The sequence below is a fragment of the Oryctolagus cuniculus genome, chromosome 11 (assembly GCF_964237555.1).
Source record: "Oryctolagus cuniculus chromosome 11, mOryCun1.1, whole genome shotgun sequence".
Lineage (NCBI taxonomy): Eukaryota > Metazoa > Chordata > Mammalia > Lagomorpha > Leporidae > Oryctolagus > Oryctolagus cuniculus.
Genome location: NC_091442.1, coordinates 59,688,399 through 59,824,389, shown reverse-complemented (window position 1 = coordinate 59,824,389; position 135,991 = coordinate 59,688,399). Strand labels below are relative to the sequence as shown.

Genomic DNA, 135,991 nt, shown 5'->3' with positions numbered 1-135,991 from the left:
GCAGGAGGCGGTGAGGCCCGCGGAGCCCCAAGGCCGTCATCTGTGCGTGGCCTGCCCTCCCCGCGGCGGGCCCTCACCCATGATGGCCAGGGCGGTGGCCTTGCCCAGCTGGCTGCGCATGGCGTCTATGACCTCCAGGCCGCTGCCGTCCAGGTTGCAGCGGTTGATGGTGTGGTTCCCGGAGCTGATCCAGTAGAGCTTACTCTCAGGGAAGTCGATGGCCAGGCCTGAACCAGGAGGGCGGGGGGCAGGGGTGAGAGTTCGTGGAAGGGGCATCTGGACAGTCACCGAGGTTGGGACGGTGCAAGGGCCCCGCGAGCGTCTCACGCTCGGGGACTTGGGGGAGGGCTACAGGCACAGGCAGGGCAGGCTCCTACCCACAGGGCCCTTCTGGGCGCTGAAGAGCAGGGTGCGGTTGCTGCCGTCCATGTTGGCCATGCTGATGTTGTCACCGTCCGTCCAGTAGAGTTTCCTGCAGGTGGGGCCGACAGTGGCAGCGTCAGGGTCTCCCGCTGCCCACCTGCCCAGCCTCTCCCCCCGAGCCCCCCAGCCCCAGGCGTCGGACCCACCCCCGCAGTGGGTGGACCACCAGGCCGTGAGGCTGCTCCAGGCCCTGCACCACCGCGTTCTTGAAGGAGCCGTCCAGCCGGGCCACGTTGATCTGCTTCTTGTTGGTGTCGTAGCTCGTCCAGAACAGGTTCCGGGAGACCCAGTCCACAGCTAGCCCGTGGGCATTGGGCAAATCTAGGGGCACAAGTGGAGAGCCCATGGTTGGGCGCTCGCAGGGCCCGGGCTGGGAGGAGGGCAGGTATGGAGCACTGGACCGGGGAGGGCCCAGGGGCCGGGCGGGGGGCCGGCACCTGCAGAAACGACTGTCTCCACGCCTGTGCCGTTGATGAAGGCTCGCTTGATGGCCTGGGTGCGCACGTCCGACCAGTACACGCGCTGCTCCCGGGCGTCATAGTCCAGCACCGTGACGTTGTCGATGTCGGGCACCGTGAAGGAGATGATGTAGTTGTAGTAGGGGGCGTCCAGGTCCACGCCCCGGATCTCCATCTGACGCGCGTACAGCAGGAACTTCTTAAACTCTGCGGGGCACAGGGCCGGTCGCTGGGGGCAGTCCCTGCCTCCCTGCTTCCCAGCCAACCACCACCCCCAACGCCGGAGGTCCCTTCCACTTGCTGCTGGCCCTGGGCTCTGGGGAAACGCCCCACTGGGTGCAGCCACCCCTCAAGCTCCAGCCTCGGCTCCCCGCACTGGTGCCTGGGTCCTTACTTAAAGGACAGGGATCCTGGGGGCCAGAGAGCCCTCCCTCAGCCGCCTGGCCTCAATGGAGGAGGGGTGGGCCTACCATAGCAGGTGGTGTTGTCCTGGTGCAGCTTCATGAGGTGGGGGCAGGCGCAGGAGACCGTCCGGTTGTAGTTGATGAGACACAGGTGGGAGCAAGGCCCACGGCCCCCGTTGGCCTCACACGGATTGGGAGCTGGGAGCAGGGGCGGAAAGAGGAACAAGAGGCTCCTGGGACTGCCGGTCAGGCCTGGCCTTTCTCACCTCGGCTTGCATGCCCCTGCTCCTGCTCTGTTCCCGCCCCTGCCTGCCCAGCACAGACCCCAGCCCGTCTCTCCAGTGCCTTCGAGGCCCCTGGCCCTTACCCATGGGCTGCCGGGATGGGTGGTAGACCTGAAGGTCGAAGGGCTGGGTGTTGGTTCTCTGGACAACGGTGACGTTGTGGCCGGTCCATTTGTTGGCCTTGGCCAGTGTGTTTGTACGCCAGTCGGTCCAGTACACCTCCCCCCCATACAGCGTCACTGCAAACGGGTGCGACAGGAACTCGTGTCCCCGAAGCACCTCCATGTGGCCGGAGCCGTCGTAGCGGGCTGAGTAGATGGCGTCTGACCTGAGAGCGGGGTGGCGGCAGAGTGAGGATGCGGGCGGGGAGCTCAGCCCTTAGCACCCCGCGTGGGGTGTCCACTACCCTGCCCTGGCCCACAGCCCGGCCTGCTGAGCACGCAGCCAGCACCCCTTCCTCCCGGCCTGGCTGGTCAGAGCGAGCACAAGGGAGAAGGGAGGCCGGAGGCCGGAGGCCGGAGCCGGGCGGTGCTGGGCTCCAGCTGCTGGGCCCCTGTTCCCGAACCCCCCAGGGGAGTGCGCTGGCTCACTTCTTCCCAGGCTGCAGGCGGCACTCAGGGCGCGGGAGAGAGTTAGGGAAAGACACCCTCTCTGGACAGACAGATTAGAACACTGTCCCTTCCTCATGTGCCCCCCCCCCCCCCCGTGGAGGCCACGGCCTGGGGCTCACAGAGAGCCCAGCTGGGGTCACCGCAGGCAACAGCCTGGCTTCTGCCCTCTTCTCTCTCACCCACTGCCCCTGGCCCCAGCCTCTGCCCTCGTCCCACTGTGCCTGGCCCTTGACCATCCTCTTCCTGCTTCCCCCGCTCCTGCCCCCTGGGCCCCGCGGGGTGTGGTGCAGGCACAGACCTGGCGTCGATCCACAAGATGCGCTTCTCCAGGTAGTCCACGGTGAGCCCGTTGGGCCAGCCCCCGGAGCCTGTCTCCCTGTGGACGGTGCGGCGCCCGGCCCCACTCATGGAAGCGGCCTCGATACGAGGCAGGCTGGCGTCCCAGTCTGTCCAGAACAGGATCCTGGGGGGGTGGGGAGAGAGGGTCAGGAGGGCAGGGGTGGAGGGGAGGAGCAGAGGTAAAGGGTAATGGGGCAGCCAGCACTGCGGTGTCCCCAGCAGGTGCAGTGGGGCCTTCCAAAGACAGCGGGGCAGGGCCTCACCCATCCCGGGGATCCAGGGCAATTGCCCTTGGGTGCTCAATGTCCCCGGCCAGCAGGGTGGTGCGTAGGGTCCCGTCCAGCTTGGCCACTTCGATCTGGTCCAGGTTACTCTCCACCCAGTAGATGTTGCCCGCAATCCAGTCGACAGCCAGGCCCTCGGGAGTGGCCAGGCCGTACTGGATCACCACCTCGAAACTGGTCAGGGCTGGAGGATGAGAGCCGGTTGGGGTGTTAGCATCTCCTGGGTGGGGTGAAGAATCCCAGGAGTCCTTGCTGACTGTCCCCTGCCCCAAATCCTGGCACTGGCGCCAGCAGCTCCAATGTGCCCAGACTCAGTGGGGGGTCCCCAGCACCCCCACTCTCCTCACCCAGGCTCCTGCCCTATCATGAGATCAAGCAAGAGAGAGGACTAGAGCAGCGGGGGGAGGCTCTGGGGAACAAATGTGCACTCAGTATGAGGACAGAACTTTCTAGAAGTCACCCCATCAAACGTTCTGATGGTTTCTCACGCCAGCACGAGCACGTGTGCCTTGGGTTTGGGAGCCGTCGCCTCGTGTGGCTGTCACCCTTACTCAGCCATCCTCTTGTGGACAGACATTTGAGATGGCTTTGCGTTTTCTGTACTAACAAACAACACACACTGCTCCAGTACGCTGTGCCCTTCAAAGTCTTTGCTCAGATGTCGCCTTCTCAGGGGACTGTCTGAGACCAGGCGATTTTAAACAGCCATCTTGGCCCTGTAGAACCCCCGGGCCCCAGGGGCATAGCAGGTGTGTGGCTGAAGGAGGAGGCCTGCAACAAGCCAGGCGGCTTTGGGCTGGGACAGTAGCAGAGAGGGCCCGGGGGTGGGGGGCAGATGCTCCACTCCCAGCGGCTTTTTCCTCTCAAGCCTGCAATTCTAGGAGCTGGGGAGCCGAGCTCCAGGCTGTCCCAAAGGAAAGGACGATCATTTTCTTAATTATCAGGCTGGGAGCTCTGTGGAGGATAATTATGGGGCGTCAGGCACTGAGACCCACAGCAAAATATAACCCAATTAACAGCACTGAGGGGGGATGGGAGAACCAAGGCCTCCCCCGGGGGCCACCAGGACCTGGGCCTCTGGCCCCGGGTGCCCAAAGCCCCGTGAGCCTGTGCGGACCCTGCCCCGACCGCACCTCCGTTGTCCAGCAGCTTCCCTCGGTAGATCTTGTCCTCCACCACGTCTGTCCAGTAGAGGGCGCTCTGGCTGAGGTGGAAGTCCAGGGCGATGGTGTTGCGCAGGCCAGGCACCAGGACGCTGTAGTCCCCTTTGTGAAGGTCAATGCGTCGGATCTCATGACGGTTGGAGAAGATGATGAATGGCTTGAAGGGGTCTGGGGTGGAAGGGACGTGATGGGGTCAGGGGCTTGCCTCCCGTGCCCCCTGTCCGGGGGGCAGGCAGGGTTTCTGTCGGCTATGGTACTGGGGAGCCAAATGGAAAATGGAGCCTGGCATCTGGCTGTCCAAGCCTATCGGCAGCTCAGGGGTCTCCCCCGGCCTGCCTGGGCCCACCTTCCCCACCCCGCGCCCCTGTGTCGCACCCAGGCTGCGGCAGCTCTCGCCGTCGGGCTCCAGGACCCAGCCCTCGTAGCAGGAGCACTTCACGCTGAACTTGTTCTGGTCGCATTTCTGGCTGCACTTGAGGTGCTTGGCACAGTAGCTCTGGATCTGACAGGTGTGGTTGTCGGGCCCCAGCTCCATGCCCAGAGGGCAGGAGCACACGATGCCTTCGCCAGGTGCCACAGAGCAGTTGTGGCTGCAGCCGCCGTTGTTCAGAGAGCACTGGTCTGCAGGTGGGGGGCCGGGGGACAGGTCTGGGGTCAGCATCTGGACCTCAGCCTGCTGGGCCCCAAGTCCTGGCTCCGTGCCCGAGGCCCCCCTCTCCTCTCTCCATTCCTGCCAGTGTTTCCCAGGCTCCCTCAGGCCGGGGGTGAGACCCTGGAGCCGACAGCACCCCCATCTCTCTCTCTGGTTCTTAGCTGCCTGCCCCTTCGTGGGCTATGGCTGGCACCCCTGCCCTTGGCCCTAGCCCTGGGCAGCTGCTTTCCCCACCTCTCCTGAGCCTGGTGGGCTGCGAGGGGGGACGTGGCAGGGAATGTGCTGGCCAGGATCTGCAGCCTGCCCGCGACCTGTCAGCAGTTCTGCGGGCCTTATCTCCTGGGGCTCCCCTTCCAAGGAACCGGCTGCTCCAAGGCCCGGCCGAGCACAGATAAGGCGGCTCTGCTGCTCGTCCGGGAGCCATACCATTTGGCTCTCCTGACCCCCGCCTCCCCCAGCCTCGTTCCTTTAGATCTAGAATATGCACCCCCTCCCCCACCTTTGCACTCACTCTACAAGTTCTGCTTGTCCTTGGGAACCCACTTAAAGGCCCACTGCCTCCGGGAAGCCTACCCGGCCATCAGCACTCAGGCCTGGTGCCTGCACCTCCTGCCCCAGGGCGTTGCGGGAAGCGTGGGCGAGGGGGACCGTACCTGCAGGAACTGTGTGACCTGGACCTGCCTAACTAGCCCCTCTATGGCTCAGTCTTCTCGTCAGCAAGACAGTGACGGTGCCAGTCTATGCAGCACAAGGGGCTGAGCAGGCTGCCCCTCCACCGTGCTCCCGGGGCATCCCTCACCGTGCTCCGGGGTGTCCCCCACCCCCAGCCCTGTGCGAGCCCGGCCCGGCTGCCCTGGCCGCTCCTCACCGCAGAGCTCGCCCTCGTCCGAGCCGTCCCCGCAGTCGTCATGGCCGTCGCACAGCTTGTCGGGGGGCAGGCAGACGGAGGTGTTGTTGGCGCAGGGGTGTGAGGGCGGCCTGCAGGCCAGGGACTCACAGTTCTCCTCGTCCGAGTTATCTTCGCAGTCGCTGTCGCCATCGCACACCCACGCTTTGCTGATGCAGCGAGCTGAGGGAGGGGACAGGGTTCCCAGACCCCGTGGGATCAGGACTGTCATGCCTGAGCTGCCACTAGGATCCTCTAGGCCCTTTCAACCCAACCCACACGGGCCACGGAGGAGGCCTCTGCCGCGGGTGCCGACGCCCCGCTCCGGCTGTGGTTCCCAGGCCCTTCCCGCAGGCCCCGGCCACCCTGTGCCTTGGCCTGTATGTGTGGCATAGGCTTCCTCTGGGCTGCCTTTGGTCTCGCAGGGCCCTCACCCCACCATGCAGAGCGGGGTGTCTCCCTGGCCACCACTCGGCCCTCAGCATGGCCTCCCTGTCCCAGGCTCCCCCCAGCCCTCCTTTTTACCCGAGTCCTTGCAGCCAAACTTGACGTTGGGGTCACAGACATGGGTCACTCCCTCGCAGCTCTTCTCATCGCTCGAGTCCATGCAGTCAGTGTCCCCGTCGCAGCGCCACCGGAGGGGGATGCACAGTCCGTCCAGCCGGCACTGGAACTCGTCCGTGTGGCAACCACCGGGAGGTCTTGTGGCTGCAGGGGGACGCAGCGGGGGGCATCAGGAGGGACGGCTGCTCCTGGTCAGCCACCCTCAGTGCTGCCTCCCCACCCCACCACGCCCAGCTCGGGGGGCCGAGCCCTGCCGTCTCCCAGCGGGAGCTTAGGGGACACTGTGATCCCTCCCTCATCTGACCCCCACCCCGCCACTTTTAACACACAAGATTTCTTCTAGATCGGCCATTTGCTAGGCCAGAGCTCATGCGAGCAGAGGCCTGGAGAAGTCACAGCGAGCCTCAAGGACATCTGCAGGCTCCTTCCCTGTAAAGGGCACAGCCAGTGCAAGTCTCAGAGACAGGGCCATGCCGGGCAGCAGTGCAGGGCAGACATGGGGGAGGGGCCCGCAGGCCGCGGGGAAGGGCTTGGCAATGACTGCAAGCCTGCAGGGAGCCAGTGCAGCCTGGAGGGCAGGCTGGGGCATGGCCTGACGCATGCTCCATCAGGATCACACTGGCCCTGCGTGGGGAGCTGACTCAGGAGGCAGTGAGCCGGGCAGGGGCAGCACGGGGTCACGGCCTCAATGGCTGAGTTTCACACTCGCAGGGCTGCCAGGCCCAGGCCTCTGCCCTCCCTGCTGTGAACGCAGATGACACCCGCGCCCAGACCTCCAGCAGCTTCCCCAGAGCCCCTGAATCTCCTCCCAGTCAGATCCCCTGCAGCGTTGTCTTCCTGAAGCACCCGACACAGTGCACCTGCTGGCTTCGACATCCTTCCAGGACGCCTTCGCCTCCCAAGGCAAGCCAGGGCCCAACTTTCCCCTGCGGCCATGATCTGCTCCCTTGGGGGTGGCTGCGTTTCCCACTGACCCTACACGAGGCTCGCTTTGGCCCAGCCTGGCACCCCTACCACCCTACTGAAGTGCTCAGCCTCACTCTCTAAGCCTCCACAACAGGGCGCCCCGTGCCATCCCTCTGCCTCTGAAGAGCCTCCCCCTTGCCCACCTACTGGCAGTCTAACCCCTCTACAGGACCTGGTTCAAACCCCATCGGCTCCTGCACGGCCTCAGCCTGGTCAACGAGCGCTCCCCGGCTGCCCTCTCGTCCTGCTTCGCGGAGAAGGAAGCCTGCTCACAGAAGCCGTGACCGGGCCCAGCCTACCCCGCTCACCGGCAAGCCCAGGGAGCCCCACTATACCGCACGGCCTCCAGGGCCTCCTTCCCAGCACCCCACGGGGCTGTCTCCTGTCCCCCTCACTCAGCCTTTCTCAGAGATGACCTTGGAGACTCAGGCACTGTTTCCCGAGCCTCCTGTCACCTCCTTGTCCTCCCTCTCGGGCTGAGCTCTGCAAGGTGGGGCCAGTGAGCTGGTGGGCGGGGGGCCAGTGAGCCTGTAGAAACTTGGCCTGTGGTATCTTAAAAGCTTTGACAACCAGTTGCCAGTTGAATTGAGGTCCCTAAAATGATACGGAAGCCCTCCCCTATGACACCTGGGATTGGGCCCCAACTCAGAAGCCCGATCTTTGCAGCTGGTCGGCCTGAGGTGAGGTTATTAGGACGGCTCCAGCCGATCCGGACTGGGTTCCGTATTTAAAGGGGAAATTTGGACCCAGAGAGACACCTGTATGTGGGGAAGACACCATGTGATGATGAGGACAGAGACGGGGACACAGCAGCCAAGACCCTCGATTGCCAGCAAGCCCGCAGCTGCGGGGGCAGAGGCCTGGGACAGCTCTGTGGCACCTCGGAAGGGCCCAGCCCTGCCAACAGTTTGGTCTGAGACTTTCAGCCCCCAGAAGTGGGGGACAATGTATTCATGCTTTTTAGGCCACTGTCTCTGCAGCGCCACTATGGGGCCCCAGGAAGCGAGTGTGTCACCGTGAAGAACTTGGTGGCTTTCACATACCAATCTGCATTTCTGACTTCTCTTGAAGCCAAGGCGACCTCGGGTGTGCACCAACCCCAACCGCCGTAACAGCAGTCAACATCGCAGGGCGGGGGGCAGGCAGTGCCCTCCAGAAGAGGCCGCTCCCACGGTCCCCAGGCACAGCCAAGCCCTGTGTGCCCCGTTTTCTCCTGCTCACTTAGCACCCTTCACTGGAGCTACTATTTACCAAATGCAGGCCCTGTGCTGAGCGCTTCTTCCGCATCTCTTCTCGTTAAATCCCTGCCTGGACACTGTGATGCCAGGGCTGTCATTACCCCACTCTGCAGACGCAACTCACAGCAGAGATTAAGCAACTCACCCAAGGCCGCTCAGATAATACGTTGCAGAGCTGGAGCTCAAGTCCAAGGCCACCCAACTGCCAGGCCCTCGGAGAGCTCAAGAGCGCGCGGCCAATCGTCAGCTGGCACGCTCCCCCCTCCCCTGGGATAGGAACCTCCCCGCTCAGCTAGCAGCCGAGGCGGCGGGCACGGCGCTGGTGCCCACCCTGGTTGGTGCAGTTGGCGTGTGTCTCGTCGCTATAGTCCCCGCAGTCGTTGTCCCCGTCGCAGGTCCAGTGCTCGGGGATGCAGCGCCCACTGTTGCACTTGAACTGGGTGCTGGAGCAGGAGTGGCTGCAGCCGGCCTCGTCGCTGTTGTCCCCACAGTCATTGTCTGGGGGCAAGGGAGGGGGGCAGAGGCGAGGGGGGCAGTCAGCAGGGCAGCTTTCTCTGTGACCCCCAGCTCAGCCCCCGCCTCCTCCTCCTCCTCATGCCCACCTGCTGCCCCCCCCTCCCCCGCCGCTGAGAAAACAACAAACAGAAAAGACACAGAAACTGCATAGACTGCAGCATGCACCATGGCCCGGGGCGGGCGGGACCCAGGAGGGCCCTCCCTGAGTCGGAGAGGCTGTGCCGGGGGCAGGAAGTGTCCCCTCTTTCGGCAGGGTGTGGGAACGGGGGTCTGCTGCTTTTACAGGAGAGACAGGAGAGGCAGAGATTTCTCTAGATTTGGAGGGTGAGAGGAGGGGGAGTGTGTGGGGGCTCTGCTGGGCTGGGAGGGGCTTTATTGTTCCTGCACCTAAGCTTTCTGGGCAACCTGCTCTGGACGCCTGTGGCTGAGGGGGCGGGGCCTCTGTGGGTAGAGGCGTCTGAGACAACACTTGAGTCCCAAGGCGAATAAACGCCCTCTTCTAGCCGCGGGGGGGGGGGGGGGGGGGGGCAGCGGCTGGACTCGCCCATGTCCACGGGACCTGTGCTAAGACCCAGGTGCTCTGCCCATCTTGGGGCATTGCTGCCTGCCTCTCTCCCAGGGCACGGGCTGCCCTGACGCTCTCCTGCCCTGCCTCGCCGCCAGCTCTCCGTCATCCCTCCTGTTTCCTTCCCACCCCCTGCCTCCTCTCCTTCCTGCGGCTTGGGGGCGGGAAGCCTGCGGGCCCTGGGGGTGGCCGAGGCGGCTGGGGCTCTGGGTGATGGTGCATGTGCTTCTATGCACTGACCGGCAGGCTCAGGACAGGTCTTTTCGTCAGAGCCGTCCCCACAATCCTTCTCTGAAACACAGAAACCGCCAGGGCAGCCATTGGCACACGAGACACAGCAGGGATGAGGGTCGACGTGGCGCTGACCAGCCCACGCTCACACACAACAGGCAGGCTGCAGCGCTGGGCAGCGCATTACAACACAATGCCAGACGAGACAGAGCCTGACACGGCCACACACACACAAACACACACATGCACGCGCAGTCGCTTGTTGGCGTCACCTGGTCCGTGGCTCACCACCAGGTGGGCTCGAGCCTGGAGCCCGGAGCCTGGGGGCTATACCAAGGACTACAGGAGATGGGGGTTTGCAGGAAGAGGGGGAGTGAGGTGATCCCAGGCTTTCCCCTGCTCTTGCCCCTCTCGCTCATCATTCTCGGGCACCTGAGCCCTGGCACAAGGCAGGCAGCTCCGGCCCTGCCCACGGGAGGAATGGTGCCGACTGGCAATGGTAGGGTCTCCCGTCGGTCCATCTTGGCTCCCCAAAGCCCTTCCAGCTCCTCCTGTCTTCTCCCAGACAACCCAGCTGGGCTTCAGGGTACCGGAGGCCCTGGCCTGATTCTCAAGGCCCCTTCCCTTCCCATCTGCGGCCTGGCTACAGTTTCCGGCTTTCCTAGGACATCAGGGCAGGTGATGGGGGTGAAACTCTTACCATTGTCACACCTCCAGTTGATGTTGATACATCTGCCGTTGTTGCAGGTAAACTGAGTCAAGGGGAAGCAGGTGGGGTAGGCTGTCGGGGAGAGAGAGCAGCTGAGCAGGGGCGCCCGGGGAGGACACAGCATCACTGCTCACGTATCCCCAGTCGGTCACCAGACCCAGGCCCTGTGCCAAGTGCTCTCTGGGTGGGAGCTTGCTGCGCCCGGCAGTGCTGGCATGTTGGTGTTATTAGCGTTCCTGTTTTGCAGACAAAACTTGCTGAGGCCACCCAGGTACTAAGCTGCAGTGGCTCTGCACATCCTCACCTGAGGCATGTGCTCATGGGCTTCCCCTCCCTGGGCCCGGTCCGGGCTTACTGCCACCCCTCTTACCACAGGAGGCTGACTCATCGGAGCGGTCCCCGCAGTCATCATCCAGGTCGCACGTCCAGGAGATGGGGATGCAGCGGCCACTGGCACAGGAGAACTGGTTGGGGGGGCAGGTGCGAGCTGGGGACAGGGATGGGCATGAGTGGCATCGTCCTGACCCTCTCGAGACCTGCTCTGCTTCCCTGCCGTCCCCCCGCCCCATGAGACCCTTACCGGAGAAGTTTAAGACCATCCACGTGGTCTCAGGCTGGATGCTCTACGCACCTCTCAAGGGGTCTCTGGTACCCCCCCCAGGGGAAGGGCCACCTGCCTTGCTCCCGTCTGCACTCTGGAGCTGTGCCATGTCCTGCGAGCTTGGCCCTCCCAGCCTAGGAGCAGACAGCCCTCCCCCACCCCCAGCTTTGCCCTGGAGGCCTGAGCTCTGTTTCTCCCCGAGGCCCCGCCGCAAGCCTGGCTCCCCCATCCACCCTGCCTCCTTGACAGAGGGGTGCGCAGTTGGGGCCCCCAAGTCCACACCTGAACAAGTGGCATTGGACTCGTCCTCGCTGTTCCCACAGTCGTTGTCCCCGTCACACAGCCAGCGGTTGGGGATGCAGCGGTTGTTCTCACACTTGAATCGGTCGGAGGGGCAGGTGTGCTGATCTGGGGGTGTGGATGTGACAGGCCAGGGTGAGCAGGCAGGGCGGGCGCTGCCAGCGCCCAGCTGCCCCGGCGGCCGGCAGAGAGAGCAGGCACTCACGGCAGAGGGCCGGCGCCTCATCGCTGTTGTCCAGACAGTCATTGTCCCCGTCGCACTTCCAGCGCTCCTGGACGCAGCGGCTGTTGGCGCAGGCAAACTCCCCCGGCTGGCACTGGGGTGGGGGCACGTAGGATGGATTCGCTGTGGGCACCACAGGAGAGTGAGCAGGAGAGTGAGACCCAGGTCCTGTGACAAGCACTAGGCTGTCATGCACATGTTCTGTTTGTTTTAACACAGAGAGTAGCTTTTCCCAGAACAAAACACTTCAGGAACGGAGCAGGGAGCCTGCGGTTCTGTCTCCAGTCTACTTCATCATTTCCACACCCCACTGTGGCCTGGGGAGAAAGCAGCTTCCAAGAGAGTCTCAGGCCCCCAGCCCCTTCTGACGACTCAGCTCGTCTTTCCTCACCCCTTCCTTGCCACCTCCACGACTGTCCCTTAGAAGTCATCTCTGGGACCCTCAGGGCCCTGCCCTGGTCCCTGGACTTCTTCTTTCACAGATGTGTCAACTCCACCAGTGGGAGTGGAGAGAGGCCCGGAACCCTGCAGCTCCACAGCTCCACCTCATCATCACCGTGACCCTAGCAGGAAAACCAGTGTGTCCTGGTCATCACACTGGTGACCTCAAGAAGTCCAGGACTGGGGCCGGCGCTGTGGCATGGCGGGTAAAGCCACCGCTTGCAGGGCCAGCATCCCATATGGGTGCTGGTTTGAGTCCCGGCTGCTCCACTTTTGATCCAGCTCTCTGCTATGGCCTGGGAAAGCAGTAGAAGATGGCCCAAGTCCTTGGACCCCTGTATCTGCATGGGAGACCTGGAAGAAGCTCCTGGCTCCTGGCTTTGGATCAGCTCAGTTCTGGCCGTTGCGGCCATCTGGGGAGTAAACCAGCAAATGGAAAACCTCTCTCTCTCTCTCTCTGCAACTCTGCCTTTCAAATAAATAAATCTTAAAAAAAAAAAAAAAAAAGCAGCAGCCCAGGACTCCTGTGCCCCAGAAGCACCTCCCACCCCCCATCTCTGAGGCTCCGCACAGGCCCCCTGCAGGGCTGTTTCCCCTGCTGTACCCATGGGCCGCTGGGCCCGGAGGGTGACACATGTCCTCCTCACTCCACACCATCACTTGCGATCATGCTTCCCTTCTCCTGCCTCTCAACTCAGTGCAGGGGTGGGCGTTTGGCGTAGTGGCTAAGATGCAGCCCAGACACCTACATGCCAGGCACCTACATTTTGTAGTGCCTCGGTGTGGTCCTGGTTCTGGTTTCTAATTCCAGCATCCTGCTAAGGCAGACCCTGGGAGGCAGTGGGTTATGGCTCAAATGGTTTTGTCTCTGACACCCATATGGGAGACCCAGCTTGAATTCCGGGTTTGTGGCTTCAGCCTGGCTCAGCACTGGCTGTTGCAGGCATTTGGGGAGAGAGCCAAATATGGAGATTTCTGCCTGTCTTTCTCCAGGTCCCTCTGTCTTTCAATTTAAGAAAAAATCAGTGCTGAGGGCCAGTGTTGTGGCATAGCACCGGCATCCCATATGGACATTGGTTTGTGTCCTGGCTGCTCTATTTCCAATCCAGCTCCCTGCTAGTGCACCTGGGAAAGCAGCAGGAGATGGCCTAAATGCTTGGGCCCCTGTACCCACGTGGGAGACCCAGCGGAAGCTCCTGGCTCCAGACTGGCCCAGCCCTGGCCATTGCAGCCACTTAGGGAGCGAAGCAGCGCTTTGGAAGACCTCTCACTCTCTCTCTTTCTCTCTCTCTCCATAACTCTGCCTTTCAAAACAAAAAAGAAATATTTTTAATAAAGAAAGAGTCCTATTTAAAAAAATCAGTGCGGACTTTTAGATTATTAAACCACAGCAACTTCTACTTGTAAGGGACTCTCGGGCTACTTCCCAACGACCTTAGGAGGCACTGGGTCCGGGCTCAGTGCCCCTTTCTCCAGAGCCACTCCTACTTCAAGCCTTGATGACGTCAGCTTCCGCGTACATGATCCTTCCCTTACCCGAGCCCTTCAATTCCTCGACCTCCCTCTGCCAGGTAACCTCGCCAGCCGTTCACTACGGCCCCGCTGACCCACTGCCATTTCTGGGATTCTGTTCTAAGGAAACCACGTGGCATTGCGGAATACGGGGAGGCATGGAGACGTGAAAAACAGCAGAGGAGGTGACGAAGAACCCGACTCCGTCAGGCCTCCTGGATTTGAACCCCTGCTTTAACTTTGGGCCTCAATTCTCCATCTGTAAAATGGGGGTAAGAGAAATGCCTTCCCTGTGGCGATGTTCTAAAGAGTAAGTAGTTACTGGGTGGGAAATTCTTCCACCAGGGCCTGGCGCACAGTCCACGCTCAGTGCACACCAGCTGTGACTGTAATGAGAAACTGGAAACGACGGACATATCCACAGCCAGACCATGGCTGAGGCCACCTCGGGACATTTTCTAAATAATATCTGTTCTACCCTTTAGAAATGCTGCATGCACACTCATGACCTATGGCCCAGCCTGTGCTGGTCCTGTCCATGTGACTGCACAGAGAAACCAGAGTGGCAGCGACAGTGACCCTGGGAGTGGAACTGGGTGATTCCTCCTTTCACTGTTGTATGTTATGATACCACATATGTATGTATTTTTACAGTGAGCACCAACCCACTTTTATTAAAAGCCAGATTGTTTAAAATAATGCAATAGTAGGGGCTGGCGCTGTGGCAAAGTAGGTTAATCTTTCACCTGCAGTGCTGGCATCCCATATAGGCGCCAGTTCAAGTCCCAGCTGCTCCACTTCCAATCCAGCTCTCTGCTATGTCCTGGGAAAGCACTAGAAGATGGCCCAAGGCCCTGTACCCACATAGGAGACCTGGAAGAAGCTCCTGACTCCTGGCTTCAGATCGGCTCAGCTCCGGCCTTTGCAGAAATTTGGAGAGTGAACCAGCGGATGGAAGACCTTTCTCTCTGTCTCCTTCTCACTATCTGTAACTCTACCTCTCAAATAAATAAATAAAAAAAACTTTAAAAATAAAATAAAATAATGCAACAGCAATGCAGAAAACGCTGTCACATCTACGAGCGGAAAAGGACAGAGACAATTACATCCAGCATGGCCCCAGCTGGGTCAGAATCAAGGCTGCGGCCAGCAAGGGAGCAGGACCGGGCAGCATTAGGGCTAAGGAGGCACTGGGCTCTGTCTCTCCTCTGGAACTGCCAAGGCTTTGAACTACTCTGACTTTGTTTCAATAATGGGAAAAGGAAAATAAAAGGCGGTCAGCTCCGTTCCTCCGCCCCTAGCTGTCCCCTTCCTCAGTGTCCACCAATCACGCCCCCTCCAGGTCCCTACGGCCTTCTCTTACCCCGCCCCTTGCTTCCTACTAGCCCCCAGAGCCCCTCTTTGCTTCTTGCTTCTCAGATCGGGCTCCTGGAGCTCCCTGGGCCCTGCCTGTAGCCTCCTGTCGGGGGTCTGCTCCCTGCCGCAGCCCCCCCCCCACGCCTACCCAAGCACGTGACGCCGTCCGTGTCCAACACCTGGTCCTCCGCGCAGGCGCACTGGCGGCTCCCGGGGGTAGCCAGGCACAGGCTGCTGCAGCCACCATTGTTCACCCGGCACTTGTTGGTGCCCACTGCGGGGATGGACGCGAGAGGGATGGAAGCAGGGTTGGAGGCAGAGAGGGGAGAGGAGGGGCCGGGAAGGAGAGAGCACGTTGGAGAGGGCCCGGGACTGGGCTGGAGATGGCTGTTCAAATGAGCCCCCTTCCACCCGGGGAGCATGTTCACCCCCAGAGGAGGCTCAAGTCCCAGGCTGGACCCCACCCCCATCCAGGCTCTGTTTCTCCGCCCCCCAGCCCCGCCCCGAGGGTACCTTGCTGCTGCTGGGCGTCATACATGCGGATCTCAAAGATGGGGGGCCGCTCGCTGCGCAGGAGCGTCACGGTGGGGGGCGCGCCTCCCACACCCCTCTCCAAGCGGTAGACGCTGCCACTGCGGTACTCGGTCCAGAAGAGGTAGTTGCCATGGTGACACAGGCCAAAGGCGTGGTTCAGCTCAGGGCCCTCGTACACAATCTAGGAACCAGAGATGTTACTAAGGATCTGGGAGACAAACAGGGGCTCCTGAGGGAGGCCAGAGACCACTGCTATGTCCCTGCATCTGTCTATGTCCTGGGCACAGGCCTTGTTTCTCCCATTAGCCTGGGAGCCCCTGGGAAGGTTGACAGACCTTGAAGCCAGCAGGTGACCCAAGCAGACCAGGCTGTCCATGTGGTCCTCTCTTGGGCTCATTCACATTCATTCCTATTGCCCGCAACACAAACACACACACAGCAGACAGAATTCATCCACTCACTTCACACAATATCTGTTATGGGCCCAGCTGTGGCAGGCACTGAAAGAGGAGAAAGTCATGTTCTCTGCCCTCAAGCCACACCCGGGCAATCCAGTGTGGAAGAGGGGTGGCCTGGAGGAGCTGGGGTGGACTTTCCAGGCAGGAATTACTACGTGAGCAATGGCAGAGGGCAGGTACACAAGCAGGCATGCTAGGAGTTTCAAGCTGTCTGTGTCGCTTGTTTAGTGTTGGGATGTGGGGAGCAGGGAGAAATGAGACCACAGAAGCTGTATCACAAAGGGCCTAATACTCAAGCAAGAGTTTGGTCCGCACACCTAGACATGAACATGACCCACACAGCATGTAATTCCCCAAGCATAGGCTTCTCACACTTGGACAGGGAGCAAGCACCCACCAAAGTATACCATGCATGCATGTGCGATCATGTGCATACATGCACATGTCCACACACCACACGGACAGATATGCACCCGGAGAGGCAACGCTCAAATGATACAATGTATGAGATCCCCAAGCACACAGATGCACACACATGAAACACACAGACTCCCACCAACGCACACAGGGCCTCATGCAGTCTGGCAATGCACACAGGAATGCCTGCTCACCTTCCGGTCTGTGCCATTGAGCAGTATGGTCTCAATGCGGTCATAGAAGGCATCGACCCAGTAGAGGCGCCCAGCTGGGATGTCCAGGCTCAGCCCATTGGGCCAAAGCACCGTCTTGGAGGTGACAAATATGTCTCGGTGTGATCCATCCATCCAGGCCCTCTCCAGCCGTCCACGCCGACTGTCCTTGGGGTCCTCCTCCCAGTCTGTCCAGTACATCCACCTGTGGACAGCAACTGGTCAGTACCCCATGGGCCACCTGTGCCATCAACAGCCTCTCCTGCGATCCCACTCCACAGGTGCTGTCCAGGGCCCCTCCCAGGGGTCCTCCTGCCCTGTCTACTGCTGGGCCACCATTTCATTCATTCTTCCCTCCAGTCCACCGATTTTTGTTGAGTGCCTATTGTCTTCTGGGCACAGTTCTGGCATTCAGGGACTCAGAGGAGACCAAGTTAGCCAAGGTCCTTGCTGTCATACGGCTTATAACCTAAGAAGCCAGCCAGTCAAGGTCTTGCTTGGGAGTGACAAAAGGCAGGAAGTGAAACAGTGAGGGTTGCATAGCGGCCGCGAGGCAGGTGGGGGCCTCTTTGAGGATCTGCTTGGTGCTGAGAAGGAGGCAGACCTGCAGGTGTCAGGCAGTGCCAGCACAGGAAGTCTGAGGGCAAAAGCCTCAAGGCAGAGGGAACTGGGGCATTTGTGTGAGGAGCAGAACCTCTGAGTGCGGGGAGCAAGGTGCAGACGAGGTCAGATAAGCACCAGGCAGGGGTGTGCAGGCCTGGCAAAGAAGGTGTGTCCCATGCTAAGGGTCTGGGGGAGGGCCAGGCAGGGGGGCGGGCTCTGGTCTGGGATCGACAGGCTCAGATTTCTGTTTCTGTGTTTAAGGCATCACTCCCATTGCCCCGAAGTCAGGGCCGCCTTCTTAAGTGCCCGGCCACAGCAGCCCTGCTCCGATTCCCTCTGTCCCATCCCCCAGGCCTCTGAAGTGTACACACTGGCGACTCCTCCCACCCCGCAGCCCTGGGAGGACTCACCCATTGAGCGGATCCACTACAATGGCCCTGGGGTGAGTCATTTTGCCTTCGATTAAGGTCTTGCGGGTCTGAGCAGCTTTCTCCAGCCTGGCTACGCTGATGGTCTTCTTGGGTCCATCGTCCGTCCAGTAGAGATTGTCCCCCATCCAGTCCACAGCCACGCCCTCCACATTGTGGATGCCTGGGAGGGGCGCAGTGGGGACGGGGAGGGAGAGCCTCAAAGGAAGCTCAAAACTGCCTGCCTCCAACCCCCCAGGATACATGGACCTTTGAGCGAGGGTGCAGGGGTACAGGACACCTCCGGTGCTCTGGACAAGTGGGGGTTGGGACAGGAGGCTGGGGGACGGGATGAGGAAGATCACCTGTGTGGCTATGCCTGTGTTGAGGCACCGTTTCCTGAACGGTACATGGGAGGCAGGGGGTGCTTGGCCTGTTGATTAAGCTCCCATTGTAGTGCCTGGGTTTGATTCCTAGCCCCGGATCCTAATTCCAGCTCCCCGCTAATGCAGAGCTGGGAGGCAGCAGGTGATGGCTCCGGTGTTGGGTCCCTGCCACCCACCTGGGAGACCTGCATTGAGTCTCTGGCTCCTGACTTTGGCCGAGCCTCAGCTGTTGCAGGCATTTGAGGAATAAACCAGCATCCGGAAGCTCTCTCTCTGTCTGTCTCTGTCTCTCTGCATCTCAGATAAGTAATATTTTCACAAACATAAAACTGTATACATGGCAGCCAGTGAACCACACGGCTGTGCGGGCCCTGGTGTGAGTCACACGTGAATGAACATGAAGCAATGGGTGCGAGGAGCCGGGCGCAAGTGTGACGCCACGTCCTCAGCCTCAAAGTCCTGAGCTAACAGAATGAATAAATTAGGAAGTGATTTTTCACTTAGCCTGAGGCTTCATCTCCAGGGTCCTTTAAATAGCAGTTCCCCTGGTACAGGGAACCCCGATCTTTTCCTGATGAGGACTTACTTTTGATTTCCCCCAAGTCTTATGATTGCTGACTGCTAAGGTTCTCTGAGCCGTGGGAAGTGGGGGAGGTGGGGAGCAGGGCAGAGGGCAGCACTGCATCCGCCCGCTGGGCTGGTGAGGGAGCCCAGTGCTGGGGGCTCGGGCGCGGATTTGGGACAGGACTCACACGGCTCAGGAGCCCCCGGGCCAGGAGACATGCAGACGACAAGGCCCTGCAGACTGGCCCAAGCAGCTCAGAGTGGAAAGCCCGCTTCAACCGGCAAAACGCAACTTCCTTGAGACCCGGAAGCATGCGTTTGGGGCGACTGCGAGGCCTTGCTGTGTGTGCACACACGCGTGGGTGCGCCCTGCTCTGCTCTGGCAGGCCCTGCTCTGATTGCAGGCCTGGGGCCTCTCCCGCCTGTGTGCTGCGTGCAGCTCCAGGGCTCCGAGCCAATGGCAGAGAGACCCTGCATTTTCCCAAGGGCTGGCAAGGACGGCCCACACGGCCTAACCCATCCATCCTCCTGCCTCTTTTCGGCTCAGCCAAGAAGGGGGTCACCCAGGGGTCAATCTGTCTATCCCCTCATCTCCATGCCAACCGGCCCAGCCAGCCAGTCAGCACGGGACTCTCCAAGCCGAGAGGGCACCGAGAAAGCTGCCGAGGCCTCCTGCTGCCTTCCTGACCGGGGTGGCCCACGTCCCTGCGGAGCACTGCTGGCGCGCTGGCCGCCCTGGGCTCGTACCGTCTTTCAGGATGGTCTCCCGCTCGGTGCCGTCGATCTTCTGGCGGCCAATGAGATAGCTGGTGGTGTCGGCAAAGTAGATGAAGCCTGTCTCGGCGTGGAAGTCCAGGGCCCGGGGGTTCATGAGGTTCTCAATGGGGATCATGTGCTCGTCGGGGACCTTGGCCCCCATATCCATGCCCCGGATGATGCCTGGCCGGCCCTTGCCGTACACAAGGAACAGCTCATGCTCTGGCTCTAGGGCGGGCACAAGCAGAGAGGGGTGGAGTCAGACGACACCCATGACCAGCACCCTCTGCTGCAGAGCCAGAGCCCCAGCCCGGGCTGTGCTGGGGTCAGGAGCCGCAGGGATGCAGGCTGAGGGTGGGCAGGTGGACCACACACACCCTGACACTGAGGGCTCTGGGTCTGGGCCACAGTGTTCCGGGGCTTTGCCCCATGCACTGGGCAGTGGACAGAGGGGGAAGGAGAGCGTGTTTGCAGAAAACTGCCCGCTGCCCAGTGGTGACATTAGTGGTGGCAAAGCAGTGCCTTCAAAATGTGTCGGAATCAGATCCCATCTCACCACTTCCTGTGCTAGCACCCCAGCCGAAACCACATCACTTCTGGCCCACACCACTGAAATAGCCTCCCGGCTACTCCCCTACTGCCCATCCTCGCCCGCAGGGCTATGATTTTTATACACATGTGAACCCGATCACATCACTTTTCTTGAAAGTTGCAAGCTGAGAGCTTTGGATCTCGGCGAGGGCTCGGCCTGTGCCCGCTGGTCCCCTTGCTCACAATGCTTGGCCCTGCTGGCCTCTGTGCCGTTCCTCGGGCACACCAGCCTCACGCTGGCCTCCGGCCCTTTGCAATGAGTCCCTCTGCCCGAAACGCCCTTCCCTCAGCAGGCACACGTCAGAGAGCTTTGCCCAGGTGCCACATCCTTGGAGAAGCCCTGGCTTTATTTCCTTCCAAGCACCCACGGACACTAGCATTATATTCACTAACTCCCCTGCCACTAGGCTGTAAGCTCCCTGAGCCAGGAATGACATCTGTCCGGTTCACTGCTGGATCCTCGCGGCCAGAACAGGGCCGAACACACGCTGAGTGCTCACTAGATATTGCTGCATGCACGAATGAGCCGATTTACAGCCCTCTTCCCAGATGTGGGAAGCCACAAGCATCCCAGCAGTGGTATCAGGGGTTGAGTTCCTCCATCTCTAAGAGGCGGCAGAGCTGTGGGGGCAACCTGAGGACACCCCCCCCCCCCGCCCCAGCAGGCGAGCACGCCCCGCCCTGTCACTCACTCTTGCACGATTTCCCGTCACTGCCCAGGCTGAAGCCGGAGCGGCAGCGGCAGGTCCGCGCCTTGTGGCTGTTGGCCAGCAAGCAGATGTCAGAGCAGCCGCCTGGCTTCCCGTACTGGTCATTCTCACAGGCGTGGCTCCGCACTGCGGGAGGGTGGAGAGCTGTCAGGATCCCAAGAAGACTTCCCGAGCTCTGCCCATATGCCCTGCCGGGGCGGTCCTTGGGCCTGTCCTCCCATTCAGGATCCGGAAGCTGCAGGGCCAGGACTCCTCTGCCTGCCCCCACAACCTCACCCCTGGATGCACTTGGTGGAGTCGTCTGTGGCCGGGGTAGAGTCCCAGGGCTCCGGGAGCCAGGTCTTCTACTCCCACAAGCAACTGGGAGGGGCGGGAGGGGGTGGGGCCTGGGGGCTGAGAGGCTAGCAAGGGGCTGGCAGGAAAGTGGAGGGGCCAGGTGTGTGGCCTCAGTTGGACAGCACGGACAAGTGGTCAGGAGGTGGCAGAATCAGGGGTCCCCACAAGAGGGCTGTGGAGGGGCTGTGGTCCCTGAGCGCAGAGCCCTGTCAGGGTGAAGCTAGCTATGGGGGAACCGCGGAGGCAGCTCACCTCGGGGCTGACGGCGCTGGTGGTAGATGTGCAGGGCGCCGCCCTTGTCCACGCGGGTCACAACCTGGTACTCAGTGCTGTTGAAGCGATTCACTCGGATCACGCTGGTCTTCTGCTGGGCGTTGGCGTTGTCTGAGTTGGTGGCGTAGAGGTAATTCTCGAACACGGTCAGGCCATACAGATGCTCGATCTGAGACGCAGGGAGTAGGCGCCGCAGGGTGAGAAGGGGCCTCCCTCTGTCCCCGGGAAGCCCGCTCCCAAATCCACGCTACAGGGCTGAACTCTATATGCTGCAGCTTGTGTGTTCCGACTGGACAGTCCTGTTCTTGAGATTTCTCATTGATTTCACACACCCTTCACAATACGACTCTTTAGAGAGCTTCTGGAATATTCCAAGATGGCCTCTCCTACACTCTCTCCTGTGGCCCTGGTACCCACGGTGTGGGGTGGTGCTTTGTGGGCTGGTCCCATGCACCCTACTGAAGCCCCTTGAGGACACAAGCCACGCCCCTCACAGTGGACGCTTTCAGGAGTGGGGCGCCGGGCTCCTTCCCAGAGAGTCCTCACAGCCCGACTCCAGCACGTGGCTTTGCGAGCAAGCCTGGTGACGGCCCCCACGTTCTCACAGCTTGCCAACGGTGCCCATCTGACCAACACTATGGGGCTCGTTGGTTCACAGGACTTTCAGGGCTAAAACCGAGACAACCTCAGGCAAAGTGGGACAAGCGGTCATCCTAACTAACCCAGAACGGCGGTGCCAGCTCTGAGTTCCGGAATTTGCCTGGTTGCATGACCTCAGACAAATCACTTCACCTCTCAAAACCAAAGACACCAAACCACCCGCCTGCTTGTCTCCTAGGCACTACAGTGAGGATCGAATGAGGACAAGGAAGTGAAAGAGACCTCCTCTGCCGTGACTGCTCCCATCAGACGGGAAGCCGTGTCCTGTGCCTTTTCTGCAGGGCTCACGCCCACCCCACTGCACCAGAGGGCTCAGGGCAGCCACGCTCCCCTTGTCCTCCCCCTCACCAGGGGGCCCTAGACAATGGTTCCCCCCACCCCCCACCCAGTTCGCCCAGCCAGCAGCTCCCTCACCAGAATGCCCTGGATGATGGTCTGCCGGCCCTTGCCCTCGTAGTCCACCACTTCAATGTAGTCCAGGTAGGCATCCGCCCAGTACACCAGGCGGCTGACCAGGTCCAGCGTGATGCCGTGCGGAAACACGATCTTGCTGTCCACCAGCTTGGTGCGGTTCTGCCCGTCCATGTCACAGCGTTCCACCTTCGGGATCTGCCCGTAGTCGGTGAAAAACACCTTCCTGCAGGCAGACCCAAGTTAACTGGCGTCTGGATGGACGCCCCGCCCCGCTGGCCTCCTCCCTTCCGGAACCGCTCTCACCCCATGGCAGGGTCCAGCGCAATGCCCTTGGGGTTGTAGAGCTCCAGGTCTAGCAAGGTGACACACGTGTCCCCGTTGTGGTTACAGACAAAGATCCTATCGTCGATGTCATCCACAAAGTAGAAGTTGCCCGTCAGCCAGTCGATGGCCATCTGCTCCACGTCTGGAGAGTGTGAATGAAAGAGCTGTGGGGAGCAGGTCCTCCCACAGACACACCCACCGGGGGCCACAACCCCCGCCTGGGACCCCACCTTCTCGGGTGGAGGGGCCAGGTGGAGGGGCATGCTGCACACAACCCCCGCCTGGGACCCCACCTTCTCGGGTCGCCCTCCTCCGCCAGCCAGCTGAGCTGCCTCCCTGCCCTGAGCGCCCGGGAGAGCTGTGGGCAGCTTCACACTGCACCTGGTGGTCTTCGCCATCTTTGCAGGTGTCTCCGCTCTCCCAAAATAAGCCAGAATGTATCCACCCAGCCCCCACCCCCAACCCCATCCCCCAGGCCCATGCCCCAGGCCGTGCTCCAGAATGTCAGGGCTGGGTAAACATCAGCTGACAGATTGACTGACAGGCTTCCCCAACTCTGACCTTGAACAGGGAGCATCTTCTCAGAGTTGCAAAAGCAGAGGGGGGCAGCCCACCATCTCACTGCTGGGTTTCTTTTTCTCTTAATCTAGTTTTGCTTATAATAAGATTGTTCAGGCCAACTAAAACACCACGTATCTTTGCTTTTGGCTAGACTTTTAGCAGCTTTATATGGTAAGGTTAGTTATCGCATGTTAACCAGAAGCACCCAGTGGAAGCTGTAGGTGTTGCATAAATTTTGAAATGGAAAAGCAAGGTACATGGCAATAAACCCAGGTTGAGAGAAATAGATTTTTAAGTATGGGCAAGAGCTCGAGATGGGAAGGCCCACGGTGCAAAAGGTTGGCAAACAGTAACTCCCTGGCCAAGCTCCTCCACCTGCCCCACTCCCTGTTTCCCAGGTTCCTACACTCCCTCATGTCCCACGGAGGGGCAGAAGACGGGGGAATAGGATCTAGGGGTAGGGAGATGGAGGCCAAGAGCGGCGTTGTGAAAGGACCATAAGGTAACCCGAGGGATGGCTCAGAAGGAGGTCGGGCGTTTGAGCCAGAGGTTAAGACCACGTTCAGATGCCTGGGTTAGATTCCCATCTCCAGCTCCTGACCCCAGCTTCCTACCAGTGCAGACCCGGGGAAGGCCGTGCTGCTAAGCAGCTGGGTGCCTGCCACTCAAGTGGGAGACCTCAATTGAGTTCCAAGATCCTGGCTTTGGCTCTGACCTACTCCCCGCAGTAGTGGCCTTTTGGGGAATTAATCAGTAGATGGGAGCTTTGTCTTTCTCTGTATTTCTCCTTCTGCTTCTCAAAAAAATACATAGAAAGGAACATAGGAAGGGAGGGAGGAGAGAGAGAGAGAGAGCACTCCAGGAGGATGGAGTGGGGGAAGATGCAGAGCAGGTGCCCATGCAGCCTAAGCCATGATTCTGGAGGAGTCCGAGGCGGGGGCAGGGGCAGCGGTGGGAGGTCTAGGAGGCAGGAAGTCTGGGGACAGAGGTGCCCACTGGCCTCCTTTGGGCCCCGCTCCCTCCCCTGGGCCCTGGCCCCTCCAACCACCACCATCAGAGATGAAGCCTCTTGCAGACTGGGAAATCCCAAGGCTATGATTTTCTGAACTCCACCTTCACCCATTTCCTCAACAGGTGGAGAGGTTTCAGACTCCAGGCTTCTGGCGGGAACTTAGCACTCCACTGCCCAGACATGACCCTCTCCCACACCCCCCACCTCCACCCAGCGACAGAGACCACGACAACTTGGAGTCTGATTAACTTATCCCCCCCCCCCCCCCACACACACACCAGAATCAGGGGCTGTTTCCTAACAGTTGGCGGTGGGGGCAAAGGAAACAGGAACGTGGCTCCTAGGGAACTTGGCTGGGCCTGACACTGACTCACGGTCACAGGACTGGGACTGAGCAGAGGAAGGGAAGGAGCCAGTTGGAGGCCTGATCAAACTAGTTTCCTCTTCAGGTCTGCTCTGTTAAACCCCAACCCGCAAGGACTCCGCAGAAAGGGGTCACAGGGATGAGCTATTACCCCCGTAAGTGCTGGTGCACCCCCAGACCCAGCCACCCTTTCCTCTGCGCCTCCTGATGAGGCCGGACCGAGGGGCAGGGCAGGCTGGGGAGAGCCAGGCCATGGAGGGAGAGGGCCCCATGCAAACTCCGTGCCCCACGCGCTGTTACCACAGAGAAGCCAGATTAAAATGCACACTGCTGGGCCGCCTCCAAAGGAAGCCGAGGTCCCCAGGCGGGGGAACCTGCCCGCGGCCCCAGGCCGCCAGCAGGGCGGCTGGAAGTCAAACAGGGCTGCGTGCCCTTTACTTGGTGGGCACGGCAGGGGTCTGGGGGCTGCTGGCATGGATTTGAACTTCATCAGTCAAAGCTGTTTTCCCAGCACCAGCTGGCGCGGCTATGTCCTCTCTCCAACTTCCTGAGGCTTCCCTGAGTCACTGCCCAGCCCTGGGGTTCGCAACACCCTGCCCGTGCCTCCCCCCATCCACCCTTCCCTTGGCAAGAGGGGAGGAGGAAGAAACCTGCCCAGATCTGGGGCCTTCGTCCCCGCTGCACTGCGTGGCCACCCCTGAGCCTCAGGATGGGGCCCCCCCAAAGCCCTGCTCCCGGCCCAGGCTCCCCCGGACGCCGGGGAGGCAGGCAGAGAGATGGTCCCTGCTCTCAGATATCTGCCCTTGGCTGGTCTCCGCTTCCACCTCCCCAAAGGCCAGGCAGGGCCCCACTCAGCAGGCCGGTGAGGAGTTGGCAAGAACCGGAGTCCCCGGCCCGCCTGGCCTCTCCTTTGGTATTTTTGCAGCTGGAGACTATTAGTTACAAGCAAAAACCCTTTGTTATCCAACCCCCGCCACCACATTATTTTCCTCTCTCCTAAAGTTCAGATTCCTCTGCCTGCCCTGCTACGCACACACGCACACACACACGCACACGCACACACTCACGTGTACACACACACACACACGCGAACATCTCCACTGCAAGGCCAGCATAGATAGGCTCAGACTGAGCCCTCTAAGGGCTCCCTTGCAGGCAGGGTCTGGGCCACTCCCCCCTGCCCCTTGCCTGGGGTTCGGGTAGGGTCCTGGCCCTGAGCACTCTGGCCCCACAAACCCAGAAGGCAGCTGTGCCCCTCAGGCCAGCCCTGCTCTAGTTCCAGGGCCCCAGACCCTCAGGACAGGAGAAGCTCAGGCAAATCCAGGGGCGGGATCCTGTGCGGTGGGAGGAGCTTGGGGGTGGTCTAGGGCTGTGGCTAGGACACTGGGAAGGGGACGGATGAGTCAGAGGAAGGCCGGTAACCCGGCAGCCATGGCACCCAGGACTTTCGGTTCCAGGACCCAGAATAGACTCAGGCCGTGCATCTGCTGAGTCCCTGCCACCCCACAGCTCCAGCCTTTCTCAACTTCTCCATCATCCACGTTGTTCCGCAGGCCGCTGCCTAAACAGTGGCCGCTTTCGCAAAATGCAGGCCCCACTCCCCATTCCCAAGGAGACCCTGGCTTCAGCTGCAGGATCCTGTTTCTCTAAAACAAAGAAACCCCTGGGAGGGGGCGGAAGGGGGGCCTTACACCCTGGGAAAACGTCCCCTAACCCAAACACACACCCAAAGGTGGCAGCAGCCAGCGCAAGGTCTCCCCTCAAGGAGAACCCCATTTGCACCTTGGTGACAGCCGTGGGGACACACTGCACACTCCCCCATCTTGCTTCCATTGCTCAGCCCTGCCCTGGGCCCGGCTGGGCTCTGCAGAGACACGTGCGAATGCTGGTTCTGTCACCTTCCAGCCGTGGGACTGCAGGCTAGTTACGCAATGTCTCTGGGTCCCAGCTTCCTCCTCTGTCACAGGGGGTGACGCATTAGCGTTCCCAGCCCAGACTCCCAGCGGAAGCACTCCTTGGTAGAAGCAGCTCCTGGGTCCATCTCTGCCACCGGTGCCGACGCACAGCTACGGATTCGCTTAGCCAATACTTGTGGAATAGATACTTGTGGAATACCCAGTCCTCACTCTAGTCCAGAGCTGGACTTCATCTTCCCTCTTCCCTTCTGCCCCCAGGACCCTCCCTGTCCAGGCTTGGGATGCCTCAGGACAGCCTGTCCGTGGAGCCTGCTCAGGGGCCGGCCCAGAGGGCTGGGAGCACCGAGCCAGCGGCTGCCGCTTCCAAGCTGGGGGAGGAGATCTTGCCGCAGGTCCAGCAGCTCTGCTGGGCCCAGACTGCGGCTCTTCCTCGTTCCACCAGCAAGTCCAGAGCTCAGCCACACTGTGTCACCTCCTTCCCCCATCCCTTCTGGCCCTGCTCCTGTTGCAGCCTGGGGTCTCTGCCCTGCTCCCTTCCCAGGCCTGGCTCAGGTCATCATGGACGCAGAGCTGGGTCGCCTGGTTGCGGCTCAGCCAGTCTTAGAGTCTCTGCAGGATGGAGAAATCCTTGCCGGACTCTCTCTTGCTTAAGTTACTTCCTTTGGCCTGAAAACAGCCGGAGTGGGGGTGGGGTAGAGGAGGGGTGCTGGGAGCCAGCTGGGTGGGGAGGCAACTTCCAGGAGACAATGGTGGAGGGAGGAGAGGCAGGGGCTGGCTCTCAGCTGGGAGACCCATGGCTGGCCCTAGCTAGGAGAGAGAAGGAGCAAGAAAGGGCTGTTAAACCAGGAGGAAATTCGGAAGGTGAATGGGGAAGCCAAAGTGCCAGGGTGCAGGAGGACAAGGCCGAGGAGGGGGACAGTGAGAGTCCCCCAAAATGTTCTGAACCCCGTGGGTCTGCAAGGCCGAGGGATGGTCTGGTGGATTTCCCAGGTAAGCCTGGGGCACCCTGGGCAGTGGGCATGCGGCCCCCTCCCAGTTATCACAGAGGGGTTGCTGTCTGCTCCCACTAGACAAATCACTACCCAATTTCCTGTTGTGATCTTAAACACGCACACACCCCCCACATGCAGAGGGAGGGAGAAGTGAAGTTGGCCAGCTGGACTTGGGGACCCATTTCGCAACCGAGCTGCCTGCAGCCTAGGGGGCCTTTGCTGCGCCGCCCCGCCTACCTCCTTCTTCCCCAAGCAGCACGGAGTGGGGGGGACAGGGAGGGAAACCCTAGGACCCCCCTGGAGGGCACCCGCCCCAGCCCAGCCAGTCCCATCATGTACACACAGAGGCAAAGTGACCTCAGCAAGCTTTCTTTCCCTCAAGGCCTCTATTTGCAAGCGCAGAATGCCCTCCATGCATGCATACACACACACACACACACACACACACCCCTCCCCAGGGCCTCACGCCTGCAGTGGGCCTCAGGCCTGCACTGTGGAAACCTCAAAGCTGATAGGCAGTCAGGTCACAGGGCTGGGGCAGGGTAGGTGAGGTCAGGAGACTCGGCCACCAGCCATGCCCAGGGGCAGCCCTGCAGGAGGCTGGACGGGCAGCCTCAGAGGTAGGCGTTAGAGTGGCAGGCCGAGTCCTGGCTCTGGTACTATCGGGCCTGTTGACCTCCTGTTTCTAGAACGTTAGTCTTTTGTGTCTCACTTTCCAAACACATGCCACACTTATGTGCAGCTTGTGCTATTATTTAGTTGTATTTTTTGAAATCAACTTATTTTTTCTGTTCTGCTGCCTGCTAAACCATTTATGAAATCAACAGGATCAATATGGGGCCGGTGCCAGCGCCGCGGCTCACTAGGCTAATCCTCCGCCTAGCGGCGCCGGCACACCGGGTTCTAGTCCCGGTCAGGGCGCCGGATTCTGTCCCGGTTGCCCTCTTCCAGGCCAGCTCTCTGCTGTGGCCAGGGAGTGCAGTGGAGGATGGCCCAAGTACTTGGGCCCTGCACCCCATGGGAGACCAGGATAAGTACCTGGCTCCTGCCATTGGATCAGTGTGGTGCGCCGGCCGCGGCAGCCACTGGAGGGTGAAGCAACGGCAAAGGAAGACCTTTCTCTCTGTCTCTCTCTCTCACTGTCCACTCTGCCTGTCAAAAAAAAAAAAAAAAAAAAAAAAAAAAAAAAAAATGGGGCCAGTGGCGTGGCACAGCGGAGGAAGCTGCCACCAACTTGGCCAATATACTCCATCAGAACGCTGGCTCAAGTCCTGGCTGCTCCACTTCTAATCCAGCTTCCTGCTAAATACACCTAGGAAACCAGGAGAAGACAGCCCAAATCCTAAGGCCACATGGGAGACCTGGCTGGAGTTCTAGGCTCCTGGTTTTGGCCTGGCCCAGCCCTGGCTGCTGCAGCCATTTAGGAAGTGAACCAGTGAATACATCTCTCTCTGTCTCTCCCTCTGTCCGTCAGTCTGCCTTTCAAATAAATAAATAAATAAGTCTTTAAAAAATATATTTTATAGGCTAGTTACAAGAGTTTCCTAATGAATATCAAATAAAAATGTAACCATAACCATGAAAAAAGTCTTGTCCATGCATCCCCTGAAGCCAAAACCCAGCCACTGGGAAAGGCAGCACTGAAGGCTGAGGAGCTGGCTTCCATGGCTACCAAGGGTCTTCCTTCTTTTCTGATCTTACCATGGACTCTCTCCTGCCATGGACTTGGAGCCTTGTGGACTGCCCGTCACCCCAGGGACAGTGGCAGAGGGGAAGAGACCCGGCCCCCATCCAGGACTGTGAAAGGCATGGGGGCTGGAGGAGGAGAGGTAAGCAGCACAGGCCTTGGCCAGCCCAGGAGAGAATGGGGTGGGGGTGGGGGTGCATCCCACAGGGTCTGGGGCTCCCAGCTCCCGGACTCTCTTGGGACGCAGGGCCGCTCCGGCTCACTTGCCCCAGGACCCACGTGAGGCAGGCTCACTTCCGGGCCTTCTTCCTTCTTCTATTTCTGCTTCCAGAGTTTTCTCTGGGGCAAGCTCCCCCGTCTCCCCACACCCACCTTCCTGGCTCCTCCGACACCTCTCACTTGTCTGGCTCCTCCCTCTGGGCCCACTGTCGCCTGTCAGGTGTGTGTAGGGGGGGCTCCAACAGAGGTCGCAGTCACAGCAAAGAATGGGATGATTACAGGGAGAGCAGCCCTGAGGGCAGAGAGAAAGCAGGAGAAAGCAGCAAGCAGCCACTCTTCCTCCTCCTCCTCCTCCTCAGGGAGCTAATTAAGGGCCAGCAGCCCACTGTGCAGGTGAGTGTGGGACCCCACACACCAGGGCAGGCCAGGCAGTCTCTCCTGGGGAGAGGGCTGCACGGAGGTGGGGAGGTGCCGGGGAGAGACACTTCCAACATCCTCAGTCCAGGGCCTGTAATTAGCTTGTGGGATGACAGCAAAACAGTCATCCTCTGAGTGACAGCAGACACGCTGGCGGCTGGGGGTGGGGAGGGGCCGGAGGAACCCATTCCTCTACCCCACAAGGGTTTCTCCCTAGAACCTTGGTCTTTTCCAGTCGCCTGGACTCTGCCCTGGAGGGGCCCAGGAGTCCCAAGGAGGCAAAACAAATGTGTTTGCCAAGGGAGGGGTGTTTGCCCCAGGTTATTTCCGGCTGCTCCGGGGAAGAAGTTAGGAGAGGGGACCAGGCCAGAGCAGAAGCTGAGATGGGCAGTCCACGGCCACTTACCCACCAGCCCAATTCTAGCCCGGAGGCTAGTCTTTCCCCTAGCCCATCTCCTGGCCCTGGGGTCCCTGGGGTTCTCCCATCCACCCACCTCTCAAGCCAGCCACACTCAGCCCAGCCCCCAGGAGCACACAGGTCTGACTGCGGGGCACCTTGGACCCAGCAGCCCAAGGACACCAGAGGATGCTCTGGAGAACCCAGGGCTGGGGTGTGGCCCACACGGGAAGTTCTTCCAAAAGGTCACGAAAATCATGAATGCTGAAAACAGCACGGATTTCAAAGATGGTTTGTGCCAAAGTAAACTTATCTTTTCATTCCATTTCCATGAACGTTTTGTGTGTTTGTTTTTAAGGATTATTCATTTATTTGAAAGGCAGAGTGACAGAGAGGAAAGAGAGAGAGGTCCTCCATCCACTGGTTCACTCCCCAAATGCCCACAACAGCTGGAGCTGGGCCAGGCCAGAGCCAGGAGCTCTCCGACACGGGTGGCAGGGACTCATCTGCTGCCTCCCAGGCGCATTAGCAGGGAGCAGAGTCAGAAGCGGAGCAGCTGGAACTCAAACCGGCACCGGATAAGGGAAACCAGCAGTGTTGCCAGCAGTGGCTTAAACCTGCAGCCACCATGAAGTTGGTGAAGAACCCCAGCGTGATGAGGCCTCTGCTATCCACGATCCAGGCAGGTCCCTGTCTCCTAGAAGGAAACCCTGGGAATTCCTGTGGGATCTTTGTTTTCTGCGGGGATTGTCCCAGGAACTGAATAAAGAACCTTGAAGGCCTCCCGGAGAGGCACAGAGTTCCCAATCTTAAGCTTCACCACGTGTGCCAGCCTGTGTTGGCCAGCGGCTTTCACTTCTTCTGATCTGGACTGCCCAGCTCAAAGCCATCGTGAAGATTAGGAAAGCAAAGTGGGGACAGGGAATTCTGGTTCACTTAAGGCTGAGATCAAGCTACCCTGTGGGTGGGTGGTTGGGTGGGGGTGGGGGGTCAGAATGTTCCCCTCAAGCCTGTCCACACTGTGATGACCCGGATGTTGCCTCTAAAGCCGCTGAGATGAGCAGGCTGTGGGTCCACCCCAGCCCCGCCTGCCCTGCCCCGTGACACGCCTCCCACCTCGGCTGCACTGAATGGGAACATCGGGAGATCCTACAGCGCGCCCACAGTCTCATCACCACCACATGTGGCCCCGGGATCTCCACAGCCTTGCTGCAGCGGGGAGTCCATTCTGGCTAAGCCCTGAGGGAGGCCACGGAGGTAGACACAGACCCAGCCAGGTCCTGGTTCCTCTGCACTTGGCCACAATGTAACAGGGCTGCCCCCAGCTCCAGCCCCTTCTTTAGCCAGCCGCGGCTCAGGCTGCATGGGAAAGTCCCTCTGAGGTTCACTCAAGACAACTGTCTTGGAGAAGGGACAGTCCCTGTTCTCTGGAGATGGGTCATGTACGGCCCTTCAACCTTTGCTTCCCTCTAAGGCCTTGCTCAGCCCTGTGCCAGAGAGGCGGAAGCTATCCATAGACTCAGCTCAGAGAGAAGGGAGGAAGCAGAGCGTGGCGCTTACCCTGCCCCAAACAGGCCCGATCGCGTCCAGCCCCCCTGCCTCGGCCTCAGTCAGGGACAGCTGGATGAACCGCAGACAAGCACTGTCCTGTCAACCCCTTGCCCCCGCCCCCAGCCCCTGCCCTCTCCTGCCCTCCAGGGAGGCAGCAGGTGACTCACGGTGCAGACTGAGGGAGATGTTGATGGTGTGCTCATCCACGAAACCCTTCAGGCCGGGCATTCGGGCGCACTTGAGCTGTGTTTGGGCAGCGCTGTCCCCGACGTGCACCCAACACACGGTCTCGTTGGCATAGCTGAAGTCCATGGCTGTGGTTTGCCGAGTGCTGGTGGGCGTGATGGTGGATACCTGGGCGCCACTCAGGTACGTGGCCAGGATGTTCTGGGAGTTGGCGATCAGTAGCACCGGAGGGCGGTCTACCGGCTCTGGGCATGGGACGGAGAAGGGCAGTGGGGACGGGTCCCTAGGACCCGTCAGGGACAGCACAGAGAGCATCCAGCACTGGCCACAGGCAAGCCCACTCACCATTCTTGGCTTTGCAGGAGCGGTTGTCTGGCTGCAGCAGGTACCCCTCGACGCAGCCGCACGTGAAGGAGCCGTCTGTGTTGGTGCAGAGCTGGCTGCAGGTGCCGTACACGGAGCACTCGTCAAAGTCTGCCAGGAAAGGGGCGAGGGCGTGGTCACTCCCAGGGTGAGGAGGGCAGGGAGAGGGTGCCCTCAGACGCCACCAGGCTGCCTGTCCTCGTAGCTACTTGCAAAGATAGTTTGGCAGGATGCACTACAGCAGGATGCATGTAACCTCATCACCGAGCAAACCCTCAAAGCCCAGCCTCGACCTCACAACTCCACTCTCAAGAAAAAGCTGCATGTGATTTCCAACAATAAATGAAATATAATAATAATAATGATAAATAAACAAAAAGGTAAAGGATATGTCGGAGGTGCTAGGGTGATGGAAAGAGACGGACACTATGGAAAAAATCTAGGTGGGGGTGGGGTGGGGACAGCAGAGTCGGGGGTGTGACTTTAAAGTGCTCAGGGGCAGCTTCGCCAAGAAGGGGGATTTATTCAAAGGCCTGAGCGAGGCGAATGTAAGACAGGAAAGTCTGCATTGTTTGTAGCGGAGAAAAGCTGGGAACATCTTACTCATCAATAGGGAGATGGCCAAGTAAACTGTGGCAACAGTCACACGTCAGGGCGGTTTTTAAAAGAATGAGGTAGAGCGCTGCATATCAGCCTGGAAACAGAGCCGGGGCGGGGGGGACAGCCTGAGGAACGCAAACTGCTGTAAGTGATAGGAACAGCAGGATGCCACTGGTGTCACAAGGAGCAGACGCACAGAATCACGCTGCCAAGCAGGTGTGCGTGAGTACATGCGTATCACCACGCGGAAAGGGGCCTGGAGAGACGGACAGCCAAGTCGCAGGATCTGTCAGAAAGGACTGTGGGATTGTTTTGTTTTGTTTTACAACCAGAAGATTCACAGATGCCTTGGAATATTAAGATGAGTTTCCAAAAGTCTGGTGGAAGCAAGGGGGTTGGGGTTGGGCAGTCCCGCCTCGTCCAGCCTGCACCTTCCCGCTCTCTCCTCCCACAGCCTGCACCGCACGCATACAGACACGGACACGTGCTGCCCTACCTTTGCAGGTCTTGCCGTCGGCCTGCAGCTGGAAGCTGCTGTTGCAGTAGCAGGTGGGTCCGCTGAGCGTGGGGACACAGTGGTGCTGGCAGCCCAGCCGGGAGCAGTTGCCCCGCAGCTCTGCGTGGGGCAGGAGAGACACAAACTCAGGCCTCCAGACCAGACAGCCACCCCCAGACCGCACTGTCCCCAGTGTCTTCAGAAATCGTTTCCAAGGGCTGAGGAGTGAGAGATGGGGGGGAGCCCGAGGAACCGACTCCTGAAGTTTGCAAGTGAGGGAACGGAAGCCCAGAGACAGGGTGCGAGAGAGGCCCAGGGTCTCTGCGCCCATCGAGGCTTAGCAGCCCTGTGTGCCGGCCCTGGATTCCCTCCGTCCCCGTGGAGAGGGGATCTGGAACTTTGCTGGGGCCAACAGGAAGAGGGGACAGTGGGTCTGATCCCGACCATATGCCTCTTGTCTACACTGCCAGGGGCTCAGCACGTTGGCTTCAGCAGAGGGTGAGAGGGGGATGGGATCCGGTCCGGCCCTGCAGGAGCCCAGCGCGGACCTGGCAGCAACCCTCTGACCTGTGCTTCGAGCACGAGGGGCCTCCTCCGAGGAGCCTCCGGGAGAAAGCCCAAGGTCAAGGTGGAAGATGGGGAGGAGGAGCAAAACTGCTTCCCTCGGGATCCTTTGCAGGTCTTTCTCCTGCCACTGACCCACTTCCACACGGGGGACAGAAGGGAACGGGACAGGAGGGGGAGAGGTAGGAGAGCAGTGCCCCTCCCAGACCAGTGACCCAATTAATGGCCTTGCGTGGGGCCAGGCGGCCTGGCCACAAAGACCCCTTTGTCCAGCGGCCTCACACCCCCACTGCCCCTGCCCCCACCTAGGAGGGAGCGTGGCTGTGAAGCTAAGACGTTGAAGGCGCTGAGCCTGCCAGAGGAGCGGAGGTGGGGGCCAGACCCCTGTTACCCACTTCCCCTCTCTGTTGTTGGCACAGCCCAACTGTGCCGGGAAACCCAGCAAGGAGGGTCCCCCGGGGATGGCACGGCAGGGTGGTGAGGAGGCCTTGCCTATGGAGCAGCAGAGAAGAAAGTTCAAGCCCTGGCTCTTCGAGGCTAACTAAGAAGCTACCCGAAAGGCAGCAAACTTGAACACGTGCCACCCGATAAGGAGGGGTGTGAGTGGGACCGAGCCGGCCCCAGGCCCACCTTCTGCCTCTCAGCCCGGGAGCCTGGGATAGAAACAAGCAGAACCAATCGAAGGAAGGGAGGGGAATCTTCCACAGCCTCTGCCCAAGTGAAAGGATCCAGATGTGCCTCCTCCCGCGGCAGCTGTTTTCTGATTCGCCTATGGCACAGGCCACGGTCCCCACCCTGTGACCCCCCCAGCAGGAGGCAGAAGTCACCACTCCCCAACACGTAGGCCTGAGGCTGCTCACGCAATGACCCAGACTCTCCATGGCCCCAGGGATGCTTCAGGGCCCGGTGACCCAAGCCAGGGCAAGGGGGACGTGGTCTGGCTTATGCCTCCTCACACACCCACCTCAGCCTCGCTGCCCTTCCCGTCAACCACTTCAGGAAGTGCAGACTGTCGGGAACAAGGGAGCGACGCCGCTTTCGGGCCCTCCTAGGGGGCTTCCTGGGCAAGCTCCCTACCCCAGCCTGGGTCCCAGCACCTCTCTACTCCTTCTGTGCCCTCACTCGGGTGACGGGTAGGAAGCCTTTTGAAGAAAGGACCCTACTATTTTTATACATATTCACATTTTTAAGCACAAAGATGATGATCTCTCATTGTGTGGAAAGAAGCAGTGACTTGCCCCAGCACACACGGCCAGGGGCAGGTGTACAGGCCAGGGTCTGATTGAGCATCACCAACGTCATCTGCTGTCTGTTGGCCATGTCTGGGCAGGGGAGCAGGACAAGGCATGACCCCTCTGAAGGAGTGAGGATGGTCCTCGGATGGCCCTCTGCTGGCACTAGGTGCCAGGCAGGGTGGGAGAGCAGGAACGAGTACTTACCTCGGCAGTGGGGCCCCTCGTCGGAGCCGTCCACGCAGTCCTGGACCCCGTTGCAGAGCCGGGACATGGGGACACACAGCTCGGTGCCCAGGCAGTTGTGCTCATTCGGCTGGCATCGCTGGGCTTTACTCTGTGGACCTGGGGGCGGACAGAAGGACTGACGTCACCACGCTGGCCAACGTGGCCAGCCGGAGGAGGGTGGGCACAAGAGACTGCAGTTCCAGACACCTGTGCTGGTAAGATCTCCAGCCGTGGATGCCTTCGCCAGGGCTCTGCTACACCATTCCCACCAGGAGCGCGAATGTGGGAGCAGCCAAGTGGAAGGGAGACTAGGCCTTTAGCAAAGTCCACCCCCCAGTGCCCAGTGTCCAGCACTCAGGAGAGATGCTGGGTCAGAGGTGAGAGGTCTCAAAGAGCAGAGTCCAGAGCAGGGAAGCTCAAAGCTAAAACCACCTCCGTCCCACGGCTTCCGGCACTCAGCCTGGGGCTGACAGTGCCACCAACCTTCTAGAACTGCATTGTCCAATATGTAGCATCAGCATTTTCAAGCCCTCTGGAGGAACTGAAATACTGCTAACTCAAATCGTAGGTAAAGGGACCCGCGTGTGGTGGAGCAGGTGAAGCCGCTGTCTGCAGTGCCGAGATACCATATGGGTGCCAGTTTGTGTCCCAGCTGCTCCACTTCCAAACCAGCTCCCTGCTAATGGCCTGGGAAAGCAGTGGAAAATGGCCCAGGGGCTAGGGCCCCTGCTATCCATGTGGGATACCTGGAAGAAGCTCCTGGCTCCAGGTTTTTGCTCGGCCCAGCCCTGGTCATTGTGGCCATTTGGGGAATGAACCAGCAGATGGAAGACCACTTTCTCTGTCTCTTTCTCTGTAACTCTAACTTTCAAATAAATAAATAAATCTTAAAAAATTGTAGACTAAAGATACACACTGGATTTTTAAGATTTAATACCAAAAAAAGGATGCAAAAGATCTCCAATAACTTTATAGGGACAATATTACAGAAATGATACCATCATTGGATAAAATAAGTTATTCAAGTTAATTTCACCTATTTATTTTGTAACTCTTTTAATGTGATGATTGGTAATTTCTTTAAAAATTATTTATTTATTTGAGAGCAGAGAGAGAGACAGACAGACAGATGGACACAGAGCCTATCCACTGGTTCACTCCTCAAATGCTCGCCATGGCTGGGGCTGGACTATGCCAAGGCTGAGAGCTGGAAACTCAACCTCGGTCTCCCACGTGGGTATCGGGAACCCAACCACTGGAGCCATTACTGAGGCCTCCTAGGGTGCTCACTAGCAGGAAGCTGGAGTCATCCAGCCTGGCACTTCGCTATGGGATGTGGGCATCTTAAGTGCTAGGCCAAACACCACCCCTACTAGCAAAATTGCACGTGTGATCTACAATACACTTCCATTGAGGGTGCTGGTCTAGACTCTCAGTGTCCTGATGGAAGGCTCTGGAAAGAGTCCAAGGTTGTGGTCAGCTAGTGATGTCTCTGGTACTTCCTCTGTTGCCTGAGAGGTTGGATGAGATGAACATACTCCTGCCCATTGGCCCCTAAGTCCAGACAGGGAGAGGCAGTGAGTGTCCCTGGGTGCCTGGGTAGGAGTCCACATGCCAAGTGAAGGGGTGAGCGTGGAGTGAGCAGTGTGTGTAGTGAGGGTGAGGCTATGTGTCTCTGTGTGCTGGGCTCCTGGCCTGAGGCTGTGAATTTCCTTTTCCTTTTGTGAGTAGTTCTGGCTGTGTGTGTGTGTCTGTGTGTGTCAGGGTGGGGGTGGGGGGTCTGTCAGAATGCAGGTGGTGTTTCTGTGTGCAAGGGGCAGTGTGTCTGTGCCTTTGTGTGGAGGTGTGTCAGGCCCAGGTGGCTGTGTGTGACTGCTACAGGTGCAGGAGTGTATATCTGAGTGTGAATAGAACCAAATTAAAGAATGGACAAAAAGAGCCAGATCCGGCTCCTCAGCATGGCTTTCTTTACTCTCAGCACCCACGGGTCGCGATCAGAAAAATAGAGGGGTTGGAGCCGGCGTTGGGGCACATGGCCTGCGATGCAGATGTCCCATACTGTAGCCAGTTCCAGTCCTGGCTGCTCCGCCTCCAATCCAGCTCTCTGCTTGGGAAAGCGGTGGAAGATGCCCCGAGTAGTTGGGCCCCTGCCACCCATGTGGGAGATGTGGATGGAGTTCCAGGCTCCCGGCTTCAGCCTGGACCAGCCCTGACTGTTGTGGCCATTTGGGGAATGAAATAGTGGATGGACTTTCTCTCTTTCTCTCTCTTCCTCTCTGTGTAATTCTGCCTTTCAAGTAAATAAAATAACTCTTTAAAAAAAAAAAAGAAAGCAATGTGGAGGGGTGACGGTGGCCTTAGGCAGGAGGAGACTCCAGGCCAAACACCCCAGCCCCTTCCTCCAGGGCACCATGTGGGAATGAGGTTGAGGGAACCAGTGGCTCCCTTTCCGGCCCTAAAATTACCGCTGATAATTACGGGTGGGGGTGTGGGGAGAGGACAGGGGATGGGACTAGGGCAGCAAGAAGCCCGAGAAAGAAAACAGAGACACTGACGCAGACCTATGGATGCAGCGGCGTCCAGACCCTGGCCCAGATTAGCTATGTGGGGGAGTGGCTGGGAGGATGAGACCCCAGGACCTTGCCAGCTGCCCTGACTCTGAGGTCCTGCCAGAGATTCCTCCACCCCCCACTGGCAGGGGAAAGCCTGGGTGGGGACCTTTCTCCCAGTTTAAACAGCTGCCTCTGATTACACCACTTATTGGGGGCAGGGGAAGGCCGGGTGGCGGGAAGCGCATAAGGGGTGGGGCTTCTGGTACAGAGGCTGAGCAAGAGCTGTGGCCTTTGGCCTGGGAGCCAAAGACAGAAGGGACCGGTAGGACCTGGGGCCACTTATCAGGGGTCAGGGAGGCTCACAGGTGGGAAGAAGGAAGGGAAGCCAGGCCACCTCCCTCCAGCACAGCTGTCAGCCCACAGAACAGAGCCCCTGGCAGCCTTGGGGGTGTGGCAGCTGGCTGGGGGAGAAGTGAGAGGTGTCCTTTCTAAGCACCCCATGCAGCACACCGGGCACCTGGAAGAGGGGGAGAGGACAGTTTTAGCTGTGTCATGGACAAACACAGCACGGAGCAAGGTCCACGCCGAGCCGGAGAGCAGCTGTACCGTCCCAGATACCTGCCAAGGGGAGAGGAGTCAGCAAAGGGCCAAGGCTCGGGGATCCCCGGCTGGCACTTACAAATCTCAGGGGCCTCATCAGATCCGTCAGGGCAGTCCCTCTCGCCATCACACCGCCAGCCCTTCGAGATGCAGGTGATCTGGTCTCTGCAGGCAAACTGCTTGGGGCTGCAGGTCTTAGGGGCTGGGGGTAAGAAAAGAAGAGAGGGGGTGTCAGTGAAGGTGGAGGCTGGCTTTGTGGCCCTGAAGCTCCCCAGGCTCCCCCTCCTGCCAGTATGGTCCCCATCCAGCCGGACCTGAGCCACAGCCTGGGCCTGGGGGAATGGTTGCTATTGGATGCTATGTATCTGTGCAGGGGGCAGCCCTCCCCCACCCCGGGCTGCCTCTCTGGTCAAGGCCCTTGCTGTTTGCAGTCACTCAGGTCATACATCGGCCTCCCCCGCCCCACCCCTGGCAACGTGAGGGGGTCACTTAGGCCTTTGACATGTTTTCTTCTTATCTCCCCGCCACTCCCACTTAAAAGGCCTACAGCTGGTTTTTCTCTTTTGAAGATTTATTTATTTGAAAGCCATAGTTACAGAGAGATGGGGCGGGGGTGGGGGAGATCTTCCATCCACTGGTTCACCCTTGAGATGGCTGCAACAGCCAGGGTTGGGCCAGGACACATCCAGGAGCCCAGAACTACATCTGGATCTCCCTCGTGGGTGCAGGGGCCCAAACACTTGAGCCATCTTCTGTTGCTTTGCCAGGCGCATTAGCAGAGAGATAGATTGCAAGTGGAGCAGCCAGGACTTGAACCAGTGCCCACATGGGATGCTGGTGTCACAGGAGGCGGCTGAACTCTCTGCACCACAGCACCGGCCCCCAGAGCTGGTCTTTTCTAACCTCCTAGGATGCTGGTCCCTTGACCCATCACCCCACCTACCCCAAACTCTCATCAGCAGGCCCCCAGACCGGAACTGTCACAGTCTGCAGAAATGTGGAGACACACAGGTCTAGGAGGGCAAGGTGAGGCAGGGCTGGGCAGGTCAGGGCCGAGAGTCCTGCTTCCACCTCCATTCTCCAAGGACACAGCCTCCCTGGCTGCTCACACCTCAGGGAGCACTTTAAGAAGATGTTTTCAGACACAAGAGGCACTGGAGAATTGCTCAGGATGATGGAGTTGGAGGGCAGAGGCAGGGGGACAGCTGGCATGACCTCTCGGAGCTGGCTTCAGCCCAGCCCACCTGTGAAGTTTCTGTATCCAGGACCTCTGACCTAACTCCCACCTCCTGCCCCCAGCCTCTTTCCTCTCCTATCCCATTTTCTTACCTCATTCCCCAAGGAGCAATTGAGAATGCGACCAGCCAACTTCTTACTATGGTGGTATCGGTATGTGCTGGCAACTGGTAAACCAGTTCCCTCCACATACCTTCTTTAATCCTCTCCACTGTGTGATAAAGGAGGGGCAATGAACACCTCCACTTCCCAGAGGGGGAAACCAAGCCTGATGACTTGCCCTGAGTGACAAAGCTGATGACAAAACCAGGGCTCAGGAGCTGGCGTTGGGGTGCAGCGGGTGAAGCTGCCACCTGAGACAAGAACACCCCACGTCAGAGCACCAGTTCAAGTCCTGGCTGCTCTGCTTCTGATCCAGCTCCCTAGTGCTCCTAGGAAAGCAGCAAGAGATGGCCAGAGTACTTGGGGCCCTGACACCCACAGGAGAGATCCAGACAGAGCTCCAGGGTCCTCGCTTCAGCCTTGCCCAGTCCCATGGGCCATCTGAGGAGCGAACCAGGGTACGAAGATCTTTCTCTCTGTAACTGCCTTTCAAATACATTAGGAAATCTTAAAAAACAAAACAACCACTGCTCAGACTGGTGCAGCTGACTCTAAGCTCTCAGCCAGCGTGGTCCACACCAGTCTCCCCTTCCCACTGAGCCGTTCTGCCCCCTCGACCCACACCAGGGCTGGCTTCCCAGCCTTCCAGTCCCTTCATGGTTCTTCCTTGGCCTGTGTCAATTCCATTTCTATTCCGCTGGCTCACGCTGAAGGCCAGCTCTGTGCCAGGCCCCGCACTAGGCACCAGGGTGCCAAGGAAGGGCGAGAAGCCCCCTCCCCTGCTCAGAGCCACAGCCTTCTGGGAGGAAAGGCAGCTGGCCACACCTAAGGGGAGAGCAGGCTGAAGGCAGATGCCCAAGGCAAGTACATCAGGCCTCCGAGTGCAGAGGGAGTCTGACGGGGGCCACTCGGAGATGTCCTCCCTCCGGAGCCCCCATCTCTGGCAGAGGGGACAGCACTCAGGCCCCTGGCCAGAACGAGAGCCAGAGAGCTGACTTCAGGAAACACATCAAGGATGGCCTGGCCAGGCCCCCCCAATGGCGCCCCCCCTTCTTTGCCCCCCCAAGCCGGGAATAAAGGCCCCTTGAGGAGGTGGATAATGCTGAGTTCATTGCCCCACTGGGCCAGCTGTGAGGTCTTCCCGGGAAACTCAGCCGCCAGCCTAGTTAGCATGCGGGGGAACCATCCACTTCCCCTGGCCAGCCGGCTAGCGGAGAGGGGGCTGTACTGGGACTCACAGGCAGATGGGGTGTTTGGAGCCCAGAAATGGGCCCCCATGACACCCCCAGACCCACTGCACTTCTTCCCTCCCCCGGCCTGGGATTGGTTCCCCATCCCCACTGCTCCTGGTGGGGCCCTGGGGGTGGGGGGTGGGGGGTGGGAGGGTGGAGGGGAGGCAGAAGTCACAGCCAGGGCCTGAGGTTACCGCTTGGTCACTCTAACCTCCCCTCCATTCCCCCTCTCAGCTACGATCCCCCCCCCCTTTGGCCCTCGCTGAGTCCCCCCGCTGTCCCCCACCCCCAATTTTGGCCTGAACTCGACGGAGGAAACAGCAGCTGGCAGACTCCGAAAGCTGGAATGAGAGAGATTCACAAACCAGATGTGCTCTTGCTTAGGGAGGGGAGTGGGGGAGGGGGCCGGCGAAAGGAAGAGGAGGGCCCAGGCACCCCCCCATCTCCCAGCCTGGGGCGGCAGAAGGGGAGGCCCATGCAAATCTCCCAAGGGCCAGGACAGCCCTCGGGGTGTGGGGGGACAGGGGAAAGAGCTGCTTCTTGTCACAGACGGGGGAGAAAGCCCTAGGAACCTCAGGGCCAAGGCTGAGGCCTGTCTTTGATTTCCTTCAGGGGGAGAGGGGAGGAAAGAAGCAAATAATCTACTTCAGGGCTGTCTACACCAGCCAAGGGAGCCTCACTGTGGACTGGGAAGGAGCCGGGAAACTTATAATCTGCTTAGCGCCCACGCCAAGCCGGCTCCCCTCAGCCGGGCCTTCTGCACTGGAATCCGGCCCCCAGAACCCCGCCTCTGTGGCCTGCTGTCTGCAGGACAGAACAGCACTGCCCTGAGGTCCTCGGCCACCTCGGCTCCGCTGGCACCCCTCCCTCGGGAGAACAGGGGCTTGCTAAGGCTCCCCTCTTTCCTGTGGTCACTACGTGCCTGCTGTAGATCTGAAACCCTCCGTCCGTCCATATCTACTCCTTTAGATCTTCCTCCAGGCCCTGTCGCAACCCCCACCTTACAGAAAGGGAAACTGAGGCACAGAGCTGGCAGTCACCCACTGGCCATGAGGATGCAGTCAGATTAGGAAGGGAAACGGGCCCGGTGAACTCTTTGGGTCCCTGGTACCGGGAGTGAGGGAGCAGACTTCAGGGAGTGGACTTCAGGGCCCCATTGAGGACTGCAGGAGATGGAGGGGGACAGGAGAGGGAGCGGCATGGGGAGAAGACAGAGAGGACTGGAGCGGGTGGAGAGCGAGTGAGGTGGCAGGAAGGACACCAGGACACAGGGGCCGTCTGTTCTCAGCTTTGCTGGACACGAATGTGACCGCCATGCTAACTTGGCCAACACCCTACCTCCCCCCACCCCCAGCCCAGGCGCCCTGCCCAGCCATGGCCCCCTGGGGCCACCAAGCTGGAGCCAGGGCAGGAGGTGTAGGGCTGGGTGTGCGTCCAGACACAACACAGGCCCCACCGCCCTGCAGGAGCCTTGGCTGTCATCCTGGCTCCCATTTGAGGACTTTAGGGGCAAGACGGCCTGGCCAGAGAAGACATGGGGACATAGAAGCCCAGGCCCACTGGACACCCCTGGGGGATGGGGAGGGAAAGGGGAGGCGGGGCGGAGGGGGGACCTCCGGGCACTTCCTAAAGGAGCAGGAGGCTTGGAGACAGGAGGGAGCCTGAGGGCTGTTTCCAGAGCAGACAGAGCAGAGGGAGAGACAGCTCCTCCCTCCCACCCCAACTGTCTAAGGGATCAGGGAGCAGGGGTGCCCAGGGGCGGGGGGCAGAGCTCGCAGGAATCTGCTGCATCCAACTCGCAGAGGTGGGGCGGCCAGGGCCTCCGGGACCCAAGCCCCGAGCTTTGCGCAGGATTTTATGTATTTTGGGTGTTACGCCCGCCCATGGCTCCTTTCCTCAGCCCAGTGAGGCTCAGACACATTTTTGTCATTCCTGAGTCTGGGCCTCTGCTTTGCGGCCTGGACAGATGGACAGATGGGGTGGCTCAGACCTTCAGGGGAGGGGAAGGGTCCCCCCTTCCATCCTGAGTCAATGTTGACTCAGCAGGACATTAGCCTGACCTGTGACCTCCCAGCCATCTTTCCCTTTCCCCACAAATACAATCCAGACTCCTGAGAAGCCTCCAGAGGTCAACATATCTCTCACCAGGTCTTTGGAAGCCCCTCCCACCAACCCTGTGCACCCCCCTAACTCCCCCCACTTCCCACTCCGGCCAAGCGCCCCCACCCTCTCCATGGCCTTTGCCACCAGAAGTAAAAGCACCAAGCTCTTGATGACACGCTAGTTTTCAGCTCCTGGGCTGGAGGAAGTTCTGCCAGGAGTCTAACCTCCCTCCATACTGAAATACCCCTCTCTCGCTTACTCAACCCACAAAGGATATCAAGTTCCTTTCTTCCAGAAACATTCTCTCCAAAACCCAGTCCCAAAATCAGCAGAGGGGGAAGCAGACAGAGAGGAACTTGGAGGAAAGTGGAGGGAGACTTTCACTGCCCAGCTGGGAGCTCTGGCTCTGGCTGGGGCGAGAGGCAGAGACGCCAGTCCAGGTAGCTTTGGGGATCTCAAGAGTCCTGGACGAAAGGGAATGGCAACCAGCTGGGAAAAATATGGCATGAAAGAGACACAGAGGGTGGAGAACAGCACAAGTGGTGGGCCCTGAGAGTGGCAGACGGGAGAGGTCTGAAGGCCAGGGTAGCCCACGTCGAGGACGGACAGACTGGCCAAAAAGACAGAGGGCGCTTAGTCCAGAGCTTGCCAGGACGGTGACACAGGGGTCCTGGGACAAACCCAGAGATTCAGAGTGGGGTGGGGGCAGCATCGACCCTGGTGCTGACAGTGCCTAACTCAGGACACACCCAGGAGAGGGGCTGCTTCCTCCCACAGAGCCTGGAGGGTGGGCAGAGGGAAGGCCTGGGAGACTGGCTCACTCTCTGAGCCTAGAGGGAAAGGACAGCTCTCTCTTCCTGTGCCCCTCACCTCTTTCTCAGAGAGGTTTTACACTGGTGCCTGAGGCCACTGCACCGGAAACACTCTAGAGCCAACTGCTTCCTTCTCCAAACAATGCCAGATCCTGCTAACCAGGCTGAAATCTGGGACAGAACACGGGGGTGGGGGGGTGGGGGGGGGGTGGGACCAAGTTGCCAGAACGCGCCGCAGAACTGAGTCTGGCCCCCCCTGTGCAGTCCCACTCGACTGCACCCAATTTCCTGGAGGTCAGGGAGCCCCTTTCCAGAGCCCGAGAACCTGAGGGGTGGGGTGGGCCCACAGGGGTGCAGAGGACCCTGGGAGCAGAGCACTGGGGGTGTGACCCACAGCAGGGGGAGAGTGGCACTTGAGCACAGAAGGGCTTCCCAAAGGCAAGGAAGGCATTGGGAAGAGTCAGCCGGGACTTGACCTGGCCAGTGCTGCAGATGTCATGCTGGGGAGCCCAGTGATGGGGGAAGTGATTGAGGGTATTAAATATATATATATATATATATATATATGGAAAAGATGGAAAGAGAGGGAAAAGAAACAAGAGTGTGGAGGGGGAAGTTTTGTGAAACAGCCCCAAACATCGAAAGACCCCCATCCCCAAATGAATTCTGCAGCATCTTTGTCTTAAGAGATGAGGCTAAGGGGAGGTCTGACCAAGGGAACAGAGTTTGGAACCTTCTCTCAGGGAACCTGGAGGCTGAGACCCCAGCCTCCTAATGCACTTCAGCTGTCCACGCATCCTGGCCAGGCACTACCCCAGCTCCAGGAGGTAGGGAGAGAGGTGGGAGTCAGCCTTCTTCCACCAGCTGGTTCTGCCTGGGAGTGCTCCCCCTCCACAAAACCCCTCCAGCAAGGCAAGGCCCGCACAACCTCTCCTCCCATCTTCCTCCTCCTCCCCAGGAGCAAGCACTAGCAGTTTTGTCTACTCATGGGGAGTGACAGTGCTCGGCCGAGACAGGGGGACCCAGGATGAAGAGAAGGCAGAGACAGAGAAGGCCCTGGGACTGCTCCCGCAGCCTGGACAGCAAGAGGAAGGCAGGCCAGACATTAGGTCAGTCCAGCTGGGCCTGGAGGGTTCCTTCTCTGGAAAGCGAATAAGACAGTTCAGTGTCTGGGCCCCAGGCAAGGCGGTAAGGGGGAGGGATTACGGGCTCTCCCAGGCTGCCCATGGCCAGAGCTGGTGTGTGTTTGGGGAGGGGTCCTCTCCCTGGGACTTGCACAGTTTGGTCTGAACTGGGGAAGCAGACGAGGAAGGGGGAGACATTAAGAAAAGGGAGAGAGATGGTTCAGGAGAACATGTCCAGTGTCCATCTCGTGGTTAGCACCAACAAGCAGAACCAGTGGAACCCGAGGGACTGGGTTCTGCCATCTGCAGAGACACGCTGGCTTTTGCCTAAAGGGTCCACCTTCCTTTAGGGGGCTCCTGATGGGCCTCTAACATTTTTTTTCCATTCCTCCCAGAAGCCACCGTGCCCAAACCTCTCTGCCTCAGTTTCCCCTCTCACCTCACAGGGCTGAGAGCTCGAGAGAGTGCTGGGCCGGGGCTGGATGTGAGGGCCGGGCTGAGGCAGAGCCCCCTTTCTCCTCCTGGGCAGATAATGGATATGTGTGCTGGGGGAGGGGGTGGGGGTGGACACACAGCCCCCAAGACAGCACGATTGAGGGCCACTGAATACACTTTTCCGGGCACAGCTGCGTCCTAACCTTCCAACCCTCCTCCCTCAATGGAAGCAAGTCAGGGAGGGGGAGGAGGGGGGTGATAATCTGATTTCAGAGAAAAACTTTCCCAATCCCAGCCTGGCAAGATTCAGAAGGCAGGGGAGGGGGTGTGCGATGGGATCAGGCCATCCTGTCCCCGGATGGACAGCCAAACATCCCACCCATTCTCAAACCGGGGACCCAGCCCAGCCCAACCGCATGACCCCAGCTTAAAGCTTGGGCAAGACTTGAACCAGTGACTCACAAGGAAAGGAAAAAAACAGCTGACAGAGAAAAGGGAGAGAGGGGCACCCCATTTCCTCAAAAGGACCCAGGTCTAGTTCCAGTAACTGCGCAGTATATAAAGTGTGTGAGTGGGATGGCAGGGGTGCACACATTTACTGAATGAGAGAACTGGGGGGCGGGGGCACGGCCCTGAGCCCCATCCAACCTCCAGCTCCCCTTGCAGTCCCAGCTGGGATGCAGCCAGAAGCCAGGGGGGACGCGCTTCCCCTTGGCCTCAGACCCTGGCCGCTCCCCAGTCCCCTTCCCCAGTGATGACATCTGACGTGTTTTTTTTTTTTTTTTTCATCTTGAAGCTCCCAGGAATTAAGAAGGGAAATTTAAAGTCACAGAGCATCACCAGCGCCCCCTCTCCGCCCCCCAACACAGCCCTACCCAGGATACTGACAGAGGCCCTGGGAGGGGGAAGTGCCCCCTTTAGAAGCCAGACAAGCAGTCCTGGATGGGGCCTGGACCCCAGGCCTCCAGGCTTGGGCTCCCAGGCCAACCCACACCCAAGCAGGGGGCCTGCCCTCTCCCCATCCACAGCCTTCCTGGGCCTGCCTGCCCTCTGCCCAGCTTCAGAGGCCACCGCAAAAGGTGCCCCCACCCTGCCCTGCACCCCCTTTGCAGGCGGTCATTGCAAATCCGGATTCCTTCACAATTCAGATGGGGGTGCAGGATGTGGGGGAGGCACAGGCCCTCCCCGACCAGAGAGAGAGGGAAAGAAGGCCTCTCCGATCCTAGAATCATAAAAACCGGGGCGCCCTCTTCTCCCCATCCAGGCCTTCACTCTTTGTCTGAGCTGGGGGGTCCTGAAAGCATCATCTGCCCAGGGCCCCCATCCCCCAAATCGGACCCCATCCCCGCCCCCAGTCGGGCCGCTGCTGTGTCAGCTGGACCGGGATAACAAAAGGCACCCCCTCCCGCGCCTCCCTTCCCCACCCGCTCGCAGGAGTGGGGGCTGGAGAGAAGGTGCTCCCGGGGGTCCAAGGGGGGCCACGGAATCTCACTCACCGTCGAGAGCAGCCGCGACCAGAGCTGAGAGCAGGGGCAGCAGCAGCAGCGGCGGCGGGGTCAGCATGGTGTGGGCTGATGCAAGCAGCAGCCCCTCCCTCCGGTCCTGCTCCTTCTCACCCTCGTGCCCCCCCCAACTGGGGGGTCCCCCTTTTTCTTCCCCCCTCCTCCTCCTCTATTCTTATTCTTTCCTCCGGCAAAGCGTACCAGGGGCGTGGGTGAAGAGGGATAGTTCCGAGCCCTCTGGGGGAGGGCCTGCTGACGCGGGTGCGCCCCCTGCCCCCAAATCCAAACCCTCTGCCCCCCGTTTTACTCCTCGCTCCTCTCTACCCCTCCCCAGGCGAAGCTCACAGCCCCATCTCGGAGCCGCCTCCGGCTGCAAAAATGCACAATTGGGAGGAGGCGGGGTGGGGGTGGGGGGCGTGGACCGGGTCGGGGAGCCTTTGGAGGGGCCTGATGGAGCTCTGGGGGCTCCCCTCGTTTCCGCCTCCTCAGTGCACGGGCCTGGAGCTCGCACCACTGTTCCCCGGACTGAAGTGCTGCGGGGGGGGGGGGGTTGAGGGGGAGAGGGAGGGGACGGGCCGAGGAGGGAGGGAGGGAAGGGGCGGGGAAAGAAAAACGGGGGGGGGGGAGAGCTACGCGGCAGTCCCTGGAGTGCGCATGCGCCGGTTTGGCGCGCTGCCCTGGGGAGGGGGAGTCGGAGCAGCGACGGGATTTGGACTTCTGGGAAGCGGTCCGCGAATGGGGGTCCCGGGGGCCCGCTGCCCGACTTGGGGCCTGGCGCTCGCTCTCCCCTGAGCGGGCCTCCCTGCGACCCGCGCTGCGGAGAGCTGCGGGGGGCCGCGGTTGGGAGCGGGCGGTGGGCGAGGAGAACGCAGCGGCTTCTCTTTGAAACTCAGTGTCAGAGCCTAGGATTGCGGGCCGCTCTGGGGGGTCCAGGCCCCGGTGGTCTGGGCCGAGGCCCAGTTTCCTTGGGGAACCCCGACGCCTCCCCAAAGCCCGGGGTGGGGGCAGGGGCGGCCAGTCCGCGGGGAAGGTACGGGGAGAGAGGCCGAGCTTTGATTTGGAGACTCTGAAAGACGGGGACCGGGATTGGGGCCCGCGGCGCCGGGGGCCGGGTTGGGGGAGGGGCCGCGAGGGCCCGCCCCCTCCTCGCTCGCGGGCTCGGAGTAAACAGGGACACCCGCGGGGACACGCCGGAGCTTGTCCGCCGCCTGGGGCTCGGGGGATGGAGCCCACCTTAGCGCGCGCCCCGCCCTGCTCGCCTGGCACTGGGCGCGGGAGGGGCGGGTCCGGGTCTGGAGGGAGGTGTGAGTCAGCGGGTGGGGTCGAGGAAGGGCCACCCCCGAGAGGTCGGGGCTCGCTTATTTATTGCATTTATTTATCTTTTTTTTGTTTTTATGCCTTCTGCCTGACTGGCTTCCCACCAGGTCGGGGATTTGGAATAAGCCGAGGGCGGCCGGCCCTGGGTTCCCAGCGGCGTCGGCTGCGCGCGGGACCTTTGTCCCAGGCTCTGGCCGGAGGTGGGGTGGGGGGGAAGGCCCTCAGAGCCCCGAAGGCTCCGGGCGGTTCCCGGGGGCCGGCGACCGAGCTGCTGGCCACCGCCCCCTCCTGGGCGGCGTGTTCAGGCTGTACCCTTGGTGCCTGACTTTGGGTGTCTGGCAGCCCGCGTTCAGGGTGCGGGGCAGACGGCAGCGAATGCCAGAAATAGAATTTGGCGATGAGGGCGGGGCGCTGCCCTTCTTCTGCCTTTTGGGTTCCGTGCGGGCAGGGCCCGGAGAGCCCGCTCCGGTCGGTGCCCGGCTGGAGGGGGAGCCGCGCCTGACCACCAGGACTTTTCCCGGCCACGGCCACCTGCCCTTAAGGCTCGCAGGCTGGAAACCTCGGACTGTTTGCCAAGCTCCACGGGGCCTTTCTTTCCTATGTCCCATCTTGCCAGCCTTTCCTTGGGTTGGCGTTTTTTTTCCCCCTTTGAAGCGTGTCTCAGATTTCCTCCACTTCCACTGCCAGAGAGTTTCTCCCAGCAGGGGTGGGGACGCGTTCCCCCTTTCATCCGCCCCGCCCCTCGCGGCCCTGCACAGTGACCGGCACAGGGCAGGGGCTGAAATGCTTTCAACCCATGCCTGTTAGGTTCCTGCCAGGACTCCTCCCGAGGTTGTGGCCCAAGGGAAATCAAGTGGAGGCAGACTTCAGGCGGCTTCGGAGGGGAAGATACCTGTGTTTATTTTGATTAACTTTGCATTGCAAAAAAATGATAATAATTGGCGGTTGAAACACTCAGAGTTTGGTGCAAGGTGAAAAATAAATTCGATTCCCCGCGGTGCGCACACCCGCCCTTCAGCCCCACCCTCAGGGTAACTGTTACTAACAGACTTCAGGGTCTCCCTCCAGGAGTTTGTTTAGTTTTGGTGTTTTTTTTTTTTTTTTTTTTTTGAGATTTATTTATTTAGTTGAAAGGCAGAGTTACAGAGAGGCAGGGCGGGGGAGGGTCCTCCATCCACTGGTTCACTCTCCAGGTGGCCACAACAGTGGATCTGAAGCTAGGAGTCAGGAGCTTCTTTCCAGGTCTCCCACATGGGTGCAGGGGCCCAAGGACTTGAGCCATCTTCCACTGCTTTCCCAGGCCATAGCAGGGAGCTGGATTGGAAGTGGAGCAGCCAGGACTCGAACTGGTGCCCATAGGGGATGCCGGCGCTGCAGGTGGCATCTTTACCAGCTACACCACACTGCTGGCCCCTGTTTAGTTTCATACTGATAAACAACTACAAGTGGATATCCTCAAACATCACAAATGAGCTCAAATAACGTGAATTGGCCCTGAACTTGCTTTTTTTTGTCAGGCTTCCGCACCGTCTGCACGCACGCAGCTCACGCTCTCTATTGCCTGCTTGGAATCTCCTTGCTTAGTGGTCAGGGTTGCTGAGCACTCATTTCCAGTGTGTGACGGGCTCAGCGTGTCCTGTGAGATGAGACAGCCTGTAATTAGACCCCCCAGCGCCTGTTATTCCCATTTGTCCAGCTCCCCTCTTCCAAACGTGTACTCAGCACAGGCTCGGCAGCGGTGGCTAACACTTAATTTTGTGGTTCAGAGTTCACTACTAGATCATAAACGCCTTGAGGGAGGGCAAGGACCATGTCTTTACTTTGTATCCACCCAGCTCTTTTTTTTTTTTTTTAATTTTAAAAATTATTTGATGGGGTTGGCGCCGTGGGGTAGTGGGCTAAGCCTCTGCCCATGGTGCTGGCATCCCATATGGGCACCAGTTCTAGTCCAAGCTGCTCTTCTTCCAATCCAGCTCTCTGCTATGTCCTGGGAAAGAAGTAGAAGATGGCCCAAGTGCTTGAACCCCTGTATGCACATGGGAGACCCAGAAGAAGCTCTTGGCTCCTGGCTTCAGATCAGCTCAGCTTCAGCCATTGCAGCCATTTGGGGAGTGAACCAGCAGATGGAAGAACTCTCTGTGTCTCTCCCTCTCTGTGTCTGTAACTCTACCTCGCAAATAAATAAATAAATCTTTAAAAAAAAGTATGTATTTGAGGGGCCGGCACTGTGGTGCAACAGGTAAAAGCCTTGGTCTGCAGTGCCGGCATCCCCAATGGCCACCAGTTTGAGTCCCGGCTGCTCCATTTCTGATCCAGCTCTCTGCTAATAGCTTGGGAAAGCAGTAGAAGATGGTCCAGGTCCTTGAGCCTCTGCACCACGTGGGAGACCCTGAAGAAACTCCTGGCTCCTGGCTTCAAATTGGCTCAGCTCCAGCCATTGCAGCCATTTGGGGAGTGAACCAGCAGATGGAAGACCTCTGTCTCTGTCTCTACCTCTCTAACTCTGCCTTTCAAATAAAAAAAAAAAGTCTTAAAAAATTATTTGAGAGGCAGAGAGAGAGAGGGGTGGGGAGAGAGAATGAGTTCCCATCTGCTGGTTCACTCCTCAAGTGCCCACTTGAAGCTGGGAGCAAGGAACTCAACCCCAGTCTCCCACGTGAATGGCAGGGACCCAGTCACTTGAGCCGTCACCACTGCCCCCCAGGGTCTGCCTTAGCAGGAAGCTGGAGTTCAGAACCTAAACCAGTGCTGATATGGCATACAAAGTCTTCACAGGTGCCTTACCCATCCGTTGGAGGAGTGGCATGTGGGTTAGGGTTAGGGGTTCCTGCCCTGGCTGGATATAGCTGCAGGTGGCTTCTCCCCTGCATTTCTCCTGTGGCACTCATTGTTCAGTCTGTCTCCACCTCATTTTTCTTGCCGTTTCTCGATGTTTCTTCCTCCCACAAATCCTTGGCTTAGCATTGTAACTAAAGCAATGGGAAAGCAAGGAGGAATTCTCTGAACTTCATGATGAGATAGGTAGAATGGTGATCGGGGCAAGGAAATTGGTATGGGAAGAGGAGATCTCCTTTTTTTTTTTTAATCTCTCATAAAATTATTAAAGAGTCCTCTTTTTGTTCGATTGTGCCTGGGCCTGAGGTGGGACATTCATTAGGGCGTCTCTGGAACCGAATGTCAGGCCAGAGGCTACCACCACCTGGTGGTCAGTTGGAGAAGTGCAAGGAGGAAGGGGTAGTTGAAGGATCTGGGAGAAGGTGGGGAGATGGAATACCGCCACCATTTATTGAGTGCTTACCATGCATGCACTTGGCCCACACCATGGACTTTGCATGGGTTAACTCACTCAAGTTCCACAACCACTTTGTGGCTTAGGAGTTATTTCCTATTTGTAGGCTAGGAAATAAAGACCCAGAGAGATCACGGATTCCCCCGCCGCGACAATGCAGATTTCGTTCACTGAATGAACACTTATTAGATGCTCCATGGGTCCCAGGCACACTTGCAGTGTGGCAGCAGAGGGAAGCACACCACCTCGGCCTTCAAACAGCTTGCAGGGGAGTGGGCTTGCTCACCAAGTGACTGACCATTCCAGCACGGCACCTGAATGCCCGCGCTGAAGACATGCACCCTGGGTCGAGTCCTCCCCAGATAAGAGGGTCAAGCCAGGGAGGGACAGATGACGCCAGACTGCATGTTCACAGAAAGGTGCTGACAAGAGTGATGGAGGGAAGGGTGTTGCAGACTGGGAGGCAGGCAGAGGCACGTAGGCAGCACGAACTTGAACACCTGACGGTCTGCAGGCATGCTAAGGTGAGGCGTCTGAGCCACACCAAGAACTCGGACTTTTCCTACAAGGAGTGTGGAGCTGGTTGAGGAAGTGATGAAGCCGCTAATGCGTCACGAATGGAGCTGGAGAGGAGGAGGACTCCAAGACGCTGCGGAGGCAGGATTAAGTATGAGGACACTTCAGGAAGTTTGTGAAAAGTAGAATTAAAAAGAATTTATTGGGGGCCGGCGCTGTGCTGTAGCAGGTAAAGCTGCCACTGGCCATGCCAGCATCCCATAGGGGCACCAGTTAGAGTCCCGGCTGCTCCATTTCCAATATAGCTCTCTCTCTGCTATGGCCTGGGAAGGCAGTGGAAGATGGCTCAAGTGCTTGGGTCCCTGCACCATGTGGGAGACCTGGAAGAAGCTCCTGGCTTCAGATTGGCACAACTCCAGCCATTGCAGCCATCTGGGGAGTGAATCAGCAGGTAGAAGACTTCACTTTCTCTCTCTCTCTGCCTCTTCCTCTGCCTCTCTGTAATTCTGCCTTTCAAATAAATAAATAAATCTTTAAAAAAATTTTTTATTTGGGCACACAAAAACATTTGAAACCTGTGCCTATAAGGGGTTTGTAAAAAGTTCATGAAAAATGAATAGTGCAAAAAAACTATGCATGGCTTCCATTTTTTTGTGCCAAAATCAACTTCTCTTTTTAATTCTGTTTTTCCACAAACTCTGTGAAGGACCCTCCCATATTGATTGGTTTATCATGGAGACCTAGAGATAGTGACAGAGAAAGCTGGGCCCAGGAACTTTGGCTCCTGTGAATCCGCTCAAAGTCCTCAAACATCGGCTGTTCATTAGAATCACATTGGGGCTTTAAAAAAAAAAAAAGCCAACTGCTAAAAAAAAAAATGTATAAAAAACCCGCAACAGCCAATGACAGAGGACTTGGCCGTCTTGATTTCAGCTATGATAGTTAAGACAGTGTGGTTCCAGCATAAGGATCAACAAACAAACTCATGGAACAGAATAGAGAGCCAGGAGTGGATTCACGTTTTAAATGCATTTGATTTTTTTAAAGATTTATTTATTTATTTATCTGAAAGGCCAAATGATAGAGAAAGAGATGTTCTGTCTGCTGGTTCATGCCTCGGATGGCCTCAATGGCAGGAGCTGGTACCAGCTGAAGCCAGGGGTCCGGAGCCCCAGCTGAGTCTCCCATGTGGGATGGTCTTTGGGCCATCCTCCGCTGCCTTCCCAGCCACATTAGCAGGGAACTGGATTGGAAGCTGAGGAACTGGGACTTGAACCAGCGCTCCGATATGGGATGCTGGCGTTGCAGGCTGCAGCTTAGCTCGCTGTGCCACAATGCTGTCCCCAAAGGCCATTTGATTTTTTAATTTTTTTTAAGAATAAAAATTCTTGGCCAGTGCCACGGCTCACTTGGCTAATCCTCCACCTGTGGCCCCAGCACCCCGGATTCTGTCCCGGTTGCTCCTCTTCCAGTCCAGCTCTCTGGTGTGGCCCAGGGAAGGCAGTGGAGGATGGCCCAGATCCTTGGGCCCTGCACCCGCATGGGAGATCAGGAGGAAGCACCTGGCTCCTGGCTCCTGGCTTCGGATCGCCGCAGTGCGCTGGCCATAGCGGCCATTAGGGGGGTGAACCAAGGGAAAGGAAGACCTTTCTCTCTGTCTCTCTCTCTCTCACTGTCTAACTCTGTCGAAAGAAAGAATGAAAGAAAGAAAGAAAGAGAGAGAGAGAGAGAGAGAAAGAAAGAAAGAAAGAGAAAGAAAGAAAGAAAAAGAATAAAAATTCTTGAACAAAAAATTCTTGAGCCAATGTTGTGGCACTTCAAGTTAAGCTGCCGCTTGCAACACTGGCATCCCATGTCAGAGCTCTGGTCTGAGTTCCAGCTAATCCGCTTCTGAACCAGGTCCCTGTTAATGGGCCTGAGAAAGTACTCGAGTATTTGAGTCTCTGCTACTTGCATGGGAAGATCTTGTGGAAAACCCAGATGGAGTTTCCAGCTCCTGGCTTCAGCCTAGGCCAGCCCCTTGACTGTTGCAGCCTTTTGGAGAGTGAATCAGTGGATGGAAGATTCTCTCTCTCTGCCTTTCAAATACAGAGTGGGGGGGCAATGCTGTGGTGTAGTGGGTAAAACCGCCACCTGCAGTACCAGCATCCTATGTGGGTGCCAGTTCGAGTCCCGGCTGCTCCACTTCCGATCCAGCTCTCTGCTATGGCCTGGGAAAGCAGTAGAAGATGGCTCAAGTCCTTGGGCCCCTGCACCTGTGTGGGAGACCTGGAAGAAGCTCCTGGCTCCTGGCTTTGGATCGGTGCTGCTCCAGCCGTTGCGGCCAACTGGGGAGTGAGCCAGTGGATGGAAGACCTCTCTCTCTCTGTCTCTCCTTCTCTCTGTGTGTAACTCTGACTTTCAAATAAATAAATAAATCTTAAAAAAATACAGAGTGGAAGAAAAATAAATAAATTCTAATATGCATTTATTACTCTATAATGATAATTTTATATGCTTTTGTTTGGAATTATTTTGTCATTTAATTAATTTCCTATGCAACTATGATTTCCCTCAAATCTTTCAATATGACAGACAAAATCAGAGAGTTGTTCAGTTTCTTGTTTCGATTCCTTGGCCCTTCCCCCTGCCTGTGCCCCTCTGCCGTGCTGTTCCCGGGCCCAGCTCCTTCCTTTAGCCCCTCATCCCCACTGCTCTGGGATTTTGCTGGGAACTGGCACCTGGCCTGGACCAGGCTGCTGGAGTCTCCTACTGCAGGTGGGTGGTCTCCATCAGAAAGCCCCCACTCCGAGGCCCGGGGATGCAGGGCCTCCTCGATTTTGCTCTTCTCAGCTCTGGGTTTGGGGCGCTGCAGCCTCTCCACTGGACTCTGGCCTTCTCACACAGGCGTTTGGTCTCTTGGTTGTTAAATCCAAATTTCTGTGAGGGATGAGAGATGGGACTTCCGGATGCACTCATGTGCTATGTCACTCCAAAGGGCTTTGGATTTTGATAGAAATGCCCAAGCAATCAATGGGGAAAAGAAGATCTTTTCAACAAATGATGCTGGAACAACTTGGGGTCCGTATGGAAGAAATACAGTCATTCATCGCTTAACGATGGGGTATGTTCTAAGAAATGCATGGTTAGATGACTTCATACTGTGACCTTGTTAGGTGCTTCTGCCGACTGAGACAGCTGTGATGTCACTGGGCAATACAGTCTTATGGGACCAGGTCATATATGCAACCTGTTGTTGATTGAATCTTGACCACTACCCCACACTACACACAAAATTAACTCAAGATGGATTATGGATGTAAATCTTAAAAGCTAAAATTATGAAATTTTAAAAAATATTTATTTTTTTATTTGAAAGGCAGAGTTACAGAGAGCGAGAGAGAGAGAGAGAGGGAGAGAGAGAGAGAGAGGTATGTATCTTCTATCCAGTGGTTCACTCCCCCAAATGGCTGCAATGGCTGGGGCTGAGCCAGGCCAAAGTCAGAAGCCTGGAACTCTATGCAGGTCTCCCATGTGGATGGCAGGGGCCCAAGGATTTGGGCCATCTTTCACTGCTTTCCCAGGCGCATTAGCTAGGAGCTGGATTGGAAGTGGAGCAGATGGGACTCAAACCGGTGTTCATGTGGGATGCTGGCATAGCTAAAAGTGGCTTAACCCACTGCACCACAACTCTAGCCCCTAAAATCGTGACATTTTAAGGTGAAAATACGTAATGTCCTTTAAAATATTTTAAGGGACCTGCACTGTAGCACAACAGGTTAAAGCCCTGGCCTGAAGCACTGGCATCCCATATGGGCGCCGGTTCTAGTCCTGGTTGCTCCTCTTTCAATCCAGCTCTCTGCTGTGCCCTGGGAAAGCAGTAGAAGATGTCCCAAGTCCTTGGGCCCCTACACCCACGTGGGAGACCCAGAAGAAACTCCTGGCTCCTGGCTTTGGATTGGCACAGCTCCAGCCGTTGCAGCCATCTGGGGAGTGAACCATCGGATGGAAGACCTCTCTCTCTGTCTCTACCTCTCTATGTAACTCTGTCTTTCAAATAAATAAAATAAATCTTTTAAAAAAAAGAGTGGATTCTTGATATAGAATCTATAAAAAATAAACTATTTTAAAATGCATTTCAAAATTAGCAATTAGCATACAGTAGTTGTACATATTTATGGGGTACAGCGTGACATTTCACTACATGTATATAATTTATAATGATCAGATAAAGGGTGATCAGTATATCTATCACTTTAGACATATGTCATTTCTTTGTGTTGGAAATATTCAGAATTCTCTACACTTGCAATTTTGAAATATTCAATCAGTTGTCATCCATAGTTCTCCTACTGGGCGATGGAACATGAGAAGTCATCCTCACCTCCAGCTGCACCCTGCACCTAACCACCCTCTCTCCATCTTTCCATCCCAAGTCTCCTGTCAGGCTCTGGTAACCACTATTCCATTCTCTAACTTTTTAGCTTCCACAAGTAGGGGCGAATATGGTGGTATTTGTTTTGCTGTGGCTGACTTACTTCATTTAACGTGTTCTCCAGTCCCAACCATGTTGCTGCAAGTGACAGAATTTTATTCTCTTTATCTATGCACCTGTCAGTAGACGCCTGGGTTGATTCCATATCCTGGCTATTGTGTATGAAATTACTATGTGAATGCATAGCTCCTTTTTTTAAAGGATTTATTTATTTATTTGAAAGTCAGAGTTACACAGAGAGGAGAGGCAGAGAGAGAGAGAGAGAGAGAGAGAGAGAGGTCTTCCATCCGCTGCTTCACTCCCCAGTTGGCTGTAATGGCCAGAGCTGCACAAATCCGAAACCAGGAGCCAGGAGCTTCATCTGGGTCTCCCACATGGGTACAGGGGCCCAAGCACTTGGGCCATCTTCCATTGCTTTCCCAGGCCACAGCAGAGAGCTGGATGGGAAGTGGAACATCTGGGTCTTGAACCTGCGCCCATATGGGATGCCGGCGCTTCAAGCCAGGGCTTTAACCCGCTGCGCCATAGCGCTGGCCCCATGCATAGCTCCTTGACATACTGATTTCAATTCCTTTGGATAGAGAATAGTGGAATTGCTAGAACATATGATAATTCTATTTCTGGGGTTTTTAAATCTACTGTATGAATGAAATATACATCTATTTATTTGGTTATTGTTTATAGCCCTTGTCTATATTCCTGTGGAATCACAGTCTTTTTTTTTTTTTTACTTGCTGAACTCTTTTTTTCCCAAGATTTATCTATTTGAAAGGCAGAAATACAGAGAGAGAGAGAGAGAGAGGGATCTTCCATCTGTTGATTCACTCTCTAAATGGCCTCAATAGCCAGGGATGAACCAGGCTGAAGCCAGGAGCTTCTTCTGGGTCAACCATGTGGGTGCAGGAGCCTAAGCAACTGGGCCATCTTCTGCTGCTTTCCCAGGTACATTAGCAGGGAGGATCAGAAGTGGAGCAGCTGGGCCACAAACTGGCGCCCATATGGGATGCCAGCACTGTAGACAGAGGCTTAACCTACTATACCACAGCACTGGCCCCTATTTCTAGCTTTTTGGGGAAGCTCCATACTGTTTCCTTAATGGCTGCTCATTACTTTATATTCTCACCAACAGTGTATGATACTTCGCCTTTCTCCACATCCTCATCAGCTTTTATTATTTTTATCTTCTTAAAATTATTTACTTATTTAGGCCGGCGCCACGGCTCACTAGGCTAATCCTCCGCCTTGCAGCGCCGGCACACCGGGTTCTAGTCCCGGTCAGGGTGCCAGATTCTGTCCCGGTTGCCCCTCTTCCAGGCCAGCTCTTTGCTGTGGCCCGGGAGTGCAGTGGAGGATGGCCCAGGTGCTTGGGCCCTGCACCCCATGGGAGACCAGGATAAGCACCTGGCTCCTGCCATCGGATCAGTGTAGCGCGCCGGCTGCGGCGGCCATTGGAGGGTGAACCAACGGTAAAGGAAGACCTTTCTCTCTGTCTCTCCCTCTCACTGTCCACTCTGCCTGTCAAAAAAAAAAATTATTTACTTATTTATTTACTTTGAAAGGTGGGGGTGGGTAGGGGCAGGGAGCGAGATCACCCATCTGCTGATTGACTCCCCAGAGGCAAACAACAGCCAGGGCTGGGGCAGTACTTGAGAGATCACCTGCTGCCTCCCAGGGTGCACACTGACAGGAAGCTGGGATCAGGAGTGGAGCCAGCACTGGAACCCAGGCACTCCAACACTGGGCGCAGGTGTTCCCAGCAGCACCATAACTGCCGTGCCAAGTGGCCGCCCTCTTTATTCTTTTGGCAGTGGCCCTTCTTACTGAGATGAGAGGACGCCTCACTGTGGTTTTGATTTGTATTCCTCTGGTGACTGGTGACAGCATTTTTTCATACACTGCTTGTCTGTTTTTATAGCCTCTTGAGATGTGTTTATTTAGGCCTTTTGCTTATTTTTTAAAAAAGAGTGTTTTTTATTTGAGAGAGAGAGAGAGAGCGTGCAAGCTTATATACTGGCTTACTCCCCAGCTGTCCACAATGGCCAGGTCTTAATCCAGATCTCCCACATGGGAACCCAATCATTGAGCCATTGCTGCTGCCTCCAGTGGTCAGCCTTACCAGCAAGCTGGAGTCGAGAGCTGGAGCAAGGAATCGGACCCATGTGCTCTGACAGGAGTCATCGGTGTCTTAACCACTGGGCCAAATGCCTGCCCCACTTACTCATTTTTAATCAGATTATTTTTTTTTTGCTTTTGAGTTTGAATTTTTTATGTATTATGGAAACTAATCCCTGTTGGAGGAAGAGTTTGTAAATATTTTCCTCCAGTCTGTGGAGTGTTTGCTGGATAGAACCTCTTTAGCTGGTATAATCCCATTGACCAATTTTTTGTTTTGTTTCCTGTGCCTTTGAGGTCACATTCAAAAAAACTTTGCCTAGCCAGGGGTGGGGAGCGTCCAGCCCACAGGCTGTGGAAGGCCTGCAGAACCGTCTGCCTGGCCCTGCCAAGGCAACCATAGGCAGTACTCAAAATTCAACACATCTGTAGTAGGCTAATTTTTAAGCTGATAATTTTCTATGGCCCATGAATGATGTGGAAAATATTACTATGTCCCTGAATCTATGTGAAATACCTGAAACATGTGTACCTTAAACAAAATTAAAATTAAAATAAAGTAAAAAAAAATTAAAAACATACACAAATGGTCCTCGGTAGAAAAACAGGCTTCCCAGCCCTGGAAGGCGAAAGTCCTGACGTGTTTGTCCTGCTTCTCCCAGCAGTTTCACAGTTTCAGGTCCTACAGTAAAATCTTTGATCTGCTGTGAGCTGGTTTTTGTACACGGTGAGAGAAAGGGGTCTAGTTTCTTGCTTCTGCATGGATACTTAGTTTTCCCAGCACCGTTTTTTGAAGAGACTTTCATTTTTCCAATATATGTTCTTGCTGCCTTTATTGAAAATTAGTGGACTATATATATGTGGGTTTATTTCTGCATTCTCTATTCTGTTCCCTTGCTCTGTGTGTCTTTTTTTAAGATTTGTTTATTTGGAGTTACAGAAAAAAAGGAGAAACAGAGAAAGAGAGAGATTTTCTATCCGCTGGTTCACTCTCACCGATGGCCACAACAGCGTGGCCCAGCTCTGGCCAAAGCCAGGATCCAGGAGCTTCCTCTTTATCTCTCACATGGGTGCAGGGGCCCAAGCACTTGGGCCATCCCCTGCTGCTTTCCCAGGTGCATTACCAGGGTGTGCACCAGCTCCCATATGTGACGCTGGCACTGCAGGCAGTGACTGACCCACTGTGCTATGGCATTAGTCCCCTCTGTATGTCTTTTTATGACAGTACCCTGCTCTTTTTTCTTTTCTAGGATTTATTTATTTGACAAGCAGAGTGACAGGGGGTGGAGAGGGAGGGAGGGGGAGAGAGAGAGAGAGAGAGAAATCTTCCATATGCTAGTTCATTTCCCAAATGGCTGCAACAGCCGGAGTTGGGCCAGGGCGAAGCCAGGAGTCTGAAACACCGTCTGGGTCTCTCATGCAGATGGCAGGGGCCCGAGCCCTTGGGCCATCATTCACTCCTCCCAGGATACATTAGCAGAAAGCAAGATTGTAAGCAGAGCAGCCAGGACTCAAACCAGCACTCTCCTGTGAGATGCTGGCATCTCAAGCGACAGTCGAATTCACTGTACAACAACACCTGCCCCGGTGCCTTGCTCTTTTGGATACTAAAGCTTTGTAGCATACTTTTAAATTTTAATTATTTTAAAAATTTATTTGAAAAGTAGTGGGAGAAAGACAGAGACAAAGAGATTTTCCATCTGCTGGTTCACTTTCCAAATGCCCACAACAGCTGGGGCTGGGCCAGGTGGTTGAAGCCCGGAAATTCAATCCAGGTCTCCCACATGAGTGGAAGGGACCCAGCCACTGGAGCCGTCACCTGCCACGTCCCAGGGTGCACATTAGCAGAAAGCTGGAATTGGAAGTGGAGCCAGGACCTGAGCCAGGCGGTCTGATCTGGGATGCGAGCAGCCGAGCAGCCTCTCATCTGCTGTGACTGGCCCTTGTAGTGCGCGCTGAAGGCCAGCGCTGTGCTGCTGCAGCTTTGTTCTTCTTGCTGGGGATTGCTTTGGTTATTTGCACCCTTTGTGGTGCCACACGAATTTTGGATTGCTTTTTTCTAGTTGTGGAAAACACAGAGTATCTTCACAACTTTAAGATAGGCAAGGAGGCCAGCGCCGCGGCTCACTAGGCTAATCCTCCGCCTTGCGGCGCCGGCACACCGGGTTCTAGTCCCAGTCAGGGCGCCGGATTCTGTCCCGGTTGCCCCTCTTCCAGGCCAGCTCTCTGCTGTGGCCCGGGAGTGCAGTGGAGGATGGCCCAAGTACTTGGGCCCTGCACCCCATGGGAGACCAGGATAAGTACCTGGCTCCTGCCATCGGATCAGCGCGGCCATTGGAGGGTAAACCAATGGCAAAGGAAGACCTTTCTCCCTGTCTCTCTCTCTCACTGTCCACTCTGCCTGTCCAAAAAAAAAAAAAAAAAGATAGGCAAGGAGCTGGTGCTGTGGTACACATGGTGGACTGGACCTCCGCCTGTGGCACTGGAATCCCATGTGGGCGCTGCTGCTCTTCCGATCCAGCTCTCTGCAATGGCCTGGGAAAGCAGTAGAAGATGGCCCAAGTGCTTGGGCCCCTGCACCGGCGTGGGAGACCCAGAAGAAGCTCCTGACTCCTGGCTTTGGATTGGCTTGGCGCCAGCCGTTGTAGTCATCTAGGGAGTGAGCTAGTGGATGGAAGACATTCCTCTCTGTCTCTCCCTCTCTCTGTAACTCTACCTGTCAAATAAATAAATAAAAAATTTCAAAAAGATAGGCAAATATTTCTTAAGCCATACAAAGCAATAACCATAAATGATAAATGATAAATGAAACATCGAAAACTTTTGCTCATAAAGGATATCAATAAGAAAATGAGTAAACCCAATAAGTAAATAAAACATTGATCTGACAAAGGATGAAGACATGCAGACTACATTAGAAATTCCTATAATGGGGGCCAGAGTTGTGGCGTAGCGGGTAAAGCCGCCGCGGGGCATGCCGGCATCCCACATGGCTGCAGTTCATGTCCCAGTTGCTCCATTTCCGATCCAGCTCCCTGCTAATGGCCTGGGAAAAACAGCAGAAGATGACTTAAGTGCTTGGGCACCTGCCACCCATGTGGGTGACCTTGAAGAAGCTCCTGGCTCCTGGCTTCGGCCTGGTACAGCCCTGGCCATTGCAGCCATTTGGGGAGTGAACAGCGAATGGAAGACTTCTCTCTCTGTCTCTCCTCTCTCTCTCTGACTTTCAAATAAATAAATAAATCTTTAAAAATTTCCTGTAATGTAGTAATAAAAAGAGAACCCAATGAATGAGCAATAAACACATGAAAATTACAAAACATATTTTTATTAAACTTTTGAAATTTTATTGTTTTTAATTTTTAATTAATTTATTTATTTGAAAGAATTACAGAGAAGGAGAGATCTTCCACCCGCAGGTTCACTCCCAAATGGCTGCAATGTTGGGCTGGCCCAGGCCAAAGCCAGGAGCCAGGAGCTTCTTCCAGATCTTCCATGTGGGTGCAGGGGACCAAAGACTTGGGCCATCCTCTGAGGCTTTCCCAGGTGCTTTGTCAGGGAGCTGGATCTAAAGTTGCATGTCCAGGACTTGAACCAGTACATGTGGAATGCTGGCATTGCAGGCCATGACTTAACCCACTGCGCTCCAAACTTAACCCAATGCTGGCTCCAAAACGCTTTTTTTATTATTTATTTATTGATTTTTTTGACAGGCAGAGTGGAAAGTGAGAGAGAGAGACAGAGAGAAAGGTCTTCCTTTACCGTTGGTTCACCCTCCAATGGCCGCCGCGGCCAGCGCACTGTGGCTGGCGCACTGCGCTGATCCGATGGCAGGAGCCAGGTACTTCTCCTGGTCTCCCATGGGGTGCAGGGCCCAAGTACCTGGGCCATCCTCCACTGCACTCCCGGGCCACAGCAGAGAGCTGGCCTGGAAGAGGGGCAACTGGAACAGAATCCGGTGCCCCGACCGGGACTAGAACCCGGTGTGCTGGCGCCGCAAGGCGGAGGATTAGCCTAGTGAGCCGCGGCGTCGGCCCCAAAACGCTTTTTTCCCCCTCCAAGGTTTACTTGATTATTTGATAGGAAGAGTCACATGCGCGCACACACACACAAAATCTTCCATCCACTGGTTCATTTCCAAAATGACTACAACAGCCATGCTGGACCAGGCCGAACCCAGAAGCCAAGAACTCCATCCAGGTCTCCCAAGTGGGTGGCAAGAACTCAAGCACTTCAGCCACCATCCATCGCTTCCCAGGCACTTTAGCAGGGAGCTGGAAGCAGAGCAGCCTGGTCTGGAACTAGCATTCAATATAGGATATGCGGGCATCCCAAGTGATGGCTTAACCCACCATTCCACAATGCCTGCCCCAGTGCACAACATCGGAAGCCAGCAGGAAAATTAAATTAGTGGCGTTTGATGCAGCAGTTAAGATGCTGCTTGGAGGGGCAGGTGCTGTCACTGAGCAGGTAAAACTGCCACCTGCACTGCCGGCATCCCATGTGGGCGCCTGTTCGAGTCCCGGCTACTCCACATCCTATCAATTCTCTAATATGGCCTGGGAAAGCAGTAGAAAATGGCCCAAGTCCTTGGGTCCCTGCATCCGTGTGGGAGACCCAAAAGAAGCTCCTGGCCCCTGGCTTCAGATCTACGCAGCTCCAGCCATTGCAGCCATTTGAGGAGTGAACCAGCGGATGGAAGATCTCTCTCTTTATCTCTCCTTCTCTCTAATTCTAATTAATTTCAAATAAATAAATAACTCTAACAAAAGAAAAAGAAAAAGATGCTGCTTGGATTATCTGCATCCCACATTGGAATAACAGGATTCTAATCCCACCTCTGCTCCAAAACCAGCTTCTTAACAATGTGCCTGCTGGGAGGCGGCATATGACGGCCCAAGCACTCAGGTCTCTGTCATTCACCTGGGAGCTGCTGCAGGCATTTGAAGGGTGAACGAGCAGATGGAAGATCTCTCTGGCTGGCTGTCTTTCTGTATTTACCTTTTAAATGAATTTTTAAAAATTAAAGTAATAAAATGCACATTAAAACCACATGCATTACCTTTCCATAATAACCCAAATAATTAAACTTCAAGCAACTGGTAATGCCAAATGTTAGTGGGGACAACACCTTGTTGGTGGGAATGAAATGCATTATCAATTTGAAACAATACATGGCTATTAAAACCAAGCATACCCTACCACCCAGCAGTTCTACTCCTAGTTATTTATTCAAGAGAAAAGAAAGCCCATGTTCACATCCAGACTTGAACACGGAATGTTCATGGCAATCTTCTGCATAATAACCAAACACTAGCTATCACTCAGGCGTCTATCACTAAAAGCAGGAGGGCCAGTGTTGTGGCTCAGCGGGCTGCTACCCACAATGCTGGCATCTCTGTGGGTGCTGGTTCAAGTCCCGGCTGCCTCACTTCGATCCACCTCTCTGCTAATGCACATGGGAAAGCAGTCCTTGGGCCTCTGCCACCCATGTGGGAGACCTGATGGAAGTCCTTGCTCCTGGCTTTGGCCTGGACCAGCGCTGGCTGTTACAGCCATTTAGGGGAATAAACCAGTGAATGGAAGAGCTCTATCTGTCTCTCATTCTGTCTCTGTAATTCTGCCTTTCAAGTAAATAAATGAATTAAGGAGAAGGAGGGGGAGGGGGAAGAAGAGGAGGAAGGGGAGGAGGAAAGGGGTGGAGGACAGAGTTGTAGCGTAGCAGGTAAAGCTGCTGCCTGTGATGCTGGCATCCCATATGGGCGCCAGTTCATATCTCATCTGCTCTACTTCCAATCCAGCTCCTTGCTAATGGCTTGGGAAAAGTAGTGGAAGACGGCCCAAGTGTTTGGGCCCCTGCCGCCCACATGGGAGACCCAGATGAAGCTTCTGGCTCCTGTCTTTGGCCTGGCCCAGCCCTGGCCATTATTGCTATCTGGGGAGTGAGCCAGCAGATGGATGATCTCTCTGTGTGTCTCTCTCTGTCTCTCTATAACTCTGACTTTCAAATAATTAAATAAGTACTTTAAAAAATAAAGGATGAACCAACTGTGATATATCTCTACAGTGAGATACTACTCAGCAATAAAAATTAACAAACTTTGGGGACATGCAACAACACTGGTGAATCTTAAAATATGTGAAATAAAAGAAGCCAGACTAAAAACTGGCAAAGTATTGGGGTCGGCGCTGTGGCATAGCAGGTAAAGCCGCCCTGCAGTGCCGGCATCCCATATGGACTCCAGTTCAGTCCCAGCTGCTCCTCTTCCAATCCAGCTCTCTGCTATGGCCTGGGAAAGCAGCAGAAGATGGCCCAAGTCCTTGGATCCCTGTACCCGCGTGGGAGACCCGGAGGAAGCTCCTGGCTTCGGATCAGTGCAGCTCCAGCCGTTGTGGCCATCTAAGGAGTACACTAGTGGATGGAAAATGCCTCTCTGTCTCTCTCTATGTAACTGTGACTTTCAAATAAAATAAATAAATCTTTAAAAGGAAAAAACTGGCACTTTGGCTTAGCAGGTTAAACCATTGTCGGTTGATGCTGGCATCCCATATCAGTGCCAGTTTGAGTTTCAGCAATTCCGCTTCTGATCCAGCATTCCTGCTGATGTGCCTGGGAAGACAGTAGAAGATGGCCCAAGTCCTTGGATCTCTACTACCCGTGTGGGAACCCAGGATGGATTTATGGCCATTTAAAGAGTGAACTAGTGTATGGAACATAGAGATCTCTTTCGCTCTTTCTCTCTCTCCCTCTCCCTCCCTCTCTTTAATTCTGCCTTTCAAATAAATAAAATAATAAGTCTTTTTTTTTTTAAAAAAAAAAGGAAGCCAGACATAAAAATATATCCCAGATTAGCACATTTATAGGAATTCTAGAAAATCAGAACCAAGGCAGACATTTGACCCAGCAGCTGAGAGCCAGCATCCCACGTGAGAGTGCCTGGGTTCCACCCCTCCCTCTGGCTCTGGACTCCAGCTCCCTGCTAATGTGCACCTGGGAGGATGCTGTGGGGGTTCTGGTGGTTGGGTTCCTGCCGCTCCCTGCTGAGTTGAGTTCCAGCTCTCAGCTTCCTGGCCCAGGGAGGGGCCGCTGTGGGCATTTGAGTGGGAACTCTCTTCCTCTGTCTGCCTGCCTCTCAAATAAATAAATAAACTTCAAAAAATCAGAATGGTGGTTGTCCCTGAGGATAATGTTCTTTTTTTTTTAATGTATATATATATACTTGAAAGTAAAAGTTACAGAGAAAGGGGGAAAGACACACACAGAGATCTCCCATCATGGTTCACTCCCCCAGATGGATGCGATGGCCAGGGTTCAGCCAGACTGAAGCTGGAAGCCAGGAGCTTTATCTGGGTCTCCCACATGGGTGGCAGGGGCCCAAGCACTTAGGCCATCTTCTGCTGCTTTTCCCAGGTGCATTAGCAGGGAGCTGGATGGAAAGTGGAGCATACAGGATATGAACCGGCGCCTGCATGGGATACCGGCAATGCGTTGAATGTGGCCGCTTCACCTGCTAAGCCACAATGCCGGCCCCGAGGCTTGTGGTAGACCTTGGTAGAAGATTGTGTACCATGCCACAACTGCAGAGCCAGCCAGGACTGGACCCCAGGTGGCCCAGCCCTGGAGGCCATGGTTTTCATCAGCAGCCCAGTTGCCCTGCTGAGGACACGGGGCTGTCGGTGTGGGTGAGATCATGATGGGAGATGAAGAGGGAGCGCACTGAGAGGCAGGAGGAAGACTCAGAGGGACTGTAAGGCTGACCTTCCTCAAGAGTTGATGTCAACATTGAGTCCTGCCAGGGTGCACCAGCATGGGGGTGGCGCCTTACCATTGTTCTTGGCACAGCCGAGCGCCTATGTGAGCCGGGCCATGGCAGCTCCACTGGCGCGGCTGGGAGGAAGCTGGCTAGTGGTATAATGAGGTAAGGAGGGATGGACAGTGCACGACTTTCCCAGGAAGCTTGGCTGCACAGGAGAGAGAGTGAGCGGGCAAGACAGTAATTAGAGGGCTGGAACTTCCTTGCAGAGGCTCAGCCCTGACCACAGCCGGCCCCATGCAGAGACGCTGGACTTCGCCCACCCACCAGGGCTGCTACTTGTCCTTCTGTGAGGTGAAGGTCTGTTGGCCACAGTTATCCTCGGCACAGCCTGAGGGCTCCATGCAGAGCTGAGATCAGCTGACCCCACCATTGCTCATTTCCTGCCGTCCTTGGCAGGCCTTGATGGGCGTCCACCCTTCTCCACTAAACCCAGTGCTTTCTCTTCCTAATTACTCTCGCCCTGCTCCCCACGCCCCTCCCTGCACGAAGCCTGGGGCCATGCTCAGCTCACACTGCCGCTGCCCTTCTGTGCGTGCCTGACACCTGGTTGTCCCCAGGACCTTCTTCCCTCAATGAGTTCACTTGCTTTCCTAAGTGCACATGCTGGTTGGCGATGGGAGCATGGGTGAGCAGCCTGCTCTGGGCTCTCCATATCCTACCATCGTTATGGCGGTGCGAGGCTCAGTTAGGGATGCATTTAGCAGCAAGTAACGGAAGACCTCACTGAAGTAGTGAGGAGTCCTGGAGCAGGTCCAGGAGTGGCTGCTTCGTCAAGGACCTGCCACCTGCTCACATGGACACTCTGTCCTCCAACTGCAACACGGCTACAGCTGTTCCAGCCCTCACAAGTGGAGATTGCACTGAAGAACAACAAAATCTTCCCTGGGAGCCCCCCGAGTCCTGCTGACTGGGACTGACCAGGACTGGGTCAGCAGGCACAGGGATGGAAACACAGTGATTGGCTGGACCCACAAGATTCAGTATGGGAGGGGCCACTGTACAAAATCCAGACTTTGCTAGCGAGGGGAAAGGGCTTGGCAGCTATGTTGGCATCCTCAGTGCTTGTCTTAAAGGTCAGATAAAATCTCTTTCACCTTGCATGAAGACGGAGGGTAACATAGCTTCAGGTGCCAGACTAATTGGATTCAATCTCACTTTGGCCTTGGACAAGTGACCTAAGTGAACTGTGCCACAGCTTCTTCATCTGTAAAAAGAGGGTCACTGGGGGCAAGTGGGATAGCAATTCACATGCCGTTTGGAGGGGCCAGCGCTGTGGCGAAGTAGGTTAAGCCTCCACCTGCAGCACCAGCATCCCATATGGGCTCTGATTTGAGTCTAGGCTCTCCACTTCCAATCCAGCTCTCTGCTAATGCACCTGGGAAAGCAGCAGAAGATGGCCCAAGTGCTTGGGCCCCTGCACCCGCGTGGGAGACCTGAAAGACGCTCCTGGCTTCGGATCTGCCCAGTTCTGGCCATTGCGGCCATCTGAGGAGTGAACCAGCAGATGGAAGACCTTTCTCTCTCTCTCTCTCTCTCTCTCTCTCTCTCTCTCTCTCTCTCTCTCTCCCTCCCTCCCTCTCTTCCTCTCTCTGGCTGTAACTCTGCCTCTCAAATAAATAAGTAAATCTTTAAAAAATGATGCCATTTGGAATTCACACATCCTACATCACAGTGCCTGGTTTGAGTCCCAGCTCCTCTGCTTCTGATCCACCTTCCTGCTAATGTGCAACCTGCGAGGCAGCAGATGGTGATCCAAGCATTGGTTCCCTGCCACCCACTTGAGAGCTCTGGATTGAATTCTGGGCTTCTGGCTTCATTCTGGCCCAGCCCTGGCTGTTGCGGGCATTTGGGGAGTAATCAAAGGATGCAAGATTTCTCTTTGTCTGTTTCTCTGTCTCTGCCTGTCAAGCAAAATGAAAATAAAAATTTTTAAATGAGAGCTATCAGCACTGTCCAGTAGAATTTTCTGTGATGATGGAATGTCCCATATCTGGGCAATTATGATAGCCACTAGCCATAGGTGGTTACTGAGCATTTGAAGTGAAGTTAGTGCATCTGAGGAATTAACTTTCAAAATTTAAATCATCACATATTGTGGTTACTGCATGTCACAAACAGTTCTAACTCATAGTATTTTTTTTAAAAGATGTATTTATTTATTTATTTGAAAGGTACAGTTACAGAGAGGCAGAGGCAGAGAGAGAAAAAAAGAGAGCGAGCGGTCTTCCATCTGCTGGATCACGCCCCAGATGGCCACAACAACTGGAGCTGCAATGACCTGAAGCCAGGAGCCAGGAGTTTCTTCCGGGTCTCCCACACAGGTAAAAGGCCCCAAGAACTTGGGCCATCTTCTACTGCTTTACCAGGCCATAGCAGAGTTTACTTATTAATTTATTTTTGAAAGGCAGAGTAACAGAGAGAGAAAGAGGTATCTTCATTCCACTCTCCAAATGCTCACAACAGCCAGGGCTAGGCAGGGTCGAAGCCAGGAGTCTGGAACTCCATTTGGGTCTCCCTCATGGGTGGCAGGGGCCCAAGGACTTGGGCCATCCCTGCTGCCTTCGCAGGCACTTTATTAGGGAGCTGGATGAGAAGTGGAACAGCCTGGGGCACCCAAGATGTGGGACACCAGTGTCACAAGCAGCGGCTTAACCCACTGCGCCACCGTGTGGCCCCCTCCTTGGCTACTCTTGTGTGCACCCTGCACTCACTGGGACTGCAGCTCTGATTACCTTGTTAACAAGTCTGACGCCATCCCTCCACTGTGCTTAGGGACAGGCATTCAACTAATGTTTGTTGAATTAGCTGGGCAACTAGGAGGGAGGAGTAGCTTTGTCTGCTTGGCTTTTTGTTTTTTTAAAGATTTATTTTATTTATTTGAATGACAGAGTTACAGAGAAAGGAAGACACACATACACACACAGACAGAGAGAAAGAGAGAGAGAGAAAGAGAGAGAGAGAGGTTTTCTACCCGCTGGTTCACTCCCTAAATGGCTGCAACAGCCAGGGCTGGGCTAATCCAAAGCCAGGAGCCAGGAGCTTCTGGGTCTCCCTCGTGGGTGCAGGGGCCCAAGGACTTGGGCCATCCTCTGCTGCTTTCTCAGGCACACTAGCAGGGAGCAGGATCAGAAATGAAGCAGCTGGGACATGAATTGTTGCCTATATGGGATGCTTGCACTGCAGGCCAGGGCTTTAACCTACCGCAACACAGAGCCGTCCCCTGCTAGTCTTTTAAAAGAATGTGTTTACTTACTTGAAAGGCACAGTGACAGAGATAGAGGGAGAGACAGAAAGAGAAAGAGCTCGTCCCCTTTGCCCACTCACTCCCCAAATGGCCACAATGGCTGGGGCTGGGCCAGGAGTCAGAAAATCTAGTCGGGTCTCCCATGTGGGTGCAGGGGCCCAAACGCTTGAGCCATCCTCTGCTACTTTCTCAGGTGCATTGGCAGGGAGCTGGATCAGAAGCAGAGCAGCTGGGACTTGAGCTGGTGCTCTAACATGGGACGTGGGCTCTGCAGGCAGCGGCTTAACCCACTGCGCCACAACGTGCAGTGCCCTGCACAGCAGTGTCTCCAGGGTGAAGAGGGGACAGCGCACAATGAATAAACAAAGAGGACAAGGGAGCGAGAAGCTGGGGGGCCAGAGGAAAGCCCTTCCGAGAGCGAAGAAGGAACCTCTCTTCGCCATGCCCTGTGGCTTTTATTCTCTGCAGATACCACTACATCTGGGGCCAGTGCTGTGGCGCAGCGGGTAAAGCCACCGCCTGCAGTGCTGCATCCTATATGGACACTGGTTCAAGTCCTGGCTGCTCCACTTCCAATCCAGCCCTCTACTATAGCCTGGGGAAGCAGTAGAAGATGACCCAAGTCCTTGGGCCCCTGCACCCGCATGGGAGACCTGGAAGAAGCTCCTGGTTCCTGGCTTCGGATCGGCCCAGCTCTGGCCCTTGCAGCCATCTGGGGAGTGAACCAGTGGATGGAAGACCTGTCTCTGCCTCTGCCTCTCTAGAATTCTGCCTTCAGCACAGTTTCACCCTCGGGGTGGCATGGATCAGGCTCACCCCCGAGGAGGGGAAGGAGGAACCTCCTGTGGGATAAACAGATCCTTTTCCGTTTCCTGCAATGTAACATCCCAGGTCTAGGGCACAAGAGGACTGTTCCCTGCATCCTTGGCCTTCCAAGGAATGCCGGCACACTCTTCCTGTCTCTCTTCTCAAGAGATCGCCAAGATGGCATCCGGGGGTCCCCAGCATCTCCCCCTTTTTGTTTTCTTATTAGATCAGAGTAAAGTAGCTGGAGTTGAGGTTTTTGTGTCTTTTGTGTAGTTAACCCTCACGTTGGCAGACAACACATAAAAGAACAACCATAATTAATAAGACAAGAAACGCAGCACATGTAAGTGAAAAATGAGTATTGATCCACGTAAGGAAAAGGCGTTTTGTATCTTGCCACGGTTCTGTAGTGGAAGCGTCGTGATGAGCACTTTGAAGGTATCAGATTTGTTGTTGTCAGCGACTGATGTCAAGAGATGTGAATAACATCCGAGACATACGGTGGAAAAGGCCTAATGACAACGTATTTGGGACTTTTTATTTCTACAGTATGTATCTGATCTCCAAGCCACATGACTGTATCTTTCAGCTGCTGCAGCTCTGTGTCACCCGGTTCACCCAGCCTCTTCCGTGCTTGTAACGTCCTGGTGACAAGAAGATGAAATAATTTATGAATGGAGAAGTCGGAATCGCTTGGTCATGAGTACGGTGCTGGTGGAGACAGGGGTAACAGCAGCCGCTAAGCTGACAAGATCAGCTATAAAAGGCCAAGACATCGAAACCAGGGGCATTTTGGACCGCAGTGGGGGTGGCTTTATGGATGCCAGGAATCTTTTTTGGTGCCTGTCGGCAGTCTGCGGAAGTGGCTTGTCTTGCCGCAATTAAAGCAGGCCTTTTGGGGTTGGGCCATAGCGGCAGCAAAGCTTGGGCCTGGTGAGTGCTACTGCCCACATCTCGACAGGCACCAATCATTTCAGCGATTGTCCCGCTTCTTCTTGAGCGTGTCGTCGCCGTTTGGCAGTCTGTGTTAGCATTCTCATGAACTAACTGCCTTCAGATTGGGCAGGTGCCCAATCTGACTGTCGATCTGTCTCATTAATCGACCCCTGCAATCTGTAAAAGGCTCATGAGGTCCCTGTAAGCAATTGGTTAAACTCCCAGGCAAGTCTCCTTTCCCTGGGATTCCCGTCCAAGCGTGGCCAGCACGCTGTAGGATTAGGTCATCCACACTGGCGGGCACGGTGCACTGAGCGGCAAGATCCGAATAACTGCCTTGTGCGGCGAGCACAGCAGAGGTAATGCTAACATTCTGCCTCTGATTAGCTGGAGCTCGCGTCTGAGCCTGTTCATAATATTCTGATTTCCAAATCGAATAATCCCCTCCGTCTAAACAACCTCATGCTAAAGTCATCCAATCAACAGGAGCAAGCTAGGTCCCAGACACCATCACCACTAAGGACAGAGGAACAGCAGCCTTGGCTCCATTTTGAGCAATGCTAGCCCGTATTGCCTTGAGAACCTTATAATCAAAAGTGAAACGGTTTCTATGAATTGACTAGGATTATTTGGATCTGGGCGCTCAGTGACTGGAAAGGCCGACCTGGCCTCTGCATCCATACGCTGCAGTCTTTCTCTGCCTTTTGTACGGGGGTCTCCACGAGGGAGCCTGGTGCACTGGGCAGCTGGTGAGGCGGTGGCGGCGGCAGAGGCCGGTCATCATTTGCAGTAGCCGGGCAGGTTGGTTTAGCGTCTCTGCATGGGTGTCGGGACGAGCCTGAGACCGGACCACAGAGCGAAGGAGGCTCGAGGCAACTGTACCCCTTCCCTGTGGCCCTTTTTAATGTCTCCCCCACTTTGTCTCCCTCTTGGAGGTCTAAAGCTCCCTGCTTTGGAAGCCATGGATTGTACTCTACAACTACCGAGAAGTCTTTTCTAACACCCAATCTCTTCACCTTTCAGAAGTTGTTTCAAAACCTTCCGACACTGTATTTTTGCTGCACTAATGTCCTGCTCCACGACTACTCTGGCTAAAGCGAAAGCAGGACTCACAGTCGCGGCTCCAGACGCTCTGGCTCCAGACGCTCTGCGCTCCCGCTGCCGCCTGCTCCGATGTATTTTCACTTCTGCTAACTCCGCGAGCCTTCCTCTCCAGGTTCTAGGTAAGCGGGCGCCGCTTGCCTAGATCTGCACAGGGTGAAGATGGGACAGCGTGCAACGAATAAACACAAAGAGAACAAGTGAGCGTTCAGAAGCTGGGGCGCCAGAGGGAAGCCCTTCCGCCAGCAGAGAAGGAAGCTCTCTCCGCCCTGTCCTGCGGCTTCTATTTCCTGCAAATAACACCCCGACCACTCTCGCTGAGTCAGTGAGAGTCTATCTGCCTGCATCAGCACAATTTCGCCCTCGGGGCGGCATGCAGCAGGCTCTCTCCCAAGGAGGGAAAGGAGAAACATCCTGTGCCATAAACAGATCCTTGTCCATTTCCTGGAACGCAGCGTCCAAGGCCTCTGTGGCGTGAGCCTTCCCACGACCTAGGGCACAGAGGACCATTCCCTGCATCCTTGGCCTTCCACAGAATGCAGGCACGCTGTTCCTGTCTCTCTCCTCAAGCGATCGCCCAGATGGCGCCCCCGTGGTCCCCAGCAACACCACCAGCTCCTGCTTGTTTGATGTTTCTTTTCCGCAGCTGAGAGGAAGCGAGCGGGCTTATACACTGGGGGTATAGAGCTGTAGTGATCCCGAGCATGAGGCTGGGGATTGCCGGTCGAGGGACTCTAAGGAAGGGACCCAGTGCCTGAGGAGGGTTGGAAGGGAGGCTCCATGGGCACTGTGGAGGAGTCTGCCTTGAGCAGGGGCGGGAGCTGCACAACACCATCTCCTCTGAGTCAGCAGGTGCAGATGTGTGTGTGTGTGTGTGTGTGTTTGGGACAGAGCAGCAGGAACTTCAGGGAACTTCCTACAGATGGTCTCTGGTTCCTCTACTCTAACTGATGAGTTGGTATCAAGGTGCATTGCAGTTTGTTTGTTTGTTTGTTTGTTTGTTTTTTGACAGGCAGAGTTAGACAGTGAGAGAGAGAGAGAGAGAGAGAGAGAAAGCTCTTTCTTTTTCTGTTGGTTCACCCCCCAAATGGCCGCTACCATTAGTATGCTGTAGCCCACGCACTGCGGCTTGCGCCCTGTGCCAATCCAAAGCCAGGAGCCAGGTGCTTCTCCTGGTCTCCCATGCGGGTGCAGGGCCCAAGGACCTGGGCCATCCTCCACTAAGAGGAGCAACCGGGACAGAACCGGTGTCCCAACCGGGACTAGAACCCGGAGTGCCGGTGCTGCAGTTGGAGGATTAGCCAAGTGAGCCGCGGCGCCGACCATTGCAGTTTGGCAGGAACTGTGAAGGCCTGGGAGATGGGGGGGGGGGGGTCGTCGGCAGCTCCGACACTTCTGTGACCCCTTTCTCCCATCCTTCAATCCTCCACAAATCCCAGATCACTAACCAGCACCCAGAACTGTCTTGCTGGCAGCAGCAGTCACTCCATCAATAAGCCTAGTCCTGGGGCTGGTGCTGTGGCATTGTGGGTAAAGTCACTGCCTGCAGGGCTGGCATCCCATATGGGCTGGTTTGAGTCCTGGCTATATAGTTCCCATCCAACCTCCTGCTAGTGCGCCTGGGAAAGCAGTGGAAGATGGCTCAGATCTTTGGGTCCCTGCATCCACATGGGAGACCCAGAGGAGCTTCTGGCTTCTGACTATTGTCTGGCTATTGCAGCCATTTGGGGAATGAACCAGCAGATGGAAGATCTCTATATATAACTCTGTCTTCCAAATAAAATTTAAATATATACACACACACAACCTAGTGTGTAAAACACACAGCCCAGTGGCCAGGACAGAGAAAGCAGTTGGTAAGAGGCAGCCCTGGGGCCAGCGCTGTGGCATAGTGGGTAAAGCTACCACCTGCAGTGCTGGTATCCCATATGGTATTCAGTTTGAGGCCTGGCTGCTTCACTTCTGATCCAGCTCTCTGCTATGGCCTGGGAAAGCAGTAGGAGGTGGCCCAAGTCTTTGGGCCCCTGCACCCACATGGAAGACCCAGAAGAAGCTCCTGGCTCCTGGCCGTGGCCTGGCTCAGCCCTGGCTATTGTGGCCATTTGGAGAGTAAACCAGCAGATGGAAGATATCTTTCTCCCCTGGCTTCTCTTTAACTTTGCCTTTAATAAATAAATATTTTTAAAAAATAAAAAAGGGGCCGGCGCTGTGGAGCAGTGGCTTAAAGCCCTGGCCTGAAGCGCCAGCATCCTACATGGGTGCCAGTTCTAATCTGGCTGCTCCTCTTCCCATCCAGCTCTCTGCTATGGCCTGGGAAAGCAGTAGAAGATGGCCCAAGTCCTTGGGCCCTTGTACCCACGTGGGAGACCTGGAAGAAGCTCCTGGCTCCTGACTTCAGATCGATGCAGCTCTGGACACTGCAGCCATCTGGGGAGTGAACCAGCAGATGGAAGACCTCTCCCTCTGTCTCTACCTCTCTCTGTAACTACGTCTTTCAAATAAATAAAATAAATCTTTAAAAAATAAAAATTAAAAATAAAGAGAGGCAACCCTTGTTATACTGACACGCAAGAAAGCATGGTGCCTTTGCTGTTGAAGAGCAGTGTGCACGCACAGTGTGATGGGAGTTTCTGCCCTCCTGCAGCTTGTGTTATGGGGAAGGAAAGTGCACTCCTGCAATGAGTAAAAGGCTATGCAGAGTGATACGTGATGCCCACCAACATCCAAATAATACTTTTAAAAAATATATTTATTTACTTGATAGGGAGAGTTACAGACAGAGGGAGAGACAGAGAGAAAGGTCTTCCATCTGCTGGTTCACTCTCCAAACGGCCACTGGGTCGATCCAAAGCCAGGGACCAGGAGCTTCCTCTGGGTCTTCCCACATGGTGCAGCAGCCCAAGCACTTGGTCCATCTTCTACTGCTTCTGCAGGCCATCAGCAGGGAGCTGAATCAGAAGAGGAGCATCCCGGACTCGAACCAGCACCCATGTGAGATGCTGGTACCGTAGGTGGATGCCTAACCTACTATACCACAACACCAGCCCCATAGTGCTTTTTTTTTTTTAACCATAACCTGTACAGAGGGTAAGTTTTACATCATTACTGAGAATTCGGATACATACAAAGGTACTTTAAGAAGTTTGTGAAAAATGAAATTAAAACATAAGTTTATTTTGTTGCAGAAATATTGAAACCTGCATATAAAAGGTGTTTAAAAAGCTCAATAGGCTAATCCTCCACCTGCGGCGCCAGCACACTGGGTTCTAGTCCTGGTCAGGGCGCCGGATTCTGTCCCGGTTGCCCCTCTTCCAGGCCAGCTCTCTGCTGTGGCCCGGGAGTGCAGTGGAGGATGGCCCAAGTGCTTGGGCCCTGCACCCGCGTGGGAGACCAGGAGAAGCACCTGGCTCCTGCCTTCGGGTTAGCGCGGTGCACCGGTCACAGCGTGCCGGCCGCGGCGGCCATTGGAGGGTGAACCAACGGCAAAGGAAGACCTTTCTCTCTGTCTCTCTCTCTCACTGTCTACTCTGCCTGTCAAATAAATAAATAAATAAATAAAGCTCTCCTTGTTCTTTCCCTAAATAAATCCCATTATGAAAGAACTATGCATGAATTTCTCTTTTTTAATATTTAATGTTTACTTATTTGAAAGACAGAGTGACAGAGAAGAAGAGACAGAGAAAGAAACAGATCTTCCATCTGCGGATTCAACTTCAGATGGCAGCAACAGCGAGGGCTGGGCCAGGCAGAAGCCAGGAGCCAGGAATTCCATTCAGGTCTCCCACGTGGGAGGCAGTGCCCCAAGCACTTGGGCCATCTTCCGCTGCTTTCCCAGGTGCATTAGCAGGGAGCTGGATCAGAAGCAGAGCAGCCAGAACCCAAACCAGTGCTCTGGTATGGGATACTGGTGAAGCAAATGGTAGCTGTACCTGCTGCACCAAAATGCCAGCCCCCAATGCATGAATTTCAAAAATTTTTACACCAAAATAAAACTTATCATTTAATTCCCTTTTCATGAACTGTTTGATGTACCCTTGTATATATGACTGAAACAAAAATTTATTAAACATTACTTACCCTTACTTTGCATGATGCCTTTGATCTATGCTGTTGTTAAGAAGTGATGGTTAAGCATGTGAGCCTCAATCCCATATGACTGCTATCCTTACAAAAGGGGGGACTCTGGAGACAGACATGTGCAGGAGAACACGTGAACGTGGAGACAGCCATGGAGAGGGGCCTGGACAGATTCTGCCCACACAGCCCTCAGAAGGAACCAACCCTGCCAACACCTCGATCTTTGCTTTTAATTCTTGTTTATTTGAGAGGGAGGGAGAGAGCCCCTATCCTCTGGTTCACTCACCCAAATGTCCACAACAGCTAGAGTTGGGCCAAACGGAAGCTGGGAATAGGGAATTCAGTTCGGGTCTCCTACCCAAGTGGCAGTTAACTCAGTGACTTGGGCCATCACAGCTGCCTTCCAGAAAGCTGGAATCAGGAGCCAGGAATCGAACCCCGGTACTGTGATGAAAAGGGGTGGGAGCGTCTTAACTGCCAGGCCAAATGCCTGCCCTAGCGTTTCTGTTGTCAGAGTCACCCAGCATGAGGTGTCCATCGTAGCAGCCTGAGCTGACTGATACTCATCAAACTGCTTTCAGGGCTCACTGCTGGGTTGAGACCTGCAGTTCAGAGGCCACACAGTTCTTTCCCCCTGTGCTTTCTCTCATGCACTCTTCATAGCCACTCAGCGGACCGGGAGGGCCTAGAGGCGGGTCAGGCGAGGAAGCTGCTTACTCTCCGGTTCATGCAAGTCCCGCAGACTCTGCAAGTGCACAGCCTGAAGATGAGCACCTCCTAAAATTAAGCACCCCAGGCACCTCCCCATAGGCACCTCCGCTACGGAATTTGGCCTAACGATTGTACCCACTTGGGGAGTTGACACATGGTTATAAAGATCATAGGTGGAGCCAGACCCAAGCCAGATTTGCCTCTACATCCTTGACTCTTTCCATGACAACCGGTGTTCCCACTGGGGCAATCAGTTAGAAAGGAAGACAATAAATATGATTTTCCTGTTAGTCTTTCTCCTTACCTTTCTACTCCCTAAGAGATCCAAGGGGAGAGACTGTGTCTGCTGTTTCCCCTTCTCCATCCCAATTGGACTCTCCCATGGCCAAGCCCAGCTTCAGCTACCGTCTGGGATAGCTGCAGGCACAGTGTGTGGGACTGGGGGGGAGGCACCTACAAAGTGCACAGAGGTGAGCACACACATGCTAGCGCTGCTGGGTACACAAGCCCAAGGACAGACCCCCCTGCTCTCCCTGTTGCATTCACTGCCGGGCAATGGGCACATAAATGCACACTCACACTCTGCTGTGCTGTGCGGCAGTAGGTAACGCCACCCCCAAACATATCCCCTCGGGTAGGATGGAGAGCCCCGCGCTGCCCCCTCCCTTCCAACGCCTATTCAGGACCATAAAGCAGCACCCGAGGTCTGCTCTGTTAGAATAGGTGTTGGATGCTTGAACCCCTCACAGGAATCACGTTTCTAACAAGCTTTTGGGGGAAGACTGTTAGGGGTTCAATTTTACAGATGGCAGAAGTGAATCACCCGAGCACATTTCTCAGGGCTGTGCGGTCACGGCCAGTGGCAGACTCGGAACCCAGGCGGTCCTTGCCCACAGTCCAGCGCCTAAGCTGCCGTCCTGTGCCCTCTGCGGCCCCGCTGTCGCCACCCTCCGCCCCCACCCCCACGTGCCCTCACGCTCTGCCTCTCTGGTTCACAGAGGAGGGAAGAGAGGCGTCAGGGACTGGCCACCAGTGTAGGCACCAGGGGGCAGCACAGGCCTAGCTTTGGCTCCTGGGCCCAGCCCTGGTAAAGCAGAGGGGAGCAGAAGCCTCCTGTACCCACCCCCACCCCACCCTCGACTCCGTCCCCTACTCCCCGCCCTGTGCCTTTGACACAACTCTTTCCACACATCCCCACTCGCAAGGCCTCCCCGGGTCCCTTGGTCTTCTCTAGCTTCTGCCCCAGCAAAAATTGCAAAAATATCCACCGGCTGTGTTGACGCGGAAGCTGAGCGGGCCGTGTGGGCGCGCGCGCGCTCGTGGGCGCGCGCGCTCGCGGTTGGGATTGCAAGGGGCACGGCGTGCAAACGTGTGCGAGCCAGAGTGCGCGCGCGCGCGGTGATGTGGACGGGGAACTTGTGCATCTGTGTTTGTTTCTGGGTGTGTCTCCGTGTTTACCCCAGAAACAGATAGGAACTTCGCCAAACCTGCACAGCAGATTCATAGTTAAACTTGCCCCCTGGGGAAAATGCAGACAGCGGCTCCGCCTGGGCTGGCCCACCAGGGGCTAAAGAGGGCTACCCTGCAAAGAGCGGGCAAAGCCAGGCTGCAATTGCCCACGGACTCCTGGAGGCTTCCAGAATTCTGAGCGGAGGCATCCCCTCCCCCCAGCTCCCAGCAGCGGTCACGCGACGTCCAGGGCGTGCCGGGCCCAGGAGGGAGGGGAGCCCCGGCTGCTTTTCAGGGTCCTCCGCTGGAGACAGCGCCGAGTGCAGAGGGGTTTCCTTTTCCAGAGGTGCTGGAAGCCCGGTGCCTCGTGGCCCCTAACCCCAGCCCTGGGCACAGTCTGAGCGCGAGAGTCAGGCAGTCTGGGGCCGCCCGTCTCGGCTTGAGAGTAGGTGACTCAGAAAAGTTGATCACTTTTGAGGGGGCCAGAGTAGGTGGGGGTGGGCTCCCCTCCAGCCCGGCAGGAGCCCTGGCCTGTCGGCAGTCTCCCTCCCAGCCCGGGAGGCACACACGTTCACCCCACTTTCTTCCTCTTCCTCCTCCGGCCCACTTTCTCTTCTCTGTGTCGTCAGAGCTCCAGGGAGGGACCTGGGTAGACTGAGAAGCCGGAAACAGCGGGCCGGGGCAGCTACTGCTTGCACCGAAGAGGAAGGCCAGAGAGAGGGGGAGAGAGAGAGAGAGAGAGAGAGAGAGAGAGAGAGAGAGTTTTGTTCTCTCTCTGGTGGTGGTGGAGGAGGAGGGGGTGCCTGCCGGGCAGCCCCGAACTCGTGGACAGAGCTCCAGCCCCATGGGGCCTGGCAGTGCCTGCTGAGAGGGAGAAGACAGCGGAGGGGTTGCCAAGGTGAGGGGATGTCTGGGAGGCGGGCAGGGTGGGGGTCCTGGGTGCGTGCGTGTGGGGCTCCTGCTCTGGGCGGGGTGTGGGGGCCCAGCTCTGGGCCGCAGGGAGGTTTGGCAGCTTCCAGCAGCCAGAGTTGTCGGGGGTGAGTACAGGCCTCGTCACACCCACCCCCTGGGGCACTCTCCCCCACACCTGCCGGGACACCTCCAGAGCAGGGAAGTTAGGGAGAGCAGGCTGCAGGGAGGGGGCGCCCCTCTGCCCTCTGGGGCGGGGGAAGGGGGGAAGCGCCGGCCCCTCCGCAGAAGGTTGATGCCAGGGCGCAGTGGGTCCCGGTAAGAGCCCCATCCTGTCCTCGCCAAATGTTCCTGTTCAAGGGTGTGGCTGAGGGTGAGCGAGCCCCAGAAGTAGACCTCATGGTGCCCGGGTCGAGGGGGAATTTCCCCCTCAAACTGCTCCACGCTTGGCTGCTGCAGATTTCCCTGCGGGCGGGCGGCGGCGTGGAGTTAACCCTCCTTGCGCTGAGCCAGCCCCGCCCCCAACCCCATATATTCCTGGGGCAACCCAGAAGCGGGCGCTCTCCTGACTCTGGGTCCTGTGGCCCCGCGGCCCGAAAACTCGGGATCACCCAGCCCCTAGGAGGTCCTGGATGTCTGGCTCCCCGACCCTGTTTGGGAGGGAACCTTGGCCCCGCCCCCTGACACGGAGGTTCCTCCCTCTCTGCCTCTTTCAGGGGGCTGGAGGCCAAAGGGGCCCTGGGCCTGGCCAGGCCGATGGACTCAGCCTTTTTAAGTGAGTCGTCCCGATGGTTGGAGAAGGGGTGGAAATTTGAAGCCAGGGCTGTGCCAAGAGGAAAGGGGGGCTGCCTATTACTTGGGAATCACCCCAGTCCCCAGTCCCCAGCAGGGCAGGGGCAGGGGGTCAAAGGCCTAGAATCCTAGCATCCTCGTGGAGTGGGGCTGTGGAGGGGAGAGAGGGAAGGAGTTCTGCCTTGAATTTGAAACCCGGACCAGCAGTGTTCGGGAAGGTGCCCAACCCCTGGGGCTGGGGAGAGAGAGGAGAGGCCTGCGGGAGGAGCCTCTGGCCTTGGGAGGAGAAGAGCTGAGAGTGGGGATGGGGGGGAGGGGGAGAAGGGCCAGAGGGTTTGGCACAGCTGTGTCCAGTGAAGGGGCATCTGTTTTCCATCCCTTTGGGAGTCCTGGGATGGGGAGAGGCCGCATGTTGGGGTTACCAAGTTAGGACAGACTCTGGGAGCTCCCTTCCCTGTCCTCTGGCTCGGCTCTGGGACAGGGCTAGCGTGAGAGCCCCGACCTGGGAGACCCGTGGGGAACCTCTGGCTCGCCCAGCCCACCCTGTAGAAATGGGAGGTAGCCCTGTCCCCTGCTGCCCCGCTGTGCCTTTCCCCTCCCCCTCGCGTCTCGCCCTCTCTGTCTGCTCACTCTTCACTCCAGGCTCCCACCCCCCTCTTCCTCCAGCCTCTCTCACCCTCTCTCCTCCTCAACAGTTTCACTTTTTCTCTGTCTCTTCTCCCTCAAGACTCCTCCCACCCTCCCTCCATGCTTCTCAGGACGAGGGATTTGGAGCTGGAAGTAGTCCTCGGGGTGCTGGCCTCACACTTGTTGAGTGACTCCGGGCATGTCAAGGACCTTGCTGATCCCTGAGTTCCTCCCCTGTGGAAAGGGAGAGTTATATATTTTAGAATTGGTTGTGAGTCTCCAATGAGCTAATGCACTGAGTGTAGTGCTTCCTAGAGTAAGTACGTAAGAAATGGTAGTTGTTACTCTACCGTCTTCTTCATCATCTAGCCTGATGGCTTCCAGATTATCTTATGGAGTCCTAGAATAAAAAAAAAATTTCTTGGCCGATGCCGCGGCTCAATAGGCTAATCCTCTGCCTGCGGCGCCGGCACACCGGGTTCTAGTCCCAGTCAGGGTGCTGGATTCTGTCCTGGTTGCTCCTCTTCCAGTCCAGCTCTCTGCTGTGACCCAGGAAGGCAGTGGAGGATGGCCCAAGTGCTTGGGCCCTGCACCCACATGGGAGACCAGGAGAAGCACCTGGCTCCTGGCTTCAGATAAGCACGGTGCGCCGGCCGCAGCGCACCGGCCGCAGCGCACCGGCCGCAGCGGCCATTGAGGGGTGAACTAATGGAAAAGGAAGACCTTTCTCTCTGTCTCTCTCTCTCATTGTCCACTCTGCCTGTAAAAGAAAAAAAAAAAGATGTCTTTATTTGAAAGGCAGAGAGGGACACCTTCCATCTGCTGGCTCACTCCCCCAAATGCTTCCAACGAGCCGGTGCTAGGTCAGGCTGAAACCAGGAGCTTGGAACTCCATCCAGTGCTTCCACATGAGTGGCAGGGACCCGAGCACTTAGGCCATCATATGCTGCCTTCCTGGGAGCATTAGCCAGAAGCTGATACAGCACGGGATCCAGGGCTGGGACCAGGCACTCTGATATGGGATGTGAGTGTCCCAGGTGGCGGCTACACCCGCTGCACCACAATGCTGGCTGGTTTTAAATTTTATGTATTTAGGGGCCAGCACTGTGGCACAGCAGGTTAAAACCCTGGCCTGCAGTGCTGGCATCCTATATGGGCGCCGGTTTGAGTCCTGGCTGCTCCACCTCTGATCCAGCTCTCTGCTATGGCCTAAGAAAGTGGTAGAAGATAGCCCAAGGCCTTGGGCGCTTGTACCCATGTGGGAGACCCGGAAGAAGCTCCTGGTTCCTGACTTTGGGTCAGCTCAGATCCGGCTGTTGTGGTCATTTGGGGAGTGATCCAGCAGATGGAAGTCCTCTCTCTCTCTCTCTGTCTCTTTCTGTAACTCTGTCTTTCAAATAATAAATAAATCTTTAAAAATATGTATTTATTTGAAAGAAAGAGATCACCCATTCTTAAATGCTCACAACAGCCAGGTGTGGGCCAGGCGGAAGCCAGGAGCCAGGAACCCAGTCTGGGTCTCCCACATGGGAGGTAAGGAATCAAATACTTGAGCCATCACCTGCCACCCTCCAGGGTGAACATTAGCGGAAGCTGAATGGAGAGGAGTCGCGACTCAAACCCGGACACTCCGTAGTCCTGAGCAGCAGCCAGACCCCTGCCCCAGAGTTCGAGAACTCTGAGAAGTTTCTCTAGGGACACCTTTGGGGTGAGGAGGTGGGAGAGGAAAGAAGAAACAGGAGAGTTCTCCACACGCACTCTCTGGAGAGCAGCTCTAATTTTACACCTTCTGTGTGCAGAGGCTCCCCCTTAGCTGCGGTTCCCCTTTCCAGGGTTTCAGTTACTGGCAGCAAACCGAGGCCTGAAGATATGAAGTGGAAAATATCAAAATACGATTCATAGACCTTAAAAGACTTTTTTACAGTACATGGTTCAACTTGTATCCAGGTTATGATTAGCTATCGTTAGTGCTTTCCTGTGCATAATTTATAAACTGAACTTTATCATAGATGTGTATACATGCATAGCAAAAATATATGGCATATGCAGGGCTCAGTTTCAGGTACTATCTGGTTTCAGGCCTCTGAGCAACATTTTGGAATGCATCCCCCATGGCTAAGGGGGAATAGCTGGCATTGAGATCCCACAGATCAAAAACTACAATTGTCTACCTTAAAAAAAAAAAGATTTATTTTATTTATTTGGAAGGCAGAGTCAAAGAGAGGCAGAGAGAAAGAGAGAGAGAGAGAGAGAGAGAGAGAGAGAGAGAATCTTCCATCCACTGGTTCACTCCCCAAATGGCTGCAGCAGCTGGAACTGGACCAATCTGAAGCCAGGAACCAGGAGCTTCTTCCGGGTCTCCCACGTGGGTGCAGGGGCCCAAGCACTTGGGCCATCCTCTACTGCTTTCCCAGGCCATTGCAGAGAGCTGGATCAGAAGTGGAGCAGCCAGAACTCAAACCGGCGCCACTATGGGATGCCTGCATTGCAGGTGGCAGCTTTACCCGCTACACCACAGCACTGGCCCCTGTCTACTTCTTTTTAAAGTGTGGAATGTTCTCCCTTTGAAACCTCCCATTTAATGGATGGGAAGATTGAGACCCATTGAAGGGAGGCGCTCTGCGCACAGAACCAGAGCTGGAGCTGGCGCTGCAGCTCAAACCATGTCGCAGAACTCTCCCCAGGGTGGGCATTCGGCCTAGCAGGCACAGCACCCGCTGAGACGCCCGCATCCTGTGTCAGGGTGCTGGGTTGGAATCCTGGCTCTGCTCCTGATTCTGACTTCTTGATAATGCAAGTGATGGCTCAGGTAGCTGGGCTTCTGCCACTCATGTGGAACACTTGGATTGAGTCCCAGCTTCTGGTTCCTGGCTTCTGCTTGGCCCAGCCTCAAGTTTTACAGGCATTTGGAGAGTAAACCAATAGATGGGAGCTCTCTTCTGCCTGTCTGTCTGTCTCTCAAACACGTAAATAAAAAATTAGGAGAGCACTTTCCTTATGTCTCTGTCTCCCATGTCCCCACCCCTCAGGCTGCAGCTGAGCTCTCGCCACCGCCGATGACCCGGTGTCCACTGCTGAAGGCATTGGCCACATGGCTCCTGGTTTGAGGGGTTCTGGCCGTGGGCAGGGCTGGCTAACGGCAGTCCCTGGAGGCTCCAGAAAACAGGCTGTGTTTCTTGGCCACCACTCGGAGTGGTTCTGCTCCTTTCTTCCAGGCACCCTCCAAACCCCACATCATGTCTCTGTGGGGTCTGGTCTCCAAGATGCCCCCAGAGAAACTGCAGCGACTCTACGTCGACTTCCCCCCACACTTGCGGCATCTCCTGGGAGACTGGCTGGAGACCCAGCCCTGGTGAGTCCTGGCTGCCCCATGCTGATCCCCCCAGCCCATCCTCTCTCTCTGATGAGATCTTCCCCTCGCCATGGAATTCGGGACTTGGGGGCGGTTATTCCCCATGTGGTCGTCTGAATTTAGTGAGTGACTCTGTATCCCATCCTGACCAGGCTGTGCGTGTGGATGTGGACAATCCCCGCCCTGCCCCCTGCACCCCCAGTCCAGGGCCTTAGGAGGCTAAGCCAAAGAGGAGGGTGTCGCTCCCCGTCTTCGTGGAGGAACGACACTAAACCCTGCCTAGGCTTCATATCCAAGTCACGGCACCAATATGTTGCTCCCCCTCTTCGTGGAGGAGCGACACTGAACCCTGCGCTGTTCTTTTGTCTGCTCGGCCCTTCCCGGGTTTGCTGCTGGTTCTTCCCGGGTTGGCTACCGACCCTTCCACCTCCGTGGAAGGGCGGTTCCCCCTGCCACTTTCCCCACTTCCGCGGGGGAGCGGCACACTGCCGGCCGGCTCTCTCGGGGGCTGCACAGGTGTTCCTTCAGATAGATGTTCCTGGTGCATGTTGTCTCTCTCCTCCTTTATAGTCCTCTTCCACCAATCCCAACTCTGCTACCCATACGCCGAGTACGCTGCTCTCCTCCAATCAGGAGCAGGTCCTGCTGTTTATTGGTTGAACTGGAGGCAGCTGTGTAGAAGTTGTTTACTCCTCTTCCAGCGCCATATTGTGGGAGAGCAGATGCATACAATAAGTCTTAATTCGAGTAACAGTCTAGTCCCAGTTGCTCCCCACAGGAGGGCAGTCAGGGCTGGGCAAGGGCACTTCTCACAACAGCTGCAAGACTGGGGGATGAGGGTCAAGGGTGACGGCCACAGAGGGCCTAGACGGAGGACAAGGAGGAGGAAAGACACCGTATTGCACATGGTCAGGGGAGCCTCATAGTCATCTTTCCACAGGGAGTTCCTGGTCGGCTCGGACGCCTTCTGCCTCTCCATGGCTAGCGCTCTCTTTTCAGCCACGGTCAAGCGCCTCCAGACCTCAGCGGGAGAGCAAGGCGAGGGGAGCGCCATCTTGCAACCCATCAGCACCCTGGAGGTGGGGCCAAGGGGAGGGGCCGAGGAGGCTGAGCTGGGGTGAACAGTGGGTGCTGGGAGACAACTGATGGGATGTTGGAGGCAAACTGGTGTTCCTGTGGTTAGCTATTACCTAACATGCAAAACAGATTGTAAAAGTATGCCAATGCATGAAAACTTCCGGACTCCACGGTTGTGCTGTCTGTCAGCACTCTTGACAGTGAGGGCCTGGGGGCTGGAGGGAGGAAAAGGGCAGGGCTGAGAGCCAGGCTAACTGCCCACTACCCTCACTTTCACAGAGTGTATATCAGAGGGACCCCCTGAAGCTGGTGGCCATTTTCAGACAAATTCTTCAAGGGGAGAAAAAAGCTGTTATGGAACAGGTACCATGTGATACCCCCCTTCTGCCCCAATGCAACTCCCTGGGACTTTCATTTGAGCATGAGAAAGTAGAAAGAATTTGAACCTCACGAGCGGGTCAGTGTTCAAGACCCAGGGTGAGCAGAAGAGGTTCCTGAGGCCAGAGTGAACTCCACGCCAAGTTCAAGGATGCTTCCAAAGGGAGGCTGAGGATAATGAGGCCTGGGGGTGGGTATAGGGCAAGCGGTAAGGAGCTGGTGCTGCTGGGAGAAAGGTCCCGTGCTCAGGGGATCACAGAGGGTCAAGGAGAACTGCCACAGGGGAGAAGGCAGCAGGGTAAGGGGAGGGTCCCCGTCCTGGCCAAGTGCAGGGGGGTGGCAGGACATCTCACCTGTTGGCATCTCTCCCTCCTGCGCAGTTCCACCACCTGCCAATGCCCTTCCACTGGAAGCAGGAAGAGCTCAAGTTCAGCACAGCCCTGCAGAGGCTGCGGCACCGAGTGGAGGAGGCCCACCGTCTCCGGGACGCCCTGCAGCAGGGGCCTGAGGCCGGCCAAGGTAGGAGCCCGGGCCTGGAGCCAGAAGAGGGTCCTGAGGAGGATGTGGGGGTGCTCCTCCCATCTATCTGCATCCCTGATTTCCACCCCCACCCTCAGTGTCTCTGCACAGCTTGCTGGAAACTCCTGCCAATGGGACAGGCCCAAATGAGGTGAGTAATGGCCTGAGAGGTGGAGACTGCGCTCAAAGTGCAGCTGCTCAGATGGCGATTAGAGCTCAGAGAGACACAGCCTGGGGAGGGGGCGCTACAGTGAGGAGAGCCCTGTCCGGAGAGCTGGGTGAGGACGCGGCAGCAGGCAATCCTAGCTGGGGCCCCTCCCTGCCTGCAGGCGCTGGCCACGCTGCTGCAGGTGGCCGTGGGGGAGCTGGAGGCAGCCCAGGCCTTGGTGCTGAAGAGGATCCAGATCTGGAAGCGGCAGCAGCAGCTGTCAGGGAATGGCGCACCCTTTGAGGAGAGCCTGGCCCCGCTGCAGGAGAGGTTGGCTCACGGCGATGGGGAAGGGGGAGGGCTGGGGGTGGGCACCTGCCTTCCCGGCTAGAGGGCCCATGGGTGTGAGAAGCCAGGAGGGAGGGCTTGGAGGGGACTGAGACTCAGAGAAGCCAGCTCCTGCAGGGCTGTGTACACTGCAGTTCCGGCCGCAGCCTGTAGAGGGTGCCCTGTTGGGGAGGGCACAAGTCGGGGCTTATTCAAGTCCTGCCTCTCTCTCCAGGCTTCAGGCTCTGAGGAGTAGGGAGCCTTTTAAAAATATTTATTTACTTATTTATTTGAAATGCATAGCAATAAAGAGGGAGAGACAAAGTGGGGGAGGGGAGACAGAAAGAGACTGAGATCTTCTATTGACTGGTTCACTACCCAAATGGCCACAATGGCCAGGACTGGTCTAGGCTGAAGCCAGAAGCAACAAACTCCTTCTGGGTCTCCCATGCAGGTAACAGGGGCCCAAGCACTTGGACCATTCTCTGCTGCTTTCTCAGAATCATTAGCAGGAAACCGGATTGAAGTGGAGCAGCTGGAACTCGAACCAGTACTCCCATATGGGATGTCCATGTTGCAGGCAGCAGCTAAATAGCTTTGCTCAATGCTGGCCCTAGGAGCCTGATAGGCAGGGGGGCATCTTCCAGTTTACTCAAAAGCACTCTTTGTGCTGGGAGCTGTCCTGGGTCTCAGAGCTGGGGAAGAGATGGCCAGCTTTCCACAGGGGGTGTGGTCCCTTAGACTGAGCCTCTTGCCCTGAGCCAAGGCAGGTCCCAGAACCACCTTCCACCCAGGCCCACCTGCACACCTGCTTTCTCTCTGGGTTAGGGGAAGGGGGTCTGGGCCAGAGCAGGCAGCCTGAACCCTGCGCCCCCTGACCGTGGTCCTGGCCCCAGGTGTGAGAGCCTGGTGGACATTTATTCCCAGCTACAGCAGGAGGTAGGGGCGGCTGGTGCGGAGCTGGAGCCCAAGACCCGGGCCCCGCTGATCAGCCGGCTGGATGAAGTCCTGCACACCCTGGTCACCAGGTGTGTCCTGGGAGCCCCCGGGGATGGAGGGGGCCAGAGTCAAGTGACAGGCCCGGGAGGAGCCAGCCCGTACCTCCCCTCCATGACCTCTTCACTCCTCCCAGCTCCTTCCTGGTGGAGAAGCAGCCCCCCCAGGTTCTGAAGACCCAGACCAAGTTCCAGGCAGGGGTCCGATTCCTGCTGGGCCTGCGGTTCCTGGGGGCCTCAGCCAAGCCTCCGCTGGTCAGGGCTGAGATGGTGACCGAGAAGCAGGCGAGGGAGCTGAGTGTGCCCCAGGGACCTGGCACTTCTGCGTAAGCTGGAGCTGGACCAGGGGCCGGAGGGGGTCTCGGGAGTGATGGAGGCTCTAAGAGGAGCCTGTGGGGCTGGCACCATGGAGTGGGGTGATGGGGAGGGAGGCACGTGGGTGTGGAGACCCCATTGAGCAGGACAGAGAAAAGGCAAGGACCCATTCAGGGCTGGAAGGGAGTGGGGACGCCATGATTTGGCTGTGATGGGGACTCCTCCCTTAAGAGCCCAAGCAGGGACGTGGAGACTTAGGGCCAGTGGCAGTGAGCGTCCCCGCCGTGGACCACAGCCCCTCCGTGTACCTGGCTCACACGCTGTCCCGCCCGCCCGGCAGAGAGAGCACAGGAGAAATTCTCAACAACACCGCGTCCCTGGAGAACAGCATTCCTGGGAACTGCTGCTCCGCCCTCTTCAAGAACCTGGTGAGGGGCCCCAGGGGGCCGGGGCTCCTCAGACGCTGGGACTGTCCCTGGAGAGGAGGCTGGGGAGCCCCAGGGCAGCGGCCTCTGCCCTCACGCCCTCACCCCTGCTCTCCCTCCGCCCACCGGCAGCTTCTGAAGAAAATCAAGCGGTGTGAGCGGAAGGGCACCGAGTCGGTCACCGAGGAGAAGTGTGCTGTGCTCTTCTCCACCAGCTTCACGCTGGGCCCTGGCAAAGTCCCCGTCCAGCTCCAGGTGAGCCGCAGCCCTGCCCCACGCCGCTGGGGGCGGGGTGGGGGGGGGCAGCCTGCTGTCGCCTCTGGGATTCACGCAGGCGCACTGGAGCAGGGGAAGCTCGCAGCAGGAAACTGGGTGGTCCAGCACTTACTAAGCACTCGCTTAATGGACCAGGGCACTCGCTGGTGCAACACACACACATTTGGGTTTCTCAGAGGCTTTATGAGACGGGCTCTGTTACCAGCTATCATTTGACAGATGAGGCCGTTGAGACAGAGAGAGGTTGAGGCATTTGCCCAGGTCACACAGCTCCTAAGTGTTTATCACCTGGAATTCAGGCTGCACAGACCCCTTCTCTCTAAGAGCCTGCCTGAGCTGCAGGCTAAAAGCATGCCAGGAGCTTTAACTGCCGGGGTGAGAGTCCCTTCAGCTCCCAGATGCTCAGAGCCAGCCCCGGCCAGCCCTGCTGCTCTGCTAAGAGGAGACTCTCCTCACCCCCTCCAGGCCCTGTCTCTGCCCTTGGTGGTCATCGTTCATGGTAACCAAGACAACAACGCCAAAGCCACCATCCTGTGGGACAATGCCTTCTCGGAGATGGTGAGAGAAGACCCAGGAGAAGGCCGCGGCAGGGTGGGGCTGGGGGGTGGGCGGCTGGCACCAGCGAGTGGGCCTGCTTCCCATTTCCAAGCTCTCCCACCCAGGCTTAAGCACAGTTGTGCTGGCGCACTGTGAGCCCTCTGTTGAGAAGCCGCTGTGTGCGTGTGCGGAGGGGCAGGCTCTGCCTATGAACACGGGATGATGGCCTGGAGTGCTCGCTCCTTCCCTCTTCCTCCCAGGACCGTGTGCCTTTTGTGGTGGCTGAGCGTGTGCCCTGGGAGAAGATGTGTGAAACTCTGAACCTCAAGTTCATGGCCGAGGTGGGGACCAACCGGGGGCTGCTCCCAGAGCACTTCCTCTTCCTGGCCCAGAAGATCTTCAATGACAACAGCCTCAACGTGGAGGCTTTCCAGCACCGCTCTGTGTCCTGGTCACAGTTCAACAAGGTCCTTCCCTTGCCCTTCCGACCTCCCCCTCAGAGCTCCTCACCGCTGCACCACTCAGGGCTGCCGAGCCCCCTCCCCGGGGACCCTCCCCATGCCCTGGAAGCCAGCCAGCAGGAGGCCTCCTCTGACACCCCCAGGCTTGGCCTGGGAGCCCTCTGTCCCCTCTCTGGGGACTTGCCTGATTCTCCTAGATGGTGCATGGGCACGTCTGTGATTCAAAATGACTTGGACCCATTGAGAATACAGTTCCTACTGCCAACACCAGATGAAACCCCACAGGGTCACGTGCTGATCAGTTCCCACACACCAGGCAGGCACTCTGCTTGGTGCCCTGTGTGTGTTGGCTCACTTGATCCTTCTAGCACCCCTTTGGGACAGGTACGGCTCTTACCCCCATCTCATAGGAAAGGACCCTGAAGTTCAGAGCGGGTAGGTGGCTTATTCAAGGTCTCACAGCAAGTGAGTAGCATGATGAGGATGGAGCCCCGTATTCCTGACTCCTGTTCTCCTTTAAAGATTCACTGATTTGTTATCTGAAAGGGAGAATCACGGGGTGGAATGCGGAGAAAGAGGGATCTTCCATCCACTAGTTCACTCCCCAAATGGCCCTAACAGGCCGGGGCTGGGACAGGCCAAAGCCCGAAGCCAGGAACTCCAACTAGGTCTCCCACGTGGGTGGGTGGACAGCAAGAGGAGCAGCTGGAACTCAAACCAGCACTGCTGTGTGGGATGCCAGTGCTGCGAGCGGCACATTCACCATATTAAGCCACTGTGCCACAGCAGCGGCCCCTTATTCCTGCTCTTTTTAAAAAAAATTTTTTTTTCATTATTTTTGAGAGAGAGAGAGAGAGACAGAGAGAAAGGTTTTCCTTTCCATTGGTTTGTCCCCCAAATGGCCACTATTGCCAGTGCTGCGCTGATCCAAAGCCAGGAGCCAGGTGCTTCTTCCTGGTCTCCAATGTGGGTACAGGCACCCAAGAACTTGGGCCATCCTCCACTGCCTTCCCAGGCCACAGCAAAGAGCTGGACTGGAAAAGGAGCAAACGGGACTATAACCCGGTGCCCATATGAGATGCCGGTGCCGCAGGCAGAGGATTAACCAAGTGAGCCATGGCACCGGCCCCTATTCCTGCTCTTAACTACTGTATTTTATTGCCTTCAGAATGATGTGGCTCATTTGCAAGAATAGGGGAAAAAGAGATCTGGTGTCTTGGTTCACCACCAGCTGGGCGAACACTGCCATGGATGGCCCTTTAAAAAAAGAGGAAGAGGCTGGCGCCGCGGCTCACTAGGCTAATCCTCCGCCTTGCGGCGCCAGCACACCAGGTTCTAGTCCCAGTCGGGGCACCGGATTCTGTTCCAGTTGCCCCTCTTCCAGGCCAGCTCTCTGCTGTGGCCAGAGAGTGCAGTGGAGGATGGCCCAAGTCCTTGGGCCCTGCACCCCATGAGAGACCAGGATAAGTACCTGGCTCCTGCCATCGGATCAGCGCGGTGTGCCAGCCGCAGCACGCTGGCTGCGGCGGCCATTGGAGGGTGAACCAACGGTAAAGGAAGACCTTTCTCTCTGTCTCTCTCTCTCACTGTCAACTCTGCCTGTCAAAAAAAATTTAATGAAAAAAAAAAAAAAAAGAGGAAGAAAGCAAAGCTCATGTGACCAGAGGATGTGCTGGCAAAGGAAGCAGGACAATGCCACTCAGCAAGTCACCTTCCTGCCAGGCCTCACTAGAGAGGGGGGTAGCACAGTGGTTGTGGGGGGGTTTCAGCGCCAGACCACCTGGGCTTGGAGCTGCTGCCTCTCACTGGCTGTGCAGACCTGGGCAAGTCCTTTGACCCTTTTGGGCTTCCGTTTCTGCCTGTGTAAGATGGAATGGTTATGGTACCTCCCACCACGACCTTGTAGAGGTCCCAAAGGTTAGCATGAGGAAAGGCCCCGGGGGAGTGGCTGGTCTCGGGCCCAGCTTGGTGGCTCAGCCCTCGCAGCCCAGTGCCCGCCCCGTCAGCCTCCAGCTCTGGCCTCCCCTGCTCACGCCAGCTTCCCGGGCATCTCACAGGAGATCCTGCTGGGCCGAGGCTTCACCTTCTGGCAGTGGTTCGATGGCGTCCTGGACCTCACCAAACGCTGCCTCAGGAGCTACTGGTCCGACCGGTGAGTCCCCAGCCCCCCCGCCCCCGGGGCTGGGGGGGAGCCTGAGCAGCTGAACCTGCTGCTCCCTCTGCGTCCCCAGTGCCTGCAGCCCGTCCCTTCCCTCCTCCCGGCCAGGCTGATCGTTGGCTTCATCAGCAAGCAGTACGTCACGAGCCTTCTCCTCGGTGAGCCTGACGGAACCTTCCTCCTCCGCTTCAGCGACTCAGAGATTGGGGGCATCACCATCGCCCACGTCATCCGGGGCCAGGATGGTGAGGTCACCCCAGCCGGCCCTCTGCCTCCGTGCCTGTGTCCTCCTGGGTTGCTGGGTGGGGTGGGGGGAGGCACTGTCTGGTCTTCCCTGATACCAACGCTGGTCTTGGGGAAGTTTTCCTAAGTCCAGCGCCTCTCCTCCCTCCATGGGCTGAACCTCCCGGTCTCACTGTGAGACCACGGGAATGAAAGGCCCCTCTACCTCTGCCCTGGTGGATTGAGAGGGGGGCCCACAGAGGGGGTGGGGGATGGGACCGAGGCCTGGACCGAGGGGACCCAGGGTCTCCTTCCTACCATAGGCTCCCCACAGATAGAGAACATTCAGCCATTCTCAGCCAAAGACCTCTCCATTCGCTCCCTGGGGGACCGGATCCGGGACCTCGCTCAGCTCAAAAACCTCTACCCCAAGAAGCCCAAGGATGAGGCTTTCCGGAGCCACTACAAGCGTGAGCTGGAGCTAGTGGCTCTGATGGCTTCGTGGCGCCCGCCCCCTCCCTGCTCCTGGCCGCCCCCTCTCCCTGCCTGCTCTGTGCCATTCCTGACTTGGCACCCTATTTTCATAGCCCCGCTTCTGCCTGCCACACCCTCCTTCCCCAACTCCCTCACCCTGGAGCACTCCATGGCTCCCCATTCCTTACCACAACAGCTGAACAGATGGGAAAGGACGGCAGGGGTTACGTCCCAGCTACCATCAAGATGACCGTGGAAAGGTGAGTGTGGCAGCGTGTCTGAGAGCTGGGGGCTGGACTTGACTGCAGGAAGGAGCGTGGCATCAGTCCTCGGCCAGTCACCTCACCCCGCCTCCCCGTCTCCTCCAGGGACCAGCCTCTTCCCACCCCGGAGCCCCAGATGCCTGCCATGATGCCCTCTTATGACCTTGGGATGCCCCTGGAGTCTGCCATGCAGCTGGGCCCAGATGTGTAAGGAGCACCAGGGACAGACAGGGCTTACAGGGGTGGGAAGAGTCCGGAACTTGCCTTTCCCTGAAAGGGATTCCTCTTCCCAAGGCAGGGTGTGGGGGAGTCTGGGAGAAGGGCTGGCATCAGGGGTTCTGTGTTCTTTCCCCAGGTCCCAAGTCTACCCGCCGCCTGCACACTCTATTCCCTACCAAGGCCTTCCCACAGAGGACTCAGTCGGGGTGTTGTCAGCCTTCCCGGAGTAAGTCGGAGCCTCTGGGTGTGGGGCAGGGGTGGGGATGCTGTGTCACTGCGTAGGGTGTGGCATTGGCATCACCAGGAGAGGCTGAGGCAACGTGTGCTCACTGCACAGGCTACATGTTGTAGGGTTTTTTGTTTTGTTTTGAAGGTTTACTTATTTTGATAAGCAGACTTACAGAGATATCTTCCAACCACTGGCTCACTCCTCAAATGGTTGCAATGGCCTGGGATGGGCCAAGCTGAAGACAGGAGCCTGGAACTCCATCCTGTCTCACGTGGGTGGCAGGGGCCCAAGTACATGGGCCAACCCCCACTGCCCTCCCAAGAGTATTAGCAGGGTGCTGGATTGGAAGCAGAGCTCATATGGTATGCTGGCCTCAGGTGGTGATGTAACCCACTGTGCCTCAACGCAGATCCCTGGAGGTAGTTAGGTCCAGAGTACCTTGGTTCGAATTTTGCCTCTGCTGCTTCCTGCCTTTGGCCAAGGTACCTCATTTCTGGTGTCTCATCTGTAATATGAGGAATAATAATGGTGACAGTCATAATCCCTGCCGCATGGGATTGTTGTGAAGGTTAGATGTGCGTTCATCAAATGCATAAAGCTGAGCTGCGTCCTTCACTGGAAACAAAGGCTAGGTAAATATTTTCTTTCTTGCCACTGAACTGAAATCCACTGTTTTCATTTGCTGTGTTGATTCCTTTTTTCTAATTATTTATTTGGAAGAGTTACAGAGAGAGACAGAAGAGAGAGAGAGAAAGAGAGAGAGACACTGCTGGTTCACTCCCCAGATGGCCACAAAAGCTGGAGCTGGGCCAGGGTGAAGCTAAAAGCATCCTCTGGGTTGCCCACTTGGTGCAGGGGCCCAAGCACTCAGACCATCTTCCTCTGCTTTCCCAGGCCACAGCAGAGAGCTGGATTGGAAGTAGAGCAGCCGGGACTCGAACCAGCAATCATATGGGATGCCAGTATCTCAGGCAACAGCTTTACCTGCTGTCCCACAGCACAGTCCCTGCTGTGTTGATTCTTTTTTTTTTTTTTTTTTTTTTTTTTTTGGACAGGCAGAGTGGACAGTGAGCAAGAGAGAGAGAGAGACAGAGAGAAAGGTCTTCCTTTGCCGTTGGTTCACCCTCCAATGGCCGCCGCGGCCAGCACGCTACGGCAGGTGCACCACGCTGATCCGAAGGCAGGAGCCAGGTGCTTCTCCTGGTCTCCCATGGGGTGCAGGGCCCAAGCACTTGCGCCATCCTCCACTGCACTCCCGGGCCACAGCAGAGAGCTGGCCTGGAAGAGGGGCAACCGGGACAGAATCCGGCGCCCCGACCGGGACTAGAACCTGGTGTGCCGGTGCCGCAAGGCGGAGGATTAGCCTAAGTGAGCCGCGGCGCCGGCCTCTTTAAAGATTTATTTATTTAAAAGTCAGAGTTACACAGAGAGAGGAGAGGCAGAGAGAGAGAGAGAGAGAGAGAGGGAGATAGAGGGAATGGTCTTCCATCTGATGGTTCACTCCCCAATTGGCTGCAATGGCCCAAGCTGCGCCAATCCAAAGCCAGGAGCCAGGAGCTTCCTCCAGGTCTCCTACACAAGGAGACTTGGGCCATCCTCCACTGCCTTCCCAGGCCACAGCAGAGAGCTGGATCGGAAGCGGAGCAGCCAGGTCTCGAACCAGCGCCCATATGGGATGCCGGCACTGCAGGCCAGGACATTAACCCACTGCGCCACAGCGCCAGCCCCTCTGTTGATTCTTAGCATTAATATGTGTGTGTGTGTGTGTGTGTGTGTGTGTATTTGTTTTATTTGAAAGACAGAGATCTATCTGCTGATTCACTTCCCAAATAGCCAAGGCTGAGCCAGGCTGAAGCCAGGAGCTTGCAGCTCAATCTGGGTCTCCGGTGTAGGTGGCAGGGACCCACTTGAGCCGTCCCTGCTGCCTCCCAGGGTGCACATTCACAGGAAGCAGCATTGGAAGCAGACTGGGGACTCCAGGCACACAGGCATTCTTATAGGGGATGTCGACGTCCCAAGCAGCGACTTAACGGCCAAATGCCCACCCCAGGTTTTCATTTATCCGTCTATCTTGCCCTTGAAGGGGCCTAGACATCTCTCCTCCCCAGTGAACCGTTTATTAACCCTCAGTCCAGTCACACCATTTCCCCTTCGGAGAGTTGAAGCCGAGATGGGGAGCAGCAGGCTTGGAACCACCGGAGTTCACAATCCAAAGAAATGCTGGACATCGGCTAATGCAACCTCCGGCACACACCCATGTCATAGCTGAAAAGACCGAGCTCAGTGTGGAGACGACTTGTGCGGGGCCACGTGGTCAGCGCGGCTAAGACGGGGAGAGCTGGAGCTGTTTCCGCCTCTGACTGTGACCTCCTTCTGCTTCCAGGACTCGCCTGCAGATATCCCCTAGCCTGAGCCAAATGAACCTGCCCTTCGTCCAGCCTCACCCCTCGTGAGTGGCAGAGCCCCTGCTGACCCCACGCTCCCCGTTCTTCAGCCCTCTCTGCCCCCTCCTCCTGATTCCCCTCTCCGGCCCCCAGCCTGCTGCAGTGCCAGCCTCAGGAGCATGCCGTGTCCAGCCCCAAGCCTCCGCTGTGCTCAGATGTGACTATGGCAGAAGACAGCTGCCTGGGCCAGCAGGTGGCAGGGTTCCCCCAGAACACCTGGTGAGTGGCGGCCTGGGTGGGGGGGTGGCTGAGAAGGGCCAGGGGAGCGCATGCCCTGCCCACCCCACCGCTTCTCCCCCTTCTCCTTGCAGGCCCAGTGAAGACATGTTCCCACCCCTGATGCCTCCCACGGAACAGGACCTCACCAAGCTTCTCCTGGAGGGGCAAGGAGAGGCAGGGGGAGGGTCCCTGGGACCCCAGCCCCTCCTCCAGCCTTCCCACTATGGGCAGACTGGGATCTCCATGTCTCACCTGGACCTAAGAGCCAACCCCAGCTGGTGAGCCCAGCTGGATGAGCCCAGGGAGACGGCTTTGCCACCGCCCTGTGGACCTGCCCTGGACACGGCTCCTGCTCCTGCCAAGCAGCAGACGGGGAGGCACCCTCCCAGCCCCACCCACCCTTTGGTCAGAAGGAAGACTCTGCTGGGAGAATGCATGGTGGGTGGAGCTGCTCCACTCCTTCCTTCCTACTGCACACCCCCATCCATCCCCTTCCAACAGTGGAAGGGAAGTTCTGGCTTCAAAGCAAGACATGCCCCAACATGCCTGCACCTGCAGCACACACATGCACACACAGCTCTCTGGAAGGTGGGGCTGAGCAGGCGAGGCTGGCCTGGGGCATGGGTTGGGGTGTGGAGGGCTCCTCTGCCCATCCCAAGCCAGGGTCCACGACACACTTCCAGAGACGTGCACACGCACTGGCACTGGAGGTTGAGATAGTGGGCCTGGGCCTGGGTCCTAGCCCTGGGGGAATGGGGAAGCTGTTCAGGGGGGACACTGGGTGGAAGGACAGGAGGGCTCTGGACACGTGGGTGTTGACAAGGTTTTGCCCAGATTAAGAAACAAACCCCAGCAGCCTCTGATGGAGGCTTTTGGTCTAACAGTATGCAGGAGCCCAAGGCCAAGTTCCTTTGTGTGCAGCTGCCCAAGTGTGTGTACCCAAGACATGTTAATGCAGATACTACACGTCAGTTATGTGACCACATACAATCTGTGCCTATCTTGCTTTTGCCCATGTTGACGACACAAATTTGGGAGTACAAGACACTGCACAGGACCCCAGCTGTTGTGCCGGCTAACGTATACTAACGCAACGTGCTGTGGTTCCAGTATGACTGTGCCCAGCTGGGTCCATGTGGCTATGCCAGCTACATGTGGCTGTAGCTTTAGGACCTCTGATGCTGCCCTCAGGGGCCAGGGAGTGTGAGTCTTTGGTCCAGGCTTGGCCCTCCATCGCTTCTTGTCTGTCCTGCCCCCTACACCACCAGCTTCTCTTCACTGTCCCAGCCTGGCCTGTCCCATCCCTTCTCTCTCTTGGGGTGGGGAAGGGGAGTCATAGATCCTAAGCCATAAAATAAATTTTATTCCAAAATAACAAAATAAATAATCTACTGTACACAATCTGAAAAGAAAGACGCTCTAACTGCTCAGACAGGTGCTGGGATCGAGCCCCCAGCTGGAGGAGACCCTGAGTGGACCCAGGCCTCCGAGGGGATCCCACATCCACCACCCACCCCTGCCAGAGGGCAGGGGGGAGCGCACTGCTGAGGACTTGGGGCGGGGAAGAGGTGTGGATGGGAGGCAGACTGCAGCACTTGTTAAAGTAAAGAGACAAACTAGAAGCACAAAGATGGGGAAGGGGCAGGGAGGAGGAGCAGGTCCAGTGTGCCCAGGCCCCCGGTTCTGGGGGGAAATTGTTGCCATTTTTAGCTGCTGGACCTCCCGGCGAAGTCCCCCTCCCCCATGTCCAGACTCAATCCAACTGCTCACAGCACCGCCGCCAGCATGGGAAGAATGGGAGTGAGCTGTGGGAGGAGGCGGGAGGCCTGGTCCCCTTGCTCTGGGTAGGGGCTGGGGGCACCACGCACCCTGCTCGGGTCCCCACACCAGGCCCCTGCTCGTTATTGCTTGAAGCCCCACAGTTTTACGCCCATGGAGCAGGTGGGGAGGCTGGAGAAGCTATGACTGGACTCCAGGGAGGGAGATCCCGGGGTCTGTGGGAGCCGAAAGTCTGGGGTCCCGGGTCCGGGGCCACCGGTCTGCCCCTCACTGCCGGCTGGCCTCGGCCTCCACCTTCACGCTGCTTCTGCGACCCTCCACCAGAGCGGGGTGGGGCCCCGGGGCAGGGCATCTGTCCAGCAGCCCTTCCTCGAATTCTGCAGGGGAGAAGGGGAGGTTAGAAGCCCGGGGCGGGGGCGAGACTGCTGACAACGCAGGGGCAGAAAGGGCTGGGAGGACAAGCTCGGGTCATTGAGCTTCTGCCTCCTGCCTGCAGGAGGGGGTGCGCACCCCAAGTGTGTGTGGAGCCCCCTCCCCTGCACGGCCCCGTGCAGCTCACTCGCTTGCTCTCTGCCTCTCCCGCCTCTGTTCTGCTGGAATTTCTGGTTCTGTAGGGAGCTGCGGGGGCGGCTTGGCTCTGACCTCTTCCCCTCCCCCCTTCCCAGGCTCAGCCACCCCCTCCCAGGCCCCCACCCACCCTGTCATGGCCCCCCAAGATTTTGGTAGCCAAATCAGGGGGGAACACAGGAAGCCAGCCTCCCAGCTCCTCCCTCAAGCAGAGCCCCCCTTCCAGTCCCCACCCCCACTTCCCACCCACACACAGTTTAAAAATACCAAGCCAGGGTTGGTGGCTTTGTCTGCTGCGTCACTCTCAGCCCAGCGCTGCCCAGCCCTCTGCTGGCCCACTCCCTCTTCCCCTATCCACACACAAAGCAGCCCCCTTGGGGCTCCCCTGCCGCCAAGCGGGGCAACCTGGTCCCCGCAACTCCCAGCCTGCTCCACCCTCCTGCACAGAGGGAAGTCCCAGTGAAGCTTTCCCTAGGTGCCTCTCCATTGCCCCTTCTCTGTAGCCCTGCGCCTGGGTCACAGAGCCACGACAGCCCTGATCCGCCCCGCGAGGACCACAGCCCTGATCCGCCCCACGAGGACCAGCCCGGCAGGCTCTGGCTCTCCTCAAGTCTCAGCCTGGCTGGCTGGAGCCAGACCCTCCTGCTGCCTCCCCACCCTCCTGTCCCCTCGGGTGAGGGTCTCCCTGGTCCTCCCACCTGGCCCCAGGCCACCTGGATTGCTGTGTAGGGCCCGAGTGGCCGGGGTGCTTGGGACAGCACTGCTGGCTGCCTCACCTGCGAGAGGTGGCTTTGCAGGCACACAGGGGCTGAGGCGGCCCACGCGGTCGTGGGAGACGAGGCGGGCGAGCCGCAGCCCCTCATCCATCAGTGTCTGCTGCAGGATGTGGCGGCTCCACAGCCCGTGGGCTGGCAATGCCAGAGGCAGGTCAGCAGGGGGCGGCGTCAGCCTTGGGCACGGCCCCACAGCTGTGGGCATGGGCACTGGTCAGGTAAGGGGCTGCAGCCAACGGAACCCCCACCCTCAACCGCAAAGTCAGACCCAGAGGCCCTCTGGTCCCCACTGAGCCCAGCACCTGAACCCTGTTGCAGGTAGCTGCCTCCCAGCTCATCGTCCCTCCCTACTCCCACCCTCTGACACCCCCCCCCCCAGTGGGGACAGGAGTGTCCTGGAGCACGCTCACCCTGCAAGTGTCCATCGAGACTCTCCCCGGACAGGCTGGCGCTGTCTTCCTCCAGGCTGGGGTGGTACGGGGGTGCATAGGGCTCAGGGCCTGGGGGAGGCTGCTGGATTTCAGAGTGACTCTGCTCTCCAACCTGTGGACACCCCAGATTGCGGAAGGGATGGAGAATGAGGGCCTGGCAAGGAAGGGGGTGGGGCAGCCCCCTTCAGGAACCCTAGAAAACACACCTCCTGTTTCAGTTTCTTCAGTGGGGGGCCTCCCAGTTCTTCAGGGTGCAGTCTGCAAAGATGGAGAGTAAGCCAGGTGAGGCTGGGCAGAGTCACGTGATGTGGCCAGAGACATGCATGGCTGAGAATTTCTGCAAAGAAGCTGGCTGGGGAGGGAGGAGTCTCCTGGCTAAGCACAGCTGCTATGGGGGAGGGGGGAGACCGAGATGAAAGGGATGGGGAAATAAGCCCTCAGATGAGCTGACCTGGCCAAAGGCAGGGCATGCAGGTGGCTGGGAAGCAGGCCTAGAGCTGCCTGAGCTGGAGCTTAGCCCATGACTCAACTCCTGGGCAGCACTCCAGGCTGGAAGGGGAAAGGGGTCTCACCTGGAGCCCTTCAAGGAGGACAGGTAGGTGCTCTCGCGGGCCACTTGACGGGACAGGGAGAAGAGCTCCACTCTCCGTAGCAAGAGCGTGTTGTCGCGCATGCAGAACTGGGCAGCAGCCTCGTTGATGGTCAGCTGTGGAGAGGGGGCAAGTCAGAGTCCCGGCTCCTCCCCCGCTGCCTTACCCAGACCTGCTCAGAGCCCTGCGCCCCGGGACAAGCGAGGCCCATCCGCAGGATGGTTGCTCGGGCTCTGACACCACCAGGCAGCTTTCTCTGGAGGACCAACACAGAACCACCTGGGGCCTCCTCCCCTGCACCTCTGCCAGCTCTGAGGATGGAAGCCCCGCGGCAGGGGGCCTGAGTTGAGGGCGAGCCCCCGCCCCCGGGGCCCAGGGGGCTCACCTCGTGCAGGCTGAGCTGCTTGCCCTCCCGCCGCTTGGAGTCGAAGCGGCCGTAGATGATGCTGTACTTGCGGATCTCCTCTTCTTTCTGGCTGTCGTTATCGTCCATCTCGAAGATGTGCCCCACGCTCCGTGCCAGCTTCTTATTCAGCTTCAGCAGCGACGTGACCTCCCCGGTGTCCCCCCTGGGGAAGCTCCGGAAGATCCTCTCCACGCTCTCCACCACCATGCGCACCATCTCTGGCTCTAGGCGGTCTGGACTCCCCCCAGTCCCACCCGCTGCCAGACCCACGGCCCCAGTCCCCTCAGGGACTCCTCCCCCTGCAGGTGGGGAGAAGGGAGGTGAGCCAGCCTCTTCTTCCCCTCCCGCCCCAACGTCTGATTCTGGAGTGCTCCGGCCCGGCCAGATCCGGGGGTCCCCCGTTCCAGGACCCCCCGGCAGTGGCGACAGCTTCTCTCCAAGTTCAAGGGGGCTCTTGGGGCTGAAACTGCGGGCACCGCCCGCCTTCTCTCCTGGGCTGCTGTGTCCATTGCTCATGCTGCCCTTCCGGGTACCCGCAGTCTCGGAGATCTTGAAGAGCGGGATGCTGGAGACAGGCACGGCAGGCACCGGCTGGCTGAAGAGCCCTGGATTGGTGGCCCACTCTCTCAGTGCCTTCTGCAGGCGCCGCACGTGGAGGGGCTTGGTGGCCATGCCCACAAGTGCCATGATCTCCAGGAACTCCTCCTCGCCGGCCTCACACAGCTGCTGCACGTCGTCCCCTCCCTGCTGGATGAACGTCTCATAGTAGGAGAGGAGATTGGCCCGCTGCAGGACCCGGTACAGCTGCAGCTCCCCCAGCGTCCGAGGCAGTGCCATGGCTCGGGCACTGGGCCTGAGAAGGAGGGGCGTGAGAGAAACAGTGAGTGCAAGGCCCCCGGCTGGGTACCAACCCACACTAACAATTGTTCTCTCTCTCCGTCGGTTTCTTCTCTCCCTCTGCCCAGCAGCGCCCAGCACTGAGCACAGACTCTGAGACTTGGGCACTACTCGGAGGCATTGACATGCCACTACATCCCACACTAGCCAGAAGCACCCAAAGCCAGGGCCTTGTTGGCGGGAGTCAAAGGCTCACCGCCCCCACCCCCACCCCATCCTCAGCTTTGCCCTTTCTGGCAGGGGTAAGAAGACCTTAGGCACACCCCTGGGATGGCTGGCCCTCCCTCTCTCCCCCAAAACACTTGGCCCTCACCTTCCACCCTAAACACCTCAACACAAGTGACATCACACACTAAGGGGAATGTCCCACTCATCCTTCCCACAGTGGACACTGGGGACCACTGCGAGCCACCTGCACTCCCTTGGGGGCATTCTACCAGGGTGGCTGGGAGGGAGGGGTGTGTCCCCTTCCCTGGTCTTCCCACTAGGAGCCAGGCTGACCCCTGCTCCTGTGCCCCTCAGCTAGCCCAGGGATCAGGCACTCCTGATGCACCTTAGCTCTCCACCCCGCCCCCTCCGCCCTCCCATGCTGCCCAGTAACCTCCCCTCGCGCCCCGCTGGCCCCTCTCCAAGCAGTGACCTTCCCCACTCACTCCCCTCTGTCCCTTCAGCTCAGACGGTGGGGGAGGGGAGGGGAGCTCGATTGTTCTGCTCTGGGGCCAATCCGCCCACACACACTCCCACAGCGGTAGCGTCTGTGGGCGAACCCCGCCTAGGGGCTCCCGCCTACTCTCGCCTCCCTTAATTTCCACCCACACTTTCAAGTGGAGTGGGGGAGCGGCTGCACACCCAGACGCCCCTCTTCACGCTGTGAACGAAGGGGCAGCAGGGGCAAAGGACGCCGAAGGCACCCCCTGGCTGCTCAGGGCTTTGCTGCTATTCCCGTAACTGAAAGGCGCCGACGTGTGCGGGACCCCCCCCGGGGGGGGGGCAGCGCTCGGCGCCAGCTGCAGACTGAGCCGGCTGAATGCGCCCCACCGGGTACTGTTGCCAACTCCAGTCCTTGGGCTTCTCCTGGCACTTGCGGACTCCCACAGTCTTTACAGGGGGCTCACACGCCAGTTCAGGCCCACCGAATAAACTGGGAATGGAGAATCAGGTGCCGCTCTTTCACATCAAGTTGCAGCGGATCCTCGGCTGCTCCCAGGGTCCCTTCATTCGAAGACGCACCCCCTTTTTTCATCAGTCTCCACCTCCCACCCCCGTCCCGGTTCCCCACGTCCTCGCCGCGACCTCCGCCCTCCGGACCCCACTCCCAGTCCAGCTCCACCCATCTCCACTCCCCGCTGTCTCCCTCTGCCCACTAACTTGAGTCTGGGCTGCGGGGTCCGGCGGGCGCTGTCCCCTCCGCCCGGCGGCTGCTCAGCTGTGGGGGAGGGCGCTCTGTGCATGGACGGCCGGAGACCACCCAGGCTGCCCCTCCGGATGCCCGGCGCTCGGCGCCTGCTGCGCGCTGCGCTCTTCCCTGCGCGCGATGCCGTGTCCACCGCTGTCCAGGCTCCGTCCCTCCCTCCACGTCCTCTCTCTCCGAGCCTCCGCGCCTCAGTCTGTGCCTCTACCCCCCCTCCCCGGCTGCTCTCGCCGCCTCTCAGCGCCTCCACCCCCGCAGGACGCACGGGGAGCGAGGCCCCGCGCTGCGCTGGCTGCCGGGCTGGCGGGCGGAGGGCGTGGGCAGAGCCGGGGGCTGGGGCCGGGGGCGGGGGGCGGGCGCCCGGGCCTCTCGGTCTCCGAGACGCCGCGGCGGAGAGACAGAGAAAGGCGGAGACTGGGGGGGAGGGGGTGTGGAGCGGGAGGCGGGGGCGGGAACTCGGAGCCGGGGAGCCGAGTTGGGGACCGAGGTGACCGAGGCCGGGCTGCGGAGGGCGGGCTTGGGGGCCCGGCGGGCGGGGCGAGGTCGCTCCATGCCGCCCACGCCGGATGCACAGCCGGCCCTCTCCGCACCCACGTACCCACGTGAGCGCCCCGCCGGCGACATTCCTACTCCCCCCCACCCCCCCGCCACCCCTACCTCTCCGAGAGGAGAGAGGAGTTGCACAACCACGCACAGGTACACAAAGACACGGGGAAGCGCAAGGACTGCACACGCGCCTCAACAACCGCGCGGACGCCCGCTACCCGCACGCAGGCCTCGCGCTGCCGTACGTGCGGATGCGGAGAGCCAGCCGGCGAAAGTTGGCGAAGGGCTCAGGGCGCGCGGCTCCTCCAGCGCGTGCCTCTCCTCCAGCAGTCTTGCGCTATAGGATCCCTTGGGTATCCCAGCCCTTCCCCTGCCCTCAAACGAAAAGATTGGAAGGGGCCGCTCTCGGAGACCCGGGCCGCCTCCATCTCTGCCGGCCTCGGGTCGTTGCTGAAGTTTTAAACAGGGATGGGCGGGCCATGCTAGAAGCCACCAATTCGGCGTGCGCGGCTCTGCCGCGCCAGGTTGGTTAGTCCGGCCAGCAGGGGCGGCGGCGGCGGGGGGGGGGGGGAGGGTGCGCCCCGCTTTCCTCTGCTCGCCGCCGCCCATTGCACCAGGACGGGGCCCTGCTCCTCGGCCGCTGTGTGTCCCAGGTAGGATAAGGATACCGTTCTGGGACACCTATGAGTCCGGGCGGCGAGCAGAGACCGGGTGCTCCCGAAGTGTCTGGCTGCGGCCGGAGGGGCGCCTTCCCCGGGGCCGAGCCCCCTCCGCAGCCCACCTCCCCCTGGGTTTCTCCTAGCCCATCTGGTTCCCATTTCTCTCCCGCCCACGGCTCGGAGGGTGGTGGGGAGGGGGGGAGGTGTGCAGGCGGGGGCTCCGAGGGCCTGGCCCAGCGGCTCTAAGCCCAGGGGAACTGAGGTGGGGGCGGCGGGAAGCGAGCAGACTGGCCGAAGGCGAGGGTACTCCTGGTGCGAAGCCTCAGCCCCGCCCCGCCATTCCGCGCTTCTGAGTGGCCAAGCCGGGGGGTGGGTGGCGTGGGCCGGGGCTGGTTCTACATTCCGGCCTGGCCAGGGGACCTTGCTGTCTCTGGTGGGGGCAGGGAAGGAGGGGTGGCCTTGTTGGTGGCGGGATTTCAGTAGTTCAGATTGTCTTCTCCATCCCAGGAAGCTCCAGACGCGGTGGGGGCGGCGGGAAGCAGCGGAGTCCCCCTCGTCCAGTCCCTCAGCGGGAGGGCGCGGCCAGACCGGCTCCCGCCGGGGGGCACTGTCCGACCCCGCTCAGCGGCGGGTGGGCGCCCCTCCCCCACCCCCGTCGGGTTATTTTGGAGCCTGGGCTGCCAGTCGCTGGCCCCGGGTTTCCACGTGCCCCCTCCCTCCCCCTGCCCACGCTCCCCGTGACGCACATCCTCCGCCCACGCAGCCTCTGCTCCCCGCGCCCCCCTCCCTCCCACCCGGCGCCCTCGGGGCGGCGCTGAGCCCTGCTCTCCGCAGGGAGACGCCCGCCCGAGGGTGGGGGGCGGAGCAGGGCGTGAAGTCGGGGGGCTGCGGCAACCCGCAGGGCGCCAGGCGCCTGGGTCGGGATCCGGGGAAGAGGACGGGGGAGGAGCCGACGCTGAAGTCCCCAATCCCCAGGGCTGGGGCGGGTCCTCGGCCAGCGAGGGCGGGGGGAGGCCCAGGGCGCCGGGCTGCCCGAGTGGGACTGCCCGGTGTGCGTGGCTGAGCCCGGTGAGGTGCGACCGGGAGGCTGTGCGTGCCAAGTCCGGGAACTGTCGAAGCCAAGCACACGGGAGGCGCTCCTGCCTGCCGCTGGCTCTGCACCCTGGGAGCAGGCGTTTGCGGCTTTCCATCTACCTGTGTGTGTGTGTGTCTCCGTCTCTCTGCGTCTGTATGCGCGCCCCTGTGTGTGGATTTAAAAATACGTACATTTGAAAAATCGTTGACTTATCAGGCCCCGCCGAGGCCCGGAGCGCCCCCGCAGCCCGCAGCCGCGCCGCGGCCTGTTCCTCGCTTCGCTCCCACTCCTGCCGCCCCCGGCTCCCCGCCTACTCCCTTCCGCCGAGAACAAGGAATTTCCAGCCTTTAGCAAGGGAAGAGAGAGAGAGAGAGAGGAAGACAGAGACCACGAGAAACTATAGAAAAACATGAGGCAGGTGTTGGGGGGGCGGGGGGATTGGGGGGGCATAAAATACCCAAATTTCCATTTCTTTCTCTGCACGGTCCGCACTCTCAGGACCACTTCCCCACCTGACTCGTCCGGCTTCTGCCCTCCCCACAAGGCGAAGAGCGACCTGATCCCAGTTAATCAAGGATTAGTATTCCCATGATCTACACTGGTCTCTTCCAGGAAGGGAAACAATGTCTGTGTCCCAAGGTTTCCGGGAAAGGAGCCAGGAGTCTGCAGAACGGAGGGAGAATTGTGAGACCTAGGGCCGTGTAGATTTGTCTTCCAATCGGTTGTGCTGGAACACAAACACATCCTCACGGTGCAAAATCCCACTTGCTCAGCAAGGTTTGGCTCCAACTCCCTGGACTGGATCCTTCCCCACCGTCAGCGCCCCCTCCTGCCCGGGGCAGAAAGGGCTCCACCCACCCCTCTGTGCCATCCATCCCCCCCCCCCCCCTCAGTTCAGTGATAGTTCGCTTGTTTTGAGACCCTCAGCCTGGAACCTCTCCAGCTTTGTAAAAGAGCTGAGAGACTTGGAAAACAACAGTTCACACAGCTTCAACTCCAAAAGGGCAAAACTGCGTTAAGTGCAGAAATTAGGTTTTCCTTGCTCCTTTGCTTTTAAGAGTTCCCAGTGACCCCAGCAAGCCTGGCTTACTGGCCTTCTAAAAGGTAGAAGACTGCCACCCTTGCCCGTGGTGGGAAAATACGAACGTAATGTAATGATGCCTTTTTCAGTAACATGGCAGAATTGATCACCCAAGAAGTGTTCTTTTTTTTTTTTTTAAAAAGAAACGTGTTACCCCCGAGAGACGATGGTGTAACCTCTGCCTGTAAGGCACTCTTAGTAGGGGAGATGGGACATTGACAGGTAATTGCACAATAGTGCAAGAATGGTGGTACAAACAGTGGGAGAGGGCTAAGGACACTGGTGAGCCACCTGGCGCTGTGAGGGAACTGGTTTAGACAGGCACTCAAAGGAGGGTTCAAATGCAGCTCAGTATTTGGAAGCATGAGATTTCCGGTCAGATTAGGATGTCCACTGGCATGGAGGTATGAAACAATATTGAGAAACTAAAACTTGTTCATTAATGACCAGTGGGCCTCTCAAATTGTGCTTAAGGACAAATTTAAGGAAAAAATTCAGGAGGCCGGCACTACCTGCAATGCAGGCATCCCGTTTGGGTGCTGGTTTGAGTCCCAGCTGCTCCACCTCTGACCCAGCTCCCCACTAGTATGCCAGGGAAAGCAAGGGAAGATGGGGCAAGTGCTTGGGCCCCTGCACCCACGTGGGAGATCCCGGTGAAGCTGCTGGCTTCTGCCTGGCCCACCTCTGGCCATTGAGTCCATTCGGATAGTGAACCAGCGGTTGGATCATCTCTCTCTCTGACTCTCCTTCTCTGGAACTCTGCCTTGCAAGTAAATAAATACACCTTTCAAAAAACTTTCAATCAATGATTATGTTTTATAAAATACACTAATGATAAATTATTAGAAAAATAAAATAAGCATCCACTTGCATGAGCTTCAGCCAAGATAACGTTTCTGTCTAGTGGCTGTAGGACTTTCTAAATGCTTGCACTTAGATTCTGGAAGTGTTTCATTCAGATTGGTACCAAGCGTTGAACAGCACTGCTGCAGCTCCTTTTCATCCAAGGTCGAGATCTTCCTGAGGACCCTGGACTTCATCCCGTGGCAATCCCACGGAGCCGTCGGCGTGGCACTGCAGGTCTGCATCGAGCATCAGTGTGGAGGAAGAAGTATGGCAGGGAACGGAATGATCTCCGTAGAAGCGCCATGTCGGAGTTGGCAAGGTGCCAGGCCGGGTCGCTGGCCTGGGCTGAAGAGGAAAGGACGCAGTTGAAAGAGAGGAAGGACAGCCCAGGGGACTCCACTGTTGAGGGGAGAGAGCAGGAGGGGCGAGGGTACCTCTAGTGTGGGTGACTGGGTAGACGGAATGGGTGCTCTTTTTCAAAACTCTGGAATTGTCTTCATTAAATATGCATGGTGTTGTGCAGTCCTTTACCCGTAGTTCTCTAAATTGAAAACTATGAAAACCAGAATCTTCCTTGTGTGATACTCGACAGCAAACCCTGACCTGACTGGGACTGATTCTGTGGCAGAGAGCCTGACCTAAACCTCTATGAGGCTATGGTTTTCATTTATCCCTCTTTGATTTATCCTAGTGTGACCACTCACCTGCACCCACGCAGCAGTCCTGGTGTTGGATCACTGCGTGGTGCCCACGTACCATTGCCTTGTGTAATTGTACATGCACCATGTTATCTTTCTGAAATCCAGAAAATTCTCAAACACGTTTACCCCCCACATTTCCCAGCCTGTTTTCTTGTTAGCTTTGGAATGAGTTTTTTTTTAGCCTATTTGCATAAACAGATCCACCTGCAGATAATGAATATTCATTGCAGTATGTGCTGTAGACTCTGAAGGTGATTCTCAAAGTGTTTTGAGCAGTGTCCTCTGTTTTAAAAAGGCTAACAACTTCTTGAATGACTATGTCATGCCGAAGTGGACAACCAATCTCATTTACACATTTTAAGAGTCAGTGATTTTCTGGAATCACTTCGCAAAACTAATTAGTTCCCCTGTTTTCGCCTTAATCCAAACCAAAGAGCAAACTGAATGTTGAGAATGAGACTTGGTAGAAAAAAATGGAGAGTGTGTGTATGTGTGTTTATATATGTAGAAAAAATGAAGAGACTGGATATGTGTTTATTAAATATGTGTATATATATTAAATACACACATATAATATACATACATTTTAAAGAGTCCATTTAAATGTGTGTTATGAAAAAAATATGATTTCCGGGCCAGTGCCATGGCGCACCAGGTTAATCCTCCGTCTGCGGCGCCAGCATCCCATATGGGCACCGGTTCTAGTCCTGGTTGCTCCTCTTCCAGTCCAGCTCTCTGCTATGGCCTGGGAAAGCAGTAGAAAATGGCCCAGGCGCTTGGGCCCTTGCACCCGAAGGGGAGACCCGGAGGAAGCTCCTGGCTCCTGGCTTCAGGTCGGCCCAGCTACGGACGTTGCGACCACTTGGGGAGTGAACCAACGGAAGGAAGAACTTTCTGTCTCTCTCTCTCTCTCTTTGCTGTCTGTAACTCTGCCTGTCAAATAAATAAATAAACATCTTTAAAAAAAGAAAGGAAAAACTGACTCCAAGGTATTTTTGCACCGCAATAATCTTAAATAATATCTTAAAATTTCTTTAATTTTATATTTATTTTTATTTTATTTGAAAAGCAGAGAGAGACAGAAGGAGCTCTCCCATCTGCTGTTTCACTTCTTAAATGCCCACAGTTGCTGGGGCTAGGCCAGGCCGAAGCCAGGATCTCAAAACTCAGTTCAGTTCTCCCACTTGGGTGAGACTCAAATACTTCAGCTGTTGCCTGTTCTCTCCCAAGGTTCACATCAGCAGGAAGCTGGAAGCAGAGCTGGGACTAGAACTCAAGGACTCTGATAGGAGATGTGGGTGTCTCATGTGCCATCTTAATTGCTGGGCCAAATGCCCACCCCTAAAACATTTTTAACTGGGGCCGGTCCTGTAGCGCACTGGGTTAATCCTCCGCCTGTGGCGCCAGCATTCCATGTGGGCGCCGGTTGTAGTCCCAGCTGTTCCTCTTCCAATCCAGCTTCTGCTATAAAGCAGTAGAAGACGGCCCAAATCCTTGGACTCCTGCACCCACGTGGGAGACCCGGAAGAAGCACCTGGCTCCTGGCTTTGGATCAGTGCAGCTCCAGCCGTTTTGGCTATTTGGGGAGTGAACCAATGGAAAAAGGAAGACCTTTCTCTCTGTCTCTCTCTCTCTCACTGTCCACTCTGCCTGTCAAAAAAAAAAAAAAAAAAAAAAGAAGAAGAAGAAGCCAGGAGCTTCTTCCAGGTCTCCCTCGCAGGTGCAGGGGCCCAAGGGCTTAGGCCATCTTCTACTGCTTTCCCAGGCCATAGCAGAGAGCTGGATCAGAAGTGGAGCATCTGGGACTTGAACCGGCGCCAGATGGAATGTCCGCACTGCAGGTGGTGGGCCCCGTGCATTCCTTTCATTTCCACTGTGCCTCGTGTCACTTTGGCTCCTCCTACTGCGTAACACAGGCTAATTTCTACCTTACTGCCTAACAGACCCAGGTCTCCCACATGGACGGTAGGAACCTAACTCAGCTATTACTGCTGCCTGCCGGGCTTCACAGCAGGAAGCTGGAATCGCTAGGTCAAATGCCTGCTCCCGAATTCATTTTCCCACAAACTCTGAAGTAACATTATACATGTATACAAGTAGACTTTATTTTTAAAACACAACTTTAGATTTACAAAAAGATTGAAAATATATTACTCGGAGAGTTCTCATATACCCCACATCTGGTTCTCTCCTTGTTCATCTCACGTTACTATGGCACATTTGCCACCATCAACGAGCCGTTATTAATACATTATTATTTTTTTTTGACAGGCAGAGTGGACAGTGAGAGAGAGAGAGACAAAGAGAAAGGTCTTCCTTTGCCGTTGGTTCACCCTCCAATGGCCACCACGGCTGGCGCGCTGCAGCAGGCGCGCTGTGGCCGGCGCACCACGCTGATCCACAGCCAGGAGCCAGGTGTTTCTCCTGGTCTCCCATGGGGTGCAGGGCCCAAGCACTTGGGCCATCCTCCACTGCACTCCTGGGCCACAGCAGAGAGCTGGCCTGGAAGAGGGGCAACCGGGACAGAATCCGGTGCCCCAACCGGGACTAGAACCCAGGGTGCCGGCGTGGCAGGCGGAGGATTAGCCTAGTGAGCCGCGGCGCCGGCCATTATTACATTATTTTTAAGTAGAGTCTGCAATTTGTTCAGATTTCCTGTGTGTGTGTGTGTGTTTTAACTCGTGTTGTTTTAGGATCCTCCCACAGTGCTGCTTAGTGTCCCTAGGCTCCTGTTGTCTGCCTCAGTTCTCAGACTTCTCTTGTTTTGATAAGCTTGATACTGTTGAGAAGTACTGGTCAGGCATTTTGTAGGACCCTCTGGTTTAATCTGGCTACCATTTCCTTGTGAGGTGAGTGGTCTTCTAGGCCTTGGAGGAAGGAAACCACAGAGGTAAAAAGCCATTTTCATCACATGGTATCAACGGTGCCTATAGTAACAAGAGGATTGTTGGGCTCCAGGTCAGCTGAGGATGTGTGAGACATAGGATGACTCTTGCAGCACAGCCGGCCTAGGCTTTTTATTTATTTATTTTTTTGTGGGGTGAAGATGAATTTTCTTACCCCTAGTTCAGTCCCGTTTTGACTTTAGAAATTCCTTGTTTTGAAAGCTTGGACCGCCACCAGAAGCCACCCCATTCCCTGGATTTCTCCTCAGCTCCTCAACTTGGCTCCATCATCTGTAGGCTTCCTATTCGCCACCATCAAAGCCCCTAGAAACAAATCAAGCAAAAAAAATCCCACTTCAATTCCTGCTAATAGTTACTGAACACCTGTTATGTGCCAGGCCCCCAGCAAAGCCCTCTCTGTGTTAAATCTTTAAGGAGAAGCAGCGTGATGTCCAGAAAAGGCTCAGGCTTTGGGGTAAGAGCTGGGTTGGAGCCACAGCTCAGACCAGCGCTGTAATCGTAGGCAGCTTCCTTTGCTTGCCTCAGCCTTGTCTGGCTCCTTATAATGGAGGTAATTATATTCATCTCATAGACACTGCGAGGAATAAAGAAACCTTTCCTTAATCCCCGCAGGTATTTTGTTTCCAAAAATAGAAACCCCTCTAGTTCCATTTTTAAAGGCTAATGTTTATGCCTATAAAACACTGACACACAATTTCTTGATGACTTCTGTTTTAAATCATTTAGGACTTTGGAGGACCACACTTTGGACAATCATCTCACTCTTAAAAATTGTGATGTCAGGACCCGATTCATAAAGAGATCTCAGTTACAGGCTTCCTGTAACAAAAAAGGTCGTGGTAAAAAGAAAAGAAGGAACTTGAGATAGTTTCGATGCCTGTATCAAGTTTGGCCCAGGGGACCTAGGTTTTCTATTGGTTAACCTCCCCGTCAATCGCACTAGTTGTAAATAAACTGGAGACGGAAGCATGTTGTTTAGAGGCGGGATCTTCCTGTCGCCATTGTTAGGGCGGGATGAAGCCCCGTTTTCTAATAGGCTGAAAGCTGCTTCTCCCGCCCTCCGCGGCCAGTTGCTAAGGGGCGGGACTCCTCAGGTCCTGGGAGAGTTGAATGCTGGCAGTCTCGTCCATTCGATTGGCCGGCAGGGGCGGATCTTGTAGCTGATTGGCTACTGGCTCTGCCGATTCGGGGTTAGTTGCCGGGGAGAGGCACGTGAGAAGGAGGCGGCTTGAGGCGCTCGGCGGGAGGAATGAAAGTGGCGGTCGCGCTGGCAGTTGGTCCCGGGTTCTGGGACTGGAGGGCTAGGGGCGGTGGGGCACTGCTGCTGCTCTTGGTCCTCTCCTGCTGCTTGGCCAGCGACTCAGGTACCACCCGGGCAGCAGCTGCCTAAGGGGCGGGTGCCGAGGGGGCTATTTTTGGAAAAGTGGGGAATCTCCGAATGATGCGGGCGGTTCTCTGTTCAGGGGCGGCGGCTCGGTTCTGGGCCGCGGGACTGGTGCCGAAAGAGATGCTTGTCAGCGAGTCAGGGCTGAGGGGCCCGGGCCCTGGGGCGGCGTCGGGGCTCTCCTCAGGGCGGGGAGGAGCCGGGTGCCTTTCGGCGGAGACCGGAAGGGAGGCCTGCGCTGGAGGCGATGCGGTTCTCGGGGCATCGGCGTGCCGCGGAGGCTTCCGCGAGTTTCTGTGGTGCAAGGAAGGAGTAGCAAGCAGCATTGGGGCCAGGCGGAGCTCCTCATTCATTCCGCCGAGGAGCCGGCACCTCAGCGTGTGCTCCGCCGGGCGCGGCGGCTGGCTGACGTCTCCCCAGACCCTCGCCCCGGCCAGGCTTGTAGACCGGGTCTGGAGCCCTTGCATCCCAGTTTTCGGGAAAAGCTAGCAGTGCCATTCTGCATCGAAGGTACTCGTGGCTGGATCCACTTACGCAGTCATCCGGGCGAACGCCGTTGGGTTCCTGCCTTTCCCGCTGCAGTCCTGAGGATTTACACTGTGTTAGTGAAACACCTCCTTCTAGATTCACAACAGAAAGAGAAGCGAGGTTCCCAAGCTTCCGCTGGAGGGAGTTTGAAACCCAGGAGAATAATCTTATCTCGTGAACACACGTGCCTGTGTCACACTGTCACTTAGGCTTATCTTTAGCTGCAGCGTTAAGGTGTCCGGTCCCATCCATAGAGCCGGCTCCGAAACGCAGTGGCTTTATGAAAATAGTTGTGGGGTGGGGGCGTCGGTAATAAGGACGGTGCAGGTGCGGAGGCAGGGCCCGCAGCAACACTGGAAGGGCTATCTTATTATCGGAGTGGACTTCTAAAATGGGCCTGTAGGTCGTGGGGGCTGAGACGAGAGAACACACGCGGAAATACCGCTAGGAAAGCCAGCACTGCAGCGGCTGAGCGGGGAGAGGAGTTCAGGCGGTGGTGGTTCGGTGTGGCCTGATCGGCCACTACACGTCACAGGGAACACCGGGTACCCCTTACTTCTCGTTGGAAGCTTTTGAAAAACGTGATTAAGGAAGGAATGCATGTTTGCTTCAGACCGGTTGGCAAGTGTGAGTCCAGTTAGGTGTAAAGGAGTAAGCTGCAGCCTCACGGGGCTGTGCAGAGGGCTTCCATAGAGTGTGCGCTCTTGTCTTTTCCCTGCGCGTTTTTAGTTGAAGATTTTGGAGAGGAATGGGTATATTTCCAACGTGTCAGTAATGTGGTTCTCTTCCCTGCAGGCCACCACTCGCTGCCAGAGATCCCTTTCCCACTTCATTTTTGCAGCAAAGGCGTGTAAAGTTCTTCGCAGTCGTGTTTTACTTGTTTGATAGTCCGTTGAATGGATGGAGCATTATGTATATAATATTTCTGGATTAGATAGTTGGTGAGATAATTGTGGTGTATCTAAGTTTTCATTGTGTGGATAACCACAATTTGTATGCATTTTTGTATCCTTAAAAATTCTAAAAATCCGGAGTAGGTACACCAGCTTTCACTGCTGTCAGAGTTAGTGCCCCATTTGCTTTGCAGTGTTGGATGCTGACTTTTTGTTTATCTGATAGACTGAATAGGATCTTTTCTTTTACTTTGCAGATCTTGTGTGATTAGTGAGAGTGAGCATTTTTAAGTTATTAGTTATCATAATTCTCCATATAGGCTTACGTTTGGGGTGTGTATGTCTTTTTTCTTGGTCTCTTTATGATTATTTATTGGGATTTTTGTAGACTTTCAAATGTATAAACTATATATTAAGGATATGTATTTTTAATAACCTATTTATTGAAGAACTTAATTTGTTTTGCCACTTTTTTTTAAGATTTTATTTATTCACTTGAGAGGTAGAGTTACAGACAGTGAGAGGGAGAGACAGGAAGGTCTTCTTTCTGTTGGTTCACTCCCCAGATGGCCTCAGTGGCCAGAGTTGTGCTGATCCGAAGCCAGGAGCTTCTTCCGGGTCTCCCACGCGGGTGCAGCGGCCCAAGGACTTGGGCCATCTTCCACTGCTTTTCCAGGCCATAGCAGAGAGCTGGATTGGAAGAGGAGCAGCCGGGACTCGAACCAGCTCCAATATGGGATGCTGGCACTGCAGGTGGAGGATTTAACCTACTGCGCTACAGCACCGGCCCCTGTTTTGCCACTTTTTAAAATGAGATCTCCCATCTATTGGTTCACTCCCTAGATGTCCACAATAGCCAGGACTGGGCCAGGCAGCAGCCACGAGCCAGGGAGTCAGTTCACCCCATGTAGGTGGCAGGGACTCAGATATTGAGCCATAAAGCGGAGCTGAGTCTTGAACCCAGGCACTCTGATATGGATGCAGGCATCTTAGCTACTGTTCCAAATGCCCACCCCTCTTTTTATTTTATAAATATACAATTATAATTTTATAATTGTACTTTTTTTATAGCCACTCGATTTCACTCTTTAATTTATTTCTATTGTTTTTACACTTCAAGAGTTCTCCAAAGTTGAATATATATTTTTTGTGGTAAAATTTAAGGTTTTTTCCCTTTTACTCCTTCATTTGTAATACATGTTGGGATGTGATGTGAGATGGGAATCTAAGTAGACTTTAGCGTCCCAGCATCCCGTTGAGTAATCCTTCGCTGCTAAGCCAGCTCACCGATTTAAGATGCTAGTTTTAAGGAGGCTTCAAGATAGGAGCAGAATCACCTCTTGACAGAAGTGAATAGAAGGGCTTTTTAGGGTCCTTTCCAGTCTATACATCCTATGCACCATTTTCATTACCTTCTGGTAGATGTTAAAAAAATCAGTGTTGTTGAATAAAAAGATCATAATGATTACAAATAAGTGTGACGTTATTGGGCTGTATAGATAAATACAGTTTTTTTTTTAAAAAAGATTTGTTTGTTTATTTGAAAGGCAGAGAGGGAGAGAGATATCTTCTGTCTGCTGGTTCACTCTCCAAATGGCCTCAAAGGCTGAGGCTGATCCAGGCCAAAGGTGGGAGCCAGGAGTTTCTTCCTGGTCTCCCACGTGGGTGCAGGGGCCCAAGCACTGGGGCCATCTGCTGTTTCCTCAGGCACATCAGTAGATAACTGGCTCCGAAGTGAAGCAGCCAGGTTCCCATTTGGGATGCTGGCATCATCGCAGGTAGTGAATGCTGGCCCGACAGTTTGTATATATTTAAAGTTATTTGGCTTAGTTTTTTTTTTTTTTTTTTTTTTTTTTTTTAAGATTTATTTATTTGAAAGTCAGAGCTACACAGAGGGGAGAGGCAGAGAGAGAGAGAGAGAGGTCTTCGATCCTCTGGTTCACTCCTCAGTTGGCCACAACGGCTGGAGCTGCACCAATCTGAAGCCAGGAACCAGGAGGTTCCTGCAGGTGCAGGGGTCCAAGCACTTAGGCCATCTTCTACTGCTTTCCCAGGCCATAGCAGAGAGCTGGATTGGAAGTGGAGCAGCCGGGTCTCAAACTGGTGCCCATATGGGATGCCTGTGCGAAGGATGCCTGTGCGAAGCCAGGGCATTAACCCACTGCGCCACAGCGCCGGCCCTGGCTGTTTTCTGTTTCCAAAAATCACAACTGCAGCTGGAGTAGTGATTGTACAGATTACTGTCCACCCCTCAGGTGGCATTTGTTTCCCCCTCCCCCACCGTATATTTCCAAAGATATAGCTAACCAATGTACTGATTCTTGTAGGAAGTTACCATTAATGGGATATGTTTATTTATTTGTTTACTTATTTATGATTCTTTCCCTTGAATGTACTGTGGAACTGTGGAAAAGAAAGAACTAGTTTTTTGTTTGGTTTTTTTTTTTTTTTTTTAATTTGAAAGACAGTTACAGAGAGGCAGGGGCAGAGGCAGAGTGAGAGAGAGATCTTCTGTATACTGGTTCACACCCCAAATAGCTGCAACAGCCAAAGCTGGGCCGATCCAAAGCCAGAAGCCAGGGACTTCTTCCAGGTCTCTTCATGTGGGTGCAGGAGCCCAAGCACTTGGGCATCTTTTACTGTTTTCCCAGGCCGTAGCAGAGAGCTTGATGGGAAGTAGACCAGCCAGGACTTGAACCGGCACCCATATGGGATGCTGGCACTGCTTTACCCGCTATGCCACTAGATTAAAAGGTGTTAATGCTGACATTGTGTCTTAAAAATCAGTTGTATTTCTTTAATGTATGGCATTGGATAATTTTTTTTTTTTTTTGACAGGGAGAGTGGACAGTGAGAGAGAGAGACAGAGAGAAAGGTTCACCCTCCAATGGCCGCCGCGGCTGGCGCGCTGCAGCCGGCGCACTGCGCTGATCCGATGGCAGGAGCCAGGAGCCAGGTGCTTTTCCTGGTCTTCCATGGGGTGCAGGGCCCAAGCACCTGGGCCATCCTCCACTGTACTCCCTGGCCACAGCAGAGGGCTGGCCTGGAAGAGGGGCAACCGGGACAGAATCCAGCTCCCCAACCGGGACTAGAACCCGGTGTGCCGGCGCCGCTAGGCGGAAGATTAGCCTAGTGAGCCGCAGCGCCAGCCCCATTGGAGAATTTTAAAGTTTAAAACCATGATGCCTTTTTTTGACACCAAGTTTTTTGAATGGTCTTTGCTATTGACAGATCTTGAAAATAATGAGCATTTTAAAAGATGCAGTGTTATATTATTTGGCATTGTAGGGGAGAAGGTGTTAATAAGTGTGAATCCTTCATTTTGTTTTGATGGGTGTGAATTTCTGCTTGGGGTTGTATAAACAGACTGGATATTGTTTTAAGAAAGTGATAGGTTCTTGTCCAACTTAAATAAAATAGTTCCCTGGGACAGTGTTTTGGGGTAGCGGGTGAAGCTGCCCTCTGAGACACCAGCATCCCTTATAGGTGCCAGTTTGAGTCCTAGCTGCTCTACTTCCTATCCTGCTAATGGCCTGGGAAAAGCAGCACAAGATGTCCCAAGTACTTGAGTTCCTGCAACCCACGTTGGGAGACTGAGATGAAGCTCCTGGCTTCTGGCTTCCACCTGGCTCAGCACTTACAATTGCAGCCATCTGGGGAGTGAACCAGCAGGTGGAAGATTTTTGTCTCTGCCTCTCTCTCTCTAATTCTGACTTTCAAATAAATTTAAAACTTCTCAATGTTTTTGTAGGCCTCAATTTTTTTTATTTATTTGAAAGAGTTACACAAAGAAGCAGAGAGTGAGAGAAAGAGGTCTTCCATCCGCTGGTTCACTCCCCAACTGGCCGCAGTGGCCGGAGGTGCGCCGATCCACGGCCAGGAGCTTCTTCCTGGTCTCCCACGTGGGTGCAGGGGCCCAAGCACTTAGGCTGTCTTCTACTGCTTACCCAGGCCATAGCAGAGAGCTGGATTGGAAGTGGAGCAGCCGCGTCTTGAACCGCGACCCATATGGAATGCTGGTGCTCAAGGCCAGGGCGTTAACCTGCTGTGCCCTGGCCTCAGTGAATTTTTTTATTTTATTTTTTTTTTATTTTTTTTTTAATTTTTGACAGGCAGAGTGGACAGTGAGAGAGAGAGACAGAGAGAAAGGTCTTCCTTTTGCCGTTGGTTCACCCTCCATGGCCGCCGCGGCCGGCGCGCTGCGGCTGGCGCACCGCGCTGATCCGATGGCAGGAGCCAGGAGCCAGGTGCTTTTCCTGGTCTCCCATGGGGTACAGGGCCCAAGTACCTGGGCCATCCTCCACTGCACTCCTGGGCCACAGCAGAGAGCTGGCCTGGAAGAGGGGCAACCTGGACAGAATCCGGCGCCCTGACCAGGACTAGAACCCGGTGTGCCGGCGCCGCTAGGTGGAGGATTAGCCTAGTGAGCCGCGGCGCCGGCCCTCAGTGAATTTTTAAGTTTCATATAACCTTACTGCTCACTCTCCAGAAGAAAATAAATTTTTTTTAAAAAAAGATTGACAGAGTGACAGAGAGAGAGGGAGAGACACAGAGAAAGAGAGATCTTCCATCCACTGGTTCACTCTCCAGATGATCGCAATGGCTGGGACTGGTCCAGGCCAAAGCCAGGAACTCCATCCTGGTCTCCCATACAGGCAGCAGGGGTCCAAGTACTTGAGTTATTACCTGCTGCTTCCTCACCACGTTAGCAGGGAGCTGGATCAGAAGCAAAGCAGCCTAGTCTCCAACCAGTGCTATAATACGGGATTCCAGGTTTGCAAGCAGTGGTTTAACCCGCTGTGCCACAACACCAGTCCCAGAAAATGAACTCTGACCCACATGTGCAAGTGGGTATTCTGTGGGCTTGTTGGGAGATGAAGGTCAACAGGACTTTGAAAAAGTTTCAGTTTATATGAAAGACAAGTTTGTAGGAAATACAGATTACTATTGGATTGAACCCTAGTGAGAAACTGACAGTAGATCAAGACCTAATTTTTAAAAAGATGTAATTCACAAACTGTAAAACTCACACTTCAACAGTTTTTAGTGTATTTACAAGCTTGTGCAAGTATCACACCTGATTCCAGGGTGTTTTGAAGACTCCAGAATGAAACCCTGTGTACCGTTCCCCTCTTCTCCTGGCCCTTGACAATTAGTCTGCTTTCTGTCTGGGTTTGCCTATTCTGGATATTTGTAAGTGGAATCACTATGCTACGTGCTTTAAGTATCTGGCGCTTTTTTTTTTTTTTTTTTTTTTTTTTTTCGGTCTGGCTTCTTTTACTCTGTAGTGTTGTTGGTAGGGATCTTCCTGGCTGCCAGTGCTTCAGTGCTTGTATGGCTGAATAATACCCATTGTGTGGCTGTGCCACAGTTTGCTTGTCCACTCTGGCTGTTGGGCGTTGGATCCCATTTTGGATTGTTGTGGATCATATGGCTCTGAACTACCTGGGTTTCTGTGTGAGTATGTGTGTTCAGCTGTCCTAGGTGTGTCCCTATGAGTGGAATGTTTAGCTTTTTGAGGAACTATCAAACTTTTCCCAAGAGCCTGCAGCATCTTACCTCCCCATCAGTGATGTGTGAGGGCTTCTCCATGTCCCCATCAATAGCTGTTAGTGTCCTTATTAGAAGAGCCTTCCTACTGGATAGGAAGAGCTATTTCACTGAAGTTTTGATTTGTATTTCCCTGGGACTAATGGCATTGAGCCTCTTTCCATGTGCTTATTGACCATTTGTGTATTTCCTTCTGAGAAATGTCTGTGTAGGTTCTTCCTTTACCCATTTTAAAAATTGGGTTATTGTTGAGTTGTAATAGTTCTTTCTATATTCTGGATACTAGACCCTTATCAGATGTGTGAGTTGTAAGCATTTACCTCTTGTGTTGTGGGTTGTCTTTTCACTTTTTTCAGAGTGTCCTTGGATGTACAAAAGTCCACGTTGCCTATTTTTCCTTTGGTTGTTCATGCTTTTGTGTTGTGGCTAAGAAACTATTTCCTAATATCTTGAAGATTTATACCTGTGTTTTCTTTTACACTTTATAATTGTTCTTCCATTTAGATTTAAGACCAAATTTAACTTCAAAATTAGAATTAGCTTCCCCTAAAACCATTTTGGACTGGTGGACATCAGTGCCTTTGTGCATGTTACTTTGGCTTTTGGGGATTGGTTTGAAGTTTTTTTGCTTTTTTGGTTTATTTAAATCTGGCCATCCTTACACTAAATTTCCACTTAAAGTAGTCTTTTATTAGTTGGTAAGCACAATATAGAACTCAAGAAAGAAGTTATTTAAGTTTTATATTTTAAAAAGTAGCTTGGATAAACATGGGTGGGAAGAAATTGAGGAGCAGTCACTTTTAAACTTTGATTTAGCAGAGACTGAATACAACGGGGAGAGCGTTTGGAAAATCAGAGGGGCTGCATATCATGTTGGCTGCTGTTCAAATGTGAGATGAAACAGAATAGCTGGAAGAAAGCGACTCTGGAATATTTTAGTATCCCCCCTAAAGTACTATATATAAAACATGTTGGTAATTCTGTTCATCTTGCTAAGGAGAGGAATAGAGAAAGTCCATAGATGGGGTGACGTTAGTGGACCTTATCTGAGACAGCTTTCTCCAGTCAGACCTTGGTGTGAGCCTCAGGCTATTTATTGGTTATATAGCTGTGGGCAGATTCCTTCATGTTTATTTATTCTTTTTTTTTCTTAGAATATTCTTTTTTTGGCTGGCGCCATGCCTCAATAGGCTAATCCTCCGCCTGCGGCGCCGGCACCCCGGGTTCTAGTCCCAGTCGGGGCACTGGATTCTGTCCCGGTTGCTCCTCTTCCAGTCCAGCTCTCTGCTGTGGCCCGGGAGTGCAGTGGAGGTTGGCCCAAGTGCTTGGGCCCTGCACCTGCAAGGGAGACCAGGAGAAACACCTGGCTCCTGGCTGTGGATCAGCACGGTGCACCGGCCGCAGCGGCCATTGGGGGGTGAACCAACGGCAAAGGAAGACCTTTCTGTCTCTCTCTGTCCACTCTGCCTGTCAAAAAGATTTATTTATTTATTTGAGAGAGAGTTACACAGAGAGGAAGAGACAGAGAGAAAGGTCTTCCATCCACTGGTTCGCTCCCCAAATGGCTGCAGTGACCAGAGTGGGGCTGGTCCAAACCCAGGGGCATCTTCCAGATCTCCCACATGGGTACAGGGGCCCAGGCACTTGGGGCATCTTCCCCTCCTTTCCCAGGCCATAAGCAGAGAGCTGGGTTGGAAAAGGAGCAGGCGGGACATGAACAGGTACCTGTGTGGGATGCTGCTGCAGGTGGAGGCATAACCTAGTACACCACAGCGTCAGTCCCTCCTTGATGTTTCTTTTTTCTTTTTTTTTTTTTTTTTGACAGGTAGAGTTAGACAGTGAGAGGGAGAGACAGAGAGAAAGGTCTTCCTTCCATTGGTTCACTCCCCAAATGGCCACCACAGCCGGCGATATGCCGATCTGAAGCCAGGAGCCAGGTGCCTCCTCCTCGTCTCCCATGGGGTGCAGGTGCCAAAGCACCTGGGCCATCCTCCACTGCCCTCCTGAGCCACAGCAGAGAGCTGGACTGGAAGAGGAGCAACCAGGACTAGAACCTGGTGCCCATATGAGATGCCGGCACCGCAGGTGGAGGATTAATCAAGTGAGCCATGGCACCAGCCCCTCCTTGATGTTTCTTAACCATCAGTTTCCTTGTTTGTTAAACAGGGTTTATAAGAATGCCTATCTTATAGCATTGTTGGGAGGGTTCAATGAAACACACAGCATACTATCTGTCTTAATAAACACTTAACACTTATCAGTTAATGTCTATTTGTGTTATTTAAATAATAAAACTTGTTAGAAATAAGGCTCTGCCTTATTCTTCTACCCAGTTTTTCCCTCTTCACCACCCTTGCTGACATTTTTTTTTTTAAAGATTTATGTATTTATTTGAATGTCATAGTTACACAGAGAGATGGAGAGGCAGAGAGAGATCTTCCATCTGCTGGTTCACTCCCCAGTTGGCCACAATGGCCCGAGCCAGAGCTGCGCTGATCCAAAGCCAGGAGCCAAGAGCTTCTTCCTGGTCTCCCATGCAGGGGCCCAAGGACTTGGGCCATCCTCCACTGCTTTCCCAGGCCATAGCAGAGAGCCAGATCAGAAGTGGAGCAGCCAGGACTCTAACTGGCACCCATATGGGATGCTGGCACTGTAGGCAGTGGGTTCACCTGCTACGCCACAGCGCTGCCCCCTGGCTGACATTTTAATCCCAAGCTTCAGAAGGTAGCCAAGTTAATTCTTTTTATGAAATGAGTTACAATTATTAGGCTGTTATGTTATGTTATGCTTAATTCTTGTTTCCTTTCTTTGCATAAAGCTGGAATTGATGTCAATGTGATCATGCTGCAGGAATCCCAAGTTTATACTCTGAATGCCTGCCAACAATTCTGTTATAAAAATGTGCTTATCCCAAAATGGCATGACATATGGACACGGATACAGGTAAGAATTTGAAGTCCCCAGTGGAGGGACTGCTCCTGTGCGCTGTCTGTCTGTGATTAGTGAGTACTTTGTTACTTCTCCTTCCCCATACATACAGCTTTTTAAAAAGTATTGTTAACAACCTCGTTAGTGTTGAGAGTACCCTAAATTATGTTCCCATCCATAAGCATTTGTGCCAACTTTGTGTGCCTCCCTCCTCCAGCTCCTTATGTAGCTTACAATACTTGGACCCTGAGATAAACGTCCTTCCTTTTCCTAAGGAAGCTGCTTGCTTTTCTTTCTTGCACACTTTCATACACACACACACACGCACGCACACACACACACCCCTACCTTTCTTTCTCAAGACCCGAGTCCTTCGGACTGGAAACTCGCATGGCCACTGTCAGGGTGTAAACTCTTTGGCCTTGCTGCTGCTGTGCTGTTTGATTCTCCATGAGGTCTTTCAAGAGCCCCTGAGTTGAAGGTTCCCCTGCTAGAAAGACTTTGCACTCGTTTCTTTCCTAATGCTGGCAAGCCGCCTGGCTGTAATAGTGATTGAACAAAATGAGCCCTCTTAGAAATGCTGCTGCTGCTGCTGCTAAGTGTCGGCACGGATTCGGCTGTTTGTTCACAGCAGAAACAGAAGGCTGGGCTTCGTGGTTGTTTTTTTTTTTAATTTTCTCTTTTTTATTGTCTGATATAAAAACCACACTGCATCTGGGACACATTATAACCAACAATGGGTTGAACTTCTCAGCCTGCCATTATGGGGAACATTTTCAGTTTTCTGGGGCTGTTTATGACTGGCAATTTTCTTAATATTCTAGACCCTTGCTTTGTGTTGTCTCTCATAAAGAGCTGTATTGATAACTCTTCCAGCATGGAAGTCTTTTCCCCCATGTGTTCTGGCCTCACAGCAGATTCAGACCGTGTTAGTTGGAAGACGTTCCATCCCTGCCACTCTGTACCTTGTGCAGTGTGGGTTGCCTGGTCTGGCTTCAAGTGCTGGCTTTGGGTGCTACCTGTCCACATGTGCTTTTGTGGGAACTGGCGCTGTTAACTACTTTAGCTGTTTTTGTGTATGTGTGTTTAATTGCATTTGTGAAAGTTTAAAATCCCTACCTTTTTTCTTTCTCGTCCTGATTTTCCTTGTGTTACAGATCCGAGTAAATAGTTCCAAATTGATACGAGTCACCCCGGTGGACAGTGAAGAGAAACTAAAGGAGCTAGAGCAGTTCAGTATCTGGAACTTTTTTTCCTCCTTTTTAAAAGAGAAATTGAATGACACCTATGTTAACGTGGGTCTGTACAGCACAAAAACCTGCCTCAAGGTTGAGATTATAGAGAAGGACACCGAGTACAGTGTCGTTGTGATGCGGAGTAAGTCTCACCTCTGTTTTTCTTAGGATTCTGTAGTGAGAAGGGACTGAGCTTTGGAGGGTATAATTAGTGAGGCAGAGAAGTCAGCCTAGGACAGTTCCATTTTGGTTCTGATTATAACCCTGTTTAAACAGCTCATGGAGACGCCACCCCACTCCAGAGCCTTTAGGCCTGTACTTGGCACTCCACCTCGGGTCAATCCCAGAACCTCCTAGGCGAGAATTGTGAAGACCTGCATTCCTAATACTGCCAGTGGCCCTGAGCCGCTGTGCCCAGTGCTGTTAGAGTAAATCAGTGTGGTTCCTGCCTGCTGGATACTTCCAGAGGTCGATGTCCCAATGTGTACAAGCCTTTATTTGAAGACATGAGAGATTAAATAATAAAAACCAAAGAAAGGTAAAATGGAATATAATACTTCACAAAGTAGAAGGAGAATTTTGTGGAACCATAAGTGAAGATGCCGGGCCACTGCAGCTGAAGGCTGACTCAGTGAAGCTGGGAAGAGTTTTCTCTGAAGGTCCCTGAGGAAGTTTGAGAGGAGGTAGATCCTGTTGGCTTCCATGGTGACGCTGCAGGGTCCTGGGATGTTGTGAGTAGAACTATTTTTGGGTTTTACTACAAAATAAATTGTGTTCTGCCAATTCTCCGAGGACTCCTCGGTTCCCGGGTTGTATTGGATTGGCCTGTGGTTTCGATCTCCTACATCTGCTGATCCCTCTTGCCCCTGTTCTGTTTGTGGGCCTCCCCTAGACGAGAGCTGTTGAATGTGAAGTCTGTAGGAGTGTCTGGTATGCTGCTGAGGGGCCTCTGCTCGGGCCCCCGGGCCTGGGTGAGCTGTGTTGCTGTGTAGGCTGTGCAGCATAGTGCTGTGTAGTGAAGGGAAGTAGGTGGTATTGTTAGGCAAGGAAAGCAGCCAGTTGGAGAACAACAGCACAAGGCCCCAAACCCAAGTTCTAGGCAAATTGGGTGAATTCTGTGCTTGTGTGGGACTTAAGGTTTGAAAGCCAGAGTGGCAGAGACCCCTTGTGGGCGATTGCCTGAAGTGCTGATGGTTCTGTGGCTTGGTCCACAGTAAAGCTGTTTCTTTTAGCCTTAGCCTTGGTAGCTAAGATAAAAATAAGATCTTCAGGAAAGTACGGGTTATACAGAGACCTAATTATACTTTCTCTTTGGAGGGGTTCTGAGGCTTTGTATGTAACTTCCGTTGCTGCTTAGGCAAGCTGTTTGCATTTATTTTTCTGTAGCTGACCAATGCCAATGTTGTCTTTTATTCTGTAATGCCTTCAGGCTGTTTGGATCCCCTGTTAAGCACAAATCTTTATTTCAGGATTTGACCCAAAACTCTTCCTCGTTTTCCTCCTTGGACTTATGCTGTTTTTCTGTGGAGACCTGCTGAGCAGGTAGGTCAGCAAGGCTCCCCACACTCTGCCTGACTTGTAGCATAGAAACTACAAGTGCAGCCGGCGCTGCGGCTCAGTAGGCTAATCCTCTGCCTTGCGGCGCCGGCACACCGGGTTCTAGTCCCGGTCGGGGCGCCGGATTCTGTCCCGGTTGCCCCTCTTCCAGGCCAGCTCTCTGCTGTGGCCCGGGAGTGCAGTGGAGAATGGCCCAAGTCCTTGGGCCCTGCACCCCATGGGAGACCAGGAGAAGCACCTGGCTCCTGGCTTCGGATCAGCACGATGCGCCAGCCATGGCAGCCATTGGAGGGTGAACCAACGGTAAAGGAAGACCTTTCTCTCTGTCTCTCTCTCTCTCACTGTCCACTCTGCCTGTCAAAAAAAAAAAAAAAAAAAAAAAAGATACCTGCATCCCTTGGGCCAGTGCTGTGGTGCAGCGGGTTAAAGCCCTGGCCTGAAGTGCCAGCATCCCATATGGGCGCTGGTTCTGGTCCTGCTGCTCCACTTCCGATCCAGCTCTCTGCTATGGGCTGGGAAAGATGGCCCAAGTGCTTGGACTCCTGCACCCACTTGGGAGACCTGGAAGGAGCTCCTGGCTCCTGGCTCCTGGCTTCAGATCGGCACAGCTCCGGCCATTGCAGCCCGCTGGGGAGTGAACCAGCAGATGGAAGACCTCTCTCTCTGTCTCTACATCTCTGTGTAACTCTGACTTTCAAATAAATAAAATAAATCTTTAAAAAAAAGAAAAAAAGATACCTGCATCCCATACCAGAGTGGTTGGGTTCGTATCCCATCTCTGCTTCTGATGTGGACCCTGGAAGGCAGCAGGTGATAGCATAAATGAAGGAGCCTCTGCCATCCACGTGAGTTCTGGGCTCCTGGCCTCAGTTTGACTCAGCCTGGGCTGTTACAGACATTTGGGGAGTGACCCAGAGGATGGAAGGTTTTTTTTCTCTCTTTGTCTTTTTGCTTTTCAAGTAAATGAACATAAGTAAATAAAAGTTAAAAAAAATTTAGCTGGATTATTTGTCCTCATGTTAGCACTGCCATATGTGAAATTTATACATACAGTCATGAAATAAATTCCTTCTCTGCAGAAGTCAAATTTTCTACTATTCCACTGGGATGAGTGTGGGAATTGTGGCCTCCCTACTGATCATCATTTTCATGCTGTCCAAGTTTATGCCCAAGGTAAGTAGTAGAATCCTTGTGAGTGGGTAAGATGAGCTTGAGGAGCTGAAGGACTTTTCCTGGGTACTCTAAGAAAACTGAACATTTGCATTAATGGCGTTCCCTGATTTAGAAAGGTACTTTCCATGCTGAACTTGGACCCTGGCTACCTCCATACAAGCTCTCTCTTTTTATTGCAAATCTTTTGCTCAGTGAGATATTGAAGCCACCTTCCTGTCTTCTAATTACATAGCCAGGCTTCTAAGTTACTTAGCATCTCATCTTCCCAGTGTTCCTGGCAAGCTGTGCCATTTTAAATAGAAAGGATATCTTTTGGAGATATGCTTTTTGTTCATTTTGAGTAGGTTGAATTTTTTTTTAATCATAGTTCCATTTTGCTGCTTTTATGTGTGGAAAGCCTGTTGTAACTTTTTGCTTTCACTTCTACTCTGTTTTAGAAAAGTCCCATTTACGTCATCCTGGTGGGAGGCTGGTCCTTTTCTCTGTACCTCATTCAACTAGTTTTTAAAAATTTACAAGCGATCTGGAGCTGTTACTGGCAGTACCTCTTAGGTAAGTGTTGCTGGTGCTGCCAGCCGATTTCTATGATTATTCATTTGAAGTGGGAAGATACTGCCTGTTTACAGGAGTTAATAGTTATATCATTTCATCAACTCTTACAAATCGTAATTTCATACATATTTCTAACTCCTCTACAATGATCAACTTCCTATAAGTTACGATGCTGCTGCTAATGAGAAGATATGTGGATATGCTCCTTTCTACCCAGTGAGTGACTTTCTGAAAAGGTGTACATTGACTTTGCCAGGGTAATCATGTTTTAAATACACTTGATCTTCAGTAGAGGACTATGCAGTGAATCTGATCTATAAAGTAATAATCCTTTGGTCATGTATATTAGTAACCCTTGATCTATCCTTTGAGAGGGAATTAATTTGGATTTTTTTTTTTTTTGAAAAAATTTTTTTTTGAAAAAAAATTTTTTATTTTTATTTTTTTGAAATTTTTGATAGGCAGAGTGGACAGTGAGAGAGAGAGACAGAGAGAAAGGTCTTCCTTTTGCCGTTGGTTCACCCTCCAATGGCCGCCGCTGCAGCCGGCGCACCGCGCTGATCCGATGGCAGGAGCCAGGATCCAGGTGCTTTTCCTGGTCTCCCATGGGGTGCAGGGCCCAAGCACCTGGGCCATCCTCCACTGCATTCCCTGGCCATAGCAGAGAGCTGGCCTGGAAGAGGGGCAACCGGGACAGAATCCGGCGCCCCAACCGGGACTAGAACCTGGTGTGCCGGCACCGCAAGGTGGAGGATTAGCCTATTGAGCCACGGCGCCGGCTTAATTTGGATTTTTTAAAAAAAGATTTATTTATTTATTTGAGAGGCAGATTTAGAGAAAGAGAGAAAGAAGGTCTTCCATCAGCTGGTTGACTTCCCAAACTTGGCCATTCTGAAGCTAGGAGCCAGGAGCTTCTTTTGGGTCTCCCATATGGGGCTGGGGGCTGAAGCAATTGGGCCATCTTCTGCTGCTTTTCCAGGCCATTAGCAGGGAGCTGGATCGGAAGTGGAGCAGCTGAGACCCGAACTGGTACCCATGTGGGATGCTGGCACCAGCCCTGTTTTTTGTTTTTTGCTTTTTTTTTTTAAAGATTATTTTATTTTATTTGAAAGGAAGAGTTACAGAGAAGCAGAGGCACACACAGAGAAAGAGATATTGATTTTTTTTTTTTTTTTTTTTTTTTTTTTTTTTTTTTTTGACAGGCAGAGTGAACAGTGAGAGAGAGAGAAAGAGAGAAAGGTCTTCCTTTGCCGTTGGTTCACACTCCAATGGCCGCAGCGGCCGGCGCGCTGCAGCCAGCGCACTGCGCTGATCCGATGGCAGGAGCCAGGTGCTTCTCCTGGTCTCCCATGGGGTGCAGGGCCCAAGCACTGGGCCATCCTCCACTGCACTCCCTGGCCACAGCAGAGAGCTGGCCTGGAAGAGGGGCAACCGGGACAGAATCTGTCGTCCCAACCGGGACTAGAACCCAGTGTGCCGGCGCCGCAAGGCGGAGGATTAGCCTAGTGAGCCGCGGCGCCGGCCGAGATATTGATCTTCCATCTAGTGGTTCACTCCCCAAATGGCCACAATAGCCAGAGCTGGGCCGATCCTTAGCCAGGAGCCAGGAGCTTCTTCTGGGTCTCCCATGTGGGCGCATAGCCCCAAGGACTTGGACTGTCTTCCTTGGGCCATAGCACCAAATCAGAAGTGGAGCAACCAGGACTTGAACCAGTGCCATATGGGATGCCAGCAATGCAGGTGGTGGCTTTACCTGCTACACCACAGTGCTGGTCCCTTTGGATTTTTTTTTCCTTAAAAAAAGATTATTTATTTATTGAGGGAGAGACAGAGAGTGAGAGAAATCTTCCATTCACTGGTTCATTTCCCAAAAGGCTGCAACAGCCAGATCTGGTTTAGACTGAAGCTAGTAGCCAGCAACTCCATTCTGGTCTCCCACATGGATCACAGGGGCCCAGGTACCTGAGCCATCATCTGCTTTTCCAGAATTATTAGTGGGAGGCAGAATAACCAGAACTGGAACCAGCACTCTGGTAATAGGATGCCGGCTTCAAAGTTGTGATTTAACTAGCTGGCCCCTTCTGAATTTGGATTTTGCTTATTTATTTTACAGTATTTGTTTGAAAGGCAGAACAACAGAGAGAGAGGGAGAGACAGAAGAGATCTTTCATCTGTTGATTCACTCCGCAGATGGTTACAACAGCTAGGGCTGGGCCAAGCCAAAGCCAGGAGCCCAGAACTCCATCCTTATCTCCCATGTGGATGGCAGGGGCCCAAGTACTTGGGCCATCTCTTGCTGCCTTCCCAGGCACATTAGCAGGGACCTGGATTGGAAGTGGAGCAGCAGGGACCCCGACCAGTGCTCCGATATGGATGCCAGTATTGCATGCAGCAGCTTAACCTCTAAACCACAATGCCAGTCCCTAACATGCAGCTTTCATGCTTTATTTAAACCAAATAAACTTGAGACAGCAGAAGGGATAGAAAAAAGCCGTGTGTGTGTGTGTGTGTGTGTGTATTTGTGTCTGTGTTTCCATCCTAATGATGAAAAAATTGTGATAATTGAGTCACAGTCTTGTTACTGGTTCAGTAGATGAACTGTATAGTGAATTTCCCACTGCTCTTCACGCAAATTACTTGTACCAGGCAGGTCTAGAAAACAAATGTCTTCTGGTGATTTTTCTTACAGGCTACGTCCTGACAGTTGGATTCTTGAGTTTTGCAGTGTGTTACAAGTACGGGCCCTTGGAGAACGAGAGGAGTATCAACCTGCTCACCTGGGCCTTGCAGCTGCTGGGCCTGTGTTTCATGTACGCTGGCATCCAGATCCCACACATTGCCCTCGCTCTCATCGTCGCTGCGCTGTGTACAAAGAACCTGGAGTACCCTGTTCAGTGGCTGTACATCACCTACAGGTGACTGAAAGGCAGTGTAGCTTGTTGGTATTGACCTGTGCACTGTGGGAATGCGGTTTGCAGCAAACAGATAACAGAGGCTTTGACCTGGTAGTCTCTTTGTTAATGGCAAGTCATTGTGTTATGCTTCTGCTTTTGTTTCTTCCCAAGTCCGTTTTTCTTTTTTAGACTCTGTAGGCATCTTAAAGTTTTTATTCTAGTCGTTTTCTGTAAAATAAAAACATCCAGTAAAGTGTCATGTGTTCCTGTTGCCACTAGGTGGTGCAAATTATATCACTCTATACCCCATGCTTCAGGTCACCTGGTTGGAATTTCTCTTTTTTTTTTTTTAAGATTGCATTTGAAGGAGCCTCAAAGAAAGTGGAAGAGAGAGAGAGATCTCAAGATCTTGAGCTCTTCCATCTTCTGATTCACTTCGCAAGTGACAACAACAGCCAGGGTTGGACTAGGCTGAAACCAGGAGCAGGAACATCATCCAGGCCTCCTATATGGGTGGCAAGGGTGCAAGTACTCGGGCCATCATTCACTGTTCCCCAGTGCATTAGCAGGGAGCTCATTTGGAAACAGAACAGCCAGGACTTGAATTGGCATTCCAGTATGGGATGCCAGCGTGGCAAGTGGGGACTCAACTCTCTGTGCCGCAGCACTGGCCTTGCAACACCAGCTCCTCACCTGCTTTTAGATTCTTTCACCTTGGCTCTCAGATTGCTCCGAGGTCCTAGTCTTACTGTAAGCTGTAATTCACAGCATGCAACAGTAAGTATGGAATGGTCATAGCTTCTGAGGTTGTTAATGGTTATTTTCTTGTAGATAGTAAAAGCGATCATTTCAGTTTGGGGGGCCAGGTCAGTGGAACACATTCTTGTCCCGTTCTTTTCTTGTGTTTCCATTTATTGGAAAATGAGTATTTGCTTGTCACGTATTGTGAAGTAAGTGCACCATTTCACGTCAGTGAGTCACATTGACTACTCAGACTCATCCCTCAGTCTCATGTGTCAGAAGTCCATTATAACTAAAGATGTCTGTGGAAGAAAGGTGGGAGTGATGGCTGTTGATATTCAGGCTGCCTGCTGTGTGTTTGTCCCACTGAAAAGAGCTGGAGCTAAGCATGCATGTAGATTACTGATTAATGATTCATGATGTTATTTTGGTGAGCACAGAAAGATGTGTAAGGCCACAGAAAAGCCTGTGCCCCCTCGTCTCCTGACAGAAGAAGAGTATCGGATACAAGGAGAGGTGGAGACGCGAAAGGCTTTAGAGGAGCTTCGAGAGTTTTGTAACAGTCCAGACTGCTCTGCTTGGAAGACTATTTCTCGAATCCAGTCTCCAAAAAGGCAAGTCCTTGGTCAGAGATGCCACGCCTCTTTCGGGATGGCCATGACCTTGAGTTCTACCAGAGGTCACACTTCTAGACAGGCATGGATCATGGCCTTTGTTTTCCTGCTTCCTCAAGGAACCATCTACTCTAGTTTTGATTATAACATGGAGGTGGGAAGACGCCATATACAATTCCCCTCTGAAAGATTTGCACTGCTCTCTGAGTTTTCCTTTTTCAGTTGGGAGCAATTGTAGCAATGAATATTTGAAGCTTCTATTTGGAATCCTGATCGCATAAAGTGCATAGGGCTGTAAACTTGACTAACTGTTGTGCACCTTAATCTTCTCTTATCGGAATTGTGGTGACTAAGGGAACCTTAGCACCTCGGTGGCTGAGAGGGTAGGTTGGTGCTTGGTAAGCAGGGTGGAGGTGCAGGGGTGGCCCGTGAGCCCAGCCTTCCTTTCCTCCTGCGTTCTTGCTTTAGTTTACTTCCCTGCCAGGTTAAGGACAGGGATCTTGGCTAGACTTCATATGATTGGAGCTGCGAGGACACTAAACAGTTCACTTTGTTTTTATTTGGAAGGAAAGCAGAAAGGACAGAGTGCAGATTCTTAATGAGCATTCTCTTTTCTTTTCCAGATTTGCTGACTTCGTGGAGGGCTCTTTCCACCTCACGCCAAATGAAGTGTCCGTGCACGAGCAGGAGTACGGATTGGGGAGCATCATTGCCCAGGATGAGGAGGCGTCCTCTGAGGAGGAGGGGGAGAACCCAGAGCCCCAGTGGCCCGCTCTCACACAGAACAGCTTCCTGACCTAGGTGGCGCATGGTGATTTGTGTACACCCGCAGGAGCCTCAGTGGTTCGTGTTGCCTGTGCCATGTGGTTCTTGCACTCCTTTGAGAGTGGGTGAGGTCATGTGCAGAGGTTCCCACTAAAATGAGAGACCTGCAGGTCTCCCTGTGCAGGCAGTGGTGGTCTGTCTGTGGGATCCCTAAGGACAGATGATGGGGAAGACCATGAACGCCATGCTGGTTTGCCTCCGTGGGAGGAAGCTGTCAGCCTGCTCTGTGTTCCCGAGCAGTTGGCTGGCCACGGCCGGCACAGCACCCTAGTGCCCTGAAGGCTGATTCAGCCACTCGGTCCTGGCGCTGCAGGTGGCCCTCCAGGAGCAGCCGTGCTTGCCCACCGTGGAGTGCACCTCCCAGAGGGAGCACACGCGTCTCAGCCTCCTTTCCTTCTCTCATTTCAGTGACTGACATAATCCTTGAATTGGCTGTTTGGAGAGGAAAATGAATTTTTGTCTGTCTTATTTTTAAAGTGAATATGTTTTTAAAAAAATATAACACACTCATGTTCCAGAGCCAGCAAGTGCTCCAGCGTGACAAGCCCCACAGGCCGGTACCTGTGTGTGAATGCAGGTTATAGGAAGCCGCACGAGGGTGAATTCTCAGACAGAGGAGCTTCTAAGTCCTGCTTGCCTTTAGGAACAGGCCTAGAGCTTCGTCTGGCGGGGAGGTCTCGGGATTTTATTATATCCGACTTGCGACTGCATCTTAGAACATTGGTGCTCCTCCCTGCCCGCTCTCTGCGGCCCGCTGTGCCCCTGCAGGCAGGACTGTTCCCCAAGCTGCGCGCTGTGCTCAACTCAACGCTTCCTCTCTTCAGCCCCTTCCCTCGCCTTAGGACATCTCCCCTGCCAGCTGGGAGACAGTGTTGTGTAGGGGCTCCCATGCTTTTTGCAGGTTTTCCATTTTTCCTGCCGTTGGATCCCATGGAAATCAAGAAAGTGTCTCTGTTTCCTTTGCCCCTCCTTTGTGTACTCATTCCTTTCAGACGTTGCTGACACCTGTTCTCCCCGGGATCTGGCTTGTCTGTGAGTTGTCAGCCTCTATGGCAAGGTTGCTATGTGCAGCTGGCAGCTGTGGGACTACCACAGCGGGTGCTGCCAGCAGAGACCTCCAGGTTCTCTTGAGGAGTGGACACGTTTTCCTGTGAACTTGTCACACTGGCTCGCAGGCTGTTTCTGACCAGAGGTCCATGCTGCCTTTAATGACAGTGGCGTTAGTTCTAGATTCTTTTGCCACTGTGAAATACCCTTATCGCCCAGCAGTGTGCTCTATGAGGGAGCACATTCTTATGTATCAGTCATTTGCTTGGGTCTTTTCTTTGTGCTCTTCACCCTCAAAGTTTGAAACTGGCTGTCACTGCTTCAGCTAGGAAGATGGGCGTCATGGCAGGTGCATAGACTTGGATGCGGGGGCTGCTGTGACCGTGCAGTGAGCAGGTGATTTTGTTTTGAAAGCTGTAGTGACTCTTTCATATGCCATTTAGCGCAGACTTCTGGCTGGTTGATGGTTTCCACTAGTGTTTCCCACAGCCTTAAACTGTCCCAAAGCGACAACTACCTCAGTTGATAGCAGAGACAATATGGTCAGAAATGGAGAGTGAGCAGTATCTAGGCAAATGATAGGAGTGAAAGTGGCGGGACTTTGTATTGGGAAACCTTTATACCTTTGTGAATTATGTACAGGGTAAAATTTTACTCTGATACAAAGAACTATTAAAGTCTCTGACTATTCTTCACTCTGTTTATAGAGATCAGGACTTTGCATATGTGAATATGAGTAGATTTGAAAAAAATCATTGAGCTGTGTATGTGGTCTCAGGACTCCCTGGAGACTTGGTGCCTTCCCCAGGGGGCTGCTTCAGGGGTGGTAGCTCAGCCCTGGGATGCCTTTGCTGTCATTTCTGTGAGAAGCTGTGAAGCAGGGAAAGTGTCGTCTCTGGGTTTAATAAATGCCTTGTGAGAGACAGTTGCCGTCTCAACACCAGGTTTTTTCTCTGTGTTTGAACTTGGTGTGATCACATTCCTCCCAGCGTGGAGGTTAGAGGACCAAGCTGCAGACAGTGGAGATGAGAGTGTGGCCCGCGGCAGGATAGGCCCTCAGACAGTGAAGGCCGGGCCACCTTGGTGAGCCACATGTCCTCGGCCTGCCTGCCGCACGCCTCTGCCCACGTGCTTCGGAGCTCCCGCTGCCCGGAGACTGCCGGGCTGGAAGCCTGTGGAGCGGCTCTCGTCCTCCTCCCGACCACTTAGGCTGCTGGCTCGGTCACTACTTGAAGCTCCCGTTTAATTTTCTCAGGCGGTTACAGCTCTTGCAATTTCAGCACAGCCTCAGCTCTCAGACCCATCTCATCAGCAGGGATTGACGGGATGGGGGGAGGTGAGCTGGACATCGGAGCCATGTCTGCCGCCATGTCAGCGTCTTGCTTGGCAAGTATCAAGCCGTAAATTGGCTCCAGGACTCAGGGTCTCATCAGCATTGGAAATCTATCTCCTCTCCTGTTCCCACCCCCAGCTCCCATTAATGAGACGCCAGGAGGCACCTGGCCCCAAGCAGGTCCCTCTTACTTCCCCCCTCACATTGCTTGCAGGGAACTAAAGACACAGGGCTGAAAACCGGGGAAATTATCAACTTTGATTCCTTCTAGTAAATTCTGCCCACCACTGCCTCCTATCAAAACCAGATAATTTCTCTCCTGTCTCTCCCCTGCCCCCTCATGACTTTTGTGTCTGTTACAAAAGGAATTTGGCTGCTGAAAGCTCTTTGGACCCCTTCTGTTCCATCCTGTGTTAGTGCATCCCTCTCTTGGGCCAGCCCTCTCTTCACTGACTGCTCCCTTCAGCCTCGTTCCCAGTTGGCACAGGGGACAGTGGTTTGATAAATGAGCCGGCCCAGATAAGCCGGGTCGGCACCCAGCTCCTAAGAGCCGCCCACAAGGGGGTTATGTAGTTGCCGTCAACCTTACTATTGTTGCAGGAGAAAAGATGGGCTCAGAGGGATGCCTGCAGAAAAATGGCTCCTAGCCGCGTACTCGGGACTCTCCTCTGAACTGAGCAATGAAAGATGAAGTAAGAAGAAAGAAAGTGAAATGCCCTTGTAGTATTCCTGTGGAGTCAGATCTGACATACGAGATAATACCTATACTGAAATGCAAGGATTTTGTCAGGACCAAGGAGAGGACAGCTTGACAGATTTACTGTGCCCTCAGTGCTGTAGGCAGTGAAGGCACGTAACAGATGAAATAGCCATCGCACAAGAGAAACGCACCCCAGCCTTTTGCTTCCGTTTCCATGTGACAGAATTGATTTCTCTTTTCCAGGGGAACTTGTGCAATTGTGTGACCCAGAGGTGTCTTTTGGTGACTTGGTCTGTGGGTTCAGGTTGCTGTTGAATTGGATTCTAGACAGTTACTACTTTGAAAAGGATGCTTGGTGCCTTACATGGCAGGAGCCAGAGCCTGCTGGGAATCAACAGCAGATCCATGCCAGTGTCAGCTTGCAGCTGTAGCTGGGGTGGGAGTGATCGATCACACAGAGCCCACATGTGGGGCTCTGGACGCTCCCTGCCACCCCGTGTGTGTCATCTTTCTTGTTCACACCCTTGATAACTTGAAGATGGAGAAGCCGCTTTCTCCAGACTTGCCTACAGCGAGAGCAGCACTCAGCTGTTAGCTCCTGCAGTTGCCACAGCTTTCTGTGTTTATGGAATTGGTGTTGAAATAACAGGGCTAAGGAAATAGGAAATTTTAGCCTGTGGGTAACGCCTTAGTGTTATTTAAATAAAAGATTTGTCATTTATATTTAAAATAAATGTCCACAGATGTCTGAAAGAAAATTATCAGGGATGGCTCTTTGCCATGGGTCTCATTTTCACCTTCTTTTATGTAAGAAAAAAAAAAACAACTTTTGTATTTTTTCATTTTTATTGTATAGTTTATAAATAATCCCAATTTTAATAAAGTTTTTTAGACAGTACATGGTGGTCTCTCCTTCTGCATGTGTGCTTTCCCTGTTCTGATCTCTGAGGTAACAGGTAATCAGCCATACATACCTGTTTGCTCCTTCGCATGCAGTGGTTTTGCATGATGCTGATGTCCCTGTTTTCCTCCCCTCCCCTCCCCTCCCCTCCCCTCCCCTCCCCTCCCCTCCCCCCTCTCCTCTCCTCTCCTCTCCTCTTTTATATTCTTTTAAAAAAAAATTTATTTATTTAGGGGCTGGCACTGTGGTGCAGCAGGTTAATGCCCTGGCCTGAAGTGCTGGCATCCCATATGGGCGCCGGTTCTAGTCCCGGCTGCTCCTCTTCCAATCCAGCTCTGCTATGGCCCGGGAAAGCAGTAGAAGATGGCCCAAGTCCTTGGGCCCCTGCACCCATGTGA

General features: G+C 55.3%; 4 protein-coding genes and 3 long non-coding RNA genes across 12 annotated transcripts in view; 3 read left to right on the top strand and 4 right to left on the bottom strand.

Moving 5' to 3' along the window:
- The window catches only part of LRP1 (LDL receptor related protein 1), a 74,976-nt gene extending 27,580 nt beyond the window's left edge, over positions 1-47,396 (bottom strand). The window contains exons 1-32 of the mRNA XM_051832985.2: positions 46,849-47,396; positions 38,388-38,510; positions 35,136-35,273; positions 33,133-33,252; positions 32,019-32,147; positions 31,655-31,918; positions 22,351-22,513; positions 22,048-22,270; positions 20,953-21,142; positions 20,347-20,490; positions 19,055-19,291; positions 17,361-17,541; positions 16,330-16,552; positions 15,240-15,441; positions 14,875-15,000; positions 11,400-11,540; positions 11,177-11,302; positions 10,664-10,780; positions 10,285-10,365; positions 8,603-8,770; positions 6,030-6,212; positions 5,487-5,687; positions 4,342-4,587; positions 3,937-4,134; positions 2,783-2,987; positions 2,479-2,643; positions 1,653-1,897; positions 1,352-1,483; positions 861-1,088; positions 570-744; positions 378-472; positions 78-227 (exon numbers count right to left, since the gene is read on the bottom strand). Coding sequence (XP_051688945.2) covers positions 78-227; positions 378-472; positions 570-744; positions 861-1,088; positions 1,352-1,483; positions 1,653-1,897; positions 2,479-2,643; positions 2,783-2,987; positions 3,937-4,134; positions 4,342-4,587; positions 5,487-5,687; positions 6,030-6,212; positions 8,603-8,770; positions 10,285-10,365; positions 10,664-10,780; positions 11,177-11,302; positions 11,400-11,540; positions 14,875-15,000; positions 15,240-15,441; positions 16,330-16,552; positions 17,361-17,541; positions 19,055-19,291; positions 20,347-20,490; positions 20,953-21,142; positions 22,048-22,270; positions 22,351-22,513; positions 31,655-31,918; positions 32,019-32,147; positions 33,133-33,252; positions 35,136-35,273; positions 38,388-38,510; positions 46,849-46,915 — 5,386 coding nt within the window. The 5' untranslated portion in view covers positions 46,916-47,396. The remainder of the gene's footprint in view (positions 1-77; positions 228-377; positions 473-569; positions 745-860; positions 1,089-1,351; positions 1,484-1,652; positions 1,898-2,478; positions 2,644-2,782; positions 2,988-3,936; positions 4,135-4,341; positions 4,588-5,486; positions 5,688-6,029; positions 6,213-8,602; positions 8,771-10,284; positions 10,366-10,663; positions 10,781-11,176; positions 11,303-11,399; positions 11,541-14,874; positions 15,001-15,239; positions 15,442-16,329; positions 16,553-17,360; positions 17,542-19,054; positions 19,292-20,346; positions 20,491-20,952; positions 21,143-22,047; positions 22,271-22,350; positions 22,514-31,654; positions 31,919-32,018; positions 32,148-33,132; positions 33,253-35,135; positions 35,274-38,387; positions 38,511-46,848) is intronic.
- Positions 47,397-70,772: 23,376 nt separating this feature from the next.
- On the bottom strand, positions 70,773-72,927 carry LOC108178892 (uncharacterized). The gene is made up of 2 exons (XR_001795643.3): positions 72,480-72,927; positions 70,773-71,074 (listed from the first exon to the last, which is right to left on the bottom strand). It is a non-coding gene; the product is annotated as an uncharacterized lncRNA (long non-coding RNA).
- Positions 72,928-75,198: 2,271 nt separating this feature from the next.
- On the bottom strand, positions 75,199-78,635 carry LOC138844371 (uncharacterized). 2 transcript variants are annotated; one of them, XR_011380111.1, is made up of 4 exons: positions 78,524-78,635; positions 77,560-77,708; positions 76,545-76,649; positions 75,199-75,415 (listed from the first exon to the last, which is right to left on the bottom strand). It is a non-coding gene; the product is annotated as an uncharacterized lncRNA (long non-coding RNA). The 2 variants fall into 2 exon arrangements; XR_011380112.1 differs by having other exon boundaries at positions 75,199-75,394.
- Positions 78,636-78,998: 363 nt separating this feature from the next.
- STAT6 (signal transducer and activator of transcription 6) lies at positions 78,999-97,483 on the top strand. 3 transcript variants are annotated; one of them, XM_051832911.2, is made up of 23 exons: positions 79,465-79,602; positions 80,330-80,388; positions 84,248-84,384; positions 85,325-85,463; positions 85,741-85,824; positions 86,220-86,358; positions 86,457-86,509; positions 86,688-86,836; positions 87,730-87,861; positions 87,966-88,154; positions 88,484-88,571; positions 88,701-88,823; positions 89,310-89,402; positions 89,642-89,848; positions 91,900-91,994; positions 92,109-92,245; positions 92,546-92,692; positions 92,893-92,956; positions 93,065-93,166; positions 93,315-93,404; positions 95,791-95,856; positions 95,945-96,070; positions 96,163-97,483. In XM_051832911.2, exons 3-23 carry the CDS (start codon positions 84,269-84,271, stop codon positions 96,350-96,352), a joined length of 2,529 nt encoding a protein of 842 aa, XP_051688871.1. In that variant the 5' UTR covers positions 79,465-79,602; positions 80,330-80,388; positions 84,248-84,268; the 3' UTR covers positions 96,353-97,483. The 3 variants fall into 3 exon arrangements, with proteins under 3 accessions (XP_002720983.1, XP_008272420.1, XP_051688871.1); XM_002720937.5 differs by lacking the exon at positions 80,330-80,388 and having other exon boundaries at positions 78,999-79,602; XM_008274198.4 differs by lacking the exons at positions 79,465-79,602; positions 80,330-80,388 and adding an exon at positions 79,020-79,149.
- On the bottom strand, positions 97,411-103,544 carry NAB2 (NGFI-A binding protein 2). 2 transcript variants are annotated; one of them, XM_002720926.4, is made up of 7 exons: positions 102,882-103,539; positions 100,596-101,469; positions 100,193-100,326; positions 99,827-99,878; positions 99,600-99,732; positions 99,193-99,384; positions 97,411-98,226 (listed from the first exon to the last, which is right to left on the bottom strand). In XM_002720926.4, exons 1-7 carry the CDS (start codon positions 102,962-102,964, stop codon positions 98,117-98,119), a joined length of 1,578 nt encoding a protein of 525 aa, XP_002720972.2. In that variant the 5' UTR covers positions 102,965-103,539; the 3' UTR covers positions 97,411-98,116. The 2 variants fall into 2 exon arrangements, with proteins under 2 accessions (XP_002720972.2, XP_069908540.1); XM_070052439.1 differs by lacking the exon at positions 99,193-99,384 and having other exon boundaries at positions 102,882-103,544.
- A 473-nt stretch (positions 103,545-104,017) lies between these two features.
- Positions 104,018-107,661, top strand: LOC138844370 (uncharacterized). The gene is made up of 2 exons (XR_011380110.1): positions 104,018-104,123; positions 107,245-107,661. It is a non-coding gene; the product is annotated as an uncharacterized lncRNA (long non-coding RNA).
- Positions 107,662-111,938: 4,277 nt separating this feature from the next.
- On the top strand, positions 111,939-135,590 carry NEMP1 (nuclear envelope integral membrane protein 1). Of its 2 annotated transcripts, none has more exons than XM_008274196.4 (9): positions 111,939-112,102; positions 121,912-122,036; positions 123,179-123,398; positions 124,726-124,798; positions 125,893-125,986; positions 126,424-126,538; positions 129,228-129,453; positions 130,614-130,787; positions 131,411-135,590. In XM_008274196.4, exons 1-9 carry the CDS (start codon positions 111,988-111,990, stop codon positions 131,586-131,588), a joined length of 1,320 nt encoding a protein of 439 aa, XP_008272418.2. In that variant the 5' UTR covers positions 111,939-111,987; the 3' UTR covers positions 131,589-135,590. The 2 variants fall into 2 exon arrangements, with proteins under 2 accessions (XP_008272418.2, XP_069908541.1); XM_070052440.1 differs by lacking the exon at positions 111,939-112,102 and adding an exon at positions 121,064-121,194.
- The last annotated feature ends 401 nt before the right edge of the window (positions 135,591-135,991 follow it).

What these genes read in the sequence shown, in the direction of transcription:
- STAT6 (XM_002720937.5), top strand. Translation starts at nt 84,269, where the DNA reads ATGTCTCTGTGGGGTCTGGTCTCCAAGATGCCCCCAGAGAAACTGCAG. An exon ending in AACCCATCAGCACCCTGGAG is followed by an intron (nt 85,464 to 85,740) that starts GTGGGGCCAAGG and finishes TCACTTTCACAG; the next exon opens with AGTGTATATCAGAGGGACCC. An exon ending in ATGGGACAGGCCCAAATGAG is followed by an intron (nt 86,510 to 86,687) that starts GTGAGTAATGGC and finishes CCCTGCCTGCAG; the next exon opens with GCGCTGGCCACGCTGCTGCA.
- NEMP1 (XM_008274196.4), top strand. Translation starts at nt 111,988, where the DNA reads ATGAAAGTGGCGGTCGCGCTGGCAGTTGGTCCCGGGTTCTGGGACTGG. An exon ending in CTGCTTGGCCAGCGACTCAG is followed by an intron (nt 112,103 to 121,911) that starts GTACCACCCGGG and finishes CTTTGCATAAAG; the next exon opens with CTGGAATTGATGTCAATGTG. An exon ending in CGAATCCAGTCTCCAAAAAG is followed by an intron (nt 130,788 to 131,410) that starts GCAAGTCCTTGG and finishes TTTCTTTTCCAG; the next exon opens with ATTTGCTGACTTCGTGGAGG.
- NAB2 (XM_002720926.4), bottom strand. Translation starts at nt 102,964, where the DNA reads ATGCACAGAGCGCCCTCCCCCACAGCTGAGCAGCCGCCGGGCGGAGGG. An exon ending in AGCAGCTCAGCCTGCACGAG is followed by an intron (nt 100,327 to 100,595) that starts GTGAGCCCCCTG and finishes CCCTCTCCACAG; the next exon opens with CTGACCATCAACGAGGCTGC. An exon ending in TGCAAAGCCACCTCTCGCAG is followed by an intron (nt 98,227 to 99,192) that starts GTGAGGCAGCCA and finishes TCTCCCCTGCAG; the next exon opens with AATTCGAGGAAGGGCTGCTG.